At 31.7% G+C, this 144,179-nt stretch overlaps 1 protein-coding gene and 1 long non-coding RNA gene across 2 annotated transcripts; both read right to left on the bottom strand.

Moving 5' to 3' along the window:
- Positions 1–60,578: 60,578 nt before the first annotated feature.
- On the bottom strand, positions 60,579–73,832 carry LOC145271222 (uncharacterized). The gene is made up of 2 exons (XR_013865761.1): positions 73,653–73,832; positions 60,579–64,223 (listed from the first exon to the last, which is right to left on the bottom strand). It is a non-coding gene; the product is annotated as an uncharacterized LOC145271222 (long non-coding RNA).
- A 19,316-nt stretch (positions 73,833–93,148) lies between these two features.
- Positions 93,149–109,663, bottom strand: LOC145271466 (uncharacterized). Its single transcript, XM_080126986.1, has 2 exons — positions 109,495–109,663; positions 93,149–95,731 (listed from the first exon to the last, which is right to left on the bottom strand). The coding sequence occupies exon 2, from the start codon at positions 94,550–94,552 to the stop codon at positions 93,149–93,151; it is 1,404 nt and encodes a 467-aa protein (XP_079983112.1). The 5' UTR covers positions 94,553–95,731; positions 109,495–109,663.
- Positions 109,664–144,179: the final 34,516 nt, after the last annotated feature.

Raw genomic sequence — 144,179 nt, forward strand, 5'->3', positions numbered from 1 at the left:
TTTAAAGGTTTTCAAGGGTACTGAAGTGGCACAGAGAATTAGTTTTCATGATATGAGGAAATTAATTTTGCAAAAAGTGGGGATCACTTTTTTCTTTATAAATTTAATGTAAAATGGGCACCTACTTTCTGGCCACATGGTGATATTTGGGGGGGGCTGGGAGGGGAGGGGCGTTTTGGTAAATTGTTACTTCCTTTCCTTCTTAACAATCACTTTTAACATGACGACTTTTATAGGTTTTCAGGTATGCTGAAAATGAATATCGCATTTTAAATTGCCGCAAACAAGTAGTTTTATGGATATTAAACAAAGTAATTCTTTATGTCATCAGTTGTGGCCACCATTCATAACATAAGGAATTACATTGCTTAATATTCGGAAAACTTGTCTTATTAACTAAATTTTTTCTTTCCAAGAATAATTTCTTTTTTTCTTTTGTTAAATGTCTTAATACAGAGAACACCCAATGCATGGTGAATACCACCTGAAAATTTAAAATTAACATCGGTAGATGACACTTGATGACTTCCATGCTTGAATTTATAAACAAGAAAAAATTCATTTCTTTTGTCTTTCTCATAATCTTTTCTTTCATAACTCATTCATAACGCTTCGCATACTCTGTCAAAATTGTTAGCTGGAATCATCTTCCAAAGTGTCACGTATAGATCGAACCCTGAGAAAGGAATATTCTTTTAAAAACAGAATATAGATCTTACCCAACCTAAACAATTCCCTTTCACTGGTTCCTCTTCCACACTTCCAAACTCTAAACAAATCCTAGGCCTTTCGGAATAGATCCTATTATTTTCTTTGACATCCGCAATTGAGTCAAATGGGAAATAACTTCTGTCTTAATTATTTGCAATTTTCAATGCCATGGTATGTGTCATAACTCTTCGGTCCATCAACATTGATGTTGACTTCTCCATATTGAGATATCAGCTTGTTCTGTGACACAATCACTATCCAACTCATTGGACTTTCCTCGATCGGAACGACATCTTCGTGTGGTGATAGGTACATCATAAAGATTTTTAACGATTTTTCTTGAAAAAATAATTTTTATCGGCCCAATTAAATTATTTAAATAAAACAATAATATTAAATTTATATCAATTTTTTAATTACAACTTCAAGGTAAGTTTTTGTTGAATACGTATATTTAAATTTAATATATATATATATATCTTTTTAATTAATTGAACTTTTATGAAAAAATAAATATTTTGGAGGGACACACACTAAAATATTTCCTCGTGTATATTTTACAGAAAAAAATAAATATTTGGGGGTGGGGCGCATTTTATACTCTTAGAAAATGGTTAGCTGAAATCATCTTCCAAAGTGTCATATAGAATGAACCCTGAGATAGGAATATTTTTTAAATAGAATATAGATCTTACCCAACCTAAACCATTCCCTCTCACTTGCTCCTCTTCCCCACTTTCAAACTCCGAGCCAACTCTAGAATGGATCGTATTATTGTGGTTGACATGTGCAATTGATGCAAATGGGAAATAACTTGTGTTCAAAATATTTGCACTTTTCAAGGCCATGCTATATGTCATGACTCTCCGTTCCATCAACGACTTTTCCCATTTATATGGACTTCTCCATATTGGGATGTCAGCTTGTTCTGTGGCGCAATCACTATCCAACTCATTGGACTTTTCTCAATCAACGCTGCCCACAGATGTTCCATATGCGCCTTCTGGTAGTTCTTAAAATAAACCAGATCTCAAATCTTAAAATCTAATGATTTTATTTTCTTATTCTTCTCTATCTGTTTTTCCTAACTTCCTGAATGTTATCCCTTACCAAAGTAAAAGATCGATGCATCTCTTCTAGAGCGGTCTCGTGTAACTCATCACCATAGTATACTCTACAAGGCATTAATATATTATCTAATGACAGGATCATGTCTCTGTTATAGAGCAAGTAGTATGGTTTTTGTATAAATTCCATGACATCTCGTTTCTGATCTTTTTTGCTTAACTGTCATTCATCATCCTATGAAATCTTTCTACTTTTTTCTTTGTATGGTGATAAAATGATGTGGTCACATGATGTATGTTGAGGTCCTCCAATGCCTTCTTCATCATTTTGTTAACATTTACCGGCCATTATCTTTTAACAGTTGGGGTGGTGCCCGAATCTGAGATGAATGTCATGCAACAACAGATGCACAACCGTTTCTGCCTTCTTATTAGGAACCGCAAAAGCCTCCAGTCAACCACTATACATATCGATAAAAGTCACTATGTACTGGTTACCCAAAAGTGTCTTTGAGTATGGTCCGAAATGGTCCCAATGCCAATTTTATGAAAGGAAAAGGAGGCAGATCGAACTTCTGCATTCGAGGGTGTTGCTTCCTCAGATCATACATTTAGAAGATAAACACGACCAAAAAATATTTTAGCTTTATGGCATGAACCATCTTTTCGACGATCATTATTGTCATGGTATTATACTACCACTTTTTTTAAGATGCGACAGTACATATAACCTTATCAATATTTTGTTGTCAGGTTGGGACCAGTAATACACTATCTTGTGTATCACTATGAACTTTTTTGTTCTGCATCTTTAAATCTAAACATTTTATTATCTGCCTCTTGTTCACTAATTTAATAAAACACAATAATGTAGGACGATCATGTTATACTGATAAGCCTTCAACCTTTTGACTCAAACAAAACGATTCAAGCTTATCACACCTACTGAATAATTCCTATTATCTCTTTCTACAAGGAATCGTCATCGTCTTTACTAGAGGTCCACATGAACAGTGTATTTCCTTTTCAAGTACCATCTTCTCTGTGTATCATTAAGTTTTTGAGGTAAGAAGTCAATTTGTTTTTTAAAATCTTTACCCTCGCTCAGATCAAAGATCATTTGTGACAGACATGCTCCCATCGCATTATTGGGGGCAGCTTTGTACAGTCTGTAGTCCTTCTCAGGATCAGGATAAGCCAATATAACCATATCTGTGAGCTTTTTTTTTAGGCTATAAAGGCAAAATGATATGTGTCGTCACATTAAAACCTCACATATTTCCTCGTAAGGTGAACTAACAGCTCAGCAATTTCAGAAAAATATTTTATAAATCAACAATAATATGACATATATCAATCAAAGCTCTGACTTGTCTTACAGTAGTTGGAGTTGAGATTTTATCAGTTTGACTTTGTCCAGTTCTGGCTATATACCACGTTCACTAATTTGAACCCCAAATACTGTACTTCTCCTAAAAACTCACACTGCATAGCTTTCACCCTGAGCTTGTACACTGGCTAGTATTACCCTATCTATGTGATCTAAGTGAATTTTTGTAGTGTCTTTAAATATTAAAATATCATCCAAATACAGTAATGAATAATCTTTCTGTCCTTTCATTCCCAGGGACGTTTGCGAGTACAAGCAGTATCATGTTAAGTAAAATAAACCCCAGTGGAAGGTGAACGAAGTTTCCTCTTTATCGTTCTTACTTAATTTTACCTAACTGTACCTTGACTTCAGATCTAAGTTAGCAAGTATTTTGCCGAGCCAAATATGTCACCAATGACTAAGAATATGTTGACAATAACTGGTAACACTCACGCATACTTCTTCATGATTTTATTTAAAGCCCTAAAATCTATGCAAACCCTTTTCCATACTACTCAATAAAGGATTGAAAGAGACCAGACTTCTTAAAAATTGTAAAGATACGAGACTACGCAATTGATTACTGTTACTTGTTGAATAGCGCACGAAAAAGTTATAATTGGGCGATTAATTCAGAAAATCGCCAAGAATGGAAAAAAGCTATGAAATCCGACTTGAAAGTTTTATCAGAAAATAATACATATGAAATGATGGCAAAATTCGCTGGGGTTTCTCAAAATAAAATCACAGCTTCTGGCAGTGAAACTTTTAAAGCAAGATTTTTTGCAAAAGGTTTTTCACAAATTTCGGGAGGCAAATATTTTGCCCCATTCTCACCTACAACAAATTTGATGAGAATTAGAATTTTATTGTAACTTGCCGCTCAATACAATTTAAAAATTCATGAAATGGATGAAAAAAATGCTTATTTAAATGCTCTGATTGACTTTGAGATATATATTCCCCCCAGAGGGATTTAAAATGAAAAATAAAAATTTTGTATGGAAACTGAATAAATCACTGTACAATCTAAAAGAAAGCGCTCACAATAAAAATTTAATAATTAAAATTTAACACTCCAGATATCTGAGATATCATTTTTGGTTTCCCTTTTGATTAATAATTTCTCTTAATATGTTCAATGCTTTAGGTCCATCATCCAAGGCATCTCTTATAATCAGAGACAGACTTCTGTCGCCTAAGCATTGAATCAGTTGTGCAAAAATAGTCACATACTTTTTGATAAAATCAGTGTCATTAGGATTCTCTTGTGGAGATTGAATAAGTTTGTGTAGTTTTCGTATCTAAAATACACCAGGAATTTCACCTGCCACAATTCAAATTTAGATCCGTCAAAGCAAAGTCGATGGCACATAACTTGTTAAGTGTTGAAACATTGACTACATTGATTCTTTGCCGATTTGATTTTCTACCGCCATCTTTGTTCAACATAATGTTTCAACACTTTACAACTACTATCCTTCTTTTCTACTTACACTATCAGAATACTCCATGAGCAATTCAATCTTTCAATTACATCTGCCTGCATCATTTCAGCTTAATCAAAGTACATCCTCACCCCATTTTTCTTAAGTACTCACAGTTTTTATCACACTTATGTTGAGATTCTCTGCAACACACGTCATGGTGGAAAGACTGACTTTCTATCGCTACTCTTAATCGAGCAAGCCCTTCTACAATTAATGGGGACCTATTAGCTGTTCTTATATGTTTATCACATAATTCAGGTTCCTGTCAAAGTGCTTTAAAAACACTGCTATTTATTACTGACAACTCTGTATATAATCTATAATTCTTTCCCTAATCCAAACAGAATAAGATGCACCCATGTTATCAACATGGGTGCCTGGATATGGTTCTTGGAGAATTTCTGTATGTTGCGCACCTCGACAAAATAGTAACACCTAATTATCATCCTATTTCCTTCTCTCTAGTTTTAAATCATAGTCCCCTACTCTGTACTTGGTTTCCTCTGGCTAGACCCATAGCCTCAACTAGTATCTGCTACAAACCTCCATGGGATAGTTTTTATACTCGTTGCTTGCATTAGGCCAGATGTTCCATTTAACTTCTAAGGCTTTCTGATAAGCCACTTGAAGATCCTGTGGCTCGTGTCTCATCACAACCATCTCCACTTTTCTATCTTGAGACCCTCTATGCAGAATCCCAGTACCTGTTATTTAACTAGTCTGCTTCTCTTGTCTATCGCACTATAAGCGCCTTATTCTCATATAACTATCCTGTGCATATAGTCATGTGCCCCTTCTAACCTACCCTGTCTCATGTTTGCTAATTCGACTTTGTTAGAGTTTGTGACAATTCCATAGTAGTTCTCTAAAGACCTCTTCAAATCTACTCATGTTAAACTTTCATTATCTAAGATGAGTCTGGTCCTGAATTGTTCGACCAGGCCCCATGTGGTTAAGAGAGCTATCGATATTTTTCCTCATCCAGTGCTCTGGTCACCCTAAAATACTGCTCTACATTGTCCACCCACTTCCTGTAGCCACCGTCTTTTCTATTTTCCAACAGCATTGTTTTCCTTAGAAAAGATTTCTCTCTTATCAATCTTCTTACTGACCCCACTGTCTTTTTCAATTCTCTACATCATCCATCTACCTCCTGTAGCCACCGTCTTATCTATTTGAAAATAGCTGCTACTCCATTATAACAATAGCATGCTACTGATGAAAGAACAAGATAACAATACAACTCAGAATCAAATTTTGTTAAGATGGAGAGTTTGGATTGCGATGTTGATTTGTTTTTGTATAAAAATGTAAATAATTTTATTTTCTCTTTCTCATACTGTGTAATATGTGTGTGCCTAGCTAGAAATGGAGAGTGTGAACCGGGAGGTTGGTAGAGTAAACAATGCTTGTGCGATGCTCATTCCTGGCCGACTGTATCATCCTTTTTCTTTTTCTATGGTTTATATATATGACATGCTTTTTGCAGATGCTCTCACCTTCGACACTTGCATGCGTCAAATAGTGAGCCATGTTATTCACTAACAGTAAGGTTAAAAAAACATTGAAAAACTGTAATATGTGGAGAAATTGAAAGATCAGTTATGGTGGAATATATATGGATGGAAAAGTGCAACCCTCTACCATCTATAATACAAGGGATAAAAATCTGTTTAAATGTGTGTATGTATATATGTATGTCTCGCAAAAAAGTTCAAGAGGCAACGGATTTTCTTTTCGATTGTCTAGATTTAATTTATACCTATGTCACTTTCGATGGGCACAACATCTAACACGTTACATTTTTTTCACTTTCTTTTCCTCCTTCGCAGTACAGGTTTGCCTATCTGCCTACTACCACTTTTTTGTGTTCGCAATTTTCCTTTGTTTTTTTTGCTCAACCAACACTTTTACACACACCTCAACTTTCTTTTCCACCTTTGCATCACCAGTCTGAGCCTGCCTGCCTACTACAACTTAATTTGTTTTGCTCAACGCACACCTACAAACACCCGGGCAATGCTGGGTACCCAGGCTAGTTATGCAATAAAGAAGAAATTATAGATGGAGGTAAACAATGAAGCATAATCTGCTTAAGGGAACAGTGCATATTCCGATGATCAACTACTAAGCATATCTAGTATAGTATTAAGACGATATAGAAACCATTTATTATAAATACTGTTAATATATATATATATATGTATTATAAATAATGTTAATATATATATATATTAACATGTTTATATATATATATATATATATATATATATATATTAACATGTGTATCTATATATTTAGTAATAAGTAATAAAAAGTGTCTAGAAAAAAATAGTTCCGCAAATTCATACTAGGATTGTCTGCCAGGGCCATAGTGCTATTGTTAGAGTTCTAAGTAAATTCAGTTGTAAGTTACATACTCCTGAATGTTGAAGTTTCAATCCTCAGTGAGATTTAAAATAGAATTTAAAATTACTTAGGAATTTTTACCCAGTCATCACTAACAATCCAAGGGCATGCTAATCTCATATACTAAACAAAGGGTTCGATTCAGAATTATGTAAATGTTTCTTAGTTCAAGGGAAAGATTCGACAAAAAACACCTGAATAAGATGGAAGGTAAAATAGAAACATTATGAAAAAGGTGAGAACATTATTCTGAAGAATCCAAATAATAGGAATAAAAATCTAACTTCACCCACAAAATGAAAAAAAAACGTGATTATTTTTAGTTAAATTTAAAAAAATAATTTTGTTAACTAACCAGTATTTAATAAAACTATACTCATTTTTTAAAAATTCATTACCAATAAATATTTTGGATATTTTTATAAAAATCAACATAATACAATTTTACCACATGAAATGTATTTTTACAAATTCATTTCATATTTCCAGAACTTACAACAATGAAAAGCAATCCATTAATGGATAAGAAGTACTTTTCTGCATTGATGATTTAAAAAGGTTTAAAATAATTATAAATTTCTTCATTAAATGTTTTTATGTTGAAATTTATTAGCGTGCCTATCATCATACACTTCATTGGATTTTTACTGTTTGTGTAATCAGATGCAAGCAAACATGAGAGACAAACCACATTCATGTAAAGTATGTGGTTCTTCTTTTGAAGAGAAGTCACATTTATTGAGCCATATGAAAACACATACGGGAGAGAAACCACATTCTTGTGAAGTATGTGGTTCTTCTTTTGCATGGAAGTCAAATTTGTTGAGTCATATGAAAACACATACGGGGGATAAACCACATTCTTGTGAAGTATTTGGTTATTCTTGTGCATGGGAGTCAAATTTGCTGAGTCATATGAAAACACATACGGGGGATAAACCACATTCTTGTGAAGTATGTGGTTCTTCTTTTGCACAGAAGGCACATATGTTGAGTCATATGAAAACACATACGGGAGAGAAACCACATTCTTGTAAAGTATGTGGTTCTTCTTTTGCAAAGAAGTCAACTTTGTTGGGTCATATGAACACACATACGGGAGAGAAACCACATTCATGTGAAGTATGTGATTCTTCTTTTGCCCGGAAGTCAACTTTGTTGAGTCATATGAAAACACATACGGGAGAGAAACCACATTCTTGTGAAGTATGTGGTTCTTCTTTTGCATGGAAGTACAATTTGCTGAGTCATATGAAAACACATACGGGGGATAAACCACATTCTTGTGAAGTATGTGGTTCTTCTTTTGCACGGAATGCACATATGTTGAGTCATATGAAAACACATACGGGAGAGAAACCACATTCTTGTAAAGTATGTGGTTCTTCTTTTGCAAAGAAGTCAACTTTGTTGGGTCATATGAACACACATACGGGAGAGAAACCACATTCATGTGAAGTATGTGGTTCTTCTTTTTCATGGAAGTCACATTTTTTGCGCCATATGAAAACACATACGGGAGACAAACCACATTCTTGTGAAATATGTGGTTCTTCTTTTGCACAGAAGTCAACTTTGTTGCATCATATGAAAATACATACAGATGAAAAGAAACTGGAACCTTAAAAAGATCTCTATCATTCCAGTAATTATAGGAGCAACCGGACTTATGAAAAAGAATTTTACAAACTATCTTACAAATATACCAGGTAAACAAAGTGCAAAGGAGATTCAAACAATTGCACTTAAAGGGACGGTTAGAATCTTAAAAAGATCTCTCGGTTGGAGTGTCTAAAATAGCAGGTGTATGTTTGGCATCTGGTAGGATACCCCATCCCTGGCTTAAACAAAATGATAAGAAAAATGAAAAAATAGAGATAAACCACATTCTTGTGAAATATGTGGTTCTTCTTTTGCAAAGAAGTCAAGTTTGTTGTTCCATATTAAAACACATATGGGAGAGAAACCAAATTCATGTGAAGTATGTGGTTCTTCTTTTGCAATGAAGTCACATTTGTTGAGTCATATGAAAATACATACGGGGAGAGAAACCACATTCATGTGAAGTATGTTGTTCTTCTTTTGCATTGAAGTCCCATTTGTTGCGTCATATTAAAATACATACAGGAGATAAACCACATTCTTGTGAAATATGTGGTTCTTCTTTTCCACGGAAGGCACATTTGTTGAGTCATGTGAAAACGCATACGGGAAAGAAACCACATTCTTGTGAAGTATGTGGTTCTTTTGCATGGAAGTCCACTTTTTCACATCATATGCTAATACATACAGGAGAAAATGATGTAGTCATAGTGAATAGTGTAGTTGTCATTCCCAACGAACGAACAGTTGGGAATGACACCTACACTATTCACTATGACTACATAATCCCTATTACTACATATCTAGAAAACGCAGCTGTTAAACCAGAAATAGTGATTTGGGACAGAGCAAACAAAAAAGCGACCGTAACAGAGGTCAGTGTACCCAAGGATACAGGGCTTAACAGAGCTGAGAGAGAAAAGATAACAAAGTATCAAGGACTTATGTATGATATGAAACGAAATTAAAAACTAAAAGACGTTTCAATTATACCAGTCATCATAGGAGCAACTGGGCTTATGAAAAAGAACTTTAAAAAGTACATAGCAAGCATACCCGGTGAACCAAGTTCAAGTGAAATACAAACTATTGCACTGAAAGGGACGGCTAGAATCCTGAAACGATCTCTTGGTTGGACTCACTAAAATAGGGGTAAATGTCAGACATCTGGTTGGATGTCCCACCCTCTAGAAGAAAAAAGTTTGAGAAAAATGAAAAAAAAAAGAGAAAAACCACTTTGTTGAGTCATATTAACACGTACGAGGCGTCCCTAATACAATAATATAATAATAATTCCCTAGTACAAGAGAAATTCAATAAATTGTTTTTAAAGATCCATTCGTTGGGGTAACTTAATTAATGGGAGAATGTTTGACATATAGCAGAATCCCATCAAAAACATAAATGAAATTAAAACAGACAAACCCCATTATTCTGATATATATTGTTCTTTTGCATGGAACTCTCCTTTATCTCGTCATATGAAAACATACAGGAGAGAAAAATATTCTGATTTAATATTTTGTTCTTCTTTTGTATAAAAGTCAGATTGGTTGTATCATCAGATTGATTCCAACAAACATATACAGGAAACAGTCATACCAGTTATTATATGTGCCACAGGGCTTATGAAGAAGAACAGGAAGTCCTACCTAACTAATATTCCTGGTGAACCCAGTGCAAAAGAGATCCAGACAATTGCACTTAAGGGGAAAACGAGGATACTAAAAAGAGCTTTCGGTTGTTTTCAATAAGAAGCAATGAAATGTTGGCAACTGGTTTAGCTGCCCCATACCCAGCCTTACAATCTTCAAAGGAAGAAAATTAAAAAAAAGAGAGAGACAATGCAGATTCTGCCACACGGAATTGGAAAGTGTGAGTCATCTGATATCGAGTTGGAAGTTTCTTTTAAAAGATGGCTACTACACAGCAAGACATGATGGAGTATGTAAGTACCTCAACTGGACCATCTGTAAAAAATCAACATCCAGTGTAGCAGCAAGTTCTGGGAATATTAACCTTAAAGAACAGTTGGAAATGATTTATATATACCATACATTACAACTATGTAATCCCTACAGCCACCTACCTTGAAAATGCTGCTGTCAAACCTTACATAGTTATATGGAATAAATCAGAGTGACAACCTTGGTTGTAGTGAGTGTCATTAATGATGGACGTCTGAACAGCTCTGAAAGAGAGAAACAGACCAAATATCAATGTCTCATGTATGATATTAAAAGAAACTGGAATCTTAGGGAGATATCAATCATACCAGTTATAGGTGCCACAAGGCTTATGAAGAGGAACATGAAGTCCTACCTAGCTAATCTTCCTGGTGAACAAAGTGCAAAATAGACTCAGACAATTTCACTTAAGGGAAGAGTGAGGATACTAAAAAGAGCTCTTGGTTGGTTTCAATAAAAAGTGGGGCAATGTTGGTGGCTTGTTTGGCTGCCCCATACCCAGTGTTACAATCTTCTAAAGAAGAAAATTTTTTAAAAACGAGACAAACTATATGCTTGCGAAGTGTGTGGTTCTTTTGCATGGAAGTCAAATTTGTTGAGTCATATGAAAACATGCGAGAGACAAAGCACATTCACGTGTTGTATATGATTGTGTTGTTGCACTGAAGTCAACCTTGATAAATCATATGAAAACACATACAAAAGACAATTTCTTTACTAACTCAGTGTTTAAGAGATAAAGAACTTAAATGGAACATTCGAATATCTATGTATCTCATATAGAGTTCAAGTGTTAGCCGCAGGTTGTGGGCCCCATGATTTCTGAGAACTTTTATTTAAAAAAAGAGACAAACCATGTTCTTGTAAAGTATGTGGCTGTTCTTTTGCAGATAAGCCATATAGGAAACTGACCAACCATTTTGCACATGGCTTTCTTAAAAACATTACAGAATCAGAAAACAAATTTGCTACAAACATCACACAAAATAGATAAAATACTCCAACTTGCATTTCAGAAAATTGGAAAAATGGGTCAAACAAGAGTGAGACAAGTCTTTTTTGGATTTATTATTATTATTATATGAAAAAAGGGAGACTTTATAGACTGATTTTAAAGAGAATGTCTTCACTATGATAAGGACAGAGTTATAATGACTGCTCACAATCAAAGTTTGATTAGCAATGCTTCTTTTGAACAAATGTCAACTTGCTTGAGTCATATGAAACACATGTGAGAAACAATATTTGATGATTTTCCAAAATCAATACCTCAAAATTGTATTCAGCATCACAAAACAAGAACCAGCAGAACAACGTCTATCAGGAAACTGGCCAACCATTTTTCACAAGACTTTCTTACAGATATGACAAAATCAGAAAATAAATCTGCTTCAAAAATCACACAAAATAGTAGTTAAAAATACTCCACAACTTGCATTTCAGAAAATTGGAAAAAGTCTTTTCTAGATAATAATAATAATAATAATAATAATAATAATAATAATTATTATTATTATTAGGAATTTTTGTAGACTGGCTTTAAAGAGGATGTCTTCACTATGATCAGGATAGAATTATAATGACTTCTCACTATAAAAATTTGATTATCAATGCTTCTAAGTAGATAGAAAAGAAGATGGAATTTTTGGGAAATCTCTATTCCAGTAATCATAGGAGCAAATAAAATTACTTAAAAGAATTTAACAAAGTACCTGATAAATATATCTGGTGAACCAAGTGCAAGAGGGACCGTTAGAATCTTAAAACTTCCAACTCCCAAACTTGACACTGTTGTCAAAACTGCCAACTCCCAAACTTAACAATGTGTTGTCCAAATTTTCAACTCTCAAACTCAAACTCTGTTGTCAAAACGTCCAAATCCAAAACACAACACTATTTCAAGTTTACTTGCACACAACTACGTACGTAGCCCGCCTTCTTCTTACTCGTATTCTGTTTACATCTGTTTTTATTCACCTTTTTATCATTTGCATAGAAATGCAACAGTCTGCATCGCTCTAGTGATCGCCTATGATAAAACCAACTTGGTAACTTATTTAGTGTTTTTTTTTCTGTTTTTGTTACAAGACCTTTTAAAGCATTCACACATTCCAAGTAAGTTTCGATTTTTCATACAAAGTAAAATAAGAAAAACTAAAAAGCCATATTTTTGTAATGTATGTGGCTCTTCTCTAAAAAGAGAAAAGAATAGAATCCTTTAATTATGTTGATAATTTTATTTAAATAAAAAAGTTTTTATTCTCAAGTAAATGTTTAAAATGAAAGAACACAACTTTTATGCCAAGGTCACGTCTTAACAGGTTTTTACTTCTAAAATTTACTACATCTCAATAAAACATCTGTTTTATATCGAGTATTCATGTTTAAATATCTACTTAAGCGTTGTAAGATTTTTCTTTAAGTACGAGGAACGTTCAATAATGACCAGAATAGAGATGAGAGATTTCCTGGCAATGTTTAACTCAATTAAAGGAAATTATTGTACTTCATTTTATAAGAAATTAAATAAAGCTATCAGCATTAAGGGGCTTATTGTACTTCATTTAATAGAAAATTAAATAAAATCAGCATTAAGAGGTGAGATCAGATCAGCAAATATGTCCCTGCAAAATATCACTCCGATAATCAGATGATGCAGATTGATTTCTGAATTTCTGCATCTTCTACAAAAACTTTCTCCAGAAATGCATTAAACGATGTGAGAAATGTGTAACTCTGATGTTTGAAAAAGAAACTAAAAACTGTGGCAATTTTTGTTGTTCTACTTATATTAGAAATTAGACTGTGGCATTATCATTTACTTTTGCAGCATCATGATATCGAGAAAGTATACTTTTTTTACCCAAAGCACTGGCTATAAATTGCTTTGTTTACTTAATGTAATATTTTAATGTTCAGAAGTTCGTACAGTCTTTTCATAACCACATAGTTTTTCTCACTTGCATTTTCGTTTTCAAGTGATCAAGGTTTTTGGTTTAATACTCGATTAAATTAGGGTAATTGACTTCTGATCTCCTCGTGGTGGTTGAGGCCTGGCCGTCACTTTAGATAAATTTAACAGACAAAAATTACACGTGTTTTACTACAAAGATTTTCTGGTTTTGAAAGGTTTTATTTTAAGAGAAATTTTTCAGAGGAGAGACCATCATCTTATTAACTAATTACTTCTTGATCAGTTTTTCTACGTTAGTTTTAAGGATGAAATTTTAGAGATGCAGACAGCTAGATATGAAGGTTTTAATGGTTTAGATTTTCCTTCCATTTCAGACTTATTTTGCTTGTATAGAATCCAGATTCAGACTCCCTCAAAACTCTATTCCATCCTCAAATACGTGATATACTTTTTTGCTATATCATGTTACACTTGCATTTCTTACGTGTTTAATTATTGAACGAAACTTTCAATCACACCACCTGCAGCATGGCATATTTCTGGTTGCTGACAGATTATCCTGAGATGTACTGCTCTTAAATTCAGACGTATAATCCCAATATTAAGAGTGTTATTTTTCTAGTTTAAAGGTTAGGAGGAGAGAACGAGGTTGGCGGGGAGAACGAGGAAGGGAAAAGTGGGGGAAGTGAATTAAAAAATAAAAAAGAATATAAAACGAAAAATACATATAAAAAGTAGTGTTAATGAAGAAATGTAGTATTGGGAATCCCAGCTTAATTGCTATCTAGGTAGTTTAGAAATAGAAAGTTATATAAGCATATTTTGATTTCCCATCAGCGAGTTAGCAGGGTCAGAAGGTTAGGTTTGACAGGCATCAAACTCGCTTCCAGTTGACGACCACATGGGCTGGGAGTTGGTCCAGGCAGCAGATGAAGCAGACGGAAAATTGGGTCCCTCCCGACAATCAGGGTCCGAGATGATAGGCTTGCCTTGAATAAAAATTTGAAGCTTCAAATCCCATCTTGTTCATTAATGAATCTGTCTGCAGCAGTAAGTACCACTCCCCAGCAAGATGGCAGACAAGCGACCAGAAGATATCCGCTGGCCAAAGCAACCAGGTATGTTCAAACTACATTGCGCATACACGTCTCAGAAACCTTCCAAGGCAAAAGAAACTGTGTAAGATTGAGAACACACACACATATAGCAGTGGACTTCATGTAAGATACGTAAGATCATACACACACACACACACACACACACGTAAGAACAGTGAAAACTCATAACAAGAAAACGTAAAAGTAAACAGTAAAACCAAAAGTTTAATAATAATAAGAAATAAGAATAATAAGCACATAAACAGAAAGAAGAGAACAAATATATATATATATATATATATATATATATATATATATATATATATTTGTTGCCTACATAACCCCAAACTGAAACAATGATGAGGCTAGCCAATACCAGATGCGTAACTATTCGGGGAATGCTAGGCGTCGCATGTGTTGAAAACAATTCTTGCATATAGTATCACGGTTAGGCGACTATAGGCGAATAAAGAAGATATTTCCAAAAGAAATCGTATTTTTAGCAAAATGCGCAGTTATTTATTAATTTCTTTTCTTTTATGGTATCGATTCTTAAAAGGATTTAAAAGTACTTAAAAGCATGGTATATTGAAAATGAAAGTTTCGGCTTATCGTTTTAAGCATATTTGGGCCCACAAATACAGAAGGGGTTGTAGACTATATATATATATATATATATATATATATATATATATTTAAATAAGGGAGTAGTCACCAACAATGTGTATTTTTTAACATTATTTTATTATTCCGTGTCTTGGTTTTTCATTGAGAATTATGTTTGGATCATGTTTTTAAGTTATTGAAATCGTTTACGTACGTTTCAGACGGTCTGATGCGTCCTCGTCAGAAATTATTTTCAAATGTGTAAAAATGACGATTTTCGTTAGTTTGAAGTTTTTCCAAGGGGTGGAGGCTTGTAAGTGTTTATTATACATTGGTATGCTTTTTTTTTTTTTTCAAGGGAGATTTTGACCTGGCTGTAGTCGGTCAGTCGCAATTTCTTTCTGCTAATGTGTTTTTTCTTTTCCTTTAGGGTGGGGTAGGGTGTGTGTGTGTGTGCGTGTGCGTGTGTGCGTGTGTGTTTATGTCTGTGTGTGCGCGTGTGTGTGTTTGCTTTTATTGGTTTGGGAATGTGTATATTTTGGGGTCATTTGCTTTCTTAGGAAGGCGGCTGTGGTCCGAGGTCGTTACTAATGTGTATGCGTAGGGAGGGGGGACTGGCTCTTCTGAAGTAAGGGTGGGGGTGCTTTCATTCTATTTTGATATTTTTTTTTGATTCTTGGATTTTAATATTGTGATTTTTTCCTTTTAGTCTTATATTATGTTTGTTTAGAAAGAGGGGTGTATTTAAAATAGGGGATTTTTTAATGTTTCTATTTATTTGTCTCCCCATGTGGGTATGGCTAGACCCAGGATCGGTTCCTAGTGTAGGGAAGATTTTGTTCCCCAGAGGGGGGACATTGGGGGGTGTAGGTATGGGGGGATGATAGAAGGGAAGATAGTCGTTTCAGTCATGAGGGGGTTCTCCTCCCCTGACTGAGGAGGGAGCGAGGTGTTGGAACAGATATTATACTATGGTTCTAGGTGTCTCCTAGTGTTGTTGGTTTCGAGGTTAAGTAGGGTTGGTATTGTTCAGTGTGTTGTATTAAAGATAGGGGTGTTATGTCTGTTTGTGGTTGTATGCGCGCACGTGTGTGTGTTTTAATGTGTCGATTCTGATTTAAGTGTGGGTGTGTGTATGTGTATGGGTGTGCATGCGAGTGTACCTTGCATTTCATGTTTTTGTGTGATGGTATTAGGTTCTGTTCAGTTCAGGAGTGAATTTGGTGATGAAGTTTTTTTTCTTGTGTAAGTAAATAAAAATAATTGTCTGTTTGGAAGATTGGCATTATTTTGAAGCTGTTTCCACTGCATGTGTGTACGTGTTTTGAAACATAGAGGTGTCTGTTATCTGCAATTTTGATGTTGCTCTTATGTAAGGCTACTCTATTGCTGAAATTTTTGGTGGCGCCTATGTAGGATTTATTGCATGTTGTGCATCTTAGTGCATATACTACATTTCTGGAGGTGCAATTTAGATCCTTTTTTATTTTGAATGTTTGTGCTGGGTTTTTGAATGTGTATGTGTTACCTTCTATTATTATGTCACATACTCCACATCGCGGTTTGTTGCATTTTGTAACTCCTTTTGTAGTATGTGGGACGAGTTTTGAGGAAGTTAGGATGTGTTTTATGTTTTTGGGTTGGCGTTTGCTTTTTATTATTTTTGTTGTTTTAAGTATGTTGTTTAGTTTGTCGTTCTGATTGAGGAGGATATATATATGTATTATAAAAATGTACATCATTATAAAATTCATTCTTCACTTCATAATCGGCGAAAATTACGTATTGATTGGATAATTACTTGATTTTGATAGATTTTAAAAGAAAGCCTCCGTCAAAAAATATACTTACTTTCTCTTTTAGTGTTGGCCGTACCGATTTTTTTGTGTGTGTTTTTTAGTTTGTTTGTTATTTTTACATATTAAAATATAAAAGTAACTGAAACAATCATGATTTAAGAGTTAATTCAATTTTCTTGTGCACGGCAGCTTTTACAATCTGTTAATATTGAATAAAAATGACTTTCAATATTTATTTTAACAGTAGAAATTCATTTCTTTCAACATTTGTACAATTTAGATATCATGCTTATCCCCTTCACAATAAATTAAAAACGAAAATATCTTATTTTCTGATTCAGAGGACAAATGTAGATAATGTGCTTAGTCTGGCAATTTCCTTCGAATTATATTTTTCCAATTCCAAAATCGACCTACAATAAAAAGTTTTAAAAACTAAAGAAAAAAAAATAACGCATGAATTTCTGGTTGCTTTTTTATAGATGATAACACCTCCACAACTTTTTTTAAAATTACGACTTTTAAATGTTTTCGACTATGCTGAATGAGAAAATATCATTTAAATTTTGCAGAGTATTTTTGGGGATATAAAGACTTTTATTGTGCACTATAATTCACTGGCTTCCATTTATGCGTGTGCTAAATGAGTCTACTTCTCTGCGACTGCCAACTCCCACTTTTTTTAAATATAGTATTTGCTGGTTGGTACGCTGACAACGAATATCACAGTTACATTTGGAGCAAATATCCCCCCTCCCCATCAAATGGAATGTTTATTGCAAAATCCATTTCTTTAAGAATTTCGAGAATTAACATGGGGAGGTTAAGGTTGTCTATTCTGAAAGCCGTTCTTTACATGGGGAGGTTGAGGATGTCTATTCTGAAAGCCGTTCTTAACATGAAATTACTCAAGGAAGTAAAGTCGTAATTGTTTTGGCATACACATGCATATTACTAATTTCTCGATTGTGAAAAAAGTGGATTTGTTTCCGCTAGGTGGCACTGTTGGTCACAGAGAAGTAGATTTGTTTATCGCGTGTGCATACAACATTAAGTGAATTTTAAAGTGAATTGTTGAGGTGAACCTAATGTTTAAAAAAATAACTTAAACATATTTTTAATATTTCACAAACATTACGATAAGCAATGTTCATTAAATATTTTCATGAAAAAATAATATAATTATAAAAATATTTTTTAATATTTCACGAACATTACGATAAGCAATGTTCATTCAATATTTTCATGAAAAAATAATATAATTATAAAAATATTCTTTAATATTTCACGAACATTACGATAAGCAATGTTCATTCAATATTTTCATGAAAAAATAATATAATTATAAAAATATTTTTTAATATTTCACGAACATTACGATAAGCAATGTTCATTAAATATTTTCATGAAAAAATAATATAATTATAAAAATATTTTTTAATATTTTACGAACATTACGATAAGTAATGTTCATTCAATATTTTCATGAAAAAATAATATAATTATAAAAATATTTTTTAATATTTCACGAACATTACGATAAGCAATGTTCATTCAATATTTTCATGAAAAAATAATATAATTATAAAAATATTTTTTAATATTTCACGAACATTGCGATAAGCAATGTTCATTCAATATTTTCCTGAAAAAATAATATAATTATAAAAATATTTTTTTAATATTTCACGAACATTACGATAAGCAGTATCCCTTCAATATTTTCATGAAAAAATAACATAATTATGAAAATATTTTTAATATTTCACAAACAATACTATAAGCAATGTTCATTCAATATTTTCACAAAAAATAATATAATTATAAAAATATGGTACTTGCACAGTTTAAACAAGACATTAAAAAAAGGAAAATATCGAAAATAAAAGTTTAAATTGTATGTATCCGTTATGGAACGAAGTTCTCCGGAAAAAAAAGTTCTCTTAATTTCATTTAGTATTTTTTTTTTTTTCAGCGGAAAAACACGTTTTTATGAGAGCGCGTTGAAGGCAGACATCTTGGATTTTTAAAAAAATGTTTGAATTTTAGAAACACCACGTGAGATAACTTCAGTTAAAGCGCCGACACTCCCTCCAATCTTTAATACTAGCTTTTCTTCCTAAAAGTCGAATATTTTGCTCAGTATCATAACAAATATTTTTTTCGCTGTAAAACAAAAAAGGTAAAATCCATTGAGAGCGTATGGTGTTTATATGAGAAAATAAAGCTGTTTACGCATTATAAGTGTTCCTTTCTGTGTCTTATGTTATGTACATTAGTACATTATGGGTCATTTCGAGTTAAAAGTTTATTTACTGCACCCATCTGAACTAGAGAAAATCATGATTTAAAGGTTGTGTTTTTTTTTTGCTTGAACTTTGCGCTTTTCGGATTATTTTGTTATGTTTTATTTTCTTGATGGATATTTGGGGGTTGTCAGAGATTATAGTTATAGGTAAAAACATTAGAAACCCTTCAAACAGTGGGGAAGGCACTTAAATCATAAAAAAATAACGGTAACATAAGTGCATAAGTAACAAAATTGTTTTTGTTTTGTTTTGTCTGTTTGTTAAATCCGGCTAAAAAATAATAATAAATCAAAAATAATCCGAAAACTGCAAAGTTCAAGCAAAATTGACATTTTTATTTGTTACGTTTGAATAAAAAAATATTATTAAATCAAAAACAGTCGTGTTCTCGTCGAGTATTTATTGTTATTATTATTATTATTTATGAAAATAAAAGGTACTCGTTTGGAGGTTGGGGGGGTAATTAAGCTTTTTTTTTTATCAATATTTTAACACTTTACTTTATTAATTATCTTTGAAATTTATTTAACTTCTAAATTTAGCTGAATTTGTCAGTTTCTGAAGCCGCCGTAAAAACATTTTTCATTATAACTTTTTTTTTCACGTGTATTTTTCATATTTTAATCTTTCAAACACAATTTAAAAAAATCAGAAATCTATTTAAAAAATCGATAATAAATAAATCTGTTTCTATAAACAAAAAATACGATCAGGCGGCTTTCAAAACTATGTTCACCTATCAGTTTCCGCTATTAATTTGCACGTGCAACGAATTAGAGAATTTTTATTATCTACGATTTATTTGATGTAAAATGAAAAGAATACTCTTCAAATGTTTATAGTTTTTATTTAATATACAAATATTTTCATTATTTATTAAACTCTATAATAACACAACTATTGTAAATTCGGATGCAGCCAAATATTTAGATTAACTTTTTTTATTTTGTTCAGATGTATAGAAAAAATGTAAGCCAAAAGGATTAATGAATACATAAATATTCAATTATCAATTTTTCTAAATCAATATAATCTAAATGTAAATTTGAAAATCCGATAGTAAAATAACGTTACTGACAATAAATTTTATAGTGCTAATGCTGATAATGTTTTTCCATAGAAATTACAGTAAACACACAAAATGACGACGACGTGTTTTTGGTTTAGAATGATGACGTAGTACAGAATAGTTTGGAGGTCCTTAGTTGTCAGCGACCTCGACTACCCCTATAAAACCAAATTAGAGTGATCAGTATTCTGTTGTAGCGTAAGGTAACATTTTCCAAATGCTCTTTCCTATAAATAATTAAAATCGTTCCAAAGTATCGAAACCTTAAATAAGCAAATAACATGTGTACTGAACTAACAAAGTATTTTATTGTCGCTTCTGCTCTTCCGTAAATGTAGAAAACAGTCACGTAATATTTTATTTTTGTGTTATGTTTTCAACATCCACTGAAAAAAAAACAACATTTTATTTAATTATTTCCAACGATAATGATGAATATTTTTTAAATTTCGGTAATTTAATCTTTAAGTAAACTATTTGAATGAAAAATAAATTCCTATGAAATTAAATTACAGCAGTAAATAATAGTTTTAAAAAATCGTTCGCCGTTGCTCGCATCAAGCACATAAATTGATGTCGTCACAAGATCATGTGTACATTTTGTAAAAGTTCACATAAAAATGGTAGTGCAACGAATTAGAGAATTAATAAAGATGAAACTTGTAATCTCTTCTCTCTCATGTTAATATTAAAACGTTAAATAAAACAATACTAATTTTATCCGTGATATTCACCAAATAGATCGGCTCTATTTCGAAATGATTCATTTATTTTATTTTCCCTCTTCAATTTTGTTTTCTGCGAACTTGCTCTTCCGTTCGTCATCTTGAATGTTAACTTGAGCTTGTAAAGTCAATCACATTTGAAAAATCGTTTCATTTAAAAAACAGATAAAATTAATCGAAATCAGATTATAAAACAAAAACGTAAGTATTACTACATGAATTTAGTATCGATTTTTGCGCATTTGCAGAATACGTTAAAAATGTAAGGGAGACAACTAATAATCCTAATGAAAATGTTGATTTATTGTTGAAAGATTTTCGCTGTCAATTGTTTTTTTGTTTTCGGTGCTAGTGCACTTACTGATATGTAAAATAAATAATTTTATAAATTTTGAATGTTTTTCACTGTATAACAAGTTTAAAGTTTTAAAAAAATCTCGGCTGTATCGAATCGGTACCTTTCCCCTGTGTATTTTTTAAAAGATTATTTTCGTCATTTTTTCAAGCCAGGATCCCAACATATATATACTTATTCACATTGACCCTCAATAAAGGTTTAAACCAAATTACTTCGTTTGTTCTCCTTGCTTCCATACGCTCGTGTTATTTTATAACACTAATCTATCAGATTTTGTTTCTGATAATTAAAGAAACTTATTATGTTGTATTTTTAAGTTTTCTAAAAAATACATTCAACAAATCTTACAAATTATTTTGAGTACATTAAAAAAATAATCATGATTTTTTAACAAATTAAAATATTACGATTCTAAATTTTTTAGATCAGGAATGATTCTTTCTGATATTTAGATTATAAGGACTACTGTTCTCATCTTGAGTGTTATTTATTGTGCAAACATTGTAAAAATAATACTTAAGATGAGAGCAATAGTCTGGTGAGTTTAATAAATATTCTGTGAGCTAAAAAACTATTAGAACAGCACATATTTTTTGCTCATTCGAAATAACATCAAAACACCTTATAAATCACTGATCTCGTTAATAATATAAGATTATAACTTGTCTCGTTAATAAAATGACATTATAACTTATCTCGTTAATAATATGACAGTATAACTTGTCTTGTTAATAATATGACATTATAACTTATCTTGTTAATAATATGAAATTATAATATGTCTTGTTAATAATATGATATTATAAATTGTCTCCTTAATAATATGACATTATAACTTGTCTCGTTAATAATATGAAATTATTACCTGTCTTGTTAATAATATGACATTATAACTTGTCTTGTTAATAGTATGACATTATAACTTGTCTTGTAAACAATATGAAATTATGACTTGTCTTGTTAATAATATGACATTATAACTTGTCTTGTTAATATTATGACATTATAACGTGTCTTGTTAATAATATGACATTATAACTTGTCTTGTTAATATGACATTATAACTTGTATTGTTAATAATATGAAATTATAACTTGTCTCGTTAATAATATGAAATTATAACTTGTCTTTTGAATAATATGACATTATAACTTGTCTTGTTAATAATATGAAATTATAATTTGTCTTATTAAAATATGACATAATTTGTCTTTTTAATAATATGACATTATAACTTGTCTTGTATGTAATATGACATTATAATTTGTCTTGTTAATAATGACATTTTAACTTGTCTTGTTAATAATATGACATTATAACTTGTCTTGTTAATAATATGACGTCATAACTTGTCTTGTTAATTATATGACATTATAATTTTCCTTGTAATTATATGACATGTTTACTTTTCTTGTTAATAATATGACATCATAACTTGTCTTGTTAATTATATGACATTATAATTTTCCTTGTTAATTATATGACATTTTTACTTTTCTTGTTAATAATATGACATCATCATTTGTCTTGTTAGTTATATGACATTATAATTTTCCTTGTTAATTATATGACATTTTTCTTTTCTTGTTAATAATATGACATCATAACTTGTCTTGTTAATTATATGACATTATAATTTTCCTTGTTAATTATATGACATTTTTAATTTTCTTGTTAATAATATGACATCATAACTTGTCTTGTTAATTATATGACATTATAATTTTCCTTGTTAATTATATGACATTTTTACTTTTTTTGTTAATAATATGACATCAGATGATGAAAGCTCCAGCTTGTCTTTTATCGATAGTACTTTGTTCGATTCGTTTGTAAATCTCTCCTTAAAAAACCCACACTTTGTGACTTTCAATCTGAGGTTGTGCTTACGAAAACTGGCTAGTACCTTATCTGATATCTTAGTGACTTTCCATCATATCTTAGAATATTAAAATATTATCCAAATATGGTAATGCATAATCTTCATGTCCCTCTAGAACTATGGACATTAATTCCTGGAAGATCCCGTGGGGGTTTGCGATCTGGAATGACATCATGTTAAAGTAATATAGACACCAGTGGCAGGTGAACGCAGTTTTCTCTTTATCTTACTTAATTTAACCTGCCAGTACCTTGACTTTAGATCTAATTTTAGGAAGTATTTTGCCAACCTCATAAGTGACCAGTAACACGTTCATACTTCTTCATGACTTCATTTAAATCCTAAAATCTATGCAAAATCTTTTCCTTCTATCCTTATTTTCTACTTACACTATTGGAAAACTCCATGAGCTATTCGATCTCTACATTACGATAGCTTGCATCATTTTCTCGATTGCTGACTTTTCTTTTGCTTTAGCCGTGTTCAATATGGGCATATGTGTTCCAGTATTGATAATACGCATCTCCATTCTATCAGTTCTGCTCAAGTCCTTATCCTCCATAATGAACACATCTTTATTACACTTCAGCAACCTTAATTCTTTAAGTACAATTATACCCGGGGATCTCATTCAATCAGGTATCCTAATCTCGGTAATGTTACCAGCCACACTACACTTAGCAATTTGGCAGCCCCTTCTCAAGGAGACTATTTGTTGGTGTTTTTCATTATAAGCAAATCTGACTCTTTTGTTCAACGTTTACCACAAAATTAGCTACAGATACTCTGCTAAGATTGTTAATGAATCCACTGCATATTTGTTCTAATTTCTAAAACCTGCACGAACCATGCATGTATGCATATGTTGATGTTTTAACCTAATTTTTTTTGCGTTATCTGAACTATTGATGAAATGGGCATAATCTTCCAAAGCGATATACTCGTCAAATTTTCTTTTTGCTCCTAAATCAAAGTACATCCTAACTAATTTTTTTTAGGTTGCGGTTTAGTATAACACTTGTGTTGAGATTCTCTGAGCAAGTCTTTCTACACTTCATGGGGACCGATTAGCTGTTCTTAAACTTTTTATCACATAGTTCAGGTCCCTATCTTAATGCTTTAAAGACATTGCTATTTATTACTAACACCTCTGCTCCCCTATCCAGCAAAGTTCTATAATTCTTTCTCTCAGTTCTAATCGAAACAGAATTTGATGTGCCCATGTTACCGACTATGTGCATCAGTATGCCCTAGTTCCATTTGTCGCGCATTGCATGAATGGAGCACCCCTGGTTTCCTTGAATATGCTTCTTGCAGAATCTCTGTATGTTGCCCACGTCCAAAGATAGTAACACCTAATTATTAACCTGCCTCTTTCCTTCTCTCTAGTTTTAAATCATAGTCCCCTACTCTCTACTTGGTTTCCTCTTTTACAACTGTCACCATATTTTGGGAGACTAGCTAGACCCATAGCCTCAACTAGAATCTGCCGTTTTGTGTGACAAACTTCACTGAGTTCGTTTTCATACTCCTGGCTATCATTAGGTCAAATCTTCCATTTAACTTCTGCTAAGGCTTTCTGACAAGTCGCTTGAAGATGCTGCTCCTTGTGTCTCATCACAACTATCTTCACCTCTCTATCCCTGAGACCCTCTATATAGAATCCCAGTACCTGTTATTTGACGAGTCTGCTTCTCTGGTCTATCCCACGTAGGCCACCTTATTCTGATCTAACTATCCTATGCATATAGTCATGTATAACTTCTAAGATTACCTTTCTCACTAATTCGATGTTTGTTAGGATTTGTGACAGTATCATAGTAGTCCTCTAGATACGTCTTCAATTCTGTTAAACTTGCATTGTTTAATATGAGTATGGTCATTAATTGTTCGACCAGGCTTCATGTTGTTAAGACAGCTATCTGACATTTTCCTCGTCCACTGCTCCTGTTACCCTAAAATACTTCTCTACATAATCCACCCACTTCCTGTAGCCACCGTCTTTTCTATTAAAAAATAACTGCTGCTTCATTATAACAATGGCATACTACTGACGAAAAACAAGATAACAATACAACTCAAAATAAATTTTTGTTAAGAAAAATGAAAAGTGAGCAAAATATTAAGTTTAAAAAGTTTTGAACAAAAAACTCCAAAATATGTGATTCTCCCTTTATTAACAATTATCTGTGAACACCTTGAAAAACTTTAATGAAAGATAAAAATTATTTTAGAATTTAATGTAAAATGATTTCCCATTTTGAGCCATTCCAGGGTTTTAGGGCAGTTGACTGATTTTTTTCTATGGTAGATAAATCCTGGGCTTTTTTTAAGGCTATTATTATGAAAAATTTAATTTTATGGGAAATAAATCATTTGCTCTTTTCTTTAAAGAAAGATTTTTTACGTTTATATGCAGCTTACCGAGGAATTTAGTTTAATGCTGAGCTCTACCACTTGGACTTAGCGTTATTGTAAGGGTTAAATAGTTTAGAAGTAAGCTTGCCACTTGTACCTAAGGTTAGACATAGGATTAATCGAGTTTGTTTTTGTTATGAGGGCATTGACACCCATTATGAAACTATACAAACAGACAAAAATAAATGTTTAAAACGTTCAGAAAAGTATCAAGTATTTTTACCCATCTATTTATATATTTAAAAAAAAACAACTTTCGTTTAAGCTGAAAGAAATTTTGAATAAATTTGATTTTTATTTTTAATTACATTTCATGTCTTTTTCTACCGTTTTTATGTCTTAATTGAGCATCTCCTACAAATATTTAAATATCGATTTTACATTTTTTTATAATCGATACATTAGTTTTCATTCAATACTAATCGGCTGCAAACATTGTAAAAAAAGACGAAAATTAAAAAGAAATCGTGAGAGAAAGGGGTTGTACCGCTCGTAAATGTGAACCCCAAAAATAATTCACATTTTCGGTTGTTCAAAGCAAAAAACGCAATATTTAAAATTTAGACCACTAGTCAGTTGTCAAATATATGGTTGCTAAAGAAAATATTTTATAATTTCAATTACAAAAATCGATCTGGAATAAAAATCAACAATAACAAAAAGGGCTGCTGCTGGTTATGATGCTATTACCACAGCATACCCTCAAAATTCAATCGATTTTTCTATTTACTACAACAGAAAACAGCATCCAATTATTTTAACATATTAAAACAGTAAAAAGATTGTTTTTTAAACAGTGATTGTTCTAAAAATAATTTCCATACACGTCATGTTGAAATCTTTTTTTACACAACGGAAAAACGAGTGCTGAAATCTATTTCAGACAGACGAACCTATTAAAAGTGTCATCTTTTCTTGGCTAGATTCAAAATCACATGAAAAAATTCTTCATACAAACGCGATACGAACATTTAGAAATCGGGGGAGTTGTTACAAAATCTTACTGAAAACGCCATTTTATGATGTTAACATTTTTATCAATTTATTTGTTTAAAACTCTTAAAATATATACTGTACATTATTATTTATAAATTTATTTGTTTGAAACTCTTAAAATATACAATGTACATTATTTATAAATTATTTGCTTAAAACTCTTAAAATTACATTGAAGGCATTGCCAGGGCCACTGCAAGAAAGGTGGGCTATCTCTACCATGCTAGACAACTACTAACACCCGAAAGTATCCTGTACCTCTATAAGGCCACCATTCGCCCATGTATGGAGTATTGCTGTCACATTTGGGCTGGTGCATCTGCTACTAGTCTCTCGCTCCTTGACAAGGTTCAAAAGAGAGTCGCAAACCTGATAGGCCCTGAACTGGCATCTAAGCTCAAGCCTCTGTCCCATCGACGAAATGTTGCATCCCTCTGCCTATTCTACAAGTATTTTAGTGGTGAATGCTCTGACGAACTGTAATCACTTGTACCCCCATGACATGAGCACCCTCGACAAACCCCACAGGCTGCTAAATCCCACCCCCACACTGTAGAGATCCCTAGATGTAAAAGATCTTTCTACTCCAATAGTTTCTTCCCCAGAACCGCGAGACTTTGGAATTCCATTCCAGGTCCCTGCTTCCCCAACAGTACTGATGTGCAGAAGTTCAAGTGTAACGTGAACCGACATCTTGCTGCCCAAATCCCTACATAGTATCCCAGTAGTCCTTGCCCCTGCTAGTAACCCCCTACACCAAAGTGGCAATTTGCCTTGGGGTGAAAATGTAATATATATATATATATATATATAACTTTTTTTTACTATAATAATTAAATACCTACATACACTAGTATTTCATCCTTTCGGGGATCTTCAGTGCAGGGTGTCACGATTAATACCAGTTGAACGATTCGAACCCCGCATCAGGAGACATCTCTGGCTCGGTTAGCGAAGACTTAATCCATTCGGCTACCATTAACCGCGTGAAATCACGTCGAATTTAAACATTTTAATTTTTTAAATGTTCATTTATGTCAGTCAGAGAGTGATCTAATCGTTATACGATGATCTATGCATAAGAGCTAAATTGACCGACTTTTAATTCAACTGAAAGTGCTCAACAATATATATATATAATGTACATTATTATTTATAAATTTATTTGCTTAAAACTCTTAAAATATATAATGTGCATTATTATTTATAAATTTATTTGCTTAAAACTCTTAAAATATATAATGTACTTTATTATTTATAAATTTATTTGCTTAAAACTCTTAAAATATATAATGTACATTATTATTTATAAATTCGTTTGAAAAAAAAAAACTAATGGTATTTTAACAACTTAAAATGTTTTGTTTTCTAAAATATGGATATTTTAGCAGAAGCCCCTGGGAATCTGTGATTATCCAAAGCGCTTTATCGTTCATGTGTATTGCTACAAATCAAAATACATGTCAACATTAAGTGCAAAGTTTAAGAAAACATCCCACAAGAGAGCAAGAAAGAGTATAGTATTCAAGAGTGATTCGACTACAGAAACATGTGCATGTCAAGCCACTTATGGAAAAATCATGACTAAGAGATTCCCTGTAAATATGGAAAATTATATAAATGTGAGCCATGTCAGTCATTAAGGGTAAGATGAGAAAAACATTGAAAAGCTGTAATATGTGGAGAGATTGAAAAATTAGTTATGGCAGAATATATATAGATGGAAAAAGGAAATCATCTACCATTATGGGATAAAATAAAAATTATAGATGGAGGAGAACAATGAAGAGTAAGCTAGGTTATATATTATTTAAAGAAACAGCGTATAATCTGGGTGATGATTAACTAATAAGTATACTTAGTATATTTAACATGGTATAGAAACCATTAATAATATATATATATACATAGTAATGAATACTGATAACATCTAGAAACAAAATAGTTCCTCAAATTCATACTAGTATTTTCTGCTAGGACCCGTGGTGCTATGCTAGGTTGCTATGTTTAGAGTACTTAGTAAAATTTATTTGTAGATTATATACTCCTGAACGTTGAAGTTTCAATCCTCAGTGAGATTGAAAACAGAATTAAAAAATGTTACCCAGTCATTGTTATAAATACGAGAGCATGCTAATCTCATGTACTAAATAAAAGGTTCCATTCAGTATTATGGAAAAATTTCTGAGTTCAAGTGAAAGGTTCGCAAGTTCGACAAAATACACCTGGATTAGATCGGATGTAACAGAGAAACGTTGTGTAAATAACATTTTCTTTAATTTCACTATTAATAGATGTTTTGGATATTTTTAATAAAAATCAACATAATAAATTCAATTTTACAACATGAAATGTATTTTTCAAATTTATTTTATACTTTCAGAATTTGCAACAATGAAAAGAAATGCATCAATGAATGCTTTCTGCATTGATGATTTAAAAATCGTTAAAATGATAAATTTTTTCATATAAATTTTCCAAAGTTGAAATTTATTAGAGGGCCTATGATCATACATTTCATTGTATATACTTATCTGGAATAATGCAAGCACACATGAGATCCAAACCACATTCTTGTGAAGTATGTGGTTTTTCTTTTGCACAGAAGTACAATTTGTTGCGTCACATGAAAACGCATACAGGAGAGAAACCACATTCTTGTGAAGTATGTGGATATTCTTTTGCACGAAAGTCAAATTTGATGAATCATATGCTAACACATACAGGAGAGAAACCACATTCTTGTGAAGTATGTGGTTCTTCTTTTGCACATAAGTACACTTTGTTGAGTCATATGAAAACACATACTGGAGAGAAACCACATTCTTGTGAAGTGTGTGGATATTCTTTTGCACTGAAGTCGACGTTGTTGCATCATATGAAAACCCATACGGGAGAGAAACCACATTCTTGTGAAGTATGTGGTTCTTCTTTTGCATGGAAGTCACATTTGTTGAGTCATATGAAAACCCATACGGGAGAGAAACCACATTCTTGTGAAGTATGTGGTTCTTCTTTTGCATGGATGTCAAATTTGTTGAGTCATATGAAAACCCATACGGGAGAGAAACCACATTCTTGTGAAGTATGTGGTTCTTCTTTTGCACAGAGGTCACACTTATTGAGTCATATGAAAACACATACGGGAGAGAAACTACATTCTTGTGAAGTATGTGGTTCTTCTTTTGCATGGAAGTCAAGTTTGTTGAATCATATGAAAACACATGCGGGTCACAAACCACATTCCTGTAAAATATGTGGTTCTTCTTTTGCATGGAAGTCACATTTGTTGAGTCATATGAAAACACATACAAGAGAGAAACCACATTCTTGTGAAGTATGTGGTTCTTCTTTTGCATCGGATTCAAATTTGTTGAGGCATATAAAAATACATACAGAGCGTTCATAATGATGCTGGACTTAACAGAGCAGAGAAGGTGAAAATAAAATACCAAGGATTATGCATAACCTGGAACAATATCTGATAATCTTCCAATATCAATTCCTTAAAATGGTATACAAGCATCACAAAACAAGAACCAGCAGAACAACCTCTATCAGGAAACTGGCCAACCATTTTGCACAAGACTTTCTTACAAATATGATAGGATCAGAAAACAAATCTGCTACAGAAATCACACAAAATAGTAGTTTAAAATACTTCACACAGTGTATTTAAAGGCTTTATATACTGGCTTTCAAGGGGATTTCTTCACTATGATCAGGATAGAATTATAATGACTGCTCACAATGAAAGCTTGATTACCACTGCTTTTAATAAGATAGAAAAAAGCTGGAATGTTTGGAAAAATTCTATATCAGTAATTATAAGAGCAACTGAATTAGACAAAAGAATTTTAAAAACTGACAAATATACACAAAATAGTAATTAAAAATACTACACATTTTATTTAAAAACAGAGCAGCTACTGAAATCAAAATAGTAGTTAAAAATTGGAAAATGTGCCAAACAATAGTGTGCTAAGTTTTTCTGAATTATTATTATTATATAAGTAAGTAAGGTTTTATAGATTGGCTGTAAAGAGGATTTCTTCACTATGATCAGGATAGAATTATAATGACTGCTCACAATGAAAGCTATATAAAATCTACAAGCTAGCCTCATGACAAATCCTTAGAAATATTTGTAACACAATGCACAGAACACTTAACTTTTGCAACGAAGCAATAACAGGGATAATAACTGTCTATAAATTTTCTTTTGGATATGAATTTATATCATGATAAAACCACGTGCAAGTTCCAAGAAAATCTCTTCAAACTAACAAAAATATATGGTTTAACTAACAATTTATCAGGTCAATTCGACATTCTGTTGTGAAAACTTCCCACTGACAAACTCAAAACTCTCTTGTCAAAACATCCAAATTCAAAACACGACAGTATTTCAAGTTGACTTACACGCAACTACACACATAGCAAACCTTGTTCTAACTCGTCCTCTGTTTACATTTTTTATTCACCTTTATCATTTGCATAAGAATGTGACAGTCTATGTCGCTTAAGTGGCCATCTAACATAAAACCCATTGGATAACTTTTTTAGTTTTTCTTTCTGTTTTTGTTACAAGACTGACCTTTTGAAGCATGCACACATGCAAGCCAAGTATATTTTGATTTTTATGACAAAGTAAAATAAGAAAAATCGAAATGCTATATTTTTATAATGTATGTGGCTTTTCTCTAACGAGACAAAACAATATGATCCTTTGATTATGTTAATAATTTTCTTTAAATAAACAAAGATTTTATTCTCAAAGTTTCATGATATGAAATTTACAAACAGTCTCCTGTTGTATGTATATCCCTGTCAGAGGAAATTATGACATTAGGTTTTCAAAACTCTTGCAGGAAGGTGGCAGCGTCCTTTTACATATAACATTTGCTATTCCTAAATAGTCACTGATCGTTTGTTTACTTATATAATGATAACTGGTGTGCAACGTGATTATGACAATTGCTCTGGAATGAATTTGAAGATGTGCTATGAATCTGAGTCAAAAGTTTTCAAAAGAATGATTATCTAGGATGAAATCTGGGTCTACCACTGCAATTCAGAGACCAAAGCCCAGTTAATGCATTGGAAGCACTTAGATCGACAACATCCAAAAAATGCAAGGCCACCTCCCTGCAAGATTTGTGAAAAACTAATGTCATAATTTCCACTGACATGGATATACATACAACAGGAGATTGCTTGTCAATTTCATAATGCCATGAAACTTTGAGAATGAAAAACTTTGTTTATTAACAGAAAATTATTTACATAATCAAAGAAAAACGATTAAAACAGATACTTAATTAGGACGAGTTAGAACAAAACGTGCTACACACATACTTGTGTGTAAGCCAACTTGAAATAGTGTTGTGTTTTGAATTTGGACGTTTACACTTAGCTAATAAACGAAGAACCACAGTCTATATAAAAACATATATTAACGGATTCATACTCAAGAAAACAATATTATGTTGTCACAGCCCTACCAATAATTTTGGCAATTTTCGTTGTGAGAAATTAGACCAGGGCATTATGTATTGAACGCCTCTAATAACATCAATTTTATATTTTTTGCGAACATTTTTCAGCGACAGTTTCTCCTTCCAAATCATATGATAAAAGAAGAGTGTTGAAAAACATCCGATTATCATTTACTGTTGCAGCATCAGATATCGATAAAAATTCAACAATTATAAACTTATTAGCCATATGCAGTTTTGACTTAGTAAGTTGTGTAGTAGTTATATTTTGTAGGATAGTTTTATATTTATGTGAACGAATCTTTCTACTTAGAATTATAAGTCTATTATTATCAGATGAAAATACCTCGTATGAGATGTACTTCTACTAAGCTACTTTTCTCATGTCTAAATCATGCAAATGTACGCATGCAAGTCACCAGCAATATGACATAACATTTGGTGTTTAATCATTTCTTAAATTCTTTCTTTTGTTGGAGGAGCAAAAACGTGAAATAAAGTAAACAAAATGTTCGAATTGATTCTTTTATTAATTTTACTTTTGATTAAATAGTTTATTCTGCATTGTTTTATTTTTTTATGTATTCACGTAATTTGGCATTAAAAACTGTTTCTTCTTTCAAGATTCTTTCCAGAATCAGATTGGAAACTCTTTTCTATCCTCACACACATGAGATATTTCTTTGCCATATCATGTGACACATTTCTCATATATTTATCTAGGGAAAGTTTTAGTCACACCACCTGCAGCATATTTCTGGTTAATGAAAGGTTATCGTGAGATGTACGACTGTAACCCTCACCAAAATCATACGAATTAACAAAATTGTTATAGGCATACGTTCTCAATATATAAGATTAAGAGTGTTGTTTTTCTAGTTTGAAACAATCGTCGACGATTATGAATCTTTTGAGTTAATGAATCCTTGTAAGAACTAACTTGCATTTGGAAATGGCGAAAGGAATTAATCACTAATACAAAGTATGCATAAGTACTATACTAAGTTGTTTATTCTGAAATCCTCAATTATAGCACACTCATCCAAACACACAAAAAGAAAGTTAATCACCTTAAGAAACCCCTTGTCATAATTTTGTGATTGAATGTGATTCATCATGGTATATAGTAAATATATAGTTAAAACCTTTTGCACAAACAACATACAACAATTTAATTCTATTTAAAAATCTACATTTGTTCACATGCCTCACAGAGTTGCATATTCATTTTATATTTGGAATCTATCTTTCCGAAAATTGAATGAATGCTGCAATAGAAAAATCACACATTCAAAGGTTTTACCTGCGAGCACATCCTTCTAGGACAGAACAAACACTACATTGAAATAATACCACGAAAGTCTGATTTGTTCATATGCTTTCTATGGCTTAAGTTAGACACAAGGTCAATTAATATTCAGAATTAACCTCTTAGAAATAAATTAATTCAGCTGTAAACAACCTTCTTTGTACCCTCGTTATACTTCACACAGTAATAATATAAAATTTGTGATGCAAAATAAGTAGATAATGCCTGGGATAATGGATTCATGAAACAAAACATATACTTGACTTTTAGCATCACCAATTGCTTATTATAATTATTGCTAATATCTTGAGAAACCTCCACCGTGAAATTCAAACGGGGCTTCGGCTTCACAGGCGTGTTTTTAAGATTAACGTGCTCTTCCATATGTTTTGCGCTGTCTCTTCAAATCCCTCTTTCTGAATCATTCATTATACTGTCTCTCACAAGCATTTTTTGTGCAATCGGTAGAGAGCTATGTGCCAACAACTGCAGTTTCGGTCTTTAATCTATGTACGCTTAGCCACACATAAGAGTTAGAGATGATAAAACATGTGTCCATGATGATCTAAAAGAATAAATACATTTAATCGAAATGAAAAGACAAATTCCATTAAAATATAATAATGTTACAAATGAATTCCTTTCTTTGATTCTAGTTATTTTTTAGCTGGAATTTATTAATTATTAAATACTTCTTTCGATTTTCTAATTATTTTTATAATCTTATTCAATTTATATTTATAATTATTTTTATAACCTTATTCAATTTATATTTATAATTATTTTTATAATCTTATTCAATTTATATTTCTAATTATTTTTATAACCTTATTCAATTTATCTTTCTAATTATTTTATAATCTTATTCAATTTATATTTCTAATTATTTTTATAACATTATTCAATTTATATTTCTAATTATTTTTATCATCTTATTCAATTTATATTTCTAATTATTTTTATAATCTTATTCAATTTATATTTCTGACTATTTTTATAATCTTATTCAATTTACATTTCTAATTATTTTTATAATCTTATTCAATTTATATTTCTAATTATTTTTATAATCTTATTCAATTTATATTTCTAATTATTTTTATAATCTTATTAAATTTATATTTCTAATTATTTTTATAATCTTATTCAATTTATATTTCTAATTATTTTTATAATCTTATTCAATTTATATTTCTAATTATTTTTATAATCTTATTCAATTTATATTTCTAATTATTTTTATAATCTTATTCAATTTATATTTCTAATTATTTTTATAATCTTATTCAATTTATATTTCTAATTATTTTTATAACCTTATTACAATTTATATTTCTAATTATTTTTATAATCTTATTCAATTTATATTTCTAATTATTTTTATAATCTTATTCAATTTATATTTCTAATTATTTTTATAATCTAATTCAATTTATATTTCGAATTATTTTTATAATCTTATTCAATTTATATTTCTAATTATTTTTATAGTCTTATTCAATTTATATTTCTAATTATTTTTATAATCTTATTCAATTTATATTTCTAATTATTTTATAATCTTATTCAATTTATATTTCTAATTATTTTTATAATCTTATTCAATTTATATTTCTAATTATTTTTATAATCTAATTCAATTTATATTTCTAATTATTTTTATAATCTAATTCAATTTATATTTCGAATTATTTTTATAATCTTATTCAATTTATATTTCTAATTATTTTTATAGTCTTATTCAATTTATATTTCTAATTATTTTTATAATCTTATTCAATTTATATTTCTAATTATTTTATAATCTTATTCAATTTATATTTCTAATTATTTTTATAATCTTATTCAATTTATATTTCTAATTATTTTTATAATCTTATTCAATTTATATTTCTAATTATTTTTATAATCTTATTCAATTTATATTTCTAATTATTTTATAATCTTATTCAATTTATATTTCTAATTATTTTTATAATCTTATTCAATTTATATTTCTAATTATTTTTATAATCTTATTCAATTTATATTTCTAATTATTTTTATAATCTTATTCAATTTATATTTCTAATTATTTTATAATCTTATTCAATTTATATTTCTAATTATTTTTTAATCTTATTCAATTTATATTTCTAATTATTTTTATAATCTTATTCAATTTATATTTCTAATTATTTTTAATCTTATTCAATTTATATTTCTAATTATTTTTATAGTCTTATTCCATTTATATTTCTAATTATTTTTATAATCTTATTCAATTTATATTTCTAATTATTTTTTAATCTTATTCAATTTATATTTCTAATTATTTTTATAATCTTATTCAATTTATATTTCTAATTATTTTATAATCTTATTCAATTTATATTTCTAATTATTTTTTAATCTTATTCAATTTATATTTCTAATTATTTTTATAGTCTTATTCAATTTATATTTCTAATTATTTTTATAATCTTATTCAATTTATATTTCTAATTATTTTATAATCTTATTCAATTTATATTTCTAATTATTTTTATAATCTTATTCAATTTATATTTCTAATTATTTTTATAATCTTATTCAATTTATATTTCTAATTATTTTTATAATCTTATTCAATTTATATTTCTAATTATTTTTATAATCTAATTCAATTTATATTTCTAATTATTTTTATAATCTTATTCAATTTATATTTCTAATTATTTTATAATCTTATTCAATTTATATTTCTAATTATTTTTATAAACTTATTCAATTTATATTTCTAATTATTTTTATAATCTTATTCAATTCATATTTCTAATTATTTTTATAACTTTATTCAATTTATATTTCGATCTATGCATATGAAAATTGCCAATTCCCTACGATTATGTTGCCATAGCCTGAGTTGTACTCTCCGCACTCCCTTAAACCTGACAGCAACTAAAACGATAAGATGCAAAGAAAAAACATCCATACAACATTATCTAAGGCAAGATGAAAACGATAAGATGCAAAGAAAAAACATACAACATTATCTAAGGCAAGATGAAAACGATAAGATGCAAAGAAAAAACATCCAACATTATCTAAGGGTAGATGAAAACGATAAGATGCAAAGAAAAAACATACAACATTATCTAAGGCAAGATGAAAACGATAAGATGCAAAGAAAAAACATCCATACAAAAGATGTAAAAAAAAGGTGAAAACAAAAGATAAAACAAAAGATGAAAACAAAAGATAAAACAAAAGATGAAAACAAAAGATGCAAACATTTTACAAAATTAGTTAATTCTATTCTTTTACACTGCTACAGAAAAAGTTTTAACTATTTCAATATTTTGGAAAATGAAAACAAACATGAAAATATATACATATGCATACATATAAAAATATATACATATGCATACATATAAAAATATATACATATGACTACATATAAAAAATATATACATATGCATACATATAAAAAATATATACATATGCATACATATAAAAAATATATACATATGCATACATATAAAAATATATACATATGCATAGATATAAAATATATATACATATGCGTACATATAAAAAATATATAAATATGCATACATATAAAAATATATACATATGCATACATATAAAAAATATATACATATGCATACATATAAAAAATATATACGTATGCATACACATAAAAATATATACATATGCATACATATAAAATGGTATACATATGCATACATATAAAAAATATATACATATGCATACATATATAAAATACATACATATGCATACATATAAAAAATATATACATACGCATACATATAAAATATATATACATATGCATACATATAAAAATATATACATATGCATACATATAAAAATATATACATATGCATACATATAAAACATATATACATATGCATACATATAAAAATACATATGCATACATATATAAAATATATAAAGTTAAAAGAATCTTATATAGAAATAAATATTTTATTTTACTTGATTCCTATTGTTTTAATTTGTGAGAAAAAATTAATAATTTTCACTTTGATCTCTAGAGTATCAGCGAATAATATTTTTTCAATTGAAAGCAATACTAGGGTCTTACAGAAGTCTTTGTGCTCCTTAGAAGTTTTTTAAAAAAATTTTCAAGGTTAAAAAATAGTCTTTTTATCTGATGTATTCATATGAAATTTCAAGAAGATTTTCATCAGTTTCGTAATTTCGCTATAATAGACATGAGGGAAAACGAATGTACACATATCAAAAGTAATAGGAGAGGCATTAGAAAACTACGTCCAGTTTGTAGAGGAATGGGACCGCAAATGGATGAAAACATGTAATGCTACTAAGACTAACCTTCTTGTCTTTACAAATTAAAAAATTACCCAAACGATTGTGATAAGAAAAAACATATTACCTGACAACTTATTTTTCAAACATTTCGACCTAACATTCAAAGGTAATATAAATTGGTACAAATACAGTGAGGACATTGCAAAGTCTGCTGCAAAGAAGTTGGATTTTCTCTAACATGCTATAAAATTACACCACAAGTATCCTATACCTTTATAAAACCACAATTCATCCATGCCAAAAATATTGTTGCGACATTTAAGCTGATAAATCTATCACTAGTCTTTACCTATTAGACATGATCATAAAAAAGAGTCTCAAATCTAATAGGTTCTGCACTATCAGCCATGCTCCAGCCCCTGTCACATTGCCGGGATGTTGCATTTCTGTGCCTGTTCTGTTCATTTGAATGTGCTCAGATGACATAGCACTTGTTAACCGTCAATGATAGTTTTTCCCTGGATTTTGAACCCTCTCCCCATGTTTTCTGATTCCCTGGATATACTGAAATGCAAAATTTTGGATGTAATGCAAACAAATATCTTTTTAATCTTGTAATGTGTTCCAACGAAACCGAATAGAAAATGATGTCAAACTATTCATGAGGAAAATGATGTCAAGCTATTCATGAGGAAAGCTATGCCAAGCTATTCATGAAGAAAATGATGTCAATCTATTCATGAAGAAAATGATGTCAATCTATTCATGAAGAAAATGATGTCAAGCTATTCATGAAGAAAATGATGTCAATTTATTCATGAAGAAAATGATTTCGAGCTATTCATGAATAAAATGATGTCAATCTATTCATGAATAAAATGATGTCAATCTATTCATGAATAAAATGATGTCAAGCTATTCATGAATAAAATGATGACAATCTATTCATGAATAAAATGATGTCAAGCTATTCATGAATAAAATGATGTCAATCTATTCATGAATAAAATGATGTCAATCTATTCATAAAGAAAATGATGTCAAGCTATTCATGAATAAAATGATGTCAATCTATTCATGAATAAAATGATGACAATCTATTCATAAAGAAAATGATGTCAAGCTATTCATGAATAAAATGATGTCAATCTATTCATGAATAAAATGATGTCAATCTATTCATGAATAAAATGATGTCAAGCTATTCATGAATAAAATGATGTCAATCTATTCATGAATAAAATGATGTCAAGCTATTCATGAATAAAATGATGACAATCTATTCATAAAGAAAATGATGTCAAGCTATTCATGAATAAAATGATGTTAAGCTATTCATGAATAAAATGATGTTAAGCTATTCATGAATAAAATGATGTCAAGCTATTCATGAATAAAATGATGTCAATCTATTCATGAATAAAATGATGTCAATCTATTCATAAAGAAAATGATGTCAATCTATTCATGAATAAAATGATGTCAATCTATTCATGAATAAAATGATGTCAAGCTATTCATGAATAAAATGATGTCAATCTATTCATGAATACAATGAATTCAATCTATTCATGAATAAAATGATGTCAAGCTATTCATGAATAAAATGATGTCAATCTATTCATGAATAAAATGATGTCAAGCTATTCATAAAGAAAATGATGTCAATCTATTCATGAATAAAATGATGTCAATCTATTCATGAATAAAATGATGTCAAGCTATTCATGAATAAAATTATGTCAATCTATTCATGAATAAAATGATGTCAATCTATTCATGAATAAAATGATGTAAAGCTATTCATGAATAAAATGATGTCAATCTATTCATGAATAAAATGATGTCAATCTATTCATAAAGAAAATGATGTCAATCTATTCATGAAGAAAATGATGTCAAGCTATTAATGAATAAAATGATGTCAATCTATTCATGAATAAAATGATGACAAGCTATTCATGAATAAAATGATGTCAAGCTATTCATGAATAAAATGATGTCAAGCTATTCATGAATAAAATGATGTCAAGGTATTCATGAATAAAATGATGTCAAGCTATTCATGAATAAAATGATGTCAATCTATTCATGAATAAAATGATGTCAAGCTATTCATGAATAAAATGATATCAAGCTATTCATGCATAAAATGATGTCAAGATATTCATGAATAAAATGATGTCAAGCTATTCATGAATAAAATGATGTCAAGCTATTCATGAATAAAATGATGTCAAGCTATTCATAAAGAAAATGATGTCAATCTATTCATGAAGAAAATGATGTCAAGCTATTCATGAATAAAATGATGTCAAGCTATTCATGAACAAAATGATGTCAAGGTATTCATGAACAAAATGATGTAAAGCTATTCATGAATAAAATGATGTCAAGATATTCATGAATAAAATGATGTCAAGCTATTCATGAATAAAATGATGTCAAGCTATTCATGAATAAAATGATGTCAAGCTATTCATGAATAAAATGATGTCAAGCTATTCATGAATAAAATGATGTCAAGGTATTCATGAATAAAATGATGTAAAGCTATTAATGAATAAAATGATGTAAAGCTATTAATGAATAAAATGATGTCAAGCTATTCATGAATAAAATGATGTCAAGCTATTCATGAATAAAATGATGTAATACTACTCACAATTAAAATGATTTCAAGCTATTCATGAACAAAATTATTTCAAGCTATTCATGAACAAAATTATTTCAAGCTATTCATGAATAAAATGATGTCAAGATATTCATGAAGAACATGATGTCAAGCTATTCATGAATAAAAATGATGTCAAGCGATTAATAAATAAAATGATGTCAAGCTATTAATGAACAAAATGATGTCAAGCTATTAATGAATAAAATGATGTCAAACTATTCATAGAAGAAAATGATGTCAAACTATTCATGAACAAAATGATGTCAAGCTATTCATGAACAAAATGATGTCAATCTATTCATAAATAAAATGATGTCAAGCTATTCATGAATAAAATGATGTCAAGCTATTCATAAACAAAATGATGTCAAGCTATTCATGAACAAAATGATGTCAAGCTATTAATGAAGAAAATGATGTCAAGATATTCATGAATAAAATGATGTCAAGCTATTCATGAACAAAATATGTCAAACTATTCATTAACAAAATGATGTCAAGCTATTCATGAATAAAATGATATCAAGATATTCATAAATAAAATGATCCCAAGCTATTCATAAATAAAATGATGTCAAGCTATTCAGGAATAAAATGATGTCAAGCTATTCATTAATAAAATGATATCAAGATATTCATAAATAAAATGATGCCAAGCTATTCATGAATAAAGTGATGTCAAGCTATTCATGAATAAAATGATGTCAAGCTATTCATGAACAAAATGATGTCAAACTATTAATGAACAAAATGATGTCAAGCTTTTCATGAATAAAATGATATCAAGATATTCATAAATAAAATGATGCCAAGCTATTCATAAATAAAATTATGTCAAGTTATTCATGAATAAAATGATATCAAGATATTCATAAATAAAATGATGTCAAGCTATTCATGAATAAAATTATGTAAAGCTATAAATTAATAAAATTATGTCAAGCTATTAATGAATAAAATTATGTCAAGCTATTAATTAAGAAAATGATGTCAAGATATTCATGAATAAAATGTTATCAAGATATTCATGAACAAAATGATTTCAAGCTATTCATGAACAAAATGATATCAAGCTATTCATGAACAAAATGATGTCAAGCTATTCATAGAAGAAAATGATGTCAAGATATTCATGAATAAAATGATGTCAAGCTATTCATGAATAAAATGATATCAAGCTATTCATGAATAAAATGATGCCAAGATATTCATAAATAAAATGATGTCAAGCTATTCAGGAATAAAATGATGTCAAGCTATTCATAAATAAAATGATGTCAAGCTATTCCTGAATAAAATGATATCAAACTATTCATTAATAAAATGATGCTAAGATATTCATAAATAAAATGATGTCAAGCTATTCATGAATAAAATTATTTCAAGCTATTCATGAAGAAAATGATGTAAAGCTATTAATGAAGAAAATGATGTCAAGATGCTCATGAAGTAAATGATTTCAATCTAATCATGAATAAAATGATGTCAAGCTATTCATGAATAAAATGATGTCAATCTATTCATGAATAAAATGATGTCAAGCTATTCATAAAGAAAATGATGTCAATCTATTCATGAAGAAAATGATGTCAAGCTATTCATGAATAAAATGATGTCAATCTATTCATGAATAAAATGATGTCAAGCTATTCATGAACAAAATGATGTCAAGCTATTCATGAATAAAATGATGTCAAGCTATTCATGAATAAAATGATGTCAAGCTATTCATGAATAAAATGATGTCAAGGTATTCATGAATAAAATGATTTCAAGCTATTAATGAATAAAATTATGTCAAGCTATTCATGAACAAAATGATGTCAAGCTATTCATGAATAAAATGATGTCAAGCTATTCATGAAGAAAATGATGTCAAGCTATTAATGAAGAAAATGATGTCAAGCTATTCATGAACAAAATGATGTCAAGCTATTCATGAATAAAATGATGTCAAGCTATTCATTAACAAAATGATGTCAAGCTATTAATGAATAAAATGATGTCAAGCTATTCATGAACAAAATGATGTCAAGCTATTCATGAATAAAATGATGTCAAGCTATTCATGAAGAAAATGATGTCAAGCTATTCCTGAACAAAATGATGTCAAGTTATACATGAATAAAATGATGTCAAGCTATTCATGAATAAAATGATGTCAAGCTATTCATGAATAAAATGATGTAAAGATATTTATGAATAAAATGATGTCAAGCTATTCATGAATAAAATGATGTCAAGCTATTCATGAATAAAATGATGTCAAGCTATTCATGAATAAAATGATATCAAGCTATTCATGAACAAAATGATGTCAAGCTATTCATGAATAAAATCATGTCAAGCAATTCATGAACAAAATGATGTCAAGCTATTCATAGAAGAAAATGATGTCAAGCTATTCATGAATAAAATGATGTCAAGCTATTCAGGAAAAAAATGATGTCAAGCTATTCATAACAAAATGATGTCAAGCTATTCATGAATAAAATGATGTCAAGGTATTCATGAATAAAATGATGTCAAGGTATTCATGAATAAAATCATGTCAAGCTATTCATGAATAAAATGATGTCAATCTATTCATGAATAAAATGATGTCAAGCTATTCATGAATAAAATGATGACAATCTATTCATAAAGAAAATGATGTCAAGCTATTCATGAATAAAATGATGTTAAGCTATTCATGAATAAAATGATGTTAAGCTATTCATGAATAAAATGATGTCAAGCTATTCATGAATAAAATGATGTCAATCTATTCATGAATAAAATGATGTCAATCTATTCATAAAGAAAATGATGTCAATCTATTCATGAATAAAATGATGTCAATCTATTCATGAATAAAATGATGTCAAGCTATTCATGAATAAAATGATGTCAATCTATTCATGAATACAATGATGTCAATCTATTCATGAATAAAATGATGTCAAGCTATTCATGAATAAAATGATGTCAATCTATTTATGAATAAAATGATGTCAAGCTATTCATAAAGAAAATGATGTCAATCTATTCATGAATAAAATGATGTCAATCTATTCATGAATAAAATGATGTCAAGCTATTCATGAATAAAATTATGTCAATCTATTCATGAATAAAATGATGTCAATCTATTCATGAATAAAATGATGTAAAGCTATTCATGAATAAAATGATGTCAATCTATTCATGAATAAAATGATGTCAATCTATTCATAAAGAAAATGATGTCAATCTATTCATGAAGAAAATGATGTCAAGCTATTAATGAATAAAATGATGTCAATCTATTAATGAATAAAATGATATCAAGCTATTCATGAATAAAATGATGTCAAGATATTCATGAATAAAATGATGTCAAGCTATTCATGAATAAAATGATGTCAAGCTATTCATGAATAAAATGATGTCAAGCTATTCATAAATAAAATGATGTCAATCTATTCATGAAGAAAATGATGTCAAGCTATTCATGAATAAAATGATGTCAAGCTATTCATGAACAAAATGATGTCAAGGTATTCATGAACAAAATGATGTAAAGCTATTCATGAATAAAATGATGTCAAGCTATTCATGAATAAAATGATGTCAAGCTATTCATGAATAAAATGATGTCAAGCTATTCATGAATAAAATGATGTCAAGCTATTCATGAATAAAATGATGTCAAGGTATTCATGAATAAAATGATGTAAAGCTATTAATGAATAAAATGATGTCAAGCTATTCATGAATAAAATGATATCAAGCTATTCATGAATAAAATGATGTAATACTACTCACAATTAAAATGATTTCAAGCTATTCATGAACAAAATTATTTCAAGCTATTCATGAACAAAATTATTTCAAGCTATTCATGAATAAAATGATGTCAAGATATTCATGAAGAACATGATGTCAAGCTATTCATGAATAAAAATGATGTCAAGCGATTAATAAATAAAATGATGTCAAGCTATTAATGAACAAAATGATGTCAAGCTATTAATGAATAAAATGATGTCAAACTATTCATAGAAGAAAATGATGTCAAACTATTCATGAACAAAATGATGTCAAGCTATTCATGAACAAAATGATGTCAATCTATTCATAAATAAAATGATGTCAAGCTATTCATGAATAAAATGATGTCAAGCTATTCATAAACAAAATGATGTCAAGCTATTCATGAACAAAATGATGTCAAGCTATTAATGAAGAAAATGATGTCAGGATATTCATGAATAAAATGATGTCAAGCTATTCATGAACAAAATATGTCAAACTATTCATTAACAAAATGATGTCAAGCTATTCATGAATAAAATGATATCAAGATATTCATAAATAAAATGATCCCAAGCTATTCATAAATAAAATGATGTCAAGCTATTCAGGAATAAAATGATGTCAAGCTATTCATTAATAAAATGATATCAAGATATTCATAAATAAAATGATGCCAAGCTATTCATGAATAAAGTGATGTCAAGCTATTCATGAATAAAATGATGTCAAGCTATTCATGAACAAAATGATGTCAAACTATTAATGAACAAAATGATGTCAAGCTATTCATGAATAAAATGATATCAAGATATTCATAAATAAAATGATGCCAAGCTATTCATAAATAAAATTATGTCAAGTTATTCATGAATAAAATGATATCAAGATATTCATAAATAAAATGATGCCAAGCTATTCATGAATAAAATTATGTAAAGCTATAAATTAATAAAATTATGTCAAGCTATTAATGAATAAAATTATGTCAAGCTATTAATTAAGAAAATGATGTCAAGATATTCATGAATAAAATGTTATCAAGATATTCATGAACAAAATGATTTCAAGCTATTCATGAACAAAATGATATCAAGCTATTCATGAACAAAATGATGTCAAGCTATTCATAGAAGAAAATGATGTCAAGATATTCATGAATAAAATGATGTCAAGCTATTCATGAATAAAATGATATCAAGCTATTCATGAATAAAATGATGCCAAGATATTCATAAATAAAATGATGTCAAGCTATTCAGGAATAAAATGATGTCAAGCTATTCATAAATAAAATGATGTCAAGCTATTCCTGAATAAAATGATATCAAACTATTCATTAATTAAATGATGCTAAGATATTCATAAATAAAATGATGTCAAGCTATTCATGAATAAAATTATTTCAAGCTATTCATGAAGAAAATGATGTAAAGCTATTAATGAAGAAAATGATGTCAAGATGCTCATGAAGTAAATGATTTCAATCTAATCATGAATAAAATGATGTCAAGCTATTCATGAATAAAATGATGTCAATCTATTCATGAATAAAATGATGTCAAGCTATTCATAAAGAAAATGATGTCAATCTATTCATGAAGAAAATGATGTCAAGCTATTCATGAATAAAATGATGTCAATCTATTCATGAATAAAATGATGTCAAGCTATTCATGAATAAAATGATGTCAAGCTATTCATGAATAAAATGATGTCAAGCTATTCATGAATAAAATGATGTCAAGCTATTCATGAATAAAATGATGTCAAGGTATTCATAGAAGAAAATGATGTCAAGATATTCATGAATAAAATGATGTCAAGCTATTCATTAAAAAAATGATGTCAAGCTATTAATGAATAAAATGATGTCAAGCTATTCATGAACAAAATGATGTCAAGCTATTCATGAATAAAATGATGTCAAGCTATTCATGAATAAAATGATGTCAAGCTATTCCTGAACAAAATGATGTCAAGGTATTCATGAACAAAATGATGTCAAGCTATTCATGAATAAAATGATGTCAAGCTATTCATGAATAAAATGATGTCAAGGTATTCATAGAAGAAAATGATGTCAAGATATTCATGAATAAAATGATGTCAAGCTATTCATGAATAAAATGATGTCAAGCTATTCATGAATAAAATGATGTAAAGATATTTATGAATAAAATGATGTCAATCTATTCATGAATAAAATGATATCAAGCTATTCATGAACAAAATGATGTCAAGCTATTCATGAATAAAATCATGTCAAGCAATTCATGAACAAAATGATGTCAAGCTATTCATAGAAGAAAATGATGTCAAGCTATTCATGAATAAAATGATGTCAAGCTATTCAGGAACAAAATGATGTCAAGCTATTCATAACAAAATGATGTCAAGCTATTCATGAATAAAATGATGTCAAGGTATTCATGAATAAAATGATGTCAAGGTATTCATGAATAAAATCATGTCAAGCTATTCATGAACAAAATGATGTCAAGCTATTCATGAATAAAATCATGTCAAGCAATTCAGTAACAAAATGATGTCAAGCTATTCATAGAAGAAAATGATGTCAAGATATTCATGAATAAAATGATGTCAATTTGACCTGGATCCTCGGGATTTTCTGTCAATTATTGTTCAGGCTCAACTGGCAGTTACCGGATTGAGTCGAGTAAAGAAACAGATGCAGACGAATTTCAAAACAAATAAACAAGAAAAAATAAAAATATACTGAAAATTTACTGAATATATATTGTTTATTTACTTTTTTTATATATTTTGCAAATTTGTATCAACAAAAATTGTGTTTTTTCAAGAAAAGATTAATTTTTTTACCGCAAATTGTTAGGTGAAAGTACTTTTTTTCAAAAAAACTTATATGGTTCTCATTTTTTTAAGAACATAGGCAAAAACAGTTCTATTTAATTTTGTAAATAGAATTTTTATTAGAAAAGATGAATGATTTTTTTATGAAAACCGTAAACTATTAGGTGAAAGTACAGAATTTGTTTTCAATGAAATTCACAAGTTTTTGTCAACAAATATTAAAGAATAAACAGGAAAAAGTAAAAGATTAATCCGGGGATAATTATTTGATAAGTTTTTTTTCAGGGAATTGTAAATAAACTTTGAAATTTATGAAATTAATATTAGTCAAGTTCCAAGTCTTACTGAAAAAAACCCAACTGGTTTAAAAATATTAACAAATTACAATAATTATAATCTTTTTTTTAATAGTTGTCTATCTTGCTAAATATATCTATATAATTATAAAACTCAAATGACTTTGTAACGGGTGTCGTAACTCACATCCGGTTTATGACTTCTATTTTCACATGAGTACATGAACCTAAACCCATAACAGCGTAAACAATAAACACAAATGGCTACTTTTGCAGAATTTGACCTTTCTTAAAAAAAAAAACATTCATACATTTTCTTCCACACCACCAACATAAATAAATAAGCCCGAAAATATGTTGGTTTTAATTTGCGTTACAAATAAATAATCAATGCAACAATAAAACATATTGTTTTACTGCGTATGTTTTCAGCGTCTCAATTGTTGTTTTTTTCGCGTTTAAATTAAAAGATATATCAAAATTTGAATTTAATTTGAAGTGTTATGGTATCTGTTCAGTGCACATTTACCTATAAGTATGGCAAGCAACTTATAATTTAATGGCTGCAAGTTGTTTTTTTTAATAAACAATCATAAACAGAACGACTTACAGAAATCTATCTATATTCTTTTTTTCATTTGATTATACTTTCATAGAAATGTTTATATTATGTCACAAAAAACTATTTTTGTAAATATAGGGATACGCTACAACAGAACATCGACCACTAATTTGTTTTTTAGGAATAATAGAGGTCGCTGAGAACGAATCTGATAATAAAACCCGTCGCAAATTTACCGTTTGCATGGTAATAACCCCTGAACCCAGGGACTATTTTCCACCATTTTACAGTTTCCGTTTACTCTAAGCGCGAGCGCCACGACTGTTCAATGTACCTTCACGTATCAAACTGCCTTTTCACATGGCGTAATAATCTTTTGTGGAACATTTAAAATTATATAAAAAAGAAGAAAAGCATTTCAAGTGGGGTGGGGTTAATGTCAGAAGGACATTTTTTTCAGAACTGAATTTTGACTTTTTTTTCATTAGCGGATAATTTAAAATTTGAAGAAAAAGTTTTAAAAATACATTATAGTACTTTTTGGGGAGTTTTTAATGCATTAAAAAAAAGTTTTCACAAGCGGTTTACAAAAACAAACTTTTTGATGTTTTTCTTTCTTTTGTTTTTGAGGGAGGTTCAATTATACAACTTGTGTGGCTTAATAGGTGCTTCTACTGTTTAATTAACCGTTTTTCCCTAAGTAACGCAGCGACATTAACTGATTAGAATACCATTTAACATTTTTAGGAGATTTTACTATTTTCGGTTTACATCGGCTGAGGAGGCGCAGGGGTGCGGGGTGAGGTTGGGGCATGCACTAGGTGTATCAGAATTTTTGTAGGAATTTTTGACACCCCTAACACGAAACTGTGAATAAAATATAAAAAAATTCGTAATTTCTCTTTTAAAAGTTTATTTTCTTTATGGATTATACTTCCAAAACAAATTATTAAAGTTGTATAAAAAGTAATAGAAATATTATTTTTTTATTTAAAAAAAAAAACAGTAATGAAATTAATTCAATTTTACGAGTTCAGTATCAAGTATCAAAATGTTTCTATTGATTCTATTTTTACGATATTTTCAGGGTCAATGTGAAATTTTATGCTCTTTCCAATAAACCGAATATAATATTTTAGACAAACGTTTTTTTTTAATTCACGCCCTACACCATTTTGAAATGTCTATTAAAAAGTAAATAATTAATTTACTCACCAAATCACAAATTGAAGATAAAAGATCAATAAATAAAATATTCAAATTTAAAACAAAAAAGAAGTGGTTTATTTTAGAAATTTACCTGTAAAGTCCGAAGTTTAAAACCTTTTTTTTAATCACGTTGGTTTTTTGTTTGTTTGTTTTTTTGTGAATGAAACAGAAACATTGGTCCTTGCTCATTTGATTGAAAAAATATTACGGTTTGAATTACATTTTTCGAGTAGTTATAAGCTTGGAAATACAAGGGGTCGAATTATTCAATATTTTTCACGTAGTTTCTGACACACCTAGGCATGCACCCAACACCACCCCGCCTCCCCCCACAATGTAAATCGAAAACATTAAAATCTCCTAAAAATGTTAAATGTTAAAATGTATTCTAATTGGTCAGCGCGTTACCGAGGTAAAACGGCTAATTGCAGAATTGTATCAGAATTTTGGGGGAAATTTTGACACCCTAACACAAAACTGCGAATAAAATATGTAAAAAAAACTCGTAATTTCTTTGTTTAAAGTGTTGTTTATTTTCTTTATGGAATACACTTCCAGAATAAACTATTAAAGTTGTTTAAAAAATAGTAGAAATATTATTTTTTTATTTTTTAAAAAACAGTGTTTACAAAATGCCGGCGCCCCTGCATGCAGCCATTTTGTTTACGTAATGAAATCAATTGAATTTTATGAGTTATTTTTTCTCTTTAAAATCTATCAAAATTTATCTATTGATTCAATTTTTACGATATTTTCAGGTTCAATGTGAAATTTTATGCTCTTTCCAATAAACCGAATATAATATTCTAGACAAGTTTTTTTAATTCACCCCCCCAATTTGAAATGTCTATTAAAATGAAAATAATTGATTTTCTCATCTCAAATTTATATATTACAAATTGAAGATAAAAGATCAATAAATAAAATAAGCTTATTTAAAACAAAAAATACAGTTATTTGCAAATTTACCTGTAAAGTCTAAAGTTTAAAACCTTTTTAAAAAAACACGTTGAACTTTTTTTAAGTGAAACCTTATAATCTTATTATATTGCACAGAAAGTTTTGTTTAATTACGACAATTATTTCTATTTCATTAAATGTTTTTTAGATATTAGAAAAAAAATCACTCCATGAAGAAGAAATAAAATATATTAAATCAAAAACTCATATATTTCTTAGAGAGAAAAAAAAATCAAAATTTTATCGAATTGTTTTCGTATAATCGGCGAAAAATGATGCATTCACCAAACACGAGTGATACGTTTGCCAAACGCGAGTGAAACATTTCCAAACACGAGTGCATTCAACAATCTCGAGTGAAATGCTTGGCCAAACACGAGTGAAACATGCGACTAAGTACGAGTGAAACGCACGAATATATATCAACAAAACACCAACAAAACAGGCGATTTAATTTTTACCCTTTAGACAAAATTAATTTAAATGCAATCAACAAACTTCCAACCCACTCTTGATTGCATATATTTCGTTCTAGAATTAATTAGAGTTGTTTGTTTGTTTTCATGGGGACCAACCTCGCTAATATTACGCCGGCAAAATGAATACAGCTCATTCTGGCCCAATCGGGGAAAATCGCCGAGGGAACAACGACTGACGCGACCAGTCACGTTGTCGGATTCCAGCAGCAGTTTAACAGTCCTTATCAGGCCTAATAAGTTTTTCACAAATGCGATTCACTACTGAGACCCACCAGCAAAAAACTTCACTCCCAGTCTCCAGCTTTCCAGTCCTTGATGCCTTTCAGCTCACTCCTGCAGCCTTCCAGCCTTCGGTGTCTCCTGCAGCCTAGCTTGCCTTTTTTTTCTCGCACTTGGCACCCTACCTGTTGTCCGTTCCTTAACACTGATCCCTCCGTTCTCAGTGTTGTCTATACTCAGGGTCGTCCATCCTTAACACTGATCCCTCCGTTCTCAGTGTTGTATGTTCCTAAACACTGATCCCTCCATTCTCAGTGTTGTCCGTTCTCAGTCGTCCGTTCCTAAACACTGATCCCTCCGTTTTAAGTGTCGTCCGTTCCTAAACACTGATCCCTCCGTTCTCAGTGTTGTCCGTTCCTAAACACTGATCCCTCCGTTCTCAGTGTTGTCTGTTCCTTAACACTGATCCCTCCGTTCTAAGTGTTGTCTGTTCCTAAACACTGATCCCTCCGTTCTCAGTGTTGTCTGTACTCAGGGTCGTCCGTTCCTTAACACTGATCCCTCTGTTCTCTGTGTCATCCGTTCCTTAACACTGATTCCTCCGTTCTCAGTGTCACACGTTCCTTAACACCGACCCCTCCGTTCTCAGTGTCCACTTTTTGTTCCGGACCGCCATGATGTCCAGCTGATTGTTTGAGACCCAGTGAGCAACCCTGAACCACGCTACGTCTAGAGTACTTGTTCCCAACCTTAGCCTCCAGTGACGTGCAGCCTTGCAGGCGAGTAGCATCCAGATACAACGTTTATTTTTTTTGCTTCCTTTAGAAAAAATAAAAGGCGAACCCTTGCCTTTAAACAAACAACCCGTGTCTGTCATTCTTCTTTGCCTTTTTGCTGTTTACCGTTTGCCTGTGTCTCCCTTGTTAGTTGTTGGGTCGATTGTCCCTGGACGACTGTCCCCGCAACACATGTTTTTCTTTGAGAAAAGAAAAAAAAATTATTTGATGTTATTTTAAAGACAAAAACTTATAAGAAAAATATCATTAGTTTTCAGCTATGGAGGCATAAATTTCTTCACGCGAACGTGTGGCTTTTTCGTCCTTTTGTTCATCCGTAGTTCCAAACAAGGAGAAACACTCTGTCGTTTAAAATTTCTTTTATTTAAAAGTAAATGGAATTTAAAATATAAATATGGATAAATTCTTTACAATGAAAAATGAATTTACACATTGAATTGTTTTTTTATAGGTAAGTGATTTTTTGGAATTCATATCGATTTTTTATACTCGAAACAAGTAGAATTTCGTTGATTTTCTTCAAATATTTTAAAAAGAAAACCGATTTAAAAAAAACAAATATTGCATAATTTGCTATTAGACCTGTTATTTTTTAATTTGGTCTTTGCTCCTTTAATTGAAAAAAATAGGGTTTGAATAACATTTTTCAAGTAGTTATAAGCTTGTAAAGATAAGAGGTCGAATTATTTAATTTTTTTCACGCATCCTTAAGATCGGTTTGTGACACTGCTATATAAGCACCTGTTAAGCAACACAGATTCTATAATTGAATCCCCGCCCCTCCAAAAAAAAGAACGAAAAACTTAAAAATGTTTGGTGCTTATATTTTCGCCAACCGCATTAAAAACGACATAAGAAAAAAAAAATTCACCCCCAAAAGTACTATAATGCATTTTTTTAAATTTTGTTTGATTTTTCTTCAAATTTTATATCATCCGCCAATGATAAAAAAAAAATTGAAAATTCTTTTCTGAAAAAAATGTCTTTCTGACCCTCCCCCCACCTTGGAGTGTTTTTCTTCTTTTTCATATAATTTTAAATGCCCCATAAAAGATTTGTACGCCATGTGAAAAGGCAGTTTGGTACATGAAGGTAAATTCAACAGTCATCGTTTATGTTACCGCGCGCTTGCACATAGCGTAAACAGAAACTGTAAAATGGCGGAAAATAGTCCCTGGATTCAGGGGTTAATACCATGCAAACGGTAAATTTTTGACGGGTTTGATTATCAGATTCGTTGTTAGCGACCTCGATTTCCCCTAAAAAACACAAATTAGAGTGGCAGTGGCCGATGTTCTGTTGTAGCGATTGCCACTATTTTCTTTAAGTCACAAGTGTCACGCTCATTAGGGACTGCCAAACGATTGTGAAGATTGGACTGCATGTTTCCGTGGCGTCAGATTTGTGTTACCTATACGAACTATGGAAAAGCAGAAGCGACTTAATGATTTTTAAAACCTTTGTTTATCTTCTTCAAACTGCAATTAATAATTAATCATTGTTACAATTTTGTTGGTTTTTAAGATTTACACAGTTTTATGATTAATAATATTAAAAACATTTGTATATTAAGTATGAAATACGGTTTTACTGAATGTTCATTTGGTTACCTACGGGGTTCCATATTTTATTCGGTAAAAAGAGACAAACAAAATATGCGGGGGTACAAACTGCTTAATATTGTGCAATAATATTTTCAAATTGATTTTAATCTGGCGATAAAATTGGTGACAAGAGTAATGTTTATATTAAAACTTAATATTAAAAAAAAATTAAACACAATTAAATAAAAATCTATGTTGTAACGGAACATTTTGAAATGATGGAATTTTATTCGTTTTAACATTTTAAAAATTAATTCATTTTTAAGAAGTTTCTTTTTCTTGGCAATTCAACTGATTATAGTATATATTAATTCGAAAAAAAAAACGCCATTTAAAAAACATAATAATAATAAATTTATATCATTTTTTTAATTGCAAGTTCAAGGTAAATTTTTGTGTATTTAAATTTAAAAAAAATAAATATGTTTTACTTATCTTATGTTTCATAATAAATAGAAATTTCGATAGATTTAAATGTATTTTGTTCCTAACTCTAACCCGGACCCGGACACGCGCTAAAAAATATGTATATTTTACGAAAACTTCATTTTATAGGTAATTTCTCTCTAAAATGGATAAGTATCGAAAATTTCACGAAAATCTGACCATTAGTTAATTTTTGCTAGATTGATTAAAAACGGGTATGTTTTCACGTTCGAAATGCTTACTACGTGGGAACGTTATTTTAAAGCACCAATTATGTAAACATGATTTTCGTCTCGCAATTTCATTATTTCTATATAACTTCATGATTTTGCCCTTATTTTTTTAAATGTTACAACATTTATATTGATAATATTAATTTATAATAAATATACATCGTTTTACATATAATGGGGGTAATTCTGTGGTTAATTTTGGAGGTGACTATATCTATAAAAGTGAAAATATCTGTGTATGTGTGTGTGTGTGTGTGTGTGTGTGTGTGTGTGTGTGTGTGTCTGTCTGTCTGTCTGTCTGTCTGTGTACACTTTCTTGCCAAATAACTCGATAAATGTCGGTCTACAGACTCGAGATTTGACATAAGGGGTATTGAGATTTGGGAAAATCTTGTTAATCGATTGTCGCCCGGAAATTTTGCTGTTAAGGAGTCAAAGTTTAATGATTTGATCATTAAAACTCTACCAAACTCTTCCGCCAATTGTTAGTCTAAACACTTGAAATTTTAGATATAGGTTACTTGGACATAGATCCAACCTTATACTTTTATTTGAGCCCAAAACAAAACAAAAAAAATGTTAAGCTGTTTTACTTGGGGTCCAAGTTTTAAAAAATTGACATCTGCGGTCTCCACTAAATTACTCAGTCAATATTTTACCTAAACTTTTGAAATTTTAGATAAAGTGTATTCAGACATAGCGCAAGTGTTTTAATCGTTGTTTTTGCTGAAAAGTTTGCTTTCAAGGGTCAAAGTTCCGATGCTTTTACCTCTGCGGTCTTTCGCAAACTATTAAGACAATTTGGAGCTTAAAATTTGAAATTTTACATAAAGGGTATTCAGACATGCAGCAAGCTTTTTAATCAGTTTTGGGCGAAAATTTGTCTGGCAAGAAATTAAAGTTTACAGAGTTGACCTTTGCAGACTCTACCAAACTCCTCGGCCAATTTTGGGTCTAAACACTTGACATATTAGATGTGAGTTACTTGGACATGAGTCAAACATTTTAATTAAATTTGAGCCCAAAACAATAAATGTTAAGGAGTAAAAATTGTGGTCAAATTTTAAAAAAAATTACATCTGCGGTCTCTACCAACGTTTCTCTATTGTAGATAAGGAAGTCTATTATATAAACTGGCATTACCGTAATTATTCATACTTTTAAATATATACATATGCACATAAAGTTATGAACAGTGCAGTATCCGAGCAAAGCCGGGCGGAACTGCTAGTAATATATATATAGTCATCTACATAAGTACTGTTACGCTAATTAACGATGTTTTGACATTGTCCGAAATACTTTAGCTCGATTTGTTTACACAAAGAGTATATGTGTATGTGTGTATGTGTGTGTGTGTGAATGTGTTTATGTTTCGTCAAAATTAAAGAAATATGTACCAAAGCTATACTTGTTATGTTATGTGACTGTAATTATTCCGTTTACTTAGTTCTTCTAATCTGTGTATTTCAGATCATCATTGTGATGTCATCCTGAAATAATATCAAAATAATGTATACTTATCTATGATGAAGATTGACTCGGCCTGATCCTAAGCGCAGAAGAGCCATCCTCTAAGCTCCTTCGCATCCACCAGTATAACAATCACACAAAAATCACTCTTGAGGATTTTGAACAATTAGGCTTTAGCCCAACTCTCTTTTCTCAGCTCAAAACCGCTGTTGTTGCTGCCATGAATGATATTGGTTGTCAAAGTTTCCTGGCCAATATCAAGGTGATCCCTCGATTGCGACTGAGAAAACCTGACGTCATTTCTGTCATTATGCGGATGCAAGTCACCAACAACAAAGGTATCAGCATCCTTGGTGCAATTGTTCTCTGACTGGAGGAATATTTGCGTTTTCTATACAGTGCGATTACATTCAACACATGCGAGCACCAACATTCCCCTCTAACACTACTGGCCAACCAATGGCGTGATCGACCCACGGGTTATATTAATTCCTGGAAACGGTACCATACTGTGACAATGGACCAGTCAATAGTATCTCTCGGTTACACGACTTTTTTCTGAGAGAAGAGTAAAACTATATATGGGATGTTGGGCGTGGCTGGCTCCTTCACTCTCTCACGATGATGTCTTCATTCTGGTTGTACTCTAGCTGGAATTCCTTTCAATTCAAGCACCGTTTCGACATTTAAGGCAGACATAACACGACATGCAACACAATTGTGACACATGAGGAATCTTAACTATTTTATTTCACAGTTATATTACAATGTTTTATTAAAGAATCGATAATTATTAAATTAAACCTTTAACTTATGACCCGTACTTTGGGGCAATTGTGTCAAATCCGGGGGTAATTATGCCAACTAAAAAAGTGCTCTTTATATGCGTGCTTGCCAAAAGAGCACTTTTAGCTAGTAACCTCGGACTTGGTGCAATTACCCCAAAGTAAGGTACTAAACTAGAACGCTGTTTTACAGAGAGACAAAAATATGCTTCTTACCCCATGGCTGTCAGAATGAAAAGAGGTTGAGAGGAACCAAATACATTGTTATTCACTTTTCCCTCTGTATCACTCCGCACGAGACCAATCACCTCCCGGCCATGCTATGGGCGATGGCTAGGACGGCCAGTGGTACTAGCAAAGAAATAGTATCACACGCCTCCTCATGTAGTGCCAAACCATGAAGCAAATATTGACCTTGATGCTACACCATGGCCCACAACACACCTGTTCCCATCTCACCACACTTGCAAGACGATGTAAAGGCAAGTCTAGATCAAGACATGACACTACAAGTCATGGAACCAGTGATTTGAATATGTGGTGCCATAGAATGGTCATCTGTGCAAAAAAGAATGGAAAACCTCGTCAAACTGTTGACTTCCAATCTCTCAACGCTAATGCGGTAAGAAAGATTCACCACACATAATTATCATTCTACCAAGCAAGGTATGTACCCCATGGTAAAGAAAAAGACGTTGTTCCATGTCTTGAATAGTTACCACAGTGTGCCAATCCACAACGAAGATAAACACCTCACAACTTTCATTACCTTTTTGAGGAGTCACACCCACGTCTGGTTACCACGCTACTTCAACAACCAAACAACCACATATTATTCTACCTAATGATAAACAGCACGCGTCTGTTGCCACCATGCCAACACCAGTGAATGATGCACATACCGTGTGAGACGAACAAGACTCAGAGAAGTGATCGCACATAGCAGTGACGTCACAACCTATGATCCCGTCAACTTTGAACACCACAAACAACAGCAGGCAGAAGCTCAATTGTGACACCAAGGCGCTCGAATCGAAATAAATTAAACCGCTATGGCTGAAAGACTATGTTCAAACAGTTGGGTCATATTAATTTCCGGATAGAGGGCAGTTCACACAGTAAAGTTGTTATTCAATTTACTTAGTTTTACCAATCTATGTATTTCAGATCTTCATAATTTCTGATGTCATCCTGAAAATGGTGTATAATTATTTAAATATGAGATGCTTTCGTCTGTGTGTCGTTGTGCCTTTCTATTCGTTGTTGAAGAATCTGTTCTGATAGAAAATATCTTATCTTCAAATTTTCCAGTTTAACAAATGTCGATGAAATTCTATACGCGGGAGAGGTTCAAACTCAACTCCTGATTTTCCGTGCGACAGGCATGTACTTTAATACTCAGCATGGAAAATTATCAAATCGAGCGAGGATTTAAAGCTTCTTTCAAACAATTTTATTTCAAACTACTGTTCTTATAATATGAATGTACACACGCGTATTTGCTTGATTTACGGACTGTTTTTTTCCTCAAAAGTAGCCACATAGATTTGCTAAAAAAATAATGGAGGTCACAGTGTCAATCTCCTTAGTTGACCAAACTCCAGCCCCGACCATCTCTCTTACTACACCTGAATCGATGAAGACAACACGGACGTCAACGAGATGCTTAAAATAAAGCTGAATCTAATCATAATGAAAATCGGATGATGCAAGGTGATGCAGAGCAAGTGCACGGCAGATGATTTCATAGATGTCTGCGCTTCTGATCTCAAACAATGTGTTTTGTGCATCGATGTGATATTTTGCAGGGATATTTGCTGATTTGGCCCAACTTCTTGGTTTTTATAGTTTACATATATTTAATGAAAGCTGAAGCATAATAAACTCCTGTAAATGTGGATAGTGGTTTAACACACGTAGAGTGAATATTACTTCGGTACAGTATGGTAATCGACGCGTTTTTGCTTCTGGGAAGTTGTCAGCAACCTAGAAATCCATCAGCTAATCACCACAGACCTTGCACTAATCCTGACCTTTTAGGTGACTTGGCGAATAGTCAAGCATGGATCTTCAAAAGAAAAGTAGCCTCAACATGACAGAGTTTCCTCATCAATGACAGATGGAGGACAACCAAGTCTAGCTGCTGCTGCTGCTACAGATTTCATGACATATTGGAATTCACAATATCAACGTTTTAGGATGACAGATGGAGGACAACCAATAGGGGAAAGAAGGGAAGATTTTATTCCTTTCTCCCAAGCTAAAACAATACTTGAAACTCTAAATTCTAATGAAACTTTACTGTATTCTGTAAGTTAATAACCCCGACCCTTGAAAGCTAACAATCTTCCCCTCCCCATCAATGAGTTATTTTTTATATAAGAACAACACAGAGTTATTTATTTAGATAAGAACAACACAGAGTTATTTATTCAGATAAGAACAACACAGAGTTATTTATTCAGATAAGAACAACACAGAGTTATTTATTCAGATAAGAACAACACAGAGTTATTTATTCAGATAAGAACAACACAGAGTTATTTATTCAGATAATAACAACACAGAGTTATTTTTTAGAGAAGAACAACACAGTTATTTTTTTAGAAAAGAACAACACAGTTATTTTTTTAGAAAAGAACGACACAGTTATTTTTTTAGAAAAGAACACCACAGTTATTTTTTTAGAAAAGAACAACACAGTTATTTTTTTAGAAAAGAACAACACAGTTATTTTTTTTAGAAAAGAACAACACAGAGTTATTTTTTTTAGATAACAACACAGAGTTATTTTTTTTTAGATGAGAAAACACAGAGTTATTTTTTATATAAGAACACAGAGGTTTTTTAGATAAGAACAACACAGTTATTTTTTTTAGATATGAACAACACTGAGTTATTATTTTTAGATAAGAACAACACAGAGTTATGTATTTCGTGCATCGGTTTATGTGTCTCTGGAGACAGTTTTTGTAGAATATGCGGAAATTAGAAAAAAACAAGATATATCATTTGGAAAACGCTTTTCTTTTCTGTGCTTCTGATCTCACACATTTTGTGTTGTGGATCGGAATGATATTTTTCACGGGGAATATTTGCTGATCAGTCCCCACCTCTTTATTTTGAAAAAATTAATTTCCTGAAAATTGAAGCATAATAAGCTTTTTTTAAGTGTGGAAGCCGGTTTAAAATATCTAGAGTGAATCTTGCTTCGGTACAGTATGGTACTTAATGCGTTTTTGCTTCTGGAAAGTTGTCAGAAACCTAGGAATCCATTACATAGTTTCAACAGATCCTGCAATCATGACATTTTAGTGATTTGGCGAAGTCAAGCATGGATCTTCAAAAAAGGTAGTTTACCCATAGTTGAGAGTTGCCTCATCAATGACAGATGGAGGACAACCAAGTCTAGGTGCTGCTGCTACAGATTTCATGACATATTGGATTTCACAATGACAACGTTTTACAAGATTAATATGATGTGACATTGTTTCTTGTAATTTCATCATAAGTTTACTGTGGTGATTTCAAATAAAAGAACAGATCACTGCATCACACTTGATAGGATCCATTTCACACTTAACTAATTTAAAACATTGCAAATCAGGAACAATAATTAGTTCAGAGTTGTAATTTGCCACATGACCAATAGATATAAATCATTGCATATGCAACATTTCTATTAGATCAGACAAACGAAAGTGGGTCAAGGTCATTACTTATTGAAGATTTCTTGTATTTAAAAAATCATTCACAATAAACATATATATGAAAACAACAATGATAAAAGGCTAAAACCTTAAGTAGATATTTAGACATGAATACTTGATATAAAATAATTTTATTGGGATGTATTAAATTTTTTAAATACAAAACTCTGTTAAAACGTTTTATTGAGATGTGTTACAGTTTAAAATATATTTTCAAACTGTTAAAACATTTTATTAATGTGCACTAAATTTAAAAAAAAACTAAAAAACTGTTCAAATGTTTTATTGATATGTATTAAATCATAATTTTTTAAAATTTGATAAAACGTTTTATTGAGATGTATTAATTAAAAAAATAAAAGAGCTGTTAAAACTTTTTATGTATTAGATGTGTTAAATAAAAAATACTGTTAAAATGTTTTATTAAGATGTATTATATTCAAAAGAAACAAAAACATGAAGTTAAAACGTGAACTCGGCATAAAGGCTGTATGTTTTTTGGGTGGTTTTAAAGATTTACACGGGAATAAAAACTTTGTATTTAAAAGTAAATTATTAACATAATCAAAGTATCACATTATTTTATATCGTTTTTGCATAAGAAAGTAACACAAATTTTTAACACAATAATACCAACACACACATATAACAAAAATACCAACACACACATATAAAAAGAATACCAAAATATGGTTTTTAATTTTTTTCAAAATTTTATCATTTGTGAAAGGAATATACTACCAGATTCCAGACATTCACAAAATCTCAAAAGAGTACAATTGTTCGCATGTTTGTCTAAAGCTGATTTCATAAAAACAGAAGAGCTACATTATAAAAAAATATTTTCAGTTTTTCTTATTTTACTTTGAAGGGAAAATCAAAACTGACTTGGCTTGCATGTGTACGTGCTTCAAAGGGTCGAATGTGTAACAAAAATATAGAAAGAAGCTTAAAATGGTTACATACAATTGATTTTAATAGTAACGGTCATGACCATGATGCAAAATATCGTTATGTCTATGCAAAAGAAAAAGGCGAATAAAAAAAGACGTGTACAGAATAGAGGACGAGTAAAAAGAAAATGTGTAAGTAAACTTGAAATGTGTTGAGTTTTTGACTTGGACGTTTTGACAACAGAATTTCGAGTTGTAAAGTTAATAGGTTTGACAAAAGGGTGTCTCGTGGATTTGAAAGTTTTGAAAACAAAGTGTAAAGTTTTGGAGTTGCAAGTTTTGATAACAGAATGTTAAATGTTTGAATTGGAAGTTTTAAAAATGTCAAATTAACCTGATAAGTCGAAGTACTCCGAAATCAAAGGGCTTCCTACCTGTGGCTCACACTTGAACTCTATATGAGATACATAGATATTTGTATGTTCTATTAAAGTTCTTTTGTATTCAGTATTTTTGCATATGACACAATAAATGTTCTAGGCAAATGTTACTTGCACTTGGTTCACAGGTATATTGGCCATGTATTAAAAAATTATTTTGTCTGATTTAAGTTCCTCAAGTTAAATTTTATAGTTAGAAGGTTTGACAACAGAGTGCCAAGTTTGGATTTTGCAGTTTGGCAACAGAGTGCACATTACACAGCAAATGTTACGTCTATGCAAGCAATCACATACTTCACAGGAATGAAATTTGTTTTTTATTCAATTATTTTATTTAAGGGCTGATGGCGCATCCATACTTCATCTCATACATTTCAACCAACAAATAATCTAAAATTTTTGTCTATTTTTGAAGAATTGCTAGAATCTCTCTTGCACTTTGTTCACTAGGTATATTTGCAAAGTAGGGTTTAAAATAGCTTTGTCTGATTTAAGTTCCCACTATAATAATAGATTACAGATTTTCTAAAGATTACAGTTTCTTTTCTATGTCGTACATCAAACCCTGGTATTTCGTTATATGTCCAACCGTTGTTCCCAGGACTTGCTGCAACATTTAATATTCAACATTTTACAGATGATGTGGATCTGGTATTTCGTTATATTTTTGTCACTGTTTATCCAAATATTAACTTCTAAATTTGATTCTTCTTCCTTCTTGTTTCATTTTATTATGTCAGCTTCAATTGCTCCGTTTTCTAAGTAAATGTACCTGTAGCAATCGTAGAGTCATAGTCGATGGTGTATATGTCCAACTGTTGTTCCCAGGACTTGCTGCAGCATTCAATATTCAACATCTTACAGATAATGTGGATATATTTACACAATCCATTGTATTTCATTGTATAGTAGCCATCCTTTAGCAAATGTCAAATGGCTAAAACTAACTTTGTTGCACAAACTAAACTTGTCATGTGGGAATAAAACTTTGATCGTGAGCAGTCATTATAATTTTCCTGATAATAGCGCTGCTTTCCTCTTTTAAGCCAGTCTATAAAAACTTCTATGTTTATAACGTCCTGGGTGAATAAATCCAGAAAATATTTGTCATGCTATTGTTTGGCTCTTTTGTCCAATTTTCTGTAATGAAACTTCTGGAGTATTTTTAAAGACTCGTTTTTGGTGATTTCCGTAGCAGCCTTGTTTTTTTTTATTCTTTCATATTTGCAAAACGGTCTTGTGCAAAATAGTTGTTTGACTATGTGATAGAGGTTGTACTACTGGCTCTTGCTTCGTGATGCTGGTATACAATGAGGTATGGATTTCATAAGATCAAATATTGATGCAATAAATATGACTTCTGTCAAAAGGGTCCACGTACTTCACAAGTATGTGGTTGGTCTCTTTTCTTTGGATTTTCTTATCACTGTTTTTCCTGGGGATGGGGCATCCTATGGGATGCAAAACATTTTCTCATTAGTTTAATTACTCCAACCAGGAAATCTTTTGAAGATTCTACACGTCCCTTTTAGTTCTAGTATCTGTATTTTTTGGCACTTGGTTCACCAGGTATATGCGCCAGATAGTTTTTTAAATTATTTTTCATTAGCCATGTTAACTAGTATGATTGATAAATTCTAAAGATTCCAGTTTCTTTTCATGTCCTACACACATCCTTGGTATTTTGTTATTTTCCCTCTATGCTCTGTTAAGTCCAGCTTAATTAAAGATACTTTCTTCCAGTCGAGGTGTTACTTTCTCCCTCTTGTCCCATATAACAATGTTAGTCTCCCGTATGTGTTTTGATATGACGTAACAAATTTGACTTCTCTGCAAAAGAAGAACCACATACTTCACAAGAATGTGGTTTCTCTCCCGTATGTGTTTTCATATGACTCAAAAAACTTGACTTCCACACAAAAGAAGAACCACATACGTCACAAGAATGTGGTTTCTCTCCTGTATGTTTTTTCATATGACTCAACAAAGTTGAATTCTGTACAAAAGAGGAGCCACATACTTCACAAGAATATGGTTTCTCTCCTGTATGTTTTCTCATATGAGACAATAAATTTGACTTCACTGCAAAAGAGGAACCGCATACTTCACAAGAATGTGGTTTCTCTCCTGTATGTGTTTTTATATGATTCAACAAATGTGACTTCTGTGCAAAAGAAGAACAACATACTTCACAAGAATGTGGTTTCTCTCCTGTATGTGTTCTCATATGAGACAATAAATTTGACTTCTCTGCAAAAGAGGAACCGCATACTTCACAAGAATGTGGTTTCTCTCCTGTATGTGTTTTTATATGATTCAACAAATGTGACTTCTGTGCAAAAGAAGAACAACATACTTCACAAGAATGTGGTTTCTCTCCTGTATGTGTTCTCATATGAATCAATAAATTTGACTTCCGTGCAAAAGAAGAACAACATACTTCACAAGAATGTGGTTTCTCTCCTGTATGTGTTTTCATATGATATAACAAGTGTGACTTCTGTGCAAAAGAAGAAAAACATACTTCACAAGAATGTGGTTTCTCTCCCGTATGTGTTCTCATATGAATCAAGAAACTTGACCTCCATGCAAAAGAAGAACCACATACTTCACAAGAATGAGGTTTCTTTCCCGTATGTGTTTTCATATGACTGAACAAAGTTGACTTCTGTGCGAAAGAAAACCCACATACGTCACAAGAATGTGGTTTCTCTCCCGTATGTGTTTTCATATGCCTAAACAAATGTGACTTCCGTGCAAATGAATAACCACATACTTCACAAGAATGAGGTTTGTCTCCCATGATTGTTCGCATCTAATTCCACAAAAAACATATGCAATGGACAATATGATGAGATATGCCAGCAAATTTCGACTTTAGAAATGTTATCCGAAGAAATTATATTATTATAAACTTATTTAAGTCACCAATGATGTAAGGTCCTTCTTCATTTATGTATTCCTTTTCAGTGTTGCAAATTCTGAAAATATAAAATAAATTTTAAAAAATATCGTTAATTTAGTTAAATTGAAGTTATTATGTTAATTTTTATGAATATAAATTTATTATTAATTGAATTAAAAATATAATGACTATAGTTTTAATAAATACTCGTTTGTTAACAAAATTATTTCTTCTACTTTCAAATATTTAACTAAAATTTTTTACATACATTCATTGTAGAGATGAGGATTGACAGCTGGTAGGAAATGCACTGAACGATGGGGTCAGGTTATCAGAATTGGTATTGTCACTGATTAAAGATCAACTTTTTGACATGTGCAGTTGAGTTGTATTGTAATCTTGTTCTTTGGTCAGTAGCTATTGTTATAATGGAGCAGGTATTTTTACATTTTTTGCAGGGACTGAAATCAGAATTGAAAAAGGCAGTAGGGTCAGTAATAAGACCAATAATAAAAAAAACGTAGAACAAAATGTGGCGTCAAAAGATGATGTAGAATCTTTTACTTTTCCCGTCAAGCAGTGTTATACAGAGCTTTTGCAAGAAGCCTATCCAAGAAAACGGGGTTGCACTGTTTATGCGATGTTCGTCAAATGAAACAAAGGAAAAACCAATGCACATAGTCGGTAACATTGTTTTATCATTTGGATTATTTAGACTATTGTTCTCATCTTAATTGTTATTTTTACAATGTTTGCGCAATAAATAACACTCAAGATGAGAACAGTAGTCTTAAGAATCTAAATAATACAAATCATTTCTCATTTAAAAAATCTAGAACTGTAATATTGTAATTTGTTTAAGAATCATGATTATTTTTTAATTCAGTCAAAACTATTTGTAAGGTTTGTTGTTTTGGTCAATGTCTGGAACCTTTCCAAACCTCCCCAAAACCCTTTAGAATGACGACTTTTGTAACTTTCAGTAGTAAGATCGATAAGAGAAAAATATTGTCGTTGCTATAATAATAATAATGATAATAATAATAATCAGATCAATAATAGGAAAACATAGAAGGAAATGTGGCTCCAGGAAAGTGGATGATGTAGAGCAGTATTTAAGGGTGACCATACCAGTTGAAATAGAAAAATGTCAGTGATGCTGGCATCAGATAATCTTTTACTTTTTCCGTCAAGCAGTGTTATTTTTACAATGTTTGCACTCAAGATGAAAACAGTAGTCTTAATAATCTAAATAATACAAAGAATCATTCCTCATCTAAAAAATTCAGAATCGTAATATTGTAATTTGTTTAAGAATCATGATTATTTTTATAATTAAGTAAAAGCTATTTGTAAGGTTTGTTGTTTTGGTCAATGTCTAAATCTTTCCAACCCCCCATAAACGTTTTACAATGACGACTTTTATAAGTTTTTTTAGGGTGCTGTAAACGAATATATACTTAAAAAATGGTGCAGAGAAATATTTTCCATATAAAAAAATACTTCTGCAAAAAGTGAGGGATCACATTGAAATATAAATTAAACGTAAATTGAGCACCCACTTTATTGCCACCTAGGGAAGGGTTATTTTTTGCTTTTTGGGGGGGGAGGCAAAAGTATGTTTTGTTTCTTTTCTGATTTCCTCTTTCCATAAAGACAGAAGGATATTTAAGAACAAAAATAAAGAATAATCTGCTGCTTTTCGAACTGCCAACAACCATTGTAAAAAAGAACATGTGAGGGTTGTATGTTCATCCAGTCAAAAGTAGCTGAGCAGTTGCTTGGTTCCCACCAGTTTTGGCAAATAGCAAACAGAATCCCGAACAGAAGCGTGTGCTCTATCCCAACTATCATCAATGGACCTGAGGTAATCTCGACAGCATCAGACAAAGCCAAACTCTTTGCCAAGAACTTTGCAGCTATTTCTACCCTTTGCGACCAAGACCACCAAACCCCAATATTTCCTTCTGTATCAGAAAACACGCTATGTGATATACAAATATCTGTACGTGATGTTGCCAAGCTAATCTAAAACCTTGATTTCAGTAAAGCAACCGGCCCTGACGGTATTCCAATCATAGTACTCAAAAAACTTAACCCAGAACTAGCGCCCATACTTACAAGACTGTTTAAACGTTATCTTAAGGATAATTGCTTCCCAACATCCTGGAAAACCTCATCAGTATGCCCTGTATTTAAGAATTCAGGTGATCCTTCACCCCCCTCTCAGTACAGGCCAATAAGGCACATGTGCGTTATGAGTAAGTTGCTGGAACCTGTGTTAAATACAAAAGTAATCAACCATCTAAGCAAAAATAACCTTCTTAGTGACACACAATATGGTTTCCATTCTGCTAGATCTACATCAGATGTGCTTACAGTTATATCTCAGAGGATTAGCGAATTTCTTGACGGAGGCTACCTTTCTAGGGCAATTGCTCTTGACATATAAAAGGCCTTTGATGATATATGGAATAAAGGTTTACTTCACAAGATCTCCAGCTATGATATAGCTGGAAATGTATTCTCAATTATTAAGTCATTTCTCTCTGATAGGTTCATAAGGATAGTAGTTGATGGGCCGAAATCAGAAGCTCACAGCAATAATGCTGGAGTCCATCAGAGGTCCATCCTGGGTCAAACTCACTTCCTGATCTACATTAATGATCTTCCGAATCACATCCTTACATCATTCATAGACATTTATGCTGATGACACTACTATCTATGGTAGCACATCAAAGACCGTAAATGACTAAGCTTTCTCCGATTCTCTCCTCTGAGCTTGAGCACCTGGTACAATGGGGGAAAGGGGTGGCTAGTTACTTTTAATGCATCTAAAACCAAGCTTTTATCTTTACATCATCAACGCTCTGATCCATATCTGGCATCAATTGAAATGAATACCTCCCGTCTTAGGGAGGCCTCATGTTCTGACAAGCTTCTAGGCTTTATCTGAAATGAAACACATCAAATCTGTTGCCAAGGCTGCTGGAAAAACGCTGGGATCCTTCTATCGATCTGGTAGATATCTACCTGCTGATGCAATTCTCTAGCTATATAAGAGCCAGATACTCCAAGGATGGAGTACTTGTGCCACATCTGGGTAGAAGCTGCTAGAAAGAACTTATCCTGCCTTGATAGCATTCAAAATAAACTTCGTAGCATCGAAGGAGATGTCCTTTTCTTTTCCCTGCAACCTCTTTCTCACAGAAGAGATGTTGCCAGTTTGTCTCTGCTTTATCGTTATTTTCATGGCAAGTGCTCGACTGAGCTTCAATCTATGGACCCCATCACCAAACTTTCACAAGAAACACTCGTCTAGCTGAAAACACTATCAACAATCCCCCCACTCTTTATCTGTTCCTAAACCTAAATTCCATGAACGAAGCTTCTTTCTTAGAACTACACGCCTGTTGAACTGTCTTCCGTTTGCCTGCTTTTTTAGCTACTACAATATGGTTGTCTTCAAGTCCAACGTAAACAAGTTTTTGATGAGCCGTTCCACTTAAGTTAACAAATTTACCGAATTTCCATTACTAACATTACTATATTGTCCAATTGACTACTGTACACTCTTTAACCCTTATGCTCGAGTGGTCATTGGGCCTTGATAAGTGATGATGCCTACATAAAATTTGCAGATATCTGTCATTCCTTATGTCATCAGTGGTGACCATTTTTTTTATCTGCAAGTGCGCATATATGCCACAAACAAGTAGTTTTCCAAATATTAAGCAATGTAATTCCTTATGTGATCAGTGGTGATCAGTTCTGTATGTGCAAGTGCATACTTAATTGGCCTCCACTGATAACAATTAATTACATACTTTAATATCCAGATACCTACTGGTTTGCAGCAAATTTAAATGTGATATTCGTTTTCAGCATACCCGAAAACCTATCGAAGTTGTAATGTTAAAGATGATTGTTAATGTGGAAAATAAATAACAATTTACCAAAACGGCTTTCAGACAGTCAAAGAAAACAAATTAAAAAAATTATCACCTTGTGGCCAGAAAGTGGGTGCTTATTTTACATTAAATTTATATTGAAAACTGATCCCAACTTTTTGAAAAAGTAATTTCCTTGTATCATGAAAAATCATTCTCTGCGTCACTCTTGAAGTATATATTCGTTTTTAGCACACCTGAAAAACTTTAAACTTGTGAAGCAGTTAATATCATTTAAAATTTATAAAATTATTTTGTCTTTGGTAGACAATAAAGAAGTTGTTTTTTACGTTTAAGTTTATTGAAAACAAGAAACTGTCTACAGTGAAAAATTTTCAACAATACATCAAGATTTTCATTAGGATTATTCGCTTAGTAAATGTAGTTATCTCCCTTACATTTTTAACGTATTCTGCAAATGCGCAAAAATCGATACTAAATTCATGTAGTAATACTTACGTTTTTGTTTTATAATCTGCTTTCGATTAACTTTATCTGCTTTTATAAAGGAAACGATTTTTCAAATGTGATTGACTTTACAAGCTCAACTTAACATTCAAGATGACGAACGAAAATTAAAAGAGGACAAAAATTAAAGAGGACAAAAAGTTATTGCGAAATAGAGCCGATCTATTTGGTGAATATCACGGATAAAATTAGTATTATTTTATTTAACATTTTAATATTTACATGAGAGAGAACAGATTACACGTTTCATCTTTATTAATTCTCTAATTCGTTGCACGTGCAATCTAATGGCGGAAACTGATAGCGTAACATAGTTTAGAAAGCCGTCTTATATATTTTTTTTAATTTCTAATTATGTCTTGATTGGGGTTTAAAGATTAAAGTCTAAAGTTAATCTCTATATTGAAAAATCATACGTGAAAGAAGTTTATAATGAAAAATGTTTTCACATCGGCTTTAAAGATAATTAGAAACATAAAGTCTTAAGATATTGGATTAAAAAAAAGATAGTTTTATTAGCCTCTCCCACAAAAGTGAGAGTTTAGTAACAGATCTAGCTTTGCACAATAAAAACAAGAGACAACACGTAAGCATAAGTCCTACAGAAGCCAAAAAATGTAAGAAAATCCATTTCATTTTAGACCTAGCGGGGGTAGGGCTCTGTCTTTAACCAGTTATTAAATATTCTTAAAAATGAGATTTTAATTTGTCCATATATGATTATAGAGTCGTGATGTCAAAAGCAATAAAAAACGTATTTTGGTGTCATCAGCTAGAAGCGAAACCAAAAGCAAAACTGTAACACTCAAAGCTGGTGACGTTACCACTGTACAAATATAACACGCATATGAACTGATTAAAAATAAACTAAGATGAATGTACAAAATGTATAACGATTTTTTTTATTCTGACCCTATAGAACTCAGGAAAGTGGTGCCAATTTGTAAAAATTGACCGTGGAGTCATTAAATTCTATGTGTGTGACTCTGTGTTCACCCATTCATAATCGGGATCTATCAATTTTTAGGGTTAGGGTTAGAGTTAGGGAATTTCTTGAAGTCAAAATAGTAGAGTATCACTAATTCATAAATCAAAATCATTGTATTAAAATGGAAATATTGTGTTAGAAATATTAATTCAAATCGTTCCAATGTAAATGTTTTCTTGTAACGAGTGTTCATTATGCAGGCTTAGTTAAATGAGGATCCCATGAGAATAGCATGAAGTTTAAGATTACTGAGTTTTATGAACAGAGTACGACACGTGGTTAAAATGAATGTTAATATTTTCTGAGAGAAAAACGGTCATTAAACCATGTAAACAAATTTTCGTGATAATTTTTTCATTAAAACCACATTAAATATTTTTAAATATATTTTGTGAAAATATTTAATGAATACTGCTTATTCCTGAAATATTAAAAGTATTTTTAATTGTTAACACAATGTTTTATTTTTATATAAAAAAAAGCAAACAGGTATTCATGAGTTTTTTTTTTAATTTAAAAAGACAATAATTTGCGATTTTAGTCATCATATCGGTGTCACTGGACACATAAATCCATAAAAATAAAATGGAGTTTTTAAAGAAAAGGAAATAATACAATCCACTCAATAATTGATATTTAAAAGTGTATTATCCATTTTCATATTAAGTTAAATGAAATGATAATTAGTAAAATAAAGTCTTAAGATATTGAATTAAAAAAAAAGATTGTTTTATTATCCTTTCCCCCAAAAGTGAGAGTTTAGTAACATATCTAGCTTTGCACAATAGAAACAAGAGACAACGCATCACGCATAAGTCCTACAGGAGCAAAAAATGTAAGAAAATCCATTTTATTTTAGACCTAGCGGGGGGCGGGGCGCTTGTCTTTCACCAGTCACTAACTTCTATGTGTGTGACTCTGTGTTCACGCATTCATAATCGGGATCTATCAATTTTTAGGGTTAGGGTTAGGGTTAGGGAATTTCTTGAAGTCAGCGAAATCACTATATTAGGATAAAATGACATTTATTTACGTGTTAGGAATATTAATTCAAATCGTTCCAACATAAATGTTTTCTTGTAACGAGTGTTCATTATGCAGGCTTAGCTAAATGAGGATCTCATGAGAATAGCATTGAGTTAAGATTACTGATTTTTATGAAAAGAGTGTCACACGTGACTTGAAATGAATGTGAATATTTTCTGAGAGAAAAACGGTCATTAAACCATTTAAGCAAAAGTTTGTGATAATTTTTATCATTAAAATCACATTAAATATTTTTAATATTTTTTGTGAAAATATTGAATGAATACTGCTTATCGTAATGTTCCTGAAATATTAAAAGTATTTTTAATTATTAACATCTACAATGTTTTATTTTTATATTAAAAAAAAAAGCAAACAATAATTTGCGATTTTAGTCATCATATCGGTGTCAATGGACACATGTATCCATAAAAATAAAACTGAGTTTTTAAAGAAAAGGAAATAATAAAATACGTTCAATAATTGATATTTTAAAGTTTATTATCCATTTTCATATTAAGTTAAATCAAATGACAAAATAAATAAATAAATAAATAAACCACGATAAAATATTTAGTTTAAAATACAAATAACGATTTACTAAACGACGTTTTATTTACTGGATATTTTTCCGGCATTCACCGGAAGTTATTATCTTCCCTAGTAAGTACGATTTGTTTATATTTTTATCCTTTTAATTAACGTATATTGAAAAAAAAAAAAAATTGAAAGAAACAACAAAAAAACGAAAACAAAACAAAAAAAACTTTGTTGAAAACACAAAGAGAAAAGATAAGAAGCGAAAAGTTATAAAGGCTGAATGGGTAGTCGTATGCGTAAGGAAATAACACAACTAAAAGTAAGGGGTTGGACATGTGGGTAAAGGGGAGGATTTGCCGTATAGTTGTACAAATAGCTTCCAACCCTGTTATATAAAAAAAATGTGGATGTATATATAGTAAACAGAAGTTTGTTTATATTTCCGTGATTATTGAAAATGTAATCCTGTGATTAAAATTTAATTAAAAATTAACCATGTTGTTATAAATAATAAAAAGAGAGAAATAATGCAAGATGAAGTTTTAAAATTATTAAATGTGTTTTATTTTATAATTTAAAAATAAAAACAAAATGTTAGTTTTGTTCTCGAAAAGAAATAATGAAAGATGAAGTTAAATACTGAATTCTTGTGGAGACGCATCCAAGAACAATATAAAATGTAAAATCAAACCAAATCCTGTTTGTATTGTTCATTGTTTTAAATTTTAAATTACAAAATAAAAATTTTAAATTATAAAATAAAAATGTTAAATTATAAAATAAAACACATTTAATCATTTTAAAACTTAATTTTTCATTTCTTTTTTGTGTTAACCAACGTATTATTTGTATTGCTTAATGTTTTAAATTTTTAATTGTACAATAAAATTTTAAATTATAAAATAAAACCGAAGTGACTATTCGCAGCCGGCTGCGGCTATTCTAAAATGCTATTCGCAGCCGGCCGGCGGCGAAACCGGAAGTTGTCGAGTCGACGGTATTGATCTCAAAATTATTAAAAAAAAACCTTACCAGAAATTTATATTCACTTTATTGAAAAGAGCATAAAATTTCACATTGAACCTGAAAATTACGTAAAAATTGAACTAATAGAAAAATTTAGATCGATTTTTAAAGTTAAAAAAGTTAAAAAAAAGTGAACTCGTAAAAATCAATGTATTTGTATACGTAAAAAAATGGCTGCTTGTAACATCGGAGAAACGCGCTTAGAGATTTTGTAAACATTGTTTTTAAAAAATAAAAAATAATACTTCTAATATGTTTTAAACGACTGTAATAGTTTATTTTGGAAATATATTTCACAAGGAAAATAAGCAACCCACTATAAAAACAGAAATTACGAGTTTTATATATTTTATTCGCAGTTTTTTGTTGGGGGTGTCAAAAATTCCGTCTAAAATTCTGATACACCTAGCGGGCGGGCAACGAAGCCTGTAAAATGGCGACAGGTAGAGCCAGTCTCCATGGGTTAATACCATCTAAACGGTAAATTTGCTGTGGGGTTGATTATCAGATTCGTTGTCAGCGACCCGAAAACCTGTGTAACAAGGCAGGACTAAAGTGATCGGTGTTATGAAAGAATGGTAATATCGCGGTTCAAAAATATCAGTAAATACGCTAATTTTATTAAAAATAAACTTTGCCAAAAAACACAAATTATTTACTAAAAACAAAAATATTTCGCAACTGAGCAAGTGATAAGCCACGCCCATGCCGTTCTCTGTACCCCAAATTCTCCGCTGTGTTAGTAATGAAAAACTAAAACAAATAATTAAAATGAAAAGACATGTTAAATTCTCCGCTCAAAATAAAAAATGGGAGAGAGAAAAATTAAATTCGCCACTGTGTTGGTAATTAAAAATTAAAACAACTTATTTTTTACTTGTAAACTGGTTTATTAATTGTAGAAAACAAAAATAAACGGGAGAAAAAAGCAGCTCAAAATGAAAGAAATTGTTAAATTCTATTACAAATGAAAACAAATTATTTTTACAATTCTAGCCAAGAATTTACTTAAGATTTGTCTGACGTCACTTCCGGTCAGCTGATGCGACCGGCTGCGAATAGCATTTTAGAATAGCCGCAGCCGGCTGCGAATATCAACGGCCAAATAAAACACATTTAACCATTTTAAAACTTTATTTTCATTTCTTTTTTTGTGTTAACCAACGTATTATTTGTATTGCTTAATGTTTTAAATTTTTAATTATACAATAAAAATTTTAAATAATAAAATAAAACACATTTAATCATTTTATTTGTTGAACAATATGGTTAAAATTATATGTAAACAAATTTCTTGATATAGACTGGTGACGACCCAAAGTGTCCCCTTTTTTAATAACGGGGTTGGAGACTATTTGTACAACTAAACGGCAAATCTGCCGGTAAAGGATATAAACAAAGTTCGTAGTTAAGATGAAATAATATATTTAAAAAAAAAAAAAAAAAAGAAAACGTTAAAAATATTAAAAAGTGTCTTTAAGAAGGAGATATATAATGCTTCTTACCGGAGATGGTTTAAAACGGCGAAGGAAGGACAATAGAAGATAAAAGACAGCGACATGTGAATCAAGAAAGGCTGCTGACAACAATTACGGAACAAAACACCGGTCAACCTGCCGGTGTTGATTCTATAAGAAAAATGTCCGGACAAGGGAGATAACTGTTGAAGGGACATAATGCATGGAAAATAGACAACTATCTGAAAAATAAAACAACATTTATAATTATTGTAATGTGTTTGTATTTAAAAAAAAAAAAGTTTTATTAATTGAAAAGGCGGTTTAAGAGTTAATATTGGAAATTAACTCTGCTGTTTTGTTAAGTAAACTACTTTTAATTCATTCGATTTCGAAATTTATTTTCACTTCAAAATTTCGTGTATATATATATATATATATATATATATGTGTGTGTGTGTGTGTGTATATATATATATATATATATATATATATATATATATATATATATATATATATATATATATATATATATATATATATATACACGTCCTCTACCCTATCCCATCCTTAGGTGTATCAGAATTTTGGGGGAATTTTTGACACCCCTAACACGAAACTGTGAATAAAATATAAAAAACTCGTAATTTCTCTTTTTAAAGTGGGTTGTTTATTTTCTATATGGAATATACTTCCAAAATAAACTATTAAAGTCGTTTAAAAAATAATAGAAATATTTTTTTTTTTTATAAAACAATGTTTACAAAGTGCCGGTGTGCGTTCATGCAGCCATGTTTTTTTACGTAATGAAATCAATTGAATTTTACGAGTTAATTTTTTGCCAATTTTTACACTGTAAAAATCTATCAATTGATTAACTTTTTACTGTATTTTCATGATCAATATGAAATGTTATGCTCTTTCCAATAAACCGATTATAATATTTTAGACAAACGTTTTTTTTTAATTCCCCCCATTTTAAAATGTCTTAAAATTTTAATAATTAATTTACTCACCAAAGTTTTATATATCACAAATTGAAGATAAAGGTCAATAAATAATATATTGTAAATTAAAACAAAAAAGAAGTGTTTTGGGGGATTTACCTGTAAAGTCCAAAGTGTAAAACCTTTTTTTTTTTTTTTTAACCATGTTGATTTTTTGAATTGCCCAGTAAGTATTGGACTCTGCCGACAATATTTTTTGATTTAAACACGAGGGAATTTTATAAGTAGTTCAGTAGAAAAACACCTTATATAAAGTATTTTAACCCAATAATAATAATACATCAATTATTATAAGTAGAAAGATGCGATTACATATCAGACAACTTCACAAAATATAACTGCTACACAACTTACTATGTCGATACTGTATATGGCTAATCAGTTTATAAATTGTTGGATTTTTCTCGATCTGATGCTAATAACTGTATGTTGTTCAATACACTTGTTTAGTCGTATGCTTTGGAAGGATAAATTGTCCCCGAAAAATGTTCACTAAAATTGATGCTATGACAAGCATTCAATACAAAATGCCCTGGTCTAATTTCTCATAGAAGTAGGACAATGAACAATTACAAAATTATTGCATCGTTTTATTCTAAGTAAACAGATTCGTTGACATAAATAACAAAAACAACACAAAATATAACTGCTACAATGCTACATATCTATGTTAAGGCTAATCAGTTTCTAATTGTAAAATTTTTCTCCATATCTGACGCTGCAACAGTAAATGATAATCAGATGTTGTTCAATACACTTGATTAGTCGTATGATTTGGAAGGCTAAAATATACACTGAAATTGATGTAATGGCAGCCATTCAATACGTAATGCACTGATTTAATTTCTCATATAAGTAGAAAAACGAACATTGCCACAGTTATTTGTTTTTTTTCTAGATAAGAACATAAAAGAGTTACAAAATTACTGCATCGTTTTATGCATATCTTGACAGATGGAGACCAACCAGATCTCGTTGCTGCTACAGATTTCATGACATCTTGGAATTTAAAATTAATTCAGAGTTGTAATTTGCCACATAACACATAGAGATATAAATTATTGCATAAGCAACAGTTCTACTAGATAAGACAAACGGAAGTGGGCCAGGGTCATTACTTCTTGATCGTGTCCTGTATTAAAAAATCTTGCGCAATAAACATTTTGATGAGAACAACAATGATAAATAACTAAAACCTTAAGTAGGCATTTAGACATGAATACTCGATATAAAATAGACGTTTTATTGAAATGTAGTGGATTTATAAACGTTACGCCATAACTTCGACATGAAAGCTGAATGTTCTTTATAAATTTTATCATTTTACTTCTTGTTGTGGATGAAGTATATCAGATCTCAATATATCTCTAAACAGTACAAGTGTGTGTTTGCATGTTTGTCTAAAGCTGATTTCCTGAAAACAGAACAGCTATATACATGACAAAAATATGACTTGTCAGTTTTTTTTTTACTTTGTAGGGAAAATCAAACTTACTTGGCTAGTATGTGTGCGTGCATCTGAGGGTTGGCTGTTTAACAAAAAATATAATGAAAGACTAAAATCGTTAAAGTTGCTTTGATGGGTAACTGTCGGAAAAGCGATGTAGAATGTCAATATTTCTATCCAAATGAGACAGGTGAATAATAACAGACGTGAAGTGAATGGAGTATATTTTTAGAAGGCGTGCTGTACGTAGTCATGTGCAATCAACTTGAAAGATTGGCGAGTTCTAGAGTTGGGACATTTGACAACAGAATGCAGAGTTTTGGAGTTAATAGTTGTGAAAGCAGTGCCTGGTTATGTATTTGGACATTTTGACAACAGAATATCAAATTTTGGATTTGGGAATTTTGACAATATAATGTAGCATTATGGAGTTAATAGTTTTGACAACAGAGTGTCTGGTTCTGTATTTGGACGTTTTACAACAGAGTGTTGAACCTACCTGATAAATTATTAGTTTAACAATATACTTAAGTTAATTTGAAGAGATCTTCCTGGAATTTATAGTTGATTATATATATGATATGAATTCATATCCGAGACAAATTTAAGGATAGTTGTTATCCTGTCATTGCTAAAGTTTGGTCTTGTAGACATTCTGTTTGAATATTTCTTAGGATTTTTCATTAGACCAGTTAGTAAATTTCATATACTTTTGTCCTTTTTATTTCAATTTACTTCACTTGAAGTTCTCAGAAATAAAGAGACTCCCTACCTGTGGTTCACCCTTGCTCTATATGAGATACATAGATATTTGAATGTCCTATTAAAGTTCATTTGTCTTCTGTATATTTTTGAATATAAGCAGGTAATGGCGCATCCTACCAGATTATCGGCATGGGCTGATTTTAATCTCACTTGCTCTTGGCTCACCAGGTATATTTTTCAGGTAGTTTTTAAAAATCTTTAAACTAATTTCAGTTGCTCTTAAAATGACTAGAATAGAGTTGTTCAAATATTCCAGTTTCTTTTCTATGTCGTACATAAGATGTTGGTATTTCGTTATTTTCCTCTCAATATGTTTTACCCAGTATTATTGGAGACATGAACGTCTAAGGATGCTTCATTCTCCATCTTGTTCCATATCATAATGTAAGGTTTAATAGATCCGTTTTATAGACATAGTGGATAGTGTATCTAACTGAAGCATTCAATATTCAACAGTTTACAGATTATCATGCATTCTTCATTGGTCATCAAAATCTGATGGCACTTGTCATTGCTGACATCAACTCATCTTCATTGTTTATGAAAATTTGATCGTGAACCGTCATTATAACTTTGTTCAGATCATAGTGAAACAATCATCTTTAAAGTCTTCCTTATTTATAAAGTCACAGGTGAATAAATACAGAAAATACCTGTAATAATATTGTTTGGCCCATTTTTCCAATTTTTTCTAATGGAACTTCTGGAGTATTTTTAACAATTTTGGGGGGTGATTTCTGTAGCAGACTTATTTTCTGATTCTATCATATTTCCCAAATCCACGGTTTAAGCTTGTATCGCCTTTTAATAGCCATGATGGTGTCGCTTCATAAGCTTTCAACATTCTGGTGAAACATCTGCTATAATGATCATGCAATGCTGTTAGCTGTTTTAACCAGAAGTTAGATATGTTTTCGATGCCAGGTTTCTTGTGATTTGAAGCTCGTGCCAGCTTTGATCTAATTTTATCTGGCGTTATTTCTGGCTCTCGCATTTCTCTTTTATTTTTGTTTGCATTGATAATATCCCCGATCCACTGGGCCTCTTCGATATGTACTTCCTCTGTTTCAAATAAGGGTTTCCAGTAATCGTCTAATTCCTGTTTACATGGAGGATCTTGGATTTTAATTTCCTCTCTTATTAGATTCCTGTAGAAAGTTCTGGGATTGTTTGCAAAAAAGCTTATTCTGTGTCTTTGCATGAATCTTTGCCATGCGATGTTTAATTCTTTGGGCAATGGCTGGTATTTTGCCTTCCAGTTCCTTCACTATGCTTCTGATATTTTTACAATTTCTTTTTCTCTCCTGTATGTGTCACAATATTCCTCAACAAATGTAACGTCCGTGCAAAAGAAAAACCACATATTTCACAATAATATTGTTTGTCTCCCATGTTTGCTCGCAGCTGATTCCACAAAAAGTACATGCAATGGCGTGCACGATGATAGGCACACTGATAAATTTCAACTTTAGAAAATGTGTATGAAGAAATTTATAATTATTTAAAACTTTTTAAATTATCAATGAAGAAAGGTCCTTCTTATCCATTAATGGATTTGTTTTACTGTTGCAAATCTGGAAATAAAATAAATCTGAAAAAACACATTACATGTGGTTAAATTGAATTATGTTGATTTTTATTAAAAATATCCAGAACATTGATTATTAATGAAATTCGAAATTAGTTTTTGAAATAATAATTTGTTAACAGAATTACTTCGTCCTCTTTTTGTCAAATGTTTTACTAAAATTATTAACTGTTCTCGATTTAAGGGATGAGGATTGATTATAAATATTATTTGGATTCTTCAGAATACCGTTCTCATCTTGACTGTCATTTTACAACATTTACCTCAGTTCATGAGATTCGCATGTTCTCGTGTTGTTAGCGATGACTGGGTAAAAATCGTAAGTAATTTTAAATTCTATTTCCAATCTCACTGAGGATTGAAACTTCAATGTTCAGGAGTATGTCACTTACAATTGGATTTTACAAAGTACTCTGACAATGTTAGGAACTATTTTGTCTCTAGATGTTATCACTATTTAACACTACATATATATGTTTGTGCATATAAATTTGGAGTAAAAAATGTAAAAATAAAATGCAGTTTCAATATATATGGATGTCTAGATATTTTTTACTAATTATTATTATATGTATAATTTTTAAAATAATTAATGGTTCCAATTTATTTAATGAAAAAGAGTAAAAATATAAAATGCGGTTTAAATTCCTGAAAAAGTTTAAACCTATCGTAGATTTAGCACTTTCACAGACAACTTCTAAAAAAGTTTCCAATTAGAAAAGAGAATTCAAGACATAAGGATTTTTTATCCTTATAAAATGTTGATATTTCTATAGTTAAATTCTCATTTGGAATCGATAACTACAATTGTTAAATTGAAATTTGAAACTTAATTTATATTAATTTGGTACCAGACAGGCAAATAGATGATGGGATATATGCTCTCTCTCTCTCTTTCTCTCTCTCTCTCTCTCTCTCTCTATATATATATATATATATATAAACACTTTTACTACTTATTACTATATGTATATATAATCTATTAACTAATAATTAATAGTTTCCATATCATGTTAAACAGTATACTATGTATTCTTAGTAGGTGATCATCACCAGATTATGTGATGTTCTTTAAGTCATTTTATTCTTCACTGTTCTTCTTCATCTATAATTCTTACTTCATCCCATTATTTCCGTTTTCCATTCATATATATTCTGCCATAAAAGATATCAAAAAATATTTAGGGTGTTATGAGAGTCTTTTAATGATGGTAGCCCTACGTAGAATCACATGAAAAATTCTATTTTCAATCTCACTGAGTATTAGAAATGTCAACATTCAGGAGCATGTAACTTACTACTGGACTTTACCAAGTACTCTAACAATAGCACCATAGATCGTAGCAGACAATCACAGTATATGTATGTGTATATAAGGTCTAAGGAAAGTTTGAGTAACAAAATGTAAAATAAAAGAATGCACTATAAATTCCTGAAAAAAACTTAAATTAATTGCAGATCTGGCATTTGTATTAGCTGACATCTAAAGATAATTCAAGTATATAAGGATAAAAACACGATAAATTTGTTAAATCGAAAATCAGCTGCCTTCCATGTATCATGTTGTAGAGATTTAAAAGATGGACAGCTGTAAAATGTATGTCTCTCCAGTGTAAAAAACAATTCTGCAACACCAAAATGTAGAAACAATACAGTTATTATTTATATAAATATGTAAAAAATGAAATATCAATAATATATACGAATACATTTTATATTAATAAGATTATAAGATCTATTCTGCGACATATTAACTAGCATATAAATTTTATGAGAATAAATATGCATAAAAATTACCAGACAAGTAAATATATATATATATATATATATATATATATATATATATATATATATATATATATGTATGTATATGGATTTATAAACACTTTTTACTATATGTATTTATGTATATATATATGTATATATATACATATATATATTTACTATTTCTTATATATATAATCTATTATTTATCAATAATGGTTCCTATATGGTGTTCAACATTATACTATGTATTCTTAGTAGTTGATCAGCCCCAAGATTATGCTTTGTTCATTTAAGCCATTTTACTGTTCTTCTCCCTCTGTAATATTTACTTAATTATATAATATTTGATTATTTCCCTTTTCCATTCATCTATATTCTGCCGTAATTGATTTTTCAGTCACTCCACATATTGATGAATGACATGACTTACATTTGTATAATTTTCCACATTTACATGGAATCTCTTACTCATGATTTTTTGCAGTACGTATTGCTTTTGCTCTGTGTTGTAGAAAACAGACTGTTACTTTCTTTAAAGATATCAAGAAAAAGTTTGGTTGTTATGAGAATCTTTTAATGATGTTAACGGCAAGTGGAATTACATGACCTAGAAAGTAAAAGAGACAATACTTTAATTCTTTGGTGTCACATCTGCAAAAACAGGTCACATATATAGCCCAGAGAAAAGGACAAAAGACGAGACAGCTGGCAATCAACATTGTACAAGCATGTACTCACCTTCCGGTCAACACTCTATCTCTAGCTGGGCTCACCCATATGAGAAAGTAGAAAAACAAAAAAATTTTAAATATTTTTTTACAAAACCGAAGCATACAATTTTTTTGCTGACGAAAAATCGACTGTGCAACATAAGTCTCATTTGTTGCCGTATTTTGACTAGTTATTTTAACAAAGAAAAAAGAACTGGGACGAACTGTAAACACAGGATATAAAGGGTTCTATAATCTTAAGGAAAATAAAAAAAAACAAGATAATAAGGGTGGTGGTATTCGGTTGCATTGCCCTGGTGTTCCTGCTAAAAAACTTATATATATATATATATGTATATATATATGTATATATATGTATATATATATGTATAAAACTTATATATACACTTTAGAATTGAAATCGGCAGTTGGGTCAGTAACAAGACCGACAAGAGGGGAATCCCCCAAGATATGGAGACAAATAGAACAAGAGCAAACTAATACACATAGACGATAACATGAGCACATCAACGTTTTTTTTTTCAATGAGGAAAAGAATTATAGAACTCTAGTAATAAGGAGGCAGAGGTGTCAGTAATAATGTTTTTAAAACTTTGAGACAGGTCCTTTAATTAAGGCGCGATAAGAATATGGAAAAAGATACTCAAATTTAGCACAAAAATGTGTTAAAACACCAGCATCTGCATACATGCATAATTTGTGCGGGTTTTAGAAATGGTCAAAGATGAGAATATGAAATAGAACAAATAATCAGTGGATTCATAAGCAATCTTAGCAGAGTATCGTAAGCTAATGCAGTTGTGAAGGTTGAAGGCTCTCGTAAGTTTTCTTTGCTGCCAATGAACAAAACCAACCAAACACTAAGCTTGGTAAGGGGCTGCCAAATAGTAAAGTCTAGTGTGACTTGTAACATTACCGAGATTACCATACTTGATGAACAAAATAATAGTACCTGAAGAATTTAACTTGGAAGTTGATAGGTTGCTTAAACAGAATAAAGCATTATGGATGATAAGGACTTATAAACACTTTTTACTATATATATATATATATATATATATATATATATATATATATATATATATATATATATATATATATATTATGGATGATAAGGACTTATAAACACTTTTTACTATATATATATATATATTATGGATGATAAGGACTTGGGCAGAACCAATATGGTGGAGATGCATATCGACACTGGAATGCATGAGCCCATATTAGGATTAGAAACCTGAGGAAGCAACAATGCAGGCGAGCGATCTCCTTGTTTTTCCTTTTGCTAAACTGGCATGAGATATTTTTAGGCCCTAAAGTAAGCAGTTCATAGTGAGGTTCTGGAATGCATGAGCCCATATTGAGATTAGAAATCTTTTGCTAAACTGGCATTTGATATTTTCAGGCCCTAGCCTAAATATTTAGGTAAGCAGTTCATAGTGACGTTCATCGATATGTATAGTGGTTGACCTTTTGCAGTTCCTAATAAGAAGGCAGAAACATCGGTGCATCTGTTGTTGGGTAAAATTTACCATAGATTCAGGGCACCACTCCAGTTGTAAACAGAGAGTGGACCCGAAAATATTAATAACGTGATGAAGAAGGCATTGGAGGACGTCAACATACATCATGTGACCACATCATTTTATCACCCCCAAAGTAATGGCAAAGTAGAAAGATTTCATATGATTATGCCTCATATTTAATAATAAAACTGTAAAGAGTCGCAAAATTGTACACTTGATATTAGTACAAACTACAGCTACAATGTGTAAATTGATGGGGAACTAGAGAGCGTTGAGACTGAGGGAGAGCGGAAAAATGTGATTTTTTTAAATGGAGAAGGATGTCACATGTAGAAGGTGCTGGTAGCAAACACACTGAACTCTATGGTTAGCTATTTTACACAAGTATCTTTTGAAGGTGAGGGCAGCTGCAAAAAAGCAAGTCACATATATAGCTCAGGAGAAAATCAACATAACACATGCATGGCTCCATCCACCCACTTCTGGTTCACACTCTTCCTCCCTAGCTGGGTGCATGCATATAAGGAAGTAAGGAAACAGAAAATAAGTTTTTATATTTTTATTAAAAACCAACGTGTACAAGCTTTTTTATGACTGACAAAAACGAATATCAAATTGAATAAATCTCTTTTGTATTCCATTATTCTTGCTTAACTAAGTAAGTTTTGAAAGTGTAAATAAGATGGCAGACATCAGTTTGAAAGGATCAGAGAAAACCGTAAATAACGTGCAACTAAGCTTAATATAAATAAAATTCATCGACATGACAACTTTTAAGTCAACAGAAGCAAAGTATGTTTATGAATATACTGACACTCAAAACCTGCAAGAGCATATAATCAAGCCTTCCACATTCATACTAGCTTATCTATGTGCTTTTGAATTGGTTAAGAATATCAATAGTATATCTTATAGAATATTGGCCCATTTTAATAGCGATCATATCACTCTAGGACTCACAACCAATACAGATAGTGGATGTCAATTTTAAAGTTTAAAAAGGTTAAGAGGATCCTAATTTACCGTATATGTGCTTCAGGGTTCCACTTGCTAACACCACTGCATTTATATTTGCCCTCTATCGGCCCCACAACAGCGGAGTTACTATCTTTAAGAGTATATCTGAGAAAACAGACCACATACTGTCTGCACATCCCTCGGCTAACATCCACATCTGTGATGACTTCAACGTCCATAACGTGGAATGGCTGACCCATTCAAATAAGACAGACGATGAAGGGAGGTTTTGTCATGATTTTGCCATTGCTTATGACATCACTCAGATTGTTCGCGAGCCCACCCGTGTGCCCGATACACCCGGTCAATATGCAAGCCTCCTAGACCTTTTTTTCTCAACTTCCCCTGAGCTATGTTCATGTTCCGTTCATTCTCCTCTAGGATCCTCCGACCACTCCGTTATATCAATTAAGATAAAAACGAAATGTAATAAGTCCCCAGACGTACCCCTCCACCGTAATGTATACCGATACTGTATGGCTGAGTGGGATAGCCTCTGTACATTCATATCTGATTTACCTCTGCACTCCATGTTTAAAAAGGAAGTGTGCTCTATAGTATCAGATCTGACCGAATGGTTAATTGTAGTTAATTGTAGTTAATTAATACCATCTAATAAATTCCAACAAAAACCTAACAACCAGCCATGGTTCTCCCCAGAATGTGCTGCTGCTATCGCGCACAAAAATCACTTCTTCCATAGCTACCAACGTAATAGATGCACTTAGACTAAAGCTGCTTCGCACCAGATTTGGCAAATAACAAATAGGATCCTGAACAGAAGTGTGCGTTCTATCCCAGCTATTATCAATGGGCCAGAGGTCATCTCATCAGCGTCAGACAAGGCCAAACTATTTGCCAAGAACTTTGCAGCTAATTCTACCCTATGCGACGAAGGCCATCAACTCCCCATATTTCTTCCTATAACAAAGAATAGGCTAGGTAACACACAAATATCCGTGCATGAGGTCGCCAAGCTAATCAAGAACCTAGATTCCAGTAAAGCAATTGGCCCTGATGACATCCAAATTATAGTGTTAAAAAAGCTTCAACCAGAACTTGCTCCCATACTTACGAAACCATTTTAGCGCTGCCTTAAGGAGAAGTGCTTTCCGACTCCCTGGAAGACCTCATCAGTCTGCCCTGTATTTAAGAATTCAGGTGATAATAATCTCCCTCTCAGTACAGACCAATAAGTCTCCTGTGTGTTATGAGTAAGTTGCTGTAATCCATATTAAATAGAGAAGTAGTCAACCACCTCAGCAGGAATAACCTTCTTAGTGACACACAATATGGTTTCCGCTCTGCAAGATCTACCGCAGATGTGTTGACGGTTATATCCCACAGGATTAATGAATCTCTTGACAAAGGCTTCCTTTCTAGGGCAATTGCTCTTGACATACCAAAGGCCTTCGACAAGGTATGGCATAAGGGTCTACTTCACAAGATTTCCAGCTACGGTATAACTGGAAATATTTTCTCAATCATTAAATCATTTCTCTCCGATAGGCTCAGAAGAGTAGTGGTAGATGGACAAAAATCGGAGGCCTGCAATATAAATGCTGGAGTCCCTCAGGGGTCAATCCTGGGCCTAACTCTCTTCCTGATCTACATCAATGACCTCCCTAAACACATACTTAAATCATTCGTTGACATCTATGCTGATAACACGACCATCTACAGCAACACATCAAAGGCTGTAAATGACAAAGTTGTCTCTGATTCTCTCTCCTCTGATCTCGAGCACGTGGTTCAGTGGGGGAAGATGTGTCTGGTTACCTTTAATGCATCCAAAACCAAACTCTGGCATCAAGTGTGATGGATGGCTCTCGTCTGGGTGAGGCCCCGTGTTTTGACAAGCTACCGGGTTTGACCTTTACTCCTGATCTGAAATGGAACACGTACATCAAGTCTGTTGCCAAGGTCGCTGGAAAGATGGTGGGATCCTTCTGCCGCTCCAGAAGATGTCTCACTACTGATGCAAATCTCTATCTATATAAAAGCCAAGTACGTCCAAGGATGGAATACTGTTGCCATATCTGGGCAGGAGCTGCTAAAAACAGCCAATCCTGCCTTTACAGAGTACAAAATAGACTTCGTGGCTTAGTGCGGGATGCCATTTTTTCTACTCTGAAACCTCTCTCCGACAGAAGAGACGTTGCGAGCCTATCCTTGTTTTATCGTTATTTCCTGGTTCCCCCTCGCCAATCTTTCACGAAAAACACCCGTCTAGCTGAATCCACTGTGAAAATTTTCCGCTACTCTATATCTGTGCCTTAATCAAAACGCGGATTCCATGAACAAAGCTTCTTTCTTAGAACTGCACGCCTGTTGGTACTCTGTTCCGTCTGCCTGCTTCCCACCGGACTACAACTTGGATGTCTTCAAGTCCAACGTTATCAAATTCCTAATGAACCACCCCCTTAGGTAGACACTTCGTCAAATCTCCACACTAACGTAATGTACTTGCAATAACCCTTGTCCCTGAGTGGCTTCCGGGCCTGGATAAGTGGTGATCACTATGTAAAAAAAGTAGTTATGTATTTTAATTAGAACCGTCTGAATGTATTTTCTTGCTTTTAATTACATAATTTTGGGGATAGTTAAGGTGACATATAAAAGGAATCAGCATTTGTCTCTTAACACTAGGATCAATCATGCAGCTTCCATGACATTCAGTGAGTAACTCGATGGAAAATGATTGACCAACCGCATGGCGAGAATTTGCATTTTTATTACATATCCTTAATTTTCACTCCTTTCTTTGTTCTCCTCCTTGTGACAATCACAAGGAGTTTATCCTCTTTGATCTCAAGATGAGGAAGAGGATTAAAAGTTTACTTGCTTGCATCCTCCCAGATGATTATCATCGGTACCATTTGAAACGTCTGCAAATTTCATAACCAACACATGGCTAAGGATCTAAAAGATTGATACACAGGTGATTTTACTCATACCTGAAAGAAAAAAAGTTCATACAGATAACAAGAGGGAGATAACGGCTCCTTATTAATTTCCATGGACACAAAAAGACTACCTTCAATCATAAACGGAAGAAAAAGAAAAGTCAATAATAATAGCAAAGTGGGGGACCAACATTAGTAATAAATAACAAGAATAATTAACAATAAAACATAAAATCCAAAACCAAGCAAAATTAATAATTAATCACACTTAATGAAAAACTAAAATAATCTGTTTTTTAAAACAACTTTCAAAATCTCTTGATTAGACAACTTTCTGGAAGGATCTTACCAGCTAAAATAAATTATGAAAGAGACAAGATATATAATACCCAAATATTATTTAAATGCTGCATATATAATTCAACTATTCAGGAACACATGATCTTGCAATATAATATTACGGAAAATGCAAGAGAATATACGCTGTTCAAAAAAGGTGAAAGGCTGATGAAAAAGATGCATGAAACGCATTTCTTGTAGACGCGGGAAACAAAGTGAGGTGCGTTGTTGGAAATTACTGGAATAAATACTTTTGTATCCACATAAAAAATGCTGAAACTAACCAGTGAGATTCGAAACAAATATCCCAGTGACTTTGCTCTACTATTGACCATTAAAACTATTTACAGTGAGAGATTAATCACATTTATATTTTATTTGTGATAATCGAAAGCAGTAACTCAAGTAGGTTTCCGAATATTAAGCAATATAATTCAAGGCTAGATGGAAACTATTAATTTTATAGCAGCAACACCGACACCTCACGGTTTGAGATTTTGAATATTTGGTTTATAAGCTGATTGCTGCTATAAGGCAATTTCCTTTCTAGCTTACCAAATAAAAGGCCGTTTCTCAGGCAAGCTAAAACAATGGTAACTCTTTTCCTTTCTGGTTTTTCTACTGACAACACACTGCATGGGGCTTCTTCCAACACGCTCCCATTTCATTTGCATAGAAATGGCGACGGTCTGCATAGCACAAGTGACCATCAACAATAAAACCAACTGGGTGTTTAGCCATTTTAGCCTTTCTTTCTTTTTATTACACGACTGACCCTTTTAAGCACATACACATATGCTAGCCAAGAAAGTTACGATTTCCCCCACGCAAATTCATAACACTCACTATATCACCAATCTTTTCATCTAATGTCTCTCAAAATGCAAAATAGTTTCATTTTATGCTGTCATCACTTTTCAAAACGGAATTAAAGTTAAAGTGTACTATCACAATCCGGTAAGTAAATATGGAATTTCCATTGTTGAAAGAAAAACAAAATCAAGTTTTCCACATGTAAAAAATACATGTAAAGAAGAAAAACATTCTGTTTTGTTCATTTGGATTATTTGGACTATTGTTCTTATCTTAATGTTATTTTTATAATGTTTGCACAATAAATAACATTCAAAATGAGAACAGTAGTCGTAATAATCTAAATAATACAAAGAATCATTCCTCATCTAAAAAATTCAGAACCGTAATATTGTAATTTGTTTAAGAATCATAATTATTTTTTTTTAATTTAGTCAAAGTTATTTGTAAGGTTTGCTGAATGTATTTTTGAGAAAAATTAAAAATACATCATAAGTTTCTTTAATTACCAACATTCTTTAAACCAACGCTTATTCCTAATATAACGGACTTATAGTTTTTTCATTAAAAATATTTAAAATTTATAAAATTATTTTTTTCTTTCGTAAACGATAAAGAAGTTTTTTTATGTTAAAGTCACTATCTGCTAATATTGAAAACAACAACAACAGCATCAACAACAACAACAACAAAACAGCGAAAAATTTTCAACAATAAATCAACATTTTCATTAGGATTATTCGCTTAGTAAATGTAATCTCCCTTACATTTGTTACATAGGGTTATCATTGAGGGGCACCATTTACGTTTGGTGTATAACATAAAAGGATTCCGTGTGCATATGATTGTCTCTAATATAAAGGGTTGTGTGTTTGATTATCATAAAGGGAATCGTGTGTGTGACATGTATTTTCAGAACCTACCTCTGCTTCTTCGATGTTGGACCATCTTGAAATTTCTCATCCTGGAGGGAGACTTGATACCTGTTTTTGGATGAAGATTCAATCACTCCAAGACAAGGAAGTAGTTTTATAGTTTTTTTATTTCACTTTCCCCAGAGGTCCTGCAGAAGGTGGAAGTGAAATCGGCCTGTGTGGGTTCTTCTACACACGTCAGTGTTTGTCCCCCCCCCCGTGGAGAGGAGACAACGGGAAGCCGTCCGTTGTCTTCTGTGTCCAAATCAAATCTCACAGATCTAGCCAACCTGACCACGTCACTCATACGTAATCTGGTCAGCTGACCCTCGGTTCTGGTAAACGTGTCTACACTCCACGTTTACTCACCTCTCTCTCTCTCTCTCTCTCTCTCTCTCTCTCTCTCTCTCTCTCTCTCTCTCTCTGTAACACATTTTTAATGTATTCTGCAAATGCGCAAAAATCGAAACTAAATTCATGTAGTAATATTTACGTTTTTGTTTTATAATCTGTTTTCGATTAACTTTATCTGTTTTTATAAAGGAAACAATTTTTCAAACGTGATTGACTTTGCAAACTCGAGTTAACATTCAAGATGACGAACGGAAGAGCAAGTTCGCAGAAAACAAAATTGAAGAGGAAAAAAATTCGAAATAGAGCCGATCTATTTGGTGAATATCAATGACTAAAAGTAATATTATTTTTATTTAACATTTAAATATTTACATGAGATAGAACAGATTATAAGTTTCAATTTTCTAATTCGTTGCAATTTAATGGCGGAAACTGATTGATGAACATAGTCTGGAAAGATGTCTTATATTTTTTATGTATTTCTGATTATTTCTTGTTTGAAAGATTAAAGTCTAAAGCAAATCTCTATATTGGAAAAAAATTACAATAAGTAAACGGATTGTTTTTGTAAAACGAATACATTGATTGGATGTAAATGAAAAACATCTAACAAAAACGTTTAATTCTTTATTGTAAAACGAATAAATGTATTGGATGTGACATAAATAGAAAAATCAAACAAAGTTTAAAATAACGTTTATTTTTTATTGTAAAAAGAAAAATTGGTTGTGACGTAAATAAAAAATCAAACAAATCTTCAAAATACTTGGCGTTTCATTTTTTAATTGTAAAACTAATTGAAAAGATGTGACATGAATGGAAAATAATACAACAAAGCTTCAAAAAAATTAACGTTTAATTTTTTTTTATTGTAAAACGAATAAATGTATTAAATGTTACGTAAATGACAAAAAATCCAAACGAATAAATTGATTTGATGTAAATGAAAAAATCTGTTGGATTTTTTCATTGTAAAAAGCATAAATTGATTTTAAGTGACGTAAAAAACAACTAATCTTTAAAAACTTGACGTTTAATTTTTTAATTGTAAAAAGAATTGATTGGATGTGGCGTAAATAAAAAAATCAAACCGATGCACTTTTTGTAAAACAAATAAATGAAATATAACAAAAACCAAACTTATATTTAAAAAACTCAATGTTGAATTTTTTTAATGACACACGAATAAATTGATTGGGTGTGATGTAAATGAAGACAATCAGATTTTGTTGAATTCTGTGCAAAACGAAAAACTACATACTTCACAAGAATGTGGTGACGCTCCTGTATGTGTTATCACATGACTAAAATAATTTGACACCGTGCAAAAAAAAAAGAACTGCATACTTCACATGAATGTGGTTTCTTCTCCATTAATGTTTTCATATGATGCAACAAACATAAATTCCATGCAAAAGAAGTACCACATACGTCACAAGAATATGGTTTGTCTCCCATGTGTGTTCGCATATGACACAACAGATCATGTTTCTGGACAAAAAAATACATACTTTACAAGAACGCGTTATATTTCCTTTTTTTTTTCATTTTTCTTAAACTTTTTCTTCTAGGGGATGGGACATCCAACCAGATGTCTGACATTTACCCCTATTTTAGTGAGTCCAACCAAGAGATCTTTTCAGGATTCTAGCCGTCCCTTTCAGTGCAATCGTTTGTATTTCACTTGCACTTGGTTCACCGGGTATGCTTGCTATGTACTTTTTAAAGTTCTTTTTCATAAGCCCAGTTGCTCCTATGATGACTGGTATAATTGAAACGTCTTTTAATTTCCAATTTCGTTTCATATCATACATAAGTCCTTGATACTTTGTAATCTTTTCCCTCTCAACTCTGTTAAGCCCTGTATCATTGGGTACACTGACCTCTATTACGTTCGCTTTTTTGTTTGCTCTGTCCCAAATAACTATATCTGGTTTAACAGCTGCATTTTCAAGATATGTAGCAGTAGGGATTATGTAGTCATAGTGAATAGTGTAGTTGTCATTCCCAACTGTTCGTTCGGGTGTATGTTCCCAGGAGTTTTTACTACACTGAATGTTGAGTTTCTTACATATCTTCCAGTGAAGGTATTTGCAAACTCCGTTATGGCGATCTGTATAATAACCGTCTCCAAGTAGGACTTTGCAACCAGAAATCAGGTGGCCCACACTCTCAACCTCAGTGCTACAGAACCTGCATTTATTATTGTTGCTTAGACCACACATCTTTTTGAAGGCGTTTGTCATGAGGCCCTGGTCTTGTGCAGCCAATATCAACCTCTCTTGGTCGTAATGGAGGGATCCTCTTTTGAGCCAGTCCAGGGAACCATCCCTATCAATATATTCTTGGGATAGTTCAGTCGGTAGGTATTTTGCCCGTTTATGGTTGGTCCATTCTTCTATTTTAACATTATGGAACTGGCTAGTGTATTTTTTCCGGCTTTTCTGGGCTATGTCAGTGGCAGGCTTGTTTGGGTTCTCAGTATCATTTGTAAGGCAATCTTTTCCAAAATGAGTGGCAAGTTGTGTTATAGATGTTGTGCTACTTGCTCGATTCTGATAATGGTCTTTAATTTTCATAAGCTTGGGGTTACAGGAACTTATTATGTACTGACCTATGCTGACGATTGTGGCTCTGTGTTGATGATTGACTTCCGAGAGCCCCATACCTCCTTCTCGCCTGGGTAGGTACAAACGAGGCATGCACTGATTTCGATAAATAACTCGGTACAAGGTTAGCATTTTCCTTGTCTTTGTGTCAAGCCAATTTATGTCTTTCTGAGGCCAGTCAATAATGCCAAAACTATATGTTAGTACTGGCATGGCAAGTTGGTTAATTGCCGTAATTTTGTTCTTGTTTGTGATTTCAGTTTTGCAGATTTTTCTTACCCGGCGTAAATATTCTTGGCTTAGTTTCTCTCTCATCTTTGAATGCTGGATGGACTCATTTTCATCAATGCCGAGGTATTTGTATGTTTCCTGTTCATCCAGTTCTCTGATTACACTATTTTCATCGTGCTGTATATTTTCAGTAGATACCTTCTTGCCAGCTTTCAGAGTACACATAGCACACTTATCCAGTCCGAGCTTCATTTTGATGTCATTAGAAAAAGTGTGGACAATTTTCAGTAGATTATCTAAATCCTTATCCGAGCTAGCATAAAGCTTAAGATCATCCATGAAAAATAAATGGTTTATTAACTTGGAGGATTCTCTTTGGCGGCTGTAGCTTAGATTATCAGCACCTTGGTAGTTCTTTAGAAGCTTACTTAGAGGATCAATTGACAGGCAAAATAGTAGAGGAGATAAACTGTCTCCTTGGAAGATACCTTTTTTTATTCTTATATTTGGGATGGATATCCTTCCCCCGTTATGGTTTAAGGTAATGGATGTTTGCCACTCCTTCATTTGTAAAGCTAAAATTTCTCGTATGGTCGGGTGGATTTTATATAATTCAAGGCATTTTAGTATCCACGAATGGGGTACACTATCAAATGCTTTCTGATAATCTATCCATGCCATATTTAGATTTCTTTTTCTTTTCCTGCAATCTTCCAAAATGGTCTTATTAATGAGCAATTGATCTTTGGTGCCCAGGCAGTTTTTCCTACATCCTGTTTGTTCCTCCTCAAGATAATCACCGGATTAAAGATGGTCATATATGCTGTCAGCTATTAATCCAGTGAACAGCTTGTAAGTCGTAGTTAGGCAGCATATTGGGCGATATTTGCTAGGGTTTTTGGTTTCTGTGCTTTTAACTATTAAGCTTGTATCGCCTTTTAATAGCCATGATGGTGTCGCTTCATACACTTTCAACATTCTGGTGAAACATCTGCTATAATGATCATGCAATGCTGTTAGCTGTTTTAACCAGAAGTTAGATATGTTTTCGATGCCAGGTTTCTTGTGATTTGAAGCTCGTGCCAGCTTTGATCTTATCTGGCGTTATTTCTGGCTCTGGCATTTCTCTTTTATTTTTGTTTGCATTGATAATATCCCCGATCCACTGGGCCTCTTCGTTATGTACTTCCTCTTTTTCAAATAAGGGTCTCCAGTAATCGTCTAATTCCTGTTTACATGGGGGATCTTGAATTTTAATTTCCTCTCTTATTAGATTCCTGTAGAAAGTTCTGGGATTGTTTGCAAAAAGCTTATTCTGTGTCTTTGCATGAATCTTTGCCATGCGATGTTTAATTCTTTGGGCAATGGCTGGTATTTTGCCTTCCAGTTCCTTCACTATGCTTCTGATATTTTTACAATTTGTTTTAAATTTCGCACAGATTCTTTTGACGATGTTTCTGAGTCTACCTTCCACTGTGGGATTATTCATGAACTGCTTTAATTGGCTAAGTTCCTTTCTACATGTGTTTAGTTTTTTATCAGCTTGGATTTCCATTTTGGTGTTGCTTTGGTTACATTAGGTATTTTATTTCTATTTTGGTGTTTATTCAGAGGAAGTATTTTGTTGCTAATGTACAGCCCAGCTGCATATGTGATGTTATTTAGCTGCCTGAGGTCTATTTCTTCTGGAACAAGCCTTATAAGAGCAATATTGACTTTGATGATCAATGACTTAAAGAATCTTGAGGCTTGCATTTTAGGTAACCTAGGCCTTTCTTCCATGCTCATATTGTTGACTTTTTCTATTGTGTTACAGAGTTCCTCTTCTATTTCCAATTGCTCATCATCTGGTTCTGGAAGCAAAACACAAGGTGGAGGTTTTTCTGGTGAAGGAGTTATTTCACACGTTGATGGAAATGCAGATGTGTTACCTGCTTTATAGTGAGAGTGAGCTGGTGTAGAGGATTCTGTAGGTATTTGAGTTCCTGATATAGAGTGATGCACTTCTGTTGGACTTTGTGCTGTAAGGGTTATCTGTTGGGTAGCTACCGACAACTGTTGCACTGATCTAAGGTTGTGGTGTTGCAGGCTCACATTTGCGGTCTCATCAAATTTGGTGGGATACAGAATAGATTTCTCTAGTGGGTTAGCCTGTGTGCTTATTATGACTGTTATTTCATCTCTCATGTATTTTAGTTCTTCCTCATTAAACACTCGTTCTTTTAAAATATTATATTTTTGAGAGGTTAAATTACTCCGTGGGACATTCTTCTTCCATGGACAGAAGTAGAAGAAGATTTCCCTCCAGGTTTCTGTCCTTTGCTTTTGTTTTACACATTTGCTCTTTGCATATTCAATGGCCCAAATTAAAGTCCACTTTTCATCCTTACTCCATCTGGACTTTAGTCTTTTTTCAGTCTCCTCTTCCTGAATAGGGAGGTAATCATATTCAGCATCTTTTAGGGCTTTATGCTTTATATTATTTTCGTCTTCTTCTGTTATGTATCTCGTCATTTGTGATACAAGGAATCGCAGTTTTGCAACTGTTGTCTGCTTTTTGTCTTCAGGGAGGTCAGAATTCTTGATTTTCTCTTGTAGGATCTCATTCGACGTTCTGCTCCATTTTTCAAACTTTGAATAATGGTAGCAATATAATAATACCTTCTTTTGTGCAACTGTCCAGGGTTGGGTTTTTAGGCCTCTTCTGTTTCCCTTTCTTGTAGCTGCACATGATGGTTTGGGGCCAGGATCTAATTCACGATCTGTTGGCTGATCCAAGTGGATCTCTGGCATGGTAGTGCCAGTATCTGAGGTAAGAGGGTTCACACCTTCAAATACCTTTTCTCGTCCGGTGTGTGAACGAGGTAAGGGACCCTTTTTATCCTGGGCGACGGCCAGCCAGTATGTATTATTTTTGGTATTCATTTTCATTTTATTTCCTCATTGTCAGCGGCTTTTGATTTAATATCCAAAGCTACCCCTATAAATAGAGGGGTTTCCCCTATCCGCAACCTGGGGACGCTCTGTATGGCTTGAGGATACAGCACAACAGGTTTCTCTCCTGTATGGTTTTTCACATAACTCACCAAATTTGACTTCTGTGCAAAAGAAAAACCACATACTTCACAAGAATGCGGTTTCTCTCCTGTATGTGTTTTCATATAATACAATAAATGTGTCTTCCATGCAAAAGCAGAATCACATACTTCACAAGAATATGGTTTCTCTCCAGTATGTGTTTTCATATGACTCAACACATGTGACTTTCGTGCAAAAGAAGAACCACATATTTCACAAGAATGTGGTTTCTCTCCAGTATGTGTTTTCACATGAGTCAACAAAGTTGATTTCTGTGCAAATGAAGAACCGCATACTTCACAAGAATATGGTTTCTCTCCAGTATGTGTTTTCATATGACCCAAGAAAGTTGACTTCTGCGCAAAAGAAGAACCGCATACCTTACAAGAATGTGGTTTTTCTCCCGTATGTGTCTTCATATGTCTCAACGAACTTGACTTCCATGAAAAAGAAGAACCACATACTTCACAAAAATGTGGTTTCTCTCCCGTATGTGTTTTCATATGACTCATAAAATTTGACTTCTGCGCAAAAGAAGAACCACATACTTCACAAGAATATGGTTTCTCTCCCGTGTGTGTTTTTATATGACTCAAAAAATGTGTAAGAAGAATCACATAGTTCACAAGAATGTGGTTTCTTTCCACAATCTGTTAGCATATGACACAACAAATTTGTCTTCTGTGCAAAAAAAGTACCACATACTTCACAAGAATGTGGGGTTTTCCCCTTATGTTGATTGTCTCTCATGTTGCTTTGTATCCGATTCCAAAAACAGTATATGCAATGGAGTATATAATTTCAACTTACACTGGTTTTGGGTATTCAATTTAGTGTCATACTTGATAATAAACACACGTTATAAGAACCATTTTTTCCAAATTTGATGAAAACTTTTTCATGAGTAGCATCCAGATTTTTCAACTTTAGAAAATTTAGATGAAAAAATTTCTAATTTTTTTACCTTTTTAAATCACCAATGAAAAAAGTCCAACTTATCAATTAATGGATTTCTTTTAATTGTTGCAAATTCTGAAAATATAAAAAAATTTAAAACGTACATTTCATGTGGTAAAATTAAATTTATTTTGTTGATTTTTATTAAAAATATCCAAAACATTTATTATTGATGAAATTCAAAATAAAATGATTATAGTTTTATGCAATACTGGTTAGTTAGCAAAATTAATGTATTTCTATTTTCAAATATTCAATGTATTTCTATTTTAAAATATTCAATGTGTTTCTATTTTCAAATATTCAATGTATTTCTATTTTCAAATATTCAGTGTGTTTCTATTTTACAATCTTTAACTAAAAATCTTTATGAGGATTATTTATATTATTTGGATTCATCTTGGGTGTATTTTGTTGAACTTGGGAACTTTTCTTTTCAACTCCGAATTATGAACAGAATTCTGAACAGAAATCTTTATTTAGTACATTAGATTAGCATGCTCTTATATTGTAAGCGATGACTGCTGGAATTCCTATGTAATTTCAAATTCTATTTTCACTCTCACTGATGATTTTTTTATAAGGTGGTCACCACTTATCATGGCCTGGAACCCATTCAGTGATAAGGGTTATTGTAAGTACAGTACGTTCGTGTGGAGATTTAATAAAATGTCTACTTAAGGGGGCAGTTCATCAGGAATTTCTTTAGGTTGGACTTGACGATATCCAAGTTGTAGTCAGGAGGGAAGCAGGCAAACGGAACAGAGTTCCACAGGCGTGCAGTTCTAATAAAGAAGCTTTGTTCATGGAATCTACGTTTTGATTTAGGCATAGATAAAGACTTGGGAAAGTTTTTGATAGAAGTGGATTCAGCTAGAAGGGTGTTTTTCGTAAAAGATTGGTGAGGGGGACCAGAGATTGGAGTTCAGACGAGCACCTGCCATGGAAATAACGATAAAACAAAGATAGTCTTGCAACGTCTCTTCTGTGGGAGAGAGGTTACAGGGAAGGTCATCCCCAACTAAGTCACGAAGTCTATTTTGTACTCTGTCAAGGCAGGATAGGCTGTTTTTAGCAGCTCCTGCCCAGATATGGCAGCAATATTCCATCCTTGAATGTACTTGGCTTTTATATAGATAGAGAATTGCATCAGTAGTGAGATATCTTCTGGAGCGGTAGAAGGATCCTAACATCTTTCCAGCGACCTTGGCAACAGACTTGATGTACGTGTTCCATTTCAGATCAGGAGTGAAGGTCAAGCCCAGAAGCTTGTCAAAACACGGGGCTTCTCCTAGACGAGAGCCATCTATTTCAATTGATGCCAGATGGGGAGAAGAGTGTTGATGATGTAAAGATAAAAGTTTGGTTTTAGATGCATTAAAGGTAACCACCCACGTCTTCCCACACTGAACCACTCGTTCGAGATCAGAGGAGAGAGAATCAGAGAGAGCTTTGTCATTTACAGCCTTGGATGTGTCGTCGTAGATGGTCATGTCATCAGCATAGATGCCAACGAATGATTTAAGTATGTGTTTAGGGAGATCATGGATGTAGATCAGGAAGAGAGTTAGGCCCAGGATGGACCCTTGAGAGACTCCAGCATTAATACTGCAGGCCTCTGATTTTTGTCCATCAACCAGTTCTTATGAACCTATCGGAGAGAAATGATTTAATGATAGAGAGAATATTTCCAGTTATACCGTAGCTGGAGATCTTGTGAAGTAGACCCTTATGCCATACCCTGTCGAAGGCCTTTGATATATCAAGAGCAATTGCCCTAGAAAGGAAGCCTTTGTCAAGAGATTCACTAATCTTGTGAGATATAACCGTCAGCACATCTGCGGTAGATCTTACAGAACAGAAACCATATTGTGTGTCACTAAGAAGGTTATTTCTGCTGAGGTGGTTGACTATTTCTCTATTTAATATGGATTCCAGCAACATACTCATGACACACAGGAGACTTATTGGTCTATACTGAGAGGGAGATTATTATCACCTGAGTTCTTAAATACAGGGCATACTGATGAGGTTTTCTAGGGTGTTGGAAAGCACTTCTCTTTAAGGCAGTGTTTAAACAGTTTCGTAAGTATGGGAGCAAGTTCTGGTTGAAGCTTTTTTAACACTATAATTTGGATGACGTCAGGGCCAGTAGCTTTACTGGAATCAAGGTTTTTGATTATCTTGGCGACCTCATGCACAGATATTTGTATGTTATCAAGCGTGTTCTTTGTTATAGGAGGAAATATGGGGAGTTGATGCCCTTTGTCGCATAGGGTAGAATTAGCTGCAAAGTTCTTGGCAAATAGTTTGGCCTTGTCTGAAGCTGAGGAGATTACCTCTGGTCCATTGATAATGGTTGGGATAGAACGCACACTTCTGTTCAGGATCCTATTTGTTATTTGCAAAAACTGGTGGGAACTAAGCTGCTGATCTAACTTTGAATTTAACAGACTGAGCATATAGCTCTCTTGCATTTTTTCTTACTCTTTTACAGTGGTTGCTGGCGTTCCTGAAAGCAGCTTAATCTCAGTGCATCTATTACATTGGTAGCTATGGAAAAAGTAATTTCTGTGCGCGATGGCAGCAGCATATTCTGGGGAGAACCATGACTGGCTGGTAGGTTTTTTTGGAATTTTTTAGATGGTATGAATCGGTCTATGCCTACAATAAACCATTCGGTCAGGTCTGATACTATAGAGGACACATCCTTTTTAAACATGGAATGCAGAGATAGATCAGATATAAATGTACGGAAGCTATCCCACTCAGCCATGGAGTATTGGTATACAGTACAGTGGAGGGGGTATGTCTGGGGACTTATTACATTTCATTTTTATCTTAACTGATACGACGGAGTAGTCGGAGGATCCTAGAGGAGAAAGAACAGAACATAGCTCAGGGGAAGTTGAGAGAAAAAGGTCTAGGAGGCTTGCATATTGACCTGTAGTATCGGGCACACGGGTGGGCTCATGAACAATCTGAGTGAGGTCTTAAGCAGTGGCAAAATCATGACAGAACCTCCCCTCATCGTCTGTCTTATTTGAGTGGGTCAGCCATTCCACGTTATGGATGTTGAAGTCACCATAGATGTGGATGTTAGCCGAAGGATGTGCAGACAGGATGTGGTCTATTTTCTCAGATATGCTCTTAAAGATAGTAACTCCGCTATTGTGGGGTCGATAGAGGCCAAATATAAATGCAGTGGTGTAAGCCAGTACAACCCGGAAGCACATATAAGGTAAATTAGGACCTTCTCTAGAGATATCCCTGCGACGTGGGAAGCCATCTTTAATGTAGGCACATATTCCATGCCCATGGCGATCTTGGGGATCAGATTTAGATGTTAAGTTAGAGTATCCGTTAATTATGAACTCATCTAGGGAAGTGGTCGGCCCTATTCCAGTTTCGCTTAGAAAGAATATGTACGGTGTTGTCTCCTTTAATTGTGTTTCAACCTCTGGAAGGTTGGAATGTAGACCTCTGATGTTGGAGAAGGAGATATGGTAGTAGGGGTCTACGTTGGAAGATGGGGTTCTTGGTTTATTCGAGTTTTTTCTGGAGATGTTTCATGTTGAGGTTTTGGGATTTGTGGAACAGGTCGGCATACTTGGTTAGAGCAGTACAGAGAGGAAAAGTAAGAGAGAGAAAAGACAGGAAATTTTTTTTGTAGCACATGAAAAAGTAAAGCAGTAATAATTACCCACTAGTATGCCATCAAAGGGCCCACCAGAGACTACTGCATGGTCAAGAGTCCATTCACCAAATGGCAATACAGCAGTCCCAGTACTTTGCGCCTGCTAATAGAACAGCCTCCTTAGTGGTTAATCCAAGGTTCGGGTCCCTGACTATCAGGCGGATAACGTCAGCCAAGATGAAACGTTTACGTCCGTGCCCTTACTATTGACATGCCCACAAGGACAGACATAGAGACAGAAAAATTTCCGACATCTCAGACTACTGTTCACCAAGTACTACCGACCTTTAAAGCATCTTTTTCTTCACCCTTTGTCAGAAAAATCACTCATTTGCATGAGGACTGAGGGACAAAAAAAGGAGAAGCGAGAGTTACTGGAGCTGCCGATAACACACCCACTGTATTATCTACTCTCCATTAAAAAAAAAATAAGTGAATGGGTACAAGGGGCTTATTAATATCTACTTAGTAAAGTTCGGTGCTCAATTATCAATTCAGGACGCTTTTGAAGATAATCTCCCCTCCCATATTAATGGGTGGATGTTTCTGGCATTATATATCTCTAGTTTGAATCATTCGAGCTTCACCTTATAATTAAAATCCAATAATTAACTTTTATCAATTTGTGAAGTCGGCTTGATATTAATTTACATTTGAGTTTAGATAATTATTCAAGATTTTAATTTGGGAGGTTCTCGTTTACATAGGTGACTTTTTTTTCTTTCCGTTTTACATGTAACAAGACGATATTGGTTAACAGCATATTTGACAAAGATATCAGAACACAAGACAAAAGCAAGACAAGATAGGTAAAATTTAACGTCCAAGAGTATGTAACTTACGACTGAATTTTACCAAGTACTTTATCCATAGCATCACGGGTCCTAACAGAAAAACCTATTAAGTATTTTATGAAATATTTTGGTTTAAGATGATATTACAATTTATTACTACATTTTATATATATATATATACATAGAGAGAGAGAGAGAGAGAGTGAGAGACATTTTTACTACTTATTACTATATGTATAGGTAGATAAATATTATTTATTATTAATGATTGCCATATCATGTTAAATACTATACTAGGTATGCTTAGTAGTTGATCATCACCCAGAATATGTGCGGTTTCCTTTGTTGTTCTTTTTCATCTTTAATATTTACTTCATCCCATAAGAGTTTATGGCTTCCCTTTTCTATTTTTATTCCGTCATAACTGACTTTTTACTCTCTCAACATATTACAGCTTTTCAATGTTTTTCTAACCTTATTGTTAGTGAATGACATGGCTCATATTTCTGTATAATTTTCCATACACCGAATCTTATCGTCATGATTTTTCCATAAACAGCTTGACATGCACAACATGTTTCTGGAGAGTCGAATCACTCTTGAATACTATCCTGGCATTATATAGACTACAGATTATTTCAATTCTTTTTGCCAATTTCTTCACATATCGTATACAAAGTGTTATCCATATAACGGCAGTATTTTGTATCTTGCACTCTTGGAGGTTTCTCTTAAACTTTCCACCTCATTTTGATATGTATTGTTATTAGTACATATTGCTTTTGCTTGGTGTTGTAAGAAACAGTCTGTTACTTTCTTTACATTATATAGATTGTGAGAATTGAAGTTTAGATATGAGAGTCTTTTAATTATGTTAACTCGACATGGCATTGCCTGATTTGGAAAGTAAAAGAGACAAGAGTTTAATTACTTGGTGTCATGCATTGAAGTTTTGCAAACGCACATGCATCACAGCTGGTAGCAAACACACTGAACGATGGGGTCAGCTTGTCAAAATTTATATCATCAGTGGTGAAAGCTCAACTATTTGATATGCATATGTCTCGAAGGTGAGCGCACCTGAACAAAGCAGGTCACATATATAGGCCAGACAAAAAGGCAAATGGCGAAAGAAGCCTACAGTCAGTCGGAAGCATGGCTCCATCTACCCACCTCATGGTCTACACTCTTAGTCTCTAGCTGAGTTCACACATATAACGCAATAGAAAATAAAAATGTGGATATTTTTTCTCTTGTGTTTCTGCTCCAAAAACGATATATATATATATATATATATATATATATATATATATATATATTCTCTTACGTTTCTGCTCCAAAAACGATATATATATATATATATATATATATATATATATATATATATATATATATATATATTCTCTTACGTTTCTGCTTCAAAAACGATATATATATATATATATATATATATATATATATATATATATATATATATATATATATATATATATATATATATATAACGCACATAAGATAACAAAAAAACACATATGTCTAAAATTTTTATAATCTTATTATTTTTCTTTCTTGTTCACATTATTGTTATAATCGAGCAACTATTTTCAAATGTTCAGAATTGAAAAAGGCAGTAACAAGATAGATTAGGCGGAATTCTCTTCTAAGGAAGAAAATGTTGGAAAACGGAAAAGTCAGTGTCTACAGGAGGTGGTTGAATGATGAAGTATGGAGATATAAAGTACAGAGTAGTGGACGTGTATTTAAAACTAGAGAGAAGGAACAATTTTCTATTTTTATTACTTTTTATTATTTTTTATTTATATTATTTTTTATTTATATTATTATTTTTATTTATATTATTTTTTATTTTTATTTTTTATCATTATTATTTGTTATTTAATTGGATTATTATTGTTCACTATTATTTTTTTATTTATTATTCTTCGACTCGATTTTATAGACTTTATCATATCAAATTGCTTTTGGGTTAAAATTGATGGAAAAATTATAGAACTCTGGTTAATAGGTTAGCAGATGTGTCAGTAATAAATAATATTTTTAAGCGCTTACACAGGGACTTGAACTCTGTGATAAAAACTTATTAATTGTAGAAGAGTTTGTTCAATTGATATGGAAGGTGATGCCCATATTTAATCAACAGTAAGGTAAGCAGAAAAAAATTGTTAAAACACCAGCATCTGCATACATGCATGGTTCGTGTGAGTTTTAGAAATAGTCAAAGATTATTATGCTTAATGAACAAAAGAATGAAATCCCCAAGAATAATTTGAAGGGAATAAAATACCTGAAGAATTCAAGTTGAAAGCGGAATAGAGATTTGTTCATTATGGAGGAGAAGGACTTGGGAAGAACCAATATGGTGAAGATGCGTATCGATACTGGAATGCATGAATCCATACTGAGATGACCATATCGAACACCACTAAAGCAAAAAAAAGTTGGTAGACTAACTAATGGAGGAAATGATAAGGGTAGGTGTAATTGAGAGATCAAAATTTTCCCGTGAAATTTTCCGATAGTGTTAATAGAAAAGAAGGATGGTAATAAAAGATTTTGAAAAGATTATACGACTTTAAATAAGCCATGAAGCATCAGTTCTGAGGTTCAAAGTAAGTGAATGGATGAAATCGATAAAATGGGAATTTTCATTTGTATCGTCACATGATCAGTGATTTATAACAAATTTTCGAGATCACAAACCCTAGAATATTTATTAAACTCGCCTTTACTCAACAGGAAAATACAGACGTGGGCTTTGTGTATTTTTGCTTATAGCTGCATCATACAGTACCTCAAGGGGAAGGAGAATGTTTTTGTGGATCTCTTGTCACACACTGTGGATTCAAGTCAAAACAATGATTTTCCCCGGTAGAATTAGATGGTAATTACTTGGTAAGTGTAATAAACTCGAATGGTTTTGAGTCAAAAGGGTTTGCATCATATATGGTTAAGGCTCATCGGTATTGCACGAGCATCGTACGTTATCAGTATTAGTGTGTGACAACAGAATATTCTTTTCATTGTTTTGACTTATGAGTATATATCCGTTAATATCTTATGTTTTTATATAGACTGATGTGGATCTCAGTCGATTAACTTAGTCTAACTGTGTTTGATATATACTCGATTGTCAAACGAATGAAATGAATATGCTGTTGTCACAGCCCTAGTTATCAGGTTTAGATTTAATTAGGGATCAAGAGAAAGATAAGGAAATTTTTAGATTTAGAGGTGCAGATGTCGAATGGTAAATTGTCTAAAATGAAACAAAAAATTTATAATGATAGACGAGATAGTATATTACTTGTTGCAACTCGGCGATGAACCATTCATAAGGTTATATGTACTGTTGCATCTTAGAAATAATGTGTTTGCGCAGTACAATGACAATAATGGTCACATGGGCGTGGAAAAGACGTTTCACACCATTAAACAAAATATTTCTGGCTGTGTTTATTTAAGGAGGTGAGTGAAAAAATATGTAGGCAAATGTATTCTGTGCCAAAACAGAAACCTGAGGAAGGTACAACCTTGAATGCAGAAGTGCAATCTGCTTCCTTTTCTTTTTCTCAAACTGGCATTGGATATTTCAAAGCCCTGCTTTATAGTTTTAGGTAACTAGTACATAGTGACGTTCATCGATATGTATAGTGTTGGCCAGAGGCTTTCACTAAAGGCAGAAACGGTGGTTCAACTTTTGTGGGATGAAATTTTCTCCAGATTCAGGATACCACTCCAGCTGTTAACAGACAATGCACCTGAAAATGTTAACCAATTGATGAAGAAGGCATTGTAGGATCTCAACGTGCACGATGTGATCACGTGATTTAATCACCTCCAAAATAACAAATTAGAAAGATTTCATAGAACGATGCAAGACGTTTTAATGAAAAAAAAATCCTGGGATATATATATTACCTAAATGTTGGCGTCAGATTTTATGTGAACGAAATGACAAAATTCTCACCATACTACTTGCTCTACAACAGAGACGTGATCCTGCAATTAGATCATATATTAATGCCTTGTATATTATACCATGTTGATAAAATATACTATGGTGGTGAGAAACATGAGATTGCTCTACAAAAGATGCATCGATCTTTTACTTTGGTAAGGAATAACATTCAGAAAGCTAGGAAAAAACTGATAGAGGACTCGGATAAAAAAACAAAGTCCGTATATTTTAAGATTGGAGATCTAGTTTATAATAAGAACCATCCAAGGTGGGGAAAGCTAGATGTATGTCGGAAACAATATCATGTGGTTATAGAAATAAATAGGCCCTATCTCATATAGACTAAGGATCAGTTGACAGACTCATGACAAAGGCACATAAGTGCACAAGTGACATGCATATAAACAAAGATGAAAGCACAAAATGTATAACGATTTTTTCACTTGTAACCTTGTAGCACTCACAGAACTGGTGCCAATTTGTAGGAACTGACAGTGGAGTCACTAACTTCTAAGGGTGTGAGTCCGTGTTCATCCATTCATAATAGGGATCTATCAATTTTTAGGGCTGAGGTGTCAGGTACAAGAATCTCTTGAAGTCGAAAATAGTAGAGTATCCGCAGGACGGTTAAAAGTAAATTTAATGAGATCTCCGATTAATAGAAGGTTTCCACCAAGTCACATCCTCACATACATAAAATAAAAATATGGAAATAACTCCAGAAAATTACGACACTTGACAAAGAAATCGAAATCACTGTATTAAGATGAAATAACATTTATTTATGTGGTAGGAAATAGCTTTTTTATATAAAAACGTCTGTTATGCTGTCAGAAGTAATAAAAATAAGTATTTGGATGACATCAGCTACAATCGAAATCGAAAGCAAAATTGTTGCATTCAAAGCTGGTGACGTTACCACTGTACAAACATGGCACGCATGAATGTACAAAAAAGGTATAACGAATTTTTTTTAATTCTGACCCTATACAACTCATGGAAATGGTGCCAATTTGTAAAAACTGACCGTGGAGTCACTCACTTCTATGTGTGTGACTCTGTGTTCACCTATTCATAATCAGCATCTATCAATTTTTAGGACCGAGGTTGCAGGACTGCAGGAATCTCTTGAAGTCGAAAGTAGTAGAGTATCTGCAGGAACGGTAAAAGTAAATTTAACGAGATCTCTTATTAATAGAAGGTTTCCACCAAGGCATATCCTCACATACATAAAATAAAAATATAGAAATAACTCCGGAAAATAACGACACTTGACAAAGAAATCGACATCACTGTATTAAGATGAAAGAACATTTATTTACGTGTTAGGAAATAGTTTTTTTATATATAAAAACGTCTGTTGTGCACTGTAATTCACTGATCTCCATGTTGTATGCATGCACAATACACAAATCTACTCCTCTGTAAATGACGGTGCCACCCAGCAGAAATAAATCCACATGTTAGGAATAATATTAATTCAAATCGTTCAAACGTAAATGTTTTCTTGTAACGAGTGTTCATTATGCAGGCCTAGCTAAATGAGGATCTCGTGAGAATAAGATGAAGGTTAAGATTACTGGTTTTTATGAATAGAGTGTCACACATGGTTTGAAATGAATGTGAATATTTTCTGAGAGAAAAACAATCATTAAACCATGTAAACGAATTTGTTGTGATTATTTTTATCATTAAAGCCACATTAAATATTATTTTAATTCTATTATTTTTTGCAAATATTGAATGAAAACTTATTGTAAAGTTTCTGAAGATATTAAATGTATTTTTAACGCTAAGTCCACCTCCACAAATTTCTTTAAAATGATAACTTTTTAGGTTTTCGACTATGCTGAATAAGAAAATCTCATTGAAATTTTGCAGAGACAAGCAGTTTTTGAAATATAAAGATTTGTATTATGCACTGTAATTCACTGGCCTCCATGTTGTATGTGCATGATAAACAAATTTATTTTCATACGAACGCCAGTGTCACCTAGCAGAAACAAACCCACTTATTTTTTTCACAACCGAGAAATTTATAATGTACATGTGTGTAAACCAAAACAATTATGAATTTACTTCCTTGAGTAATTTCATGTTAAGAACGGCTTTCAGAATAGACACCCTCAACTTTCCCATGTTAAGAACGGCTTTCAGAATAGACACCCTCAACTTTCCCATGTTAAGAACGGCTTTCAGAATAGACACTCTCAACTTTCCCATGTTAAGAACGGCTTTCAGAATAGACACTCTCAACTTTCCCATGTTAAGAATGGCTTTCATAATAGACACCCTCAACTTTCCAATGCTAAGAATGGCTTTCATAATAGACACCCTCAACTTTCCCATGTTAAGAATGGCTTTCATAATAGACACCCTCAACTTTCCAATGTTAAGAACGGCTTTCAGAATAGACACCCTCAACTTTCCCATGTTAAGAATGGCTTTCAGAATAGACACCCTCAACTTTCCAATGTTAAGAACGGCTTTCATAATAGACACCCTCAACTTTCCAATGTTAAGAACGGCTTTCAGAATAGACGCCCTCAACTTTCCCATGTTAAGAATGGCTTTCAAAATAGACACCCATTTGTAGTATCTGTTCTGATGCTGCACTTCACTTTTTGGTTTCGGTTAATGGAAGAGAAATCCTTCATGACTGATACATTTTTTGATTATTTTTGTTACATGAATGCCCGTTTACAGTTTAAAATTATTTTTGTTACTAACACGAAGGTCCTTTTTTGGGGAGCTGATTTCCCCCATATTAAAAACCAAGCTTGTGTCTAACTCTGCCCTCGTAGGAAGGCAAGTAAAAAAAAAAGATGTTAACATCTACATTGGTTTATTTATATATGAAAAAGCAAACAAATTCATGCGTTATTTTTTTTAGATCTTAAAACTTTAAATCGTAGGTTTAAATATTTTTCTAAAAAATGGTTTTTTTTTTATCAATCGAAGTTAAAAAGACAATAATTTGCGATTTTCGTCATCATATCGGTGTCACAGGAAATAATAAAATCCATTCAATAATTGATTTTTTTTAAGTTCATCATCCATTTTTATATTAAGTTCATTTAACTTGAGAAAATAAATAAATAAATTAAATAAACCAGAATAAATATTTAGTTTAAAATACAAATAACGATTTACTAAACGACGTTTTATAGGCACCGCCAAAAATGGCCGCAAAATCAAGTTGTTGTTGTTTTTTAAAACTAAATTACATTTATTAAAATCCATTATTTCTGAGTAACTTTTTTTTTCCAGAAAGACAAAACCCTGAATTTTATCATATAGAAAACAGAATAATGTAAAACTTTTTCTACTATTTTTAATTCAATTTTAAATGTTAAATTTTCCCAAAAAGTTAACAATTGTTATTTTTTGTCTTGCACAGAAAACGTACTTAAATATTAAAAAAAAAGGGGTTTTTGAAATAATTTATTTATTCATTTATTGTCTAACTAAGATTTAGGATGATTTTCTAAGAGAATATGCAAAAATATTATAATATAAGTACCTGAATTTCAAATAATTCCACTTATTCATATATGTAACCAGATATTTCGCGTCGCCGAAGAGTTCAGATCGACTCTGTTTACGTTTTCTTTCGATGAGACGAAAACTATGGAAGACTAAACAGGCCAAAAAAACTTATTTTTCAGTGACGAAAATTTCAATGTATTATTAAGCTGAGGCTGGCCAGTACCAGATGGGTGACCATTTGTATGAGTTTGGTTTTTAATGTGTATGTGTGTGGGGGCCAGGCTCCCCAAAATGGGGGGAGGGGGCAATTTTAAGCAGAATAAAAAAAAATTATTTCAGTGCGTTTGGTCCACCGTAGTCGAAAGGCGGCAAACGTTTTCAAACGAGATCGAAAAAAATGATGCTATTTTTAACACAAAGGGCACAATATTTATCGAATTTTTTTTTTTTGTATCGATTATTCAAAGCATGCTCTGTTTAATAATGGTCATGCATTATTCGGCTCGCTAAAAAAAAATTGTTAATTTATTTATCAAAAATTTTAAAATGGCTTTTTTCGTATAAATATAAAAAAAATTTTTTTTTTGTTTTGCTTAACTTAAATTAATTATTTTACTTAACATATTCACCGAATTTCACACTTCAAAACTCAAAAGCGGGATAATTAAACACAATCGAAGTTCTGATATTCAGACGTCAAAATAAGGTATGCAAACAATTTTTTTTTTTTTTTTTTTTTAATCTATAATTCTGTCCCTTACAACAACACAATATGTTTTGTTCAGTTTCAGATGATTATTTTAAGCATATTTGTTCCCACTTCAAAACAAGGGGGGGTTTTGTAAGCAAAAAAAAATATATATATAAATATCGTTTATGAAAAATAAGTACACTGTTATAAAGTTCATTCTTCTCCTAATAATCGCTGAAAATTTCGTATTGATCGGATAATTACCTGATTTTTGGTAGATTTTTAAAAAGACGGTCCGTCAAAAAGTACTGACCTGCCCCCCCAGTTTTGGCGGTGCCTAACGTTTTATTTATTGGATATTTTTACGGCATTCACCGGAAGTTATTATCTTCCCTTGTAAGTTTGATTTGTTTCTATTTTTAATCCTTTTTATGTAATCTCCAAAGTAATCATGATGATTATTGAACACATTTGAAATGTTATTTTCTCCATTTTAAATTAAATTTAAATAAAATAATTTTTAAATCGAAATGACTCCTCATGTCATAATATTTTTATAAAAGATAATTTTAAATTAAATTTAAATAAAATAATACTTTAATCGAAATGACTCCTCATGCCATAATATTTTTTACAAAAGATAATTTTAAATTAAATTTAAATAAAATAATTTTTAAATCGAAATGACTCCTCATGTCATAATATTTTCACAAAAGATAATTTTAACCCTAACTTAGGAGATTACCTTTTTTTAATTAACACACGCATATTGCACTGTCTTTTTAATTGACATATTGTGTTGATTATAAACATACGACCCTCGAACAGTTAGCATTAAATACATACCGACAATCAAGACAGGAAATCCTATAAACAAATTCGCTGAGAGTAGATATACGGTAACAAACAAAACAAATGAAAAAAAAAACAAAAAAAAAACTCAACTTAAAAAAAAAAAACATTGTTGAGAACAGAAAGAGAAAAGATAATAAACGAGAAGTTACAAAAGACTGAATGGGGAATCGTATGCGTAAGGAAATGAACAACACAGCTAGAAGTAAGGGGGTCGGACATGTGGGTAAAGAAAATAAACAAAGTTCGTAGTTAAGATGAAATTATATTTAAAAAAAAATAACGTTAAAAATATTAAAAAGTGTCTTTAAGAAGGAGATATACAATGTTTCTTACCGGAGATGACTTAAAACGGCGAATGACAACAGAAGAGACAGAGACATTATGGGTCTAGAAATGCTGCTGACTACAATTAGGGAACAAAGCACCGGTCAACGTGACGGTGTCGAGTCAAGGGAAACTCTATAAGAAAAATGCCCGGCCAAGGGAGATAAATGTTGAAGCAATTAAACTAAGACATAATACACGCAAAATAGACAACTATTTAAAAAAAAAAAAAATTTGAATCGATTTCGAACGTTATTTAAAATTTCAAAATATTTTAAAAATATTCGTGTATCACACACACAAATAATTATTTTACAATAATTATAATGTTTAAATTCTATCAATATTTTATAGCAATAACTGGAGATCAATTTTTTTTTAATTTTAAAAGAAACTAAAATATTTCACTTTTAATAGCCAATCGAATTGTGTTATCTAAATATGATTTTGACTTTAAAACATTCTTTTACAATAATTATTTTCATAGATATTTCAATATCGTTTAATTAATATTTTGATATTTCAATAACGTTTGATTATTATCATTTCTAATTATCTTTACTTGTTTGTTATTTTATTTATAATATTACGCGGAAGTGATTTGTAGCAGCCCCTGCAAACAGGCAGAGACTACTGTGATGTCCACAAGTAAAGGGACATAACCCTAAGAGTTATCTACCCTTCGCTCTCTAGTAAGCTCGGACGGCAGTTCTCTGGTGACCGAGCGGGTGTTAACACCTATGTTTGCGTTGTCTTTCTTTCAAGCTGTTTGAGTCCAGCCAGACGGGAGACCCCAACACTAGATCTGGCGACGAGAAATTTTTTTTTCGTGACGAACTCACACTACAGAATTTTCGGAATTTAATACAAAAAAAAAAATTCGAAATTAATATAAAAAAAAAAAAAATGGCCAGCAAGGGAGATAAATGTTGAAGCAATTAAACTAAGACATAATACACGCAAAACAGACAACTATTAAAAAAAAAAAAAATTGAATCGATTTCGAACGTTATTTAAAACAAAAAAAAAACAATGGCCAGCAGTGGTTTACCAGTTTTCCCCAGTTTTAACGTACATGCGGACCAAACTACAACCGTCGTTCGTTGGAAAAAATGGATAGACAGGTTGGAGAATTATTTGTCACTATGGACATTCACGACAATAAAAAAAGAAAGCAACACTTCTCCACTATGCAGGAGACGAAGTTTTCGATATTTTCCATGACGTCACAGACCAACAAAAGGGCATAGACGCAACCAACATTTTGGACAACGGCAAATGTAGTTTTAGGTGAAGATGAAACTATAAAAATTCATTGACAAATCATTTTATGCCGCAAAAGAACACGTCCCACAACCAACATTTTGGACAATGGCAAATGTAGTTTCAGGTGAAGATGAAACTACAAAAATTCACTGACAAATCATTTTATGCCGCAAAAGAACACGTCCCACAACCAACATTTTGGACAATGGCAAATGTAGTTTCAGGTGAAGATGAAACTACAAAAATTCATTGACAAATCATTTTATGCCGCAAAAGAACACGTCCCACAACCAACATTTTGGACAATGGCAAATGTAGTTTCAGGTGAAGATGAAACTACAAAAATTCACTGACAAATCATTTTACGCCGCAAAAGAACACGTCCCACGACATTTTCAAGTTTTGACGGGCCGTGAAAAACCCGGACGAAAGCTTAGACTCATACCATGCACGGCTACGGACTCTAGCCTCCACATGCAATTTTGAAAATAAAGACAGAGAGATCCTAGCCCAAATTTTGCAGGGGTGCACATCCTCTAAAGTCAGAAGGAAGGCGCTAAGGGACAACTCTACGCTAAAGCAAATCCTGGATGAAGCTAGAGTAATCGAATTGGCTTATATGCGTGCCGCAGACATGGAGTGTAATGAACTACACGCTCTTTACAGCAACGAGAACCGCACGCGTCTCACATGTGGAAATAACAAAAATTTCAACATCAACGGCAGTAAAGACATTTGTTGTGAACACGCATGGCAAAACATATTTGTAGTCGACAGTGGTCATTCTGCTGAAGCACTGGGGATGATAACGTTTAACTTCACGTTCCATGTGACGATCCCAATTCAAGACGAGTTCCCCACACTTTTGTTTGATGGAAAGATAGGAAAAATTTCTGGAGTTATCATTAATCTCCACATTGACTCCTCGGTTTCCCCAGTAACACAGCGACACCGCAGGATACCTTTCCATGTGAGAAAAGACGTGGAGACGGAATTTAAACATCTCAGAGAAATAGATGTGATTGAAGAAGTCACTGGACCTACCCCCTTGGTTAGCTCGGTTGTGGTAGTTCCCAAGAAAAATGGTAGCTTATGAATTTGCATTGACATGAGAAAGGCAAATGAAGCCATTCAATGGATAAAACATCCCATGCCAAATGTAGACGACTTAATAGCAGACTTAAATGGGTGTAGAGTTTTCAGCAAACTAGACCTCTCCAATGCTTATCATCAACTAGAACTGGAAAAGTCCAGTATAACGACATTTGCCACGCATGCAGGTTTATTCCGTTACAAGCAACTAAGTTTTGGCGTGAATGCAGCCTCTGAACTATTTCAAAAAGCTATATCAGACCTTTTTAGAGACATCCCAGGAGTGAAAAATCTATCAGACGACATAATAAATTATGCACATGACAAGCAATCACATGACATCAGCTAGAGGAACATCCTGAAACGTCTACAAGTAGGAGCCAAGCTGAACAAAGAAAAATGCCTCTTTTCTGTACGGAAACTGACTTTCTTCAGACACATTTTCAGTGAGAATGGAGTGTCCCCTGACCCAGAGGAAATCTCTGCTATTAGAAAATGCAAATCTCCAAGCAATGTCAGTGAAGTCAGATCATTCTTGGGCATGACACAGTATGTGGCTCGATTTATTCCACATTATGCCAATATTAGTGAACCACTGAGACGGATCACAAAAAAAATATGCTAATTAGAGATGGACAGGGCCGATGCATGAAAAAATTAAAAAAAATGACTCAAAAGGAAAGGAGAAGATGAAGGGGTACGCCGATAGAAAGATAAAAACAACAGCTCTCAGCCTGGGTTATAAGGTCTTGATCAGACAGAAGAGGTAAACAAACTGTCACCACCATACAATCTTAAACAATATACCGTTACAAAAATGAAGGGAAGTATGATAACGGTTCAGAGAGGAAACCACCAAGTGACTTGAAACTCTTCTTTGTTAAAATGCATGACACTTAGGGATGAAAACACTGACTCTGATTCTGACTCAAAACGTGAGTACAATCCACACATCCCAGAAGACCTGGAGACGCCCAAAACACAAATAGCTGACTAGTTACCGAGACAAAACCCATCTCGGAACAGACTGCCTCCAGCTAGACTCAAAGACTTCATAATGTAAGTTAAAAAAATAAATAAATAAAATAAAAAACTAGTAAAAGTTAAAATAAGACAGGTCGTCCAACCAAGATGGAGAGGGATGTCCACAAGTAAAGGGACATAACCCTAGATTAGCAATTCTCTAATAAAGTAAGTTAAAAAAGTAAATAAATAAAATAAAAAAAATAGGAAAAATTAAAATAAGACAGGTCGTCCAACCAAGATGGGGAGGGATGTCCACAAGTAAAGGGACATAACCCTGGATGAGCAATTCTCTAATAAAGTAAGTTAAAAAAGTAAATAAATAAAATAAAAAAAATAGGAAAAATTAAAATAAGACAGGTCGTCCCACCAAGATGGGGAGGGATGTGAACAAGTAAAGGGACATAACCCTTTATGAGCAATTCTCTACTAAAGTAAGCTCAGGCGGCAGTTCTCTCGCGACCGTTCTATTGTTAACGTCTATGTCTGTGTTGTCGTTCTTTAATGCTGTTTGATTCCCGCCAGACAGGAGCCCCCCCATCAACATTATAGGGGGTCTGGTAATTTTTTTATGGGGGTTATTTGGTAATTGTGACCTGGTAGACGAACACAAAATCTGCTTTCAAAAACTTGTTTACTAGGGATTTTCATGTGTGCTGAAAACGAACATCTTTTATACATTTAATAAATAAGGAGACAACTCAGTTCGAACTATCGAGGCCTTATAATGAATACGTTTACTCTTAAATCAAATTTTCACGCTACTGAAAAGATACTTTTCCGCATGTTCATGTAATGTAATGCGGCGGCCATAAGCGATTTTTGTACCGAATAAAAGCATTCAAATACATTAAAATACATAACTTATCCAGGTAGGTAGAAGAGTAACTCATCGAACTGAATAAAAACATTAAAATACATTAAAATACATAACTTATCCAGGTAGGTAGAAGAGTAACTCATCGAACTGAATAAAAGTATTAAAATACATAACTTATCCAGGTAGGTAGAAGAGTAACTTATCAGACCAAATAAAAGCATTAAAATATATAACTTATCCAGGTAGGTAAAAGAGTAACTTATCGAACCGAATAAAAACATTAAAATATATAACTTAGCAGGAAGGTAGAAGAGTAACTTATCGAACCGAATAAAAGCATTAATATACATACCTTATCCAGGTAGGGAAAAGAGTAACTTATTGAACCAAATAAAAACAGTAAAATACATAACTTATCCAGGTAGGTAGAAGAGTAACTTATTGAACCGAATAAAAGCATTAAAATACATAACTTATCCAGGTAGGTAGAAGAGTAATTTATCGAACCTAATAAAAGCATTAAAATACATAACTTATCCAGGTAGGTAGAAGAGTAACTAATTGAACCAAATAAAAGCATTAAAATACATAACTTATCCAGGTAGGTAGAAGAGTAACTTATCGAACCGAATAAAAGCATTAAAATACATAACTTATCCAGGTAGGTAGAAGAGTAAATATGTTTTGTTATAAATACATCTTTAAAAATAATTTTTGTAAATAAAACTGTTATTAAATAAAACGCTATTTTCAAATAGTAAACTCCTAAATTAACACTCGTAGCGAGACAGGTAAATTTCAAAGTTTTTCTTTTTTGTTTTTATAAAAAATAAGTTATTTATAAAAATGTTTTTCGTTTGTTTGCAAAAAAAAAAAAAAAACGCAAACTTTTATTTAATCTGAAAAGGAATAAATATATATATATTATTTTTATTCTGTAAAGTGTACATAATTTAAAAAAATCTTTTTAATAAAAAAGTTTTTGCGTATTATCCATTTCTGATTGATTATTTGTCTTTGTTATATATTTGAATATTTATTTGAATGTTTGTTTATTATTTGATTAAATATTTATTTATATATTCAAATCCCTTTACACGTTAATAAAAAAAATACGTAAAATTTTTGAAGCAGCACCCCCACTAATCTCAGGCACGAGCCGCCACTGTAACCTATCGAACCGAATAAAAGCATTAAAATACACAACTTATCCAGGTAGGTAGAAGAGTAACTTATTGAAACAAATAAAAACATTAACATGGAAAACTTATCCATGTAGGTAGAAGAGTAACTTATCTTGCTTTATCACTTTTTTGGTTCGTTGGCTTCTCTTAACAAAATTTCCAAAACCGGTGAATTATTATTTTAATTATTTTGAATGCAACTAATATTTTTTTTTTATTACAAAATATTTTTCTACTTTATTTTTTGTTGCGGTGAAAACTGAAGATACAGAAGAAAATAATTAAAACTAATTATTACAGTATTAAAAAAAAAAAACGGAAGAATTTTCGTTTCGTTTCCGTTCTTACATCAACTTCCGCTTTTTGATACAACTTTATGACGAACTATTTTTCGTTGCGGGAGCCGGTAAGAAACCTGCCAATATTACCTTTTATTTTACTAATTATCTTTGAAATAGGCCCAGAAAACTAGTATTTATTCTTAATGGGAATTTTGGGGTTTTACAAGGAATTTATTTAACTTTAAAATTTAGATGAATTTGTCAGTTTCTTCCAACGTGCAAACAGTTTTCATAACTTTTTTTGGTAAAATCCATTGAAAGCGGTCGGTGGCACTGGTTCAGTCACTGGTTAAAATAAAGCTGTGTACGCATTATAAATGTGTCTTTTCTGTGTCTTACGTTATACATTAGTACATTAGGGGTCATTTCGAGTTAAAAGTTTATTTACTGCACTCATCTGGACTACAGAAAATCATGATTTAAATGTGTATGTCTCCTCTAAATAACTAACGATAATTCTCTGATATGGCCGACCAGACGGGTGATCAAAAAGTCAGATCGAGCGTACCGGAAAACGAAATGAGATCAAATTGACAATTGGCCTTTTTTCTTTCTTTTTTTTTTTTTTTCGGCTTGAACTTTGCGCTTTTCGGATTAATTTGTTATGTTTTATTTTCTTGGTGGATAATTTTTCTTTTGGCCGTGTTTTTTTTTTTGGGGGGGGGGGTCATTGAATAATAAAAAAAAATAACTCGACTGTTTTTTATTCAAATGTAAATAAAATTCAATTTCGATTTGGCTCATTTCGTTTTCCGGTACGCGGAACGCTCGATCTGACTTTTTGATCACCCGTCTGGTCGGCCAGATCACAGAATTACCGTTAGTTATTTAGACGAGACATACACATTTAAATCATGATTTTCTCATAGAACCAGTGGTTCTAAGAACCACCGACCGCTTTCAATGGATTTTACCCTTTTTTTTTCACCTGTAATTTTTTACATTTAATCTCTTTAATTAATTTTTTCTCGTATAGATTAACTTTAGATTAATCGGATTTGTATTACTGTATACATAGATTAATCTTTTAAACACAATCAAGAAATAATCGGAAATCTATATAAAAAATAAATAAATAAAAATACGAAACGGCGGCTTTAAAAACTATTATTTTCCGCCATTAAATTGCACGTGCAACGAATTAGAGAATTAATAAAGATGAAACTTGTAACCTGTTCTCTCTCATGTAAATATTAAAATGTTAAATAAAATAATACTAATTTTATCCGTGATATTCACCAAATAGATCGGCTTTATTTCGAAATAATTTCTTCTTTTTTTTTTTTTAATTTTCCTCTTCAATTTTGTTTTCTGCGAACTTGCTCTTCCGTTCGTCATCTTGAATGTTAAGTTGAGCTTGTAAAGTCAATCATTTGAAAAATCGTTTCCTTTATAAAAGCAGATAAAGTTAATCGAAAGCAGATTATAAAACAAAAACGTAAGTATTACTACATGGCGCACGTATGTGTATTTTTTTATTTTCATCTTTTTTTCATCGGATTATTATCGAATGGTCACTAATTTATCAGATTTTGTTTTCAATACTGACTTAAACATTAAAACGGTTAATACGTAATTCTCTATGTTATCAGTGGTGGCCAATTATTAATGCGCTTTCACGTACAGAATTGATAACATTTTTCTTGATTTTTGTTTTTTAATGTCCTTGTGTCTTTATTGAAACATGAAATTAGAAAAAAAGCGAATAGTCCTAATGAAAATGTTGATTTATTGTTGAAATTTTTCGTTGTCGATTGTTTTTATTTTAAACTGACTTAAACAGAAAAATAACTTCTTTATCGTTCACCAAAAATAAATAAATAATTTTATAAATAATTTTATGTTTTTAACTGTTTCACAAGTTAAAAAAAAATCAGATTTTGTTTTCACTAATGACTTAAACATAAAAAAAGGTCAATGTCTAAAATCTTTAAAAATTACCAATATTCTTTACAATGACGACTTTTATAGGTTTTCAAGGATGCTGAAAATGAATAAATACTTCAAAAGTGGTGCAGAGAATTAGTTTTCATGACATGAGAAAATTATTTTTTTCAAAAGGTGAGGATCACTTTTCTATATAAATTTAATGTAAAATGAGCACCCACTTTCTGGCCACACAGTGAATATTTGGGGGAGGGGCTGCCTTAAAGCCGTTTTGGTAAATTGTTACTTACTTTCAACCTTAACAGTCATCTTTACCATGACAAATTCTATAGGTTTTCGGGTATGCTGAAAACTAATATCACATTTAAAATTGCCGCAAACAAGTAGTTTTATGGATATCAAGCTAAGTAATTCTTTATGTTATCAGTGGTGGCCACCATTCATAACATAAGGAATTACATTGCTTAATATTTGAAAAGTTCGTTATTGTCTTGTTAACTGAATTTTTTCTTTCCAAGAATAAGTTTCTTTTTTCTTTTGTTAAATGTCTTAATATGAGGAAATCGCGATGCATGATGAATACCATCTGATAATTTAAAATTAACATCGGTAGATGACACTCGATGACTTTGATGCTCGAGTTTAAAAACAAGAAAAAATATTTCTTTTGTTTTTCTCATAATCTTTTCTTTCATAACTCATTCATAACACTTCGCATACTCTGACAAAATTGTTAGCTGAAATCATCTTCCAAATTGTCACATATAGAACAAACCCTGAGAAAAGAATATTTTTTTAAAATAGAATATAGATCTTACCCAACCTAAACAATTCCCTCTAACTTGTTCCTCTTCCCCACTTCCAAACTCCGAGCCAACTCTAGGCCTTTCCAAATGGATCCTATTATTGTGGTTGACAACACAATTGATGCAAATGGGAGATAACTCGTGTTCAAAATATTTGCAGTTTTTGATGTCATGCTATGTCATGACTCTCCGTTCCATCAATAGCCTTTCCCATTGATGTTGACTTCTCCATATTGAGATATCAGTTTGTTCTGTGGCTCAATCACTATCCAACTCATTGGACTTTCCTCAATCAACGTTGCCCACAGATGTTCCACATGCGCCTTCTGGTGGTTCTTATAAAAAAACAGATTTTCAATCTTAAAATCTAATGACTTTATTTTCTTATTCTTGTTCTCTATCAGTTTTTTTCTAACGTCCTGAATATTATTCCTTACCAAAAAACATCGATGCATCACTTTTTGAGTGATCCAGTACTACTCATCAGCATAGTATACTCTACAAGGCATTAATATATTATCTAATGGCAGAATCACGTCTCTGTTGTCGAGCAAATAGTATGGTGATAATTTTGTTATTTGTAGTTTAGCTCACATGAAATCTGACAGCTGCCAACATTTGGTTTATATACTTCATTTACTTTCATAAAATTAATATACGAAAGTATAGATTTATGCGTAAACTTTAAGTCTTTACTTCAAAAGTGCTCAATATGTTGGTAGAGCTAGTTAGTAATTTATAAAATATATATGGCGATTAAGCTACACTGAATATTCGGCGTTTCATCCACTATAGGATTCGTCAGACTTATGCGCGAATTCTGTGGTTGTTTCTCGTTTTTATATATGTTGAGGATTTTAGTTAGCCAATCAGCTTTCTAGTATCCACCGCTCCCCTTCCTATCAGCCAATGGGCATGCATTTTATCGAACAAAGGATTTGTTTTAGAACTATTACCAATAGTTTGGTGTCGGGTTGGGACAAGTAATACACTATCTTGTCCATCTCTATGAACTTTTTTGTTCTGCATCTTTGAATCTAAAAATTTAATTATCTTTCTCTGGTTCCCTAATTTAATAAAAACCCAACAACGTAGGATGGTCGTGTGATACTGATGAACCCTCAAGCTTCTGATATGTTGAAAACTATTTTGGCTCAAACAAAATGATTCAATTGCTATCATCTATTTCTACCAGGATCCTCATTGTCTCGACTAGAGGTCCACACAAACAGCGTCCTTCCTTTTCAATTAGCATCTCGTCTGCGTATCACTAAGTTTATGAGATAAGAAGTAAATTTGTTTTTAACATTTTTACCCTCGCTTAGATCATAGATAATTTTTTTTGCAAGGTGGTCACCGCTTATCAAGGACTGGAAGCCACTCGGGGGTAAGGGTTATTGTGTGTACAGTATGTTAGTGTTGGGATTTGATAAAGTGTCTTAGTTAAGAGGACGCTTCATCAGGAATTTGTTTATGTTGGACTTCAAGACATCCAGGTTGTAGTTAGGTGGGAAACAGGCAGACGGAACAGAGTTCCACAGGCGTACACTTCTAAGAAAGAAGCTTTGTTCTTGGAATCTACGTTTTGGTTTTGGCACAGATAAAGAGTGGGGAAAATTTTTGACAGTTGTTTCAGCTAGACGGGTGTTTTTTCATGAAAGATCTGCGAGCGAGGGTGGACCAGGGATCAGAGCTCAGTTGAGCACTTGCCATGGAAGTAACACTAAAACAAAGACAGGCTCGCAATGTCTCTCCTGTGAATGGGGTATATAGCCAGAACTAGACAAAGTCAAATCGATAAAATCTGTGACACAAAATTTGTGACAAACATGCCCCAATCGCATGAGAAGAATTACAGAATGTACACAGATGCCCCAATCGCATGATTGGGGCATCTGTGTACATTCTGTAATTCTTCTCAGGATCAAGATAAGCCAGTATAACCATATCTGTGAGCTTTGGGTTAAGGCTATCAAAGGCAAAATGACATGTAACGTCACATTAAAACTCCACATATTTCATCATAAGATGAACTAACTGCTCGACAATTTCAGAAATATATTTTATAAATAATCAATAATATGACGTCATACCAATCCAATCTCTGACTTTTCTCACACAAGTTGGAGTTGGATTTTATCGATTTGACTTTGTCCAGTTCTGGCTATATACCCCATTCACTAATTTGAACCCCAGATTCTGTACTTCTCCTTAAACCCCACACTGATAGCATTCATCCTGAGCTTGTACTTATGTAAACTGGCTAGTAGTATCCTATCTATATGATCTAAGTGACTTTCCATAGTATCTTACATTTTTTTCACTTTCTTTTCCTCCTTCGCTGTACAGGTTTGCCTATCTGCCTACTACCACTTTTTGTGTTTGCAATTTTCCTTTGTTTTTTTGCTCAACCAACACTTTTACACACACCTCAACTTTCTTTTCCACCTTTGCATCACCAGTCTGAGCCTGCCTGCCTACTTCAACTTCATTTTTGTTTTGCTTAACACACAGATTGAGGTGAACAATGAAGCATAATCTGCTTAAGGAAACAGTGCATATTCCAATATGATGATGATCAACTACTAAGCATACCTAGTATGGTATTTAACATGATATAGGAACCACTAATTATATTATATATAAAACGATACAGGAACCATTAATTATATTATATATAACACGATGTAGGAACCATTAATTATAAATAATTATAATATATATATATATATATATATATATATATATATATATATATATATATATATATATATTTAGTAATAAGTAATAAAAAGTGTCTAGAAACAAAATAGTTCCAAAAATTAATACTAGGATTGTCTGCTAGGACCATAGTGCTATTGTTAGAGTTCTAGGTAAATTCAGTTGTAAGTTACATACGCCTGAATGTTGAAGATTCAATCTTCAGTGAGATTTAAAATAGAATTTAAAGTTACTAAGGAATTTTTACCCAGTCATCACTAACAATCCCATAGCATGCTAATCTCATATACTTAATAAACGGTTCGATTCAGAATTATGTAAAGATTTCTTAGTTCAAGAGAAAGGTTCCCAAGTTCTACAAAAACACCTGAATTAGATCAGAGGTTACATAGAAACGTTGGGAAAATAACACCCAAGATGAGAACAGTATTCTGAAGAATCAAATAATATGAATAATCAAACTTCACCTACAAAATGAAAAGAAAAACGTAATTATTTTTAGTCAAATTAAAAAAAAATGTTAACTAATCAGTATTTAATAAAACTATACTCATTTTTTTAAAATTCATTAACAAGAAATGTTTCGGATATTTTTAATAAAAATCAACATAATACAATTTTACAATATGAAATGTATTTTTAAAAATTCATTTTATATTTCCAGAATTTACAACAATGAAAAGCAATCCATTAATGGATAAGAAGAACTTTTCTGCATTGGTGATTTAGAAAGGTTTAAAATACTTATAAATTTCTTCATTAAATTTTTTTAAAGTTGAAATTTATTAGCGTGCCTATCATCATACACTTCATTGAATTTTTACTTTTTGTGGAATCAGATGCAAGCAAACATGAGAGACAAACCACATTCATGTGAAGTATGTGGTTCTTCTTTTGCATTGAAGTCAAAGTTGTTGTGTCATATGAAAAGACATACAGGAGAGAAACCACATTCTTGTGAAGTTTGTGGTTCTTCTTTTGCATGGAAGTCAACTTTGTTGCGTCATATGTACACACATACGGAAGAGAAACCACATTCTTGTGAAGTATGTGGTTCTTCTTTTGCACAGAAGTCACATTTGTTGCGTCATATGAAAACACATACAGGAGAGAAACCACATTTTTGTGAAGTATGTGGTTCTTCTTTTGCACAGAAGCCACATTTGTTGGATCATATGAAAACACATACGGGAGAGAAACCACATTCTTGTGAAGTATGTGGTTCTTCTTTTGCACACAAGTCAACTTTGTCGAGTCATATGTACACACATACGGGAGAGAAACCACATTCTTGTAAAGTATGTGGTTCTTCTTTTGCATGGAAGTCAACTTTGTTGCGTCATATGTACACACATACGGAAGAGAAACCACATTCTTGTGAAGTATGTGGTTCTTCTTTTGCATTCAAGTCAAGGTTGTTGTATCATATGACTAAACATACAGGGGAGAAACCACATTCTTGTGAAGTATGTGGTTCTTCTTTTGCACACAAGTCAACTTTGTCGAGTCATATGTACACACATACGGGAGAGAAACCACATTCTTGTAAAGTATGTGGTTCTTCTTTTGCATGGAAGTCAACTTTGTTGCGTCATATGTACACACATACGGAAGAGAAACCACATTCTTGTAAAGTATGTGGTTATTCTTTTGCATTCAAGTCAAGGTTGTTGCATCATATGACTAAACATACAGGGGAGAAACCACATTCTTGTGAAGTATGTGGTTCTTCTTTTGCACAGAAGTCAGAGTTGTGGAGGCATATGAAAACGCATACGGGAGAGAAACCACATTCTTGTGAAATATGTGGTTCTTCTTTTGCACAGAAGTCATATTTGTTGAGGCATATGAAAATACACACTGGAGACAAACCACATTCTCACAGAAGTCACAATTGTTGAGTCATATAAAAACTCATACAGAAGAGAAACCACATTCTTGTGAAGTATATGGTTCTTCTTTTCCATGGAAGTCAAATTTGTTGAGTCATCTGAAAACACATACGGGAGAGAAACCACATTCTTGTGAAGTATGTGGTTTAAATTTTGCATGGAGGTAAACTTTTTTGACGCATATGAAAACACATACAAGGCGTCCCTAATGGTGCTGTCCTTAACAGCTGATAAGGAGAAAATAAGCAAGGGCTTATATACGACATAAACATAAGAAGATACAGGGATAGGTAGACTCTTTAAAAGATCCCTCGGTTTGAGTAAATTAATGGGAGAATGTTTGACATTGCGCAGAATTGCCTATCCCCTCAAAAACAAATTAAATGAAATAAAAAAACTCAAACCCCATTATTGTGGAGTATGTTGTTCTTTTGCATGGAATTCTCCTTTATTTCGTCATATGAAAACACATACAGGAGGGATCAGTAATGACAATAAATGCAGGTTCTGCCATACAGGATTGGAAAGTGTTGGTCATCTGATATCAAGTTGCAAAGTTCTAGGGGACGGCTACTATACAGCGAGACATGATGGAGTATGCAAGTACCTCCACTGGACCATCTGTAAAAATAAAACATCCAGTGTAGTAGCAAGTCCTGTGAACATCAACCTGAAAGAACAGTTGGAAATACATACCATACATTACGACCATGTAATCCCTACAGCCACCTACCTTGAAAATGCTGCTGTGAAACCTGCCACAGTTATATGGAATAAGTCAGAGAGAGTTGCAACCTTGATTGAAGTGAGTGTTCCCAATGATGGCGGTCTGAACAGAGCTGAAAGAGAGAAACAGACCAAATACCAATGTCTCATGTATGATATGAAAAGAAACTGGAATCAATCATACCAGTTATCATAGGTGCCACAGGGCTTATGAAGAAGAACCTGAAGTCCTACCTAACTAATATTCCTGGTGAACAAAGTGCAAAAGAGATCCAGACAATTGCACTTAAGGTAACAACGAGGATACTAAAAAGAGCTCTCGGTTGGTTTCAATAAAAAGCGGGGCAATGTTGGCAGCTGGTTTGGCTGCCCCATACCCAGCCTACAATCTTTAAAGGAAGAAACATTTTTTAAAAAGAGACAATACAGATTCTGCCACACAAAATCGGAAAGTGTGAGTCATCTGGTATCGAGTTGAAAGTTTCTTTTAAAAGATGGCTACTACACAGCAAGACATGATGGAGTATGTAAGTACCTCCACTGGACCATCTGTAAAAAAATAAATATGCAGTTTAGCAGCAAGTTCTGGGAACATTAACCTTAAAGAACAGTTGAAAATGATATATATACAATACATTACAACTATATTATCCCTACAGCCACCTACCTTGCAAATGCTGCTGTCAAACCTTACATAGTTATATGGAATGAGTCAGAGTGACAACCTTGGTTGAAGTGAGTGTCATTAATAATGGTGGCTGGTTTGGCTGCCCAATACCCAGCATAACAATCTTCAAAGGAACAAAATTTTAAAAAAGGAGACACCATATGTTTGCGAATTGTGTGGTTCTTTTGCATGGAAGTCAAATCTGTTGAGTCTTGAAAACACATACGAGAGACAAAGCACATTCATGTGTTGTATGTAGTTGTGCTTTTGCACTGAAGTCAACTTTGATAAATCATATGAAAACATACAGGAGACAATTTCTTTACTACATCAATGTTTGAGAGATAAAGAACTTAAATGGAACATTCGAATATCTATATATCTCATATAGACTTCAAATGTTAGCCCCACGTTGTGGGCCTCTTGATTTCTGAGAACTTCGTTTATTACAGAAAAAGAGACAAACCATGTTTTTGTGAAGTGTGCATCTATTCTTTTGCACATAAGTCATATTGAAAACTGAAAGATATTACAGAATCAGAAAACAAATTTGCTACAAAAATCACACAAAGTAGTAGTTAAAAATAATCCACAACTTGCATTTCAGAAAATTGGAAAAATTGGGCAAACAAGAGTGTGACAAGTCTTTTCTGGAATTATTATTATTATTATTATTATTATTATTATTATTATTATTATTATTATTTTTATTTTTATTATTATTATTATTATAAGGGAGACTTTATAGACTGACTTTAAACAGAATGCCTTCACTATGATAAGGACAGAGTTATAATGACTGCTCACAATCAAAGTTTGATTACCAATGCTTCTAAGTAGATAGAAAGGAAACTGGAATCGTTTGAAAATTTCTATGTCAGTAATTCTAGGAGCAAATCAAATTAGACAAAAGAATATAAAAAACTACCTGGCAAATATATCTGGTGAACCAAGTGCAAAAGAGATTCAAACCAGAGAGAAACCACATTCTTGTGAAGTATGTGGTTCTTCTTTTGAACAGATGTCTACTTCCTTGAGTCATATGAAATGCATGGGAGAAACAATATTTGATGATTTTCCAAAATCAATGCCTCAAAATTGTATTCAGCATCACAAAACAAGAACCAGCAGAACAGCGTCTGTCAGGAAACTGGCCAACCATTTTTCACAAGACTTTCTTACAAATATGACAAAATCAGAAAATAAATCTGCTTCAAAAATCACACAAAATAGTATTTAAAAATACTCCACAACTTGCATTTCAGAAAATTGGAAAAAATCTTTTCTTGATTTTTTATAATAATAATAATAATAATCATAATAATAATATCAATAATAATAATAATAATAATAATTATTATTATTATTAGGCATTTTTGTAGACTGGCTTTAAAGAGGATGTCTTCACTATGGTCAAGAAAGAATTATAATGACTGCTCACTATCAAAATTTGATTATCAATGTTTCTAAATAGATATAAAAGAAGCTGGAATTTTAGGGAAATCTATTCCAGTAATCATAGGAGGAAAAAAATTACTCAAAAGAATTTAACAAAGTACCTCATAAATATATCTGGTGAACCAAGTGCAAGAGAGACGGTTTGAATCTTAAAACTTCCAACTCTCAAACTTGATACTCTGTTATCAAATTTTTCAACTGCCAAACACAAACTCTGTTGTCAAAACGTCTAAATCCAACACTTGACACTATTTCAAGTTTATTTGCACACAACTACGTAGCACGCCTTCTTCTTACTCGTCTTCTGTTTACATCTGTTTTTATTCACCTTTTTATCATTTGCATAGAAATGCAACAGTCTGTATCGCTCTAGTGATCGCCTATGATAAAACCAACTTGGTAACTTATTTAGTGTTTTTTTTCTGTTTTTGTTACAATACCAAACTTTTAAAGCATTCACACATGCCAAGTAAGTTTCGATTTTTCATACAAATTAAAATAATAAAAACTAAAAAGCCATATTTTTGTAATGTATGTGGCTCTTCTCTAAAAATAGAAAAGAATATAATCCTTTGATTATGTTGATAATGTTCTTTAAATAAAAAATGTTTTTATTCTCAAGTAAATGTTTAAAATGAAAGAACACAACTTTTATGCCAAGGTCACGTCTTAACAGTTTTTTTACTTCTAAAATTTACTACATCTCAATAAAACATCTATTTTATATCGAATATTCATGTTTAAATATCTGCTTAAGCGTTGTAAGATTTTTTTTACATACAAGCAACGTTCAATAATGACAGGAATGGAGATGAGAGATTTCCTGGCAATGTTTAACTCACAGGAGATTATTGCACTTCATTTTATAGGAAATTAAATAAAGCTATCAACATTAAGAGCCTTATTGTACTTCATTTACTAGAAAATTAAATAAATAAAATCAACATTAAGAGGTGTGATCAGATCAGCAAATATGTCCCTGCAAAATATCACTTCGATAATCAGATGATGCAGCTTGATTTCTGAATTTCTGCATCTTCTACAAAAACTTTCTCCAGAGATGCATTAAACGATGTGAAAAATGTGTAACTCTGTGATGTTTTTATCTAGAAAAAGAAACTAAAAACTGTGGCAATTTTTGTTGTTCTAATTATATTTGAAATTAGACTGTGGCATTATTATTTACTTTTGCAGCATCATGATATCGAGAAAATATAATTTTGTTTTTTCTCACTTGCGTTTTCGTTTTCAAGTGATCAAGGTTTTTTGGTTTAATGCTCGATTAAATTAGGGTAATTGACTTCTGATGTTGTGGTGGTTGAGGCCTGGCCCTCACGTTAGATAAATTTAACAGACAAAAATTACACGTGTAGTAAAACAATGAAGATTTTCTGGTTTTCAAAGGGTTTATTTAAAGAGAAATTTTTCAGAGGAGGAGAGACTATTATCTTATAACCTAATTACTTCTTGATCAGTTTTTCTAAGTTAGTTTTAAGGATGAAAATTTAGAGATGCAGACAGCTAGACATGAAGGTTTTAATGGTTTAGATTTTCCTTCCATTTTCAGACTGATTTTGCTTGTATAGAATCCAGATTCAGACTCCCTCAAAACTCTATTCCATCCTCAAATACGTGATATACTTTTTTGCTATATCATGTTACACTTTCATTTCTTACGTGTTTAATTATTGAACGAAACTTTCAATCACACCACCTGCAGCATGGCATATTTCTGTTTGCTGACAGATTATCCTGAGATGTACTGCTCTAAAGTTCAGACGTATAATCCCAATATTAAGAGTGTTATTTTTCTGGTTTAAAGGTTAAGAGGAGAGAACAAGGTTGGCGGGGAGAACGAGGAAGGGAAAAGTGGGGGAAGTGAATTAAAAAATAAAAAAGAATATAAAACGAAAAATACATATAAAAAGTAGTGTTAATGAAGAAATGTAGTATTGGGAATCCCAGCTTAATTGCTATCTAGGTAGTTTAGAAATAGAAAGTTATGTAAGCATATTTTGATTTCCCATCAGCGAGTTAGCAGGGTCAGAAGGTTAGGTTTGACAGGCATCAAACTCAAGTCATCCTTGAACGACCTAGATAGAATGCACCGGGAAGTAAGGGGTGATACGGGAATTGTGGGTAAGCTTCTGATTGACGACCACATGGGCTGGGAGTTGGTCTAGGCAGCAGATGAAGCAAACGGAAAATTGGGACCCTCCCGACAATCAGGGTCCGAGATGATAGGCTTGCCTTGAATAAAAATTTGAAGCTTCAAATCCCATCTTGTTGTTCATTAATGAATCTGTCTGCAGAAGTAAGTACCACTCCCCAGCAAGATGGCAGACCAGCGATCAGAAGATATCATCTGCTGGCCAAAGCAACCAGGTATGTTCAAACTACATTGAGCATACACGTCTCAGAAACCTTCCAAGACAAAAGAAACTGTAAGAATGAGAACACACACACATATAGCAGTGAACTTCACGTAAGATACGCAAGATCATACGCACCCATACACGTAAATATGAGAACAATGATAAACGTAAAAGTACTTGTAACAAGAAAACGTAAAAGTAAAAGATTAGTAAAACCAAACGTTTAATAATAATAATATAGAATTAATGATAAGCACATAAACAGAAAGAGAACAAACATATATATATATGTGAGTGTGTGTGTGTGTGTGTGTGTTGCCTACATAACCCCAAAGTGAAGCCAATACCAGATGCATAACTATTCAGGGAAGGCTAGGCGTCGTATCTGTTGAAAACAATTCTTGCATCTAGTATATCGGTTAGGCCACTATAGGTGAATAAAGAAGATATTGCCAAAAGAAATCATCGTATTTTTAGCAAAATGTGCAGTTATTTATTAATTTCTTTTCTTTTATGGTATGGATTCTTAAAAGGATTTAAAAGCACTTAAAAGCATGGTATATTAAAAATAAAAGTTTCGGCTTATCGTTTTAAGCATATTTGGGCCCACAAATACAGAAGGGACAGTAGACAATAATATATATCGATTATAAAAAAGGACATCATTAGAAAATTCATTCGTCACTTCATAATCGGTGAAAATTACGTATTGATTGGATAATTTATTTTGATAGATTTTAAAAGAAAGCCTCCGTTAAAAAAATATACTTACTCTCTCTTTTAGTTTTGGTCGTACCGATTTTTTTTGGGGGGAGGTTATATATTAAAATATAAAAGTAACTCAAACAATAATGATTAAGAGTTAATTAAAGTTTTTGTGCACGGCAACTTTTATAATCTGTTCATATTGAATAAAAATGTGAATTTTAATTTCTAGGATTTAGTTAAGATTTAAAAAAACAACTCAGTTTTAGGAATTTAAAATTGGTATTTCGTAGAATAAAGACTAATTTAAAAAGAAAAAAATTATACAAATTATGATATGGAAAATTAATAATAAAAGAAATTTTGTCTGTTAGCTGACTCCATATTTGTTTATTGGTTTTGTTTAATATTAAAAATACAGTTTAACAGATTTAATTAAAAATTATTTTACATGTCAAATAAAATAGAAAAATGGCTTTCAATATTTATTTTAACTGTAGAAATTCATTTCTTTCAGCATTTGTAAAATTTAGATATTATGCTTATCCCCTTCACAATAAATTAAAAATAAAAAATATCTTATTTTCTGTTTCAGACGACAAATGTAGATAATGTGCTTAGTCTGGCAACTTCCTTCGAATTATATTTTTCCAATTCCAAAATCGACCTACAATATAAAGTTTTAAGAACTAAAGAAAAAAACTAACGCATGAATTTCTGGTTGCTTTTTTATTGATGATAACACCCCCACAACTTTTAATTACGACTTTTAAATGTTTTCGACTATGCTGAATGAGAAAATATCATTTAAATTTTGCAAAGACAAGTATTTTGGGGGATATAACGACCTGTATTATGCACTATAATTCACTGGCTTCCATTTATGCGTGTGATAAATGAATCTACTTCTCTGCGACTGCCAACTCCCACTTTTTTTAATATAGTATTTGCGGGTGAGTATGCTGGCAACGAATATCACGCTTACATTTGGGGCAAATATCCCCCTCCCCATCAAATGGAATGTTTATTGCAAAAGGCATTCCTTCAAGAATTTCCAGAATTAACATGGGGAGGTTGAGGTTGCCTATTCTGAAAGCCGTTCTTTACATGGGGAGGTTGAGGATGTCTATTCTGAAAGCCGTTCTTAACATGAAATTACTCAAGGAAGTAAAGTCGTAATTGTTTTGGCTTATACACATGCATATTACTAATTTCTCGGTTGTGAAAAAAGTGGATTTATTTCCGCTAGGTGGCACTGTCGGTCACAGAGAAGTAGATTTGTTTATCGCGTGTGCATACAACATTAAGTGGATTTTAACGTGCATTGTCGAGGTGAACCTAATGTTAAAAAAAATACCTTAAACATATTTTTAATATTTCACGAACATTACGATAAGCAATGTTCATTCAATATTTTCATGAAAAAATAATATAATTATAAAAATATTTTTTAATATTTCACGAACATTACGATAAGCAATGTTCATTCAATATTTTCATGAAAAAATAATATAATTATAAAAATATTTTTAATATTTCACAAACAATACTATAAGCAATGTTCATTCAATATTTTCACAAAAAATAATATAATTATAAAAATATGGTACTTGCATAGTTTAACCAAGACATTAAAAAAAAGGAAAATATCGAAAAAAAAGTTTAAATTGTACGTATCCGTTATGGAACGAAGTTCTCCGGAAAAAAAAAGTTCTCTTAATTTCATTAAGTAGTTTTTTTTTGTTTTGTTTTTTACAGTGGAAAAACACGTTTTTATAAGAGCGCGTTGAAGGCAGACATCTTGGATTTAAAAAAAAAAAATGTTTGAATTTTAGAAACACCACGTGAGATAACTTCAGTTAAAGTGCCGACACTCCCTCCCCATCTTTAATACTAGCTTTTCTTCCTAAAAATCGAATCTTTTGCTCGGTATCATAACAAATAGTTTTTTCGCTGTAAAACAAAAAAGGTAAAATCCATTGAGAGCGTATGGTGTTTATATGAGAAAATAAAGCTGTTTACGCATTATAAATGTTCCTTTTCTGTGTGTATGTTATGTACATTAGTACATTATGGGTCATTTCGAGTTAAAAGTTTATTTACTGCACCCATCTGAACTAGAGAAAATCATGATTTAAAGGTTGTGTTTTTTTTTGCTTGAACTTTGTGCTTTTCGGATTATTTTATTATGTTTTATTTTCTTGATGGATATTTGGGGGTTGTCAGAGATTATAGTTATAGGTAAAATCATTAGAAACACTTCAAACAGTGGGGAAGGCACTTAAATCATAAAAAAATAACGGTAACATAAGTGCATAAGCACCCAAATTGTTTTTTTTTTAATGTTTTGTCTGTTTGTTAAATCCGGCTAAAAAATAATAATAAAAATAAAAAAATAATCCGAAAACTGCAAAGTTCAAGCAAAATTGAAAGTTTTATTTGTTACGTTTGAATAAAAAAATATTATTAAATCAAAAACAGTCGTGTTCTTGTCGAGTATTTTTTTTTTTATTATTATTTAAGAAAATAAAAGGTACTCGTTTTTGTTTACAAGTGCTAATCTGGACTTGCACCAATTTTGTTGTTAATAATTACCTATAACTATAATCTCTGTCCCCCCCAAAATAAAACTGACAAAAAATATCCACCAAGAAAATAAAGCATAACAAAATAATCTGAAAAGCTCAAAGTTCAAGCAAAAAAAAAAAAAAAAGAAAGATAAAAAAAAAAGCCAATGGACAATTTGGTCATTTCGGTTTCCGGTACGCTCGATCTGATTAGGTGCGTGACTTTGTGGCCACCCTCTGAACAAATAAAAACGTTATATTTAATCGTATGTTCTGAACGGGAAAAGCCCCCCCCCCCCCCCCGCTAGTAATTAAATAAAATGAACTTTTTGCCATTTTTTGGCTTCTGTAGAATTTATTCGCGACTTGTTGTCTCTTGTTTTGATCTGTTACTCACCTCTCGCTTTGGAGGTTGGGGGGGGGTAATTAAGCTTTTTTTTGTATCAATATTTTAACACTTTACTTTATTAATTATCTTTGAAATTTATTTAACTTCTAAATTTAGCTGAATTTGTCAGTTTCTGAAGCCGCCGTAAAAACATTTTTCATTATAACTTTTTTTTCACGTGTATTTTTCATACTTTAATCTTTCAAACACAATTTAAAAAATCAGAAATCTATTTAAAAAATCGATAATAAATAAATCTGTTTCTATAATACAAACAAAAAAAATACGATCAGGCAGCTTTCAAAACTATGTTCACCTATCAGTTTCCGCTATTAATTTGCACGTGCGACGAATTAGAGAATTTCGTCTGATTCTCGCTTTAACACGGTATGTTTGGGAAAAGGTGTTATAAATAAAAACCCAGATAAAATACTGTTAAAAACTTGCTCAATATATGTTACCGTGACATAGTTTGACATATATTCGGCGGGTTTTTAATAGTATTTTTTGTAGTTTTTTTTTATTTATAACACCTTTTCCCAAACTTACCGTGTTAAAGAGAGAATCAGACGCCATCTTGAATTTTCCAATACATCGGTAAACACTGTATGTTTTTCGAGCTGAATAAATATGTTACATTGAATAAAAACACGAAATATATATCCAGTTTGGAAGAAAAGTGACTTATCTTGCCTTTGATAACATTTATTTGTTATATATTTGTTTTTTGACAACTTTTTGCGAATCTATGTGTCAACCCGAGAATTTTTATTATCTACGATTTATTTGATGTAAAATGAAAAGAATACTCTTCAAATGTTTATAGTTTTTATTTAATATACAAATATTTTTATTATTTATTAAACTCTATTGTAAATTCGGATGCAGCCAAATATTTAGATTAACTTTTTTTTTTTTGTTCAGATGTATAGGAAAAATGTAAGCCAAAACGGATTAATAAATACATAAATATTCAATTATCAATTTTTCTAAATCAATATAATCTAAATGTAAATTTGAAAATCCGATAGTAAAATAACGTTACTGACAATAAATTTTATAGTGCTAAATGCTGATAATGTTTTTCCATAGAAATTACAGTAAACACACAAAATGACGACGTCGTGTTTTTGGTTTATGATGATGACGTAGTACAGAATAGTTTGGAGGTCCCTAGTTGTCAGCGACCTCGAATACCCCTATAAAACCAAATTAGAGTGATCAGTATTCTGTTGTAGCGTAAGGTAACATTTGGGTGGTTAGTAAATTCGAATTTAGGAAAACTCATCCCGGGAAAACTCGTCTCGGGAAAACTCGTCTCGGGAAAACTCGTCTCGGGAAAACTCGTCTCCGGAAAACTCGTCTCGGGAAAACTCGCCCCCTTTCGCTAGGTAGGAAAACTGGTCCCGTATTGAATAAATATCGATTGAAAACACATTTTATGATCGTTCTTGAAGGAGATATTGCTTTTTAAAATAGACTATAGCCCCCCCCCATAATATTTTTAAAAAATATTTTTATTTGTTTAATGTTTTTTTTTGTTTTTTTTCTACCTAACTGGCTAAGTTCTTAGTGGTTTCACTTATTTTAAAGCGTTTATTATGTTCATACAAAGTTAATTAAAAAAAATTTTGGTTCTTATTTTAACGATGTTTTTTGGAGTCATAAAAGCAATAATAAAAAAAAAAAAAAAAAAAATTAAAAACTGGGAGCGTTACTTTTTTGTTTTGGGTTTTTAATTATGATAGTTTTTTGTTTTATGTTTTCGTTTTCTCTCATACCAAATGCAATGCACTCATGCGTTATTTAAAATTATAATTCTATCAATTATCAACATTTATTGTCGTCCTGTCAAATTTTGCAAAAATTAACTAATAAATCAAAAGCGAAATATTTTTTTGGCGCGAGAGATGCCAGGTGCTAACAATCTCTCGTTAACTCATTTTTAATATTTTTAATTTTTACTTCAAAATTCTAAAATCAATCATTCAGAGAAAAAGTAATCACTAAATAAATTTATTAATCAATTTTATTGAAAACTCCGCTATCGTTTATCAAGAATCTTTTTAATTTCATTTTTTGTTGGTTGTTTTCCGAGGGAGATATACCCCCCCTCTCTAAATTATATTTAAAAAAATATTAAAATTTTGGTTTGTTACTGTACACATAGCTTCGAAAAATAATAAACTAGACAAAATACTGTTAGAAATTCGCTCAATATATATTACCGTGACATAGGTTGACATATATTCGGTGTTTTTTTTAATAGTATTTTGTCTAGTTTATTATTTATAACACCTATTCCCGAACTTACTGTGTTTAAGAGAGAGTCGGCCGCTATTTTGAATTGTCCAATACATCGGTAAACACTGTATGTTTTTCGAGCTGAATAAACACGTTACATTGAATAAAAACACGAAAAATATATCCAGTTTGGTAGGAAAGAAACTTATCTTGCTTTTGATAACATTTATTTGTTATATATTTGTTTTTTGACAACTTTTTCGAATCTATGTGTACAGTAATACAAACCCAAATCGATTTTACCCTTTTATAACAACAGTAAATAAGTAAATTCTTTTTATATTAATATAAAAAAATATGCGGTCTCGTTTATGAACATAATAAACGCTTTAAAATAAGTGAAACCACTAAGAACTTAGCCAGTTAGGTAGAAAACGGACACTTAGAAAATCGATTTTATTAAAAAAAAAAAAAACATCAAACAAGTAAAAAAAATTTTTTTTTAATATTATGGGGGGGGGCTATAGTCTATTTAAAAAAAAAACAATTTCTCCTTCAAGAACGATCATAAAATGTGTTTTCAATCGATATTTATTCAATAAGGGACCAGTTTTCCTACCTAGCGAAAGGGGGCGAGTTTTCCCGACACGAGTTTTCCGGAGATGAGTTTTCCCGAGACGAGTTTTCCGGGCACCAGTAAATTCAGCTAGGCGTGGCTGTAGGTGTAGTGTAGATGTATCAGAATTTTTGTAGGAATTTTTGACACCCCTAACACGAAACTGACAAATAAAATATAAAAATCTCGTAATTTCTCTGTTAAAAGTGGGTCATTTATTTTCTTTATTGATTATACTTCCAAAATAAACTATTACAGTTGTTTTAAAAGTAATAGAAATATTAAAAAAAAAAACAGTAATGAATTTTACGAACTCAATATTTTTCAATTTTTAAACTTTAAAAATCTATCAAAATTTTTCTATTGATACTATTTTTACGATATTTTCAGAGTCAATGTGAAATTTTACGTTCTTTCCAATAAACCGAATATAATATTTTAGACAAACGTTTTTTTTTAAATTCATGCCCCCCCCATTTTCAAGTTTCTATTAAAAAGTAAATAATTAATTTACTCACCGAAAAGTAAATAATCAATTTACTCACAAATTGAAGAGAAAAGGTCAATAAATAATATATTCAAATTTTAAAAAAAAAAGTAATGTTTTTTAGGATTTTACCTGTAAAGTTTGAAGTTTAAAACCTTTTTTTAAACCACGTTATTTGTTTTTTCTTCTTCTTTTTATGGAACCTTGGTCCTTGCTCCTTTAATTGAAAAAAAAATTAAGGCTTGAATTACATTTTTCGAGGATTTATAAGCTTGGAAAGACAGGGGGTCGAATATTTCACCCCTCCCATTTTTAAATGTCTATTAAAAAGTAAATAATTTATTTATGTACCAAAGTCTTATATATCACAAAGTGAAGAGAAAAGGTCAATAAATAATATATTCAAATTTAAAGCAAAAAAAGTACTGTTTTTTTTAGAAATTTACCTGTAAAGTCCGAAGTTTAAAACTTTAAAAAAAAAATAACCACGTTGTGTTTTTTTTTGTTTTTTTATGACACCTTGGTCCTTGCTTCTTTAATTGAAAAAAAAATTCGGGCTTGAATTACATTTTTCGATGAGTTATAAGCTTGGAAAGATGGGGTGGAATTATTCACTATTTTCACGAAACTTCTGACACACCTACCTCACCCCAAAAAATAATTCAGGTATTTACCTTTCAATGCACTATTAAGTTTCTATTAAAAAGTAAATAATTAATTTACTCACCGAAAATAAATAATCAATTTACTCACAAATTGAAGAGAAAAGGTCAATAAATAATATATTCAAATTTAAAAAAAAAAAGTAATGTTTTTTAGGATTTTACCTGTAAAGTTTGAAGTTTAAAACCTTTTTTTTAAACCACGTTATTTGTTTTTTCTTCTTCTTTTTATGGAACCTTGGTCCTTGCTCCTTTAATTGAAAAAAAAATTAAGGCTTGAATTACATTTTTCGAGGATTTATAAGCTTGGAAAGACAGGGGGTCGAATATTTCACCCCTCCCATTTTTAAATGTCTATTAAAAAGTAAATAATTTATTTATGTACCAAAGTCTTATATATCACAAAGTGAAGAGAAAAGGTCAATAAATAATATATTCAAATTTAAAGCAAAAAAAGTACTGTTTTTTTAGAAATTTACCTGTAAAGTCCGAAGTTTAAAACTTAAAAAAAAAAAATAACCACGTTGTGTTTTTTTTTTGTTTTTTTATGACACCTTGGTCCTTGCTTCTTTAATTGAAAAAAAATTCGGGCTTGAATTACATTTTTCGATGAGTTATAAGCTTGGAAAGATGGGGTGGAATTATTCACTATTTTCACGAAACTTCTGACACACCTACCTCACCCCAAAAAATAATTCAGGTATTTACCTTTCAATGCACTACCCTCATATATTATATTTCACGCCTCTTCTTCTTCTTCTTCTTCTTCTTCTTCTTCTTCTTCTTCTTCTTCTTCTTCTTCTTCTTCTTCTCTACCACTTTCTCTCTCCGACTCTGAGACCAGAAATATATTTTCTATTTCAGTTTTTTTATTTTATTATTTGATTATTTTTTACTTTCTACATTTTATATTCCATATCTTGATAAACGACCTAATGATGTGAAACCCCCGCTCGTCTATTTAACCGTCTGCCTAATTCTTTCTTTCTTTCTTTTCTTTCTCCTTCAATAACTTACCACTCTCTCATTTCCTTTTGCTCTCCTCTTTCTCTCTCCCCGCTGCTGTTTTGATTTGAATCTGTATTTTGTACTTTTCGTACTTCGTTATAATAAATATTTAATCTGCCAAGTAAACTGATTAAACTATCAGATCGTTATTTCGAGTCTGGTAGTGGAAACATGTGTAACTAAACAGACAGAAAAAACGGTAATAAAAACATGTTTTGCTCTACATTAGTATTGAGCTCTTTTTCAGGTTTATTCACCATTTTCTCATTATATATATATTCTTTCCTCCCTTTTTTCTTTTTTCACTACCCTGCCTTTTCCATTAACCTTCCTATGTATATACAGTCCTGGTCAAAATCATAAGACTACTTAAAAAAGTAATTATTAGATCAGGGTTAAGGTTTCGAATGAAGCAGATTTCATTTTTTTCATCTTATTTTCCCTTTTGGCAAGGGTTTCAACCATTTGTTTGATTAAAAATTCGATAATATGCGTAAACGCTTACTTTCTTAAGTTGTCTTATGATTTTGACCAGGACTGTATATATATATATATATATATATATATATATATATATATATATATATATATAGAGAGAGAGAGAGAGAGAGAGAGAGAGAGAGACAGACAGACAGACACACAATAAATAAGTAAAAATTATATTTCAACATGCATGATATTGACCATCTTTTTAGCTATTCCTTAAATTCAGTTGACTTATACAATTCATGACAGTATCTGTTTCGTAGCGCAAAATCAATCACTAAATTATTATATCAATGAATGTAAGTAACCAATTATTTTACAATTCACCATTAGCAGAAATGAAGTACAACTTATGACTATCGATTGAAATAATTTTTAATACTTAAATTTTATATTGGACAGATTAGTGAATTAATTTATAATATAAACCGAGTAAATCTTTTTTGATAATATTAAGTGAAAGACATTAAAACTATATTAGATTAATTATTAGTTGAATATGGATGACTATGGGTTACGAAATGTTTATAATATGAATGCTAAAGGAGAAGAAAAAATGAAATTAAAGAGGAAAAAATAAATATAAGTAAACTTAATATTTCGTTAGTTTTGTTCCAAGGGAAGTAACTCTGCCTCACTTTAATTCAAATAAATTTTATTATTTACAATTACGATAAAAAGGAGGTTTCAGATAATTTTTAAACTTAACTTAACGTAAGTATAGGGTGTGCATTCTATGAATTTTGAAAGCTTGATTATAATAGTCAAGAAACGTAACATAGTTTATAATTTATTAATGTTATTTTTATAAGTATGAATACACAAGTTAGAATTAATAAATTTACTAATTATTAAATAGAACTTCTTCTGATGAGTTAAGGACATAAGAGGTTCACTGATTGATATAATAATTAAGTGATTGATTTTGCGCTACGAAACAGATACTGTCAAGAATTGTATAAGTGAACTGAATTAAAGGAACAAATTATAAGTTGGCCAACATCATGAATTTCGGAATATCATTTTTTGTTATTTATTCTCTATATTGTTCTATAATTACATTGAGCTTCTTAAATAAAGATTGGTATAGATTATAAGAAATATATTTCTTCAGAACTATATATATACTCTCTTCTTTCTCCTCCCTATTTTTCTATTTATTTTTTTCTTTTTCTCTCTCTCTCTCATCCTTTCCGTCAACCTCCCCTCTCCTCTCTTATTCACCATATCACTCTCTCCCACTCTCCCCTTCTGTCTATTATTTTTACTCTTCCCCAACCCTGCCCCTAACCCCCTCCCCCACTCCCCCTTCTTTCTATATTATTCCTTCCCTACTCTATCACGGTTACATCATTTCATCATTCTCGCATTCACATCACTCCCTCTCTCCCTCATATCTATTCACTATCCTGTTCTATTCAATTCATCTATTTTTTATTTAAAAAAAGGTTTATTATTTATTAGAAAGTTTTTTAATTAAAAATGGGCACATAAGAAAGGAAAAATTCCTGTAAAATGAGACCAAACATGGCGTATTGCTACTTGGACGTAAGGTGCTACTAATTGGAATCATATCGAACATGGGATTGTGGAGAGCTTACCAGTGAGATGCCTATTCACATTACATTCAAACTTCTGCATGTCATTACACCCAGGGAATTAGGAATCATGGGAAGCGAGTTCAAAAGTCAAGGGGAATTCTACTACAATATAAGGATTGTCGGCACCTAGAGGCTTCAACATTGAAGGGTTGGTATTTTTCTGCTTTCGCATCATTCGGGAGTTTGTACATCGAGGGTTCACAAGTGCTATTTAATCAGAGCACATTCAATTAAAGAAGTTCCAAAATTGGCAAACAGATGCAACATTCCGGCGATGTGACAGGGGCTGGAGCATGGCAGATAGTGCAGATTCTATTAGATTTGAAACTCTTTTTGGATCATGTCTAATAGGTAAAGACTAGTGGTAGATTTATCAGCTTAGATGTGACAACAATACTCTGCATGGTAAAGATATAAGATATGTGGGAAATGTTAGGCCGAAAAGTTTGAAAAATGGGTTGTCAGGTAATATGTTTTTTGTTATGGTAATAGTTTAGAGTTTTTTATGATTGTTAAAGGAACGAAGCTTAGTCTTAGTAGCATTACCTGTTTTTATTCATTTGCGGTTCAATTCCTCTACAAACTGAACGTGGTTTTTTAATACCTCTGCTATTACTTTTGATATGTGTACATTCGTTTTCCCCTCATGTCTATTATAGTGAAATTACGAAACTGATGAAAATATTCTTGAAATTTCACATTACTAAATCAGATAAAACGACTATTTTTCAACCTTGAAAAGAATTGTAAAAATTCGAAGGAACACAATGAGTTCTTAAAGAAACTAGCATTGCTTTCAATTGAAAAATATACTTCACTAATACACAATATGTCAAGTTGAAAATTATATTTTCTTACAAATACAAACAATAAGAATGAAGTAAAATAAAATATTTCTATATAAGATTCTATTAAGCTTATATATTTTTATATGTATGCATATATATGTATTTTTATGTTTTAATTTTACAAAATATCGAAACAATAGGTAAAACCTTTTCTGGAGCAGTGTAACAGAGTACTCATGAGAAAATCAGCAGCAGCTATAAGATAGCTGGCTTGCTATTTTATATTGCCTTTAACCTTAATCACTACCGGTTTTGAAGAACTGTTAAGGTTATGTGCGTAATTGGAACAGATTACCTCTTTTCGGGGAATCAGGTGAGGGGGGTAATGTTTTGTGAAGCTGGATTTTTTTTTAGATAAATTGAAGTTGTGTCTGATATTGCTGGTGTGGTAGACCTTTGTAAAGAAATCCGATCTTCGTTCTGTCGACAGAACCGTTTTTATTTTTTTATCGCCACCGAGTTATTAATTTGTTTTACATGGACATGCTTGTGTTTTGAACATATATAAATATATGGAGGCGTTATCAAACGTTCAACCAATTATTTTGCCATCCGAAAACTTTCATTTTTATCTTTTATTCTATTAACAAGTTTTTGAATCGGATTAATTTTGTAAAATGGCCGTTTTCATCTTGTACTAGATAATGTTGTATGGTCTTTACTTCCGGGTATTGCATCCTTATTTTGGAGAGTGGATGTGTTTGCATTTTATCATCTTAATTACTGTTAAGTTGAAGGGAGTGCAGAGAGTACAAACCAGGACATGAGTACAACCCAGGCTATGATAACGTAATTGTGTGAAATTGGCAATACCCATATGTGCAGATCGAAATATAAATTGATAAGATTATAAAAATAATAATTAGAAAATCGAAAGAGAAGAAACATTAGAAAACCGAAATAAGTAATTGTATTAAGAGAAGAAACATTGCTAACAAAAATTAACTAGGATTAAAAATATGAATTCATCTGTAACATTATTAGATTTTAATGGAATTTGTCTTTCTATTTCGATTGTCTTTATTCTTTTAGATAATCATGGATACGTGTTTCGTCATCTCTAACTCTTATGTGTGATTAAAGACCGAAACTGTAGTTGCTCTCTACCGGTTGCACAAAAAAAACTGCTTCTGAAACTTGAATGAAGTTCTTCATCTTATCCTCGTTCACGCTGTTTACGAAACACGTGATTCGGAAAGAGGGATTTGAAGAGACAGCAAAAAACATATGGAAGAGCACGCTAACCTGAAAAACATGCATGTGAATTCCCCCCCCCCCCGCATTTAATGGTGGAAGTTATTTCAAGGTATTAGCAATAATTATAAGCAATTGGTGATGGTAAAAGTCAAGTATGTTTTGTTTCATGAATGTATTATCCCAGGCATTATCTTCTTATTTTGAATCACAAATTTTATATTATCATTGCGTGAAGTATGGCGAGGGTAGAAAGGTTATTTTCAGCAATTGATTAATTTGACATTTCTAAGAGGTTAATTCTAAATATGAATTGACCTTGTGTCTAACTTAAGCCATAGGAAGCATATGAACAAATCAGACTTTCGTGGTATTATTTCAATGTAGTGTTTGTTCTGTCCTAGAAGGATGTGCTCGCAGGTAAAACCTTTGAATGTGTAATTTTTCTATTGCAGCATTTATTCAATTTTCGGAAAGATAGATTCCAATTATAAAATATGCAACTCTGTGAGGCATGTGAATAAATGTAGATTATAAAATAGAATTAAATTGTTGTATGTTGTTTGTGCAAAAGGTTTTAACGACATATAAGCTATATATGATGAATCACATTCCACCACAAAATTATGACCATGACGTTTTTAAGGTGATTAAATTTCTTTTTGTGTGTACGGATGGGAGTGCTATATTTGAGGATTTCAGAACAACTTAGCATAGTACTTATGTATACTTTGTAGTGGTGATTAATTCCTTTCGTCATTTTCAAATGCAAGTTAGTTCTTACAAGGATTCAGTAATTCAAAATATTCATAATCGAAAATTGTTTAAAACTAGAAAAACAACACTCTTAATCTTATATATTGAGAACATACGCCTATAACAATTTTGTTAATTCTTATGAATTTTCGTGAGGGTTACAGTCGTACAACTCATGATAACCTGTCCTTAACTAGAAATATGCTGCAGGTGGCGTGATTAAAAGTTTCCCTAGATAAACATATGAGAAATGTGTCACATGATATGGCAAAGAAATATCTCATGTATTTGAGGATAGAAAAGAGTTTCCAATCTGAATCTGGAAAGAATATTCCAAGAAGAAATACATTTTTTCATGCCAAATTACGTGAATACATGGAAAAATAAAAAAATGCAGAATAAAATACTTAATCAAAAGATAAATTAATAAAAGAATCAATTCGAACATTTTGTTAACTTTATTTCACGTTTGCAGTTCTCATAAATGAAGGGGTTCCTACCTATAATAAATCTTTCTTTTTATTAAAAGAACCAGAATGTTGTTTGTCTGTTTTTTAATTTAATATATTTCAATCGAGAAATTAATTCTTATGCATTTCAACCAAGAAATCATTTAACCAAATATATTGGTCAGTTTTTTTTAATTCCTTTGTCTAATTCAGTTGCTCTTATAATTACTGAAATAAAAATTTTCCAAAGATTCCAGCTTTTTTCTATCTTATTAAAAGCAGTGGTAAGCTTTCATTGTGAGCAGTCATTATAATTTTATCCTGATCATAGTGAAGATATCCTCTTTAAAGCCAGTCTATAAAACATTCCTTACTTATATAATAATAATAATTCCAGAAAAGACTTCGCACACTATTGTTTGGCACATTTTTTCCAATTTTTTAAATACAATGTGTGGAGTATTTTTAACTACTATTTTGATTTCTGTGGCTGCTCTGTTAAGTAAAGCATCATTAGGAACGCTCTGTATGTGTTTTCATATGCCTCACAAAATTTCAATCGGATGCAAAAGAAGAACCACATAATTAACAAGAATGTGGTTTCTCTCCTGTATGTGTTTTCATATGACTCAATAAATGTGACCTCCATGCAAAAGAAGAACCACATACTTCACAAGAATATGATTTCTCTCCCGTATGTGTTTTCATATGGCTCAACAAACTTGACTTCCATGCAAAAGAAGAACCACATACTTCACAAGAATGTGGTTTCTCTCCCGTATGTTTTTTCATATGATTCAACAAATTTGACTTCAATGCAAAAGAAGTACCACATACTTCACAAGTATGTGGTTTCTCTCCCGTATGTGTTTTCATATGACTCAATAAATGTGACCTCTGTGCAAAAGAAGAACCACATACTTCACAAGAATGTGGTTTCTCCCCCGTATGTGTTTTCATATGATGCAACAAACTTGACTTGCATGCAAAAGTAGAACCACATACTTCACAAAAATATGGTTTCTCGCCTGTATGTGTTTTCATATGACTCAACAACGTTAACTTCAGTGCAAAAGAAGAACCACATATTTCACATGAATGTGGTTTCTCTCCCGTATGTGTTTTCATATGACGCAACAAATTTGACTTCCATGCAAAAGAAGAACCACATACTTCACAAGAATGTGGTTTCTCTTCCGTATGTGTTTTCATATGACTCAATAAATCTGAACTCTGTGCAAAAGAAGAACCACATACTTCACAAGAATATGGTTTCTCGCCAGTATGTGTTTGCATATGGCTCAACAAACTTGACTTCCATGCAAAAGAAGAACCACATACTTCACAAGAATGTGGTTTCTCTCCCGTATGTGTTTTCATATGACTCAATAAATGTGACCTCTGTGCAAAAGAAGAACCACATACTTCACAAGAATGTGGTTTCTCCCCCGTATGTGTTTTCATATGATGCAATAAACTTGACTTCCATTCAAAAGTAGAACCACATATTTCACAAAAATATGGTTTCTCGCCTGTATGTGTTTTCATATGATGCAACAACGTTGACTTCAGCGCAAAAGAAGAACTACATACTTCACAAGAATGTGGTTTCTCTCCCGTATGTGTTAGCATATGATGCAATAAACTTGACTTGCGTGCAAAAGAGGAACCACATAATTCACAAGAATGTGGTTTCTCTCCCGCATGTGTTTTCATATGACGCAACATATGTGACCTCTGTGCAAAAGAAGAACCACATACTTCACAAGAATGTGGTTTCTCTCCCGCATGTGTTAGCATATGATGCAATAAATGTGACTTCCATGCAAAAGAAGAACCACATACTTCACAAGAATGTTCTTTGCATCTCATTTTGTCTTGCATCTGATTCCACAAAAAGTAGGAATGTAATGAAGTGTGAGATGATAGGCACGCTAATAAATTTCAACTTTGGAAAATTTATATGAAGAAATTCATAATTATTTTAAACGATTTTTAAATCAACAATGCCGAAAGGTGCTTCTTATCCATTAATGAATTTCTTTTCATTGTTGCAAATTCTGAAAGTATAAAATAAATTTGAAAAAGTACATTTCATGTTGTAAAATTCAATTTAATATGTTGGTAGTTATCAAAAAATATCGAAACATATATTAATTAATTAAATTAAAAAATAAAATGAGTGTATTTTTAATTCAACACAGGTTTGTTTACAAAATTAATGTGTTTTTATTTTTCCAACTGAAAGTAATAACGTTTTTTTTTATTTTAGAGATGAGGATTGAGTCTTCATATTTGATTCTTCAGAATACTGTTCCCCACTTGGGTGTTATTTTCACAACGTTTCTATATTACCTCGGATCTTATTTGGGTGTATTTTGTCGAACTTGAGAACCTTTCTCTTGAACTCAAAAATCTTTACATA

This window comes from Euprymna scolopes, chromosome 46 (assembly GCF_053919585.1).
Source record: "Euprymna scolopes isolate OS-2025 chromosome 46, ASM5391958v1, whole genome shotgun sequence".
NCBI lineage: Eukaryota > Metazoa > Mollusca > Cephalopoda > Sepiida > Sepiolidae > Euprymna > Euprymna scolopes.

Coding starts and splice junctions, on each gene's coding strand:
- LOC145271466 (XM_080126986.1), bottom strand. CDS start 94,552: ATGAAAATGAATACCAAAAATAATACATACTGGCTGGCCGTCGCCCAG.